We start from the raw sequence: 140,546 nt of genomic DNA, 5'->3' as shown, positions 1-140,546 counted from the left end.
TTATTTGTAGTACTGAATGTGCATTAAATGTGAATTAAACTGAAAGGTGTCAACAACATTTTGCATAGTTAAGAGTGACAAATCTTACCAGCATACTTTGATGTCAAAATCTGTGCCTGCTATGTATAATGTGTACAGGTTAGCAAGTGTGCGTTCCAGCTCATAAAGATCTTTACCTCCCAAGTATTGAATGTCCTTTGTTTCCATAATAAACAGTAGTAACATCTCCACTTCCCTCGCCTCTGATTCACTTAACCACAGGCTCAAACACAAACTGTAGCCAGGGTTTGTCACCTTTCAGAAGAAGCAAAATGATGTCATAGACTGTCACAGATAAACCAATACATCATCATTATTACACAAGTCAAAAGCAAGTCATAGGTCAAAAGTCTTGAACTTCACATTCTGAATGCACAAGGGAACAGCCACAAAATTTAGGAGTGTATCAAATTAAGTTTTAGGAGGCTTTGTAAAAATTTTTGTTCATTATTTTTAACTTCAATAGTGATGTCAATACCTGTGCTGTCTCTTTTAACTAAGGGAAGATAATCAAAAAAAGATTTGGACCACATTCCTCCTGTACCTGCTGAAATATATCTATCAGACACGAAATAGAATGGTTTCATACACACAAACTACCATCAAATGAAATCCCACTGTGATTTTATCACTCATCACAATACTCATCAAAACCGATGCTGACAACCTTCAGCACCTACAAATTGAAAAATGTCTCTATTGAAAATGCAGTCGCACCCACCAAGGTTCTTCTTTGTACTCGGGGAAGGTCACATGCCTTGAGTGAGTCCACATGTCAGATACGCATACACTGACTCACATGGTGAGTGAATCCTCCTACAAAGCTGGAAAGTAACCATGCTGCCCTCATGTGGTTACAACCAAACACTTACATTTAATAAATAAATAAATAAATAAATAAAACAATGATTGAAAATTGACGTGTGGACAACTTACTAATAGGACCTGGCAACACTATAGAATTCGTAAGTAACATCAAGGCCTAGAATAAATAATTTGCCAAATTCAAAGCATTACTTTATACCTCCGTCTGTTAATGACTTGACCACATGCATGTTTTTAATGCAAGACAGTTTTCAATGGGAAATAACAAATGTTCATTATGCGAATTCTCTGAATAAAAGTGGACATAACTGTGCACAGCAAAGGCAGATACTGTAGCTATACAAAGAACCTTGTGCCCGGGGTGTGAAGAAACATGGATCTATTTTTTTTGTCCTACTGGCAACATATTACTAAAAACAAGAATTTGTATCAGGTGTCAATACTTTGGGCATGTTTTTGCCCCTGCTTGTGAATTAACTGACAGACAACTGTGTTCATTTATTAAAAGCAATAAGCAGCGTGTATTTGATATCACAAGTTGATACATTAAGTATATAATTCTAAATGAGACATGATGGTTATTCTCAAGAGGGACAAAGTAGATATTTGTCTGTAGGCTAAGTCACAAAGAAAAGCAACACACTACAGTAGTCTTAAAGGGTCCAGCAATAGGATACTACAGCTGGATGAGCTGCTTGTAGTAGCAATTCAAAATCACCACCTTTTGTATAGTTGTAAGTAATTATCATCATTTTTCAGGTCAAGAGTCAAACAGAGTTTTGTGGTAGCCTTTATCATTTTCAAAGGACATAATTATAAAAGAGAATTTTAAGGTTGAGGCTACTTCTTTCTGACGAACAAATGATCATGGTTAAATAAAAATAAAAAAGTAAACAGGCTCTCATGAAAAATGCTGTTGTTAACAACGCGCCGCCCCATGTACGTCATCACTAAGCGCCCACAACACATCGCCTCTGTGAAGTCTACACACGTGAGTTAATCTTGGTTTTGTCGCCTATCTTAGTTTTAGCTTTGTTTTTCTACGGATTAAGCAAATTGTTTCATTAAAATGCTCTTTAACAATCCGTTAAAATGCCGCTTTGTTCCGAAAACCACTGAGCTAGTTTGTATTAGAGTTTTCGTGCGGGGATATAGCATCTTGTAGGCTCGTCTTCAAGCCAAACTCCTTTAACAGGATATGTCAATATAACGTGTGAACGTCTGCCAGGAACCCTATTAAACTATTTTAACGTTACTCATGACATTATCTGAGCCATTATTAGCTAGTAATGAATTCGGGATACCTCTCAAACAAGTAAATACGCCACGTTCACGTAGACCTTTTTGCCCTCACAGCCATCAGTCTCAACCCTCAATCTTTGACCACACCGTTACGAAGGACGTACAAATCAAAGATTAGCTGTTAGTTAAATGCTCAGTCGATGCATAATGAGCTCATCTTGGTCCGCTGTTTCAAACTTAAATGTATTGCTTAGACTGGTGTTTCCTCTAATGTGAACCCGTTTTTGTTTATTTTATGTATTTCTAAGAAAGTTTTTTTCAGATTTTTTTTTTTTTTTACCAATTCACAATTTTAAATGATTAAAATATTAATTATTAGTATTGAAATAAATGGCATAATATCGTTCTTATTTTAAATAATTAACTGTCACTATTATGATAAACAAAACAAGACAACTTATTCAATGTTATCGTACAATATTTGCCATGTTATTGCATAAAATACATATATAACATATATAACAAAATCCAAAATGTTGCTAACATTAATTTCCATTGTAAACCACCCCTGATGAAGATGTTATTTGGTGGATCAGCTGAATGTGAACTTGACTATCAAATCTTAAATGCTGCTTCATGTTTTCACCTCATTTGTGCCATTTTTGCAGCCAAAAAGACCAAACTGAGCTCCCTCTCCAGCAAGACCAACATATTTTTGTTATAACCTGCAAGTTGGAAGGCCCAAGCTATGTTGGCAAAAGCAGAGGAAAGGAAGCCACAGAAAGGAGGAGGAAAGAAGAGAAGACACCCTGGAGAAGATGGAGAAAGAGGAGAGAGGAAGAGGAAGGGGGCAGCAGAAGGAGTAAAGGGTCAGGGAGACGGTGGCAGGAAGCGTCTGGATGCCCTGAGTGTCGGCTATTTCCGCAGAGTCGGGGAAAGACTTAGTGAAGGCTTTGAAGATAATGAGGAGAGAGGTGAGAGAAATATTTTTTAAGCAAAGTTAAAAACAATATACAGAACAGTAATATAGAACTCAAGAGCTGAAACAACTGGTCAGTAAATTGGGCCAACTTTTATTTTTAAAAGTGCATTTCCTGTTTTTCTTTGTCTTGTAACATAGTGAATCAAACATCTTTGGGTTGTTTTTTGGACTAAGTGATTTGAAATGTCACCCTGAGACTTGGGAAGTTGCGTTTGGACAGTTTTCACTATTTTGTGATATCTTACAAATTAATATAAAATAAATGGTGGCCCCATTATCATTTCACGCCAAAAAGCTCAAAGTGGCATTAACCAAACCCAAAGCTGTTTAGATCACAATCATACATGAGGAAGAAAAAAATTCAGACTCTTGACTGTAACTGAGACTAGGGACTCCAGATTTTTCCTGGTATACCTCTCCACTATGTTAACATTATTCTGCTTATTGCACCCTTATGACAACATTTTACCTGAAATATACCGAGTAATTTGCTGCCTTTCTGTCTATCCAGTTTCATTGTAGCTGCATTCTTAGATGACTCCAGCCACTGTTCAGTTTTTCATATCTAGTTTTTCCTTTTGATTAATATTTGTCATTATACATCAAATGTTTTATGTGTAACAGAGTATACTGTAGTTTGTAGAATGCTGTAGTTGGTGTTGATGGTAAACACAAAATAACATTTACGCACCTTTTTTTCTGATGGTTTATTCACTTGTCATTGCACAGTATTTAGAAGTTTTCAAATTCATCTTCGATATTTAGTGAGCACAATATGAGAGTTCAGAGCACAATCTCTTTTTGCCCCCCTCCTCCAAAGGGTTGCCTGGCGTGGGCCCCCTCTTCGTTCCCTCCTCTGCTAAGCGACCAGCATGCTTGTTGGCTGAATGATTATCAAAGTGCTTCAGCATGCGCACACAACCACGAGCATATGAACGTCTGTCAGTTATGACGATTAGTACATTAATGTGTGATGGGTTGCGGTGGGTGAGAGACGCTGTGTGCATACAAGCCACAGCAGCTCAACTGCACCTTTTGACACTCAGACAAGATCAGTCAGGATCTAATGTTAATTAATGTTCTCTGCTCACTATTGACAACCGTTCACACTTAACAGATGATCAGTAAGGAAAGTTACTTCGGTTACTTCATGAATTGATATGCTTGTTTGTGCAAACGTTGAGAATGAGAACAGGTAGGCCTACTGCTCTGTTATTAGCATTATTATTAGTAGTAGTGATACTAGTACTAGTATCAAATATGTATGATTAAAGGTTATAGCTTACCCACCATTTTATGCTACTACAGCGCTGTATATAATCTCTCGCTGTGTCTCTTTATGTTTCTTGTATAGAGATGTTTGTGGAGAATGTCCTCACAGAAGTTAAGGGTAAAGCGACCCTGGTGGCGACCGACCGGACAGGTAGCATCACTCTGCAGCGGCTGCTCCCTCTGTCCAGTCCTGACCAGGTGGGGGAGGTGCTGTCTGAACTGGGCGGAGAATCGGGGTCCGAGTTTAAGACAGTTTCTTGTGACCGGTGTGGTGGCCACGTTGTGGAGAGTGCAGTCAGGCAGATGTCCAGGTTAATGGGTAAGATTACATGTTCCATTTATGTGGAAGAAAGTGGGTGAAATCACAGAAAACCAACAGCAACAGCTCATCTCTGAGTGCCTCTTTTGTATCTTTTCATTTTTAGAGTCATCACAGAAGGAGCCGTCTGCTACCACAGAAGAAGAAGAAGAAGAAGAGGAGAGTTGTGGAGTGCTGGAGGCCCAGGTGTTGTCTTTAAGCCAGGTGGTGAGAGACAACAGCGCAGAGTTTATCAAACATGTTCATGGCTCGCACGTGGTCCGCACACTTCTGCACGTGCTGGCAGGCTGTCTCGGACCGCCGCGCACTGAGTCTCGTCCAGGTACCCTCACGTGCACACACACCAAGTTGTTGGCCTAAAACAGAGGTTTTCAAAATCTGATACTGTGAGACCTCCCTACCCCACCCACCTGCCACACATTATGGAGACAACTGTGCCTTCACCCAAACCACACAATTCTTATGGTAAATTCTGAACTTGAGTGACGTATTTACAGTGCAACATGAAAGTCAGTGCTGGCAGATTTCGTCACTTGTCACTCCTGTCACTTGTTTTGTGCCTTAGTCCTTTTTGCTAGATAATCATACTCCTAGTTTTGGAACTAAGGTTCCATCAGTGTGGGGGCTGTGGGGGTTGTAAACAGGAAGCATAAGTTTGCTTCAGTTGGTTAACTGGCCCTGTTTTTCATAGCCTAAAGTTTGCATCAGCAAATTGTCATCCTTAAAGGTATGCCGAATTACCTATTAGCAGTGGATGTGCATGCAAATATCACCGGATCATTTTCATCACAAAGAAAATTTAAAAGGGTGATGACCCTCAGGCAAGTTCTGAAATTACAAGGAGCATCTTTTCCATGATTTCTAAGAGGATTTATGGGCATTTATTTTCACTGAACACTGAAGATAACGATATCCTCGGAGAGTTCAAGTCACTCTGAATCAGTGTGTTTACTGACTGTGAACAGCTCTCAGTGCAGGTGTGAATGCACCCAAGACTCATTGAGGATGCATTTGAGGTCCGATTGCACAGGCCACATTTGCAGGAGGTCTATGCCACACACGACCGCGTTCTTTTAGCTGTGTGTACGCTTATCTGTAAAGGGAGGGGAATTTGCATCGTAGTGCGTAGCGGGGAAGCGAAATCCGATCACAAATAGTCAATCGAGATGCATGTTGCTTGTGGACACATTATAACTCTTAGTGTGAGCTGACAGGCTTAGAGCTGTCTACTTGTGACTGGATGTTAAATTCCAGATATTAACAGGCTCTGAGTTCAGTTCAGTTTAGTTGAGAGCCTGACATAAAGCTGCAGTTATTGAATGTCTCTGACCCTGCATTGCCTTGTGTGTAGCTCACTGACACTGGACGACCCTTAGCAGACAGACATATAGCACAGCTGCTAGAAAATAAGTCATTTCAACCCGTTCTGTGTGCTTTTTCACCCCTGTCCCCACTTCTTTTTCCTACAACAAAGCTAACAGATCAAAAGCTTTATTTCCTTTCTGTCACTCCTTTGAGGCTTGTCCAGTGTGTAAGGATGTCTACACACACAGGCTTGAGGCTGAACGTTTGTGGTAATCTCATCCTTTGTATTTTGTTATTCTTGTTTTTCTTCCAGGCACAAAAGAACGCAACATTGTTCCTCAGCTGACAGACTTTGAGATTCCCACATCATTTTGGTACGAGCTGAAGAGCCTTACAGAGACCTTGATGGACAACGTTAATCGTGAGTCTTTCATCACATGGTGGAAATAGACAGTGTGTAACTGAATTGTGTTCCCTCTGAAATAAATTGCAGTTTCTATTCTCTGAATGGAGTTAAATGGTTTGTTTATGATGTAAGGAAGCTGCTCCATTGATGTGGTGGAATTGATTTTCTTACAAAATATTTAATGGCTGACCTTTTAATTATTTCTATTACTTCAGGATTTTTTTTTTAAAGAAATATTTTAGTATTTAAGTTTAAAATTAGTATTAGTATAGTAATTAGTAGTAATTAGTATTCTATTTCTTTTTTCCATATTTATTGCAGTTCTTGTTATAATTTTTAGAAACCTCTTTCTGTTTAGGTTTAGCTATTTGGAAGAAAATAAGAATGTGTGCATTAAACATTTAGCATGCTGGGTCAAGTTTGAATGCCCTTTAATCTTTTAAATAATTTAAAACAATCAGGCAGCAGTGTTGCCTCATTCTCTGCTCCGCTCTGACATTTTTCTTGGAATCAGAAAAACATTAAACCTGTTAAATGCTAGCAAGGATTCTGTGGAAAGTCAAAGTGGAAGTGCTCCAGGGCAGCTTTTCTGAAAAGAGCGCTGTTCAGATTTTGTTTAGAATTTATATGATTAAAGCAACCTTGCGGGTTTAATATCAAAACAAAATGAAATAGTTATTAAATAACCTCGGGACGAGTGCACATGCTTCGGAGGAACCCAAGTGGCTTTTAACGGAGCTCTGCTGCACAGGGACAAAGGAGAACTCAGTTTTGTTAAACACAGAAAACAGAACAGTTTTTAATGAACAGAAGTGTTTGGATAGCTGGAGAGAGACCTCGCATGTAGCTCTTCCAGTCTCCAGTGATTAATGCTGGAACAGCCAGATTTATAAAGACATATGTAACAAGTATCATCAAGTATATTCTTTTCAAATGAGAGTCTAAATACACTGTGAGCATATGAGGGTAAATAACAGCTATATTGTAACAATATATATATATATATATATATATGGAGTCTTTTTCTCAGAATTGTGATATTTCCTGTAGACCCATTTTTCAGGAAAACATACATTTGTGCATACGTTTCCTTAACACACCTTGAAAAGTGGGAATTTCATTTGTTAGTCACACATATGACCTGCCTTCTCGCTTTTGTTTGTGAGTTGTCCCACTTGTGGTCCAACTTGTAGTCCCACTTGGGTGACCCAAGTGCCTGATTTTGTTCACCACATTTAGTGCTTGGTCTGCCAGAACGACTGAAGGGAAATTTTATTCCTTAACAATTGTGACAACAATTTAATGTCATACTGCACACCATAATAAGCAGACTAAGCAGCTGCTGTAGGTCAACACCATAAGCAGACAGGACAGACAGCAGTTGGTTAATGAGTCTCTCCCCCACCGTACATCCAGGCTTACACTCTTTTAACTTTTAAGAAAGGTCATCTACATACAGACTGAAGAGAAAAGGTGACAATATTCCGCCTTGTCAGACACCTCTGGTCAACACAGCGGAAGCAGATATACTCTCACCACATCTAAATTGATTCTAATATTAAGCTAACCTGTGTAGTTGGTCTGTAATGCTGGATATTTTTCCTGGTTTGTCCTTGACTGCTGGCACTAACAAGACAGATAATCTGGATTCAAGTGGTATGTCATCCATTAACAATCCTGAAAACACATTGAGATTCTGTGGTTATCATTCTTAAAATGTTCTGCAGTGTTTTGGTCAAGACAACATGCTTTGTTCACTGACACTTTCTCAGTGGTAAAGTACACTTCATCAGGTCTAATAATCACACCGTTGTCAGTGGAGACATCACCACCATTAAGCATTTAAAAATATATACATATAATGTTTTCTCTGTAGTTCAGAAATATTTTCAGACTCCATCAATATTTGATTGCAAGGGCATCTTACTGTTATTAATAATCAGAACGTATTGTAGAATTTGTCTTCATTGCCTGCTTATTGCTGTTAATAAATCGTACAGCGTCCATTAAAACAGCATCATACAACATCATTTGCATTTTTCTTGTGCTTTTACAAGCTTCTTTAGCCTCTGCATGAACTTCAGACACATTCATTCCATCCTGGTCTGAAGTTCTGTTGTTTAGGCATACATAAATCACTAATGTGGTTTTTCCAGACGTCGTACGCTTCACTGATACAATATGTGTAGCTGCCTGCTCGCAAAATCTGGAAAGAACCAACTTGCAAGTGTTGACCAAATAAGGAGTTGTTATTTGAAAAATCAACACTTGTATCACCCACAACCAATATCATGCCATATTTCTTATGCCACAGGATGGCCACCCCCTCAAGTATTCTGCCAAGTATTCACTCGTCCTTTGTTTAGATCTCTTGTGGATCCCGCTTCCACATGTAAATCATTAATAATAAAATTCTTGCTTGGTTAATAAGCCACATATATGATATAACATTAATATAACAAAACCCTGATAGTCATGGATCATACTAATACCAACAAAACAGCAGATGACCCAGCCTTAGGCACATGCACATTCCTCTTAGTAGCGTTTTTACCTCTGCTGACCCTGCATCAGCTCTGTCCTCAAGCACCTCACAGGAACACCATACAAAAGTCCCCCAAATGACTTAAAACTTACAGTACGTTGCCATCTCTCCTCTGCAGCTTTTTCACGTTCCTCTGCCAACACACACAAACACTGATAAATCTGTAATAAGCTCATCTCAGCCTGTCCAGTTTATTAGTGTAGCTACAGAAGGAAACGCACTCAACATGTTTAATCGATCTTAATGATACAGGCAATGTGTTTTTTGTTTTTTTTTGAGGAACAGTAAATACAGCTTCTGTTTTGTCTGCCTCAGGGCGCTTTTAAAATGGCATAATGTTTTAAGAAGTATTTTTCTCTCCCATTTTTTCTCCACGCCTCTGTCCTTTCCAGTAAGTGTGACAGATGCTGCTGCCAGTGCAGTGTTCCAGACCATGCTGACTGTGTGTCACAGAAAACGGCCCAAACTGTGCAAACAGCTCCTCAGACGCGTTGTTGAGTATCTGACAAGTCGCAATGCTGCTCCAGGAGTGAGGTCAGAGTCAGCTCTTGTACTGTTTTGTCCAAGATTGAGCCATTGCCCTGAAATGTAACTGATGCTGTTGTGTTTGCATTCCGTTTTAGTCCACTGCTGGTCTTTCTGAAGGACCATGCTTCCAGCCGACTCATTGAGACCATCATACAGCTGTCCCAAAAATCCCTTCTCCGTGACATCTACAAGAACCACCTCAAGGGTCAGCTGGTTGATTTAGCACTCCATCCCATCGCCAACTTCCCCATTCAGAGGCTAACGGCAGCCTCGGCCAAATACAAACTGGTTGGTCTGCTTGTCACACTGTGCAGGATAAACATATTTCAAAGGGTTTCGTTTGTACAAGGACATAACTCCATTTTCTCTCTCTCCCTTCTGTAGTTCCTGAGGTTATTTGATGAGCTGATCGAAGGTGTGGAGGCCATATTGGCGGCAGGTCACATGGGAGTAATCGTCCAACTGGCAGAAAGCTGTGCAGAAAGTGAGGAGAAGCAGCAGGAGTTGATGCAGTGCCTCCTTCGTGTAAGCACCAAAGAGTGATTGTTATTGAGATGTAACGTTCCACGTGGCTCTTAAATCAAGACAACAATATGCTTGTTGTTTTATGACCGTGTTTAATAGTACAAAACAACATAATGAAACTATTTAATGTCTGATCTGTGGGAAATAAATACCTGTTGATTTGTTGCCTGCCAGGCGTTCCACTGTGCTGAGCCTGGCTCGCGACACGTCAGCTGTCTCCCTCTCTTCCTGTCCCTGCTCGCCTATGAGGTGTATTACCACTCTGACACAGCAGAGGGCAGCACACAAACAGAGGTAAACAACTAAGAGAAAATCTGCACCACAAACATCAGAGCATTGAGAACTGATGCAGCGGGGAACATTTCTGGTGTTCTTGGTCATTTCCAGGTCCCGCTGTCCTCCATCTGTTACCACGGTTCCCGGCTGGTCCAGGCGCTGGCCAGGTTTAAGGAACGCTCGCTCCTCCTCAGCAGCCTGCGCACCCTGACCCCCACTGACCTCCTGACGCTGGCATGTGACCCCGCGGGAAGTCACGTCATCCAGGCCCTCATCACCACATCCAGCGACAAGGGAAGAGGCAAGATCCTCAAGAGACTGGAGGTATTAACACAGTCCTGAACAGATCCTCTTATTACTGTCTGCAATACTCTAGTACCACAGTGACCTGCTGTTTCAGAGAACTCTTAAGCCATTCTTTCTTTTTTTTCCAATCAAAGTATATTTTGTGAGCCATTTTCTTTACATCTTCAGTGGGGACAAATTGGCCTGGGATTCATATCTACTGACAGGCCGTGGAGGTTGGAAAAGATTGAGACACATATTGGGTTTGGTCTTTTAATGGACTTAACAGTAAAAAAAATATGTAGAATATCAGCAGAATATCCATTTAGATATGGAAGACCATGCTACTTTTTGTGGGAATGAATTTCCCAGTAACTGCTGCTCTATATGGACTGAACCTTCTGGAACCATCCGTGGGGAAAAAAGTGAAGTTTCAGCTAATAGAGAGTCAAAACGAAAGTGGAACTTCCAGGTTCTGGTCCAGGAGTAAGAAAGCCCCTTTCAAAATCCCACTGACATCTTCTAACAGTGCAATTACATAATAGAGCTTTCTAACAGCATTTCTCAGCACTATGTTGTGTGGCTCTCTTCACATGTTTAGATGAGGAAAGTAGTTTTTTTGGAAAATGATGTATTATTGTGATTCATTCAGTTTTTATTTTTATTAATTAACACTTACACAAGTAAAAGTCATACTTAACAAGTGGAAATACAGACACAACTGCGCTTCAAAAATCACTGTACGTAACAAAGAATTAAAAGCATATTTCATCATGAGATCTCCACTCATATACATCATGTTTTTCCTTTTAACACACAGCAAGATACATTTTTGTAATTGTCAGGACACGTGGACATCTGTCCTAGTGTCAGAGGTGTAAACATGTAAAAACTGTCCTTTATTAGCACACTGGTATTCATTTCAGTGTACTTGTGTCTCCCTACACAGAAGTCCTCTGTGTGAGATAGGATGTGAAGAAATAAAACTATTTCTGTTGATGTTTGTCTTTGGAGAGGAACACGGGGACATCATCAGCAGTCTCACTTTGTGGTGGTGTACTTGTTTCTTCATGTTAAATAAATTGGTGAGATTTTTTACATTCTTTCTCCACTTTTTGTCCTCCTAGGGTCAGTATGTTCAAATGGCCTGCTCCAGGTTGGGTAGTCGGGTGCTAGAAGCCATTTGGAACAGTGCTTCAGTCAGTCACAGGCAAAACATTGCACAGGAACTAGGTAATACGAATCATCACACAAATCCTCACTTCAAAGGGTGGCTTTTTTTAACTCACCTCTAGACATTGCTTGTAGTTCACATCCTTGTTACAGACTTCCTCTCCCATCTCTCCTTCCCTTCCAGTTGGGAGCGAAAGCCAGCTGAGGTCTGACCAGTTTGCTCGTCATGTGTGGGCAAAATTCGCCCTCTCCCACTTCATCCACAGAAGAGCCCACTGGCAGGAAATACAGACTGGCGAGTCTAAGAAACGCAAGCTCTTCAGCGACATTCTTGAGTAAAACAAATTGCATATTTAATTAATCAGTTAATCTTTATTTTGCTATGAAATTTGATTAAAAATGAAGTAGATAGTATTTGTTTGTGTGAGAATTTTTATCTCGAAAAAGAGTTCAGGTCCATATATATATATACACACACATCATGTTTGTCATGGTTGATGTAAGGAGCGAGTTGGCCACTGGGGGGCACTAACATGACATTTATTTTCTTGATGGTGGTAGACCAGGACTTCAAATGAGTAGAGCAACACTAGTTAGTGTAGTTAGAAAACTGTCTGAAACTCTAATCCAAAACCACAAAGCTGATACTTTTTTTTCTTTTTCTTTTTTTGTGCTATTGGTATATGACAGTTACAAAACTAATACTTTGAAATACAGTGTGCATTTCAGACATTTTGGGGAAAAGGTATCAATCTGAAGTGGCTGTGACAATAATCAGAAAATCTTTGTCGCCGTAATCGATTCTTTTCCCCTGAATGTCACATTTCCTGATAATTTCCCCTGTGGAAACACAAACAAATTGTATCATATTGTCCTTGGCTTTCAGGAGTCGTTATGTGCCTCAGCCTCAGCCTCTTTTGTCACAGGCCTGTTGGAGACACAGAGCTTAGTCACAGTGGAGAACATTGATTACATATTGATTGCAAGGCCTTTGTCTTGACAGATGCTCCTCAGTAGAGAAAGGCGCATGGGGCCAAGAAGCCACGCTGAAAAAAACAACAACAATGGCCACTTTACTTCTTTGTCATAATTACACAAGCAATTCATTTACAGTTTGATTTGACCTCACAAACCGTATGCAGTTTTTCAAACTGCACTTGCTGTACTGACAGGTGTGGATCACCTTATAATAAATTCCATGGCTTGAAGCTTCATTTTTACATCCTTCAACTCATTTTAAAACTACCTGATCTTAATTAAAACTGAAAATTAACTGAAATAAAAACTCATACATGCTTAAAAGCGTAAGCTGCAGCTGTCTAGCTGCAGACAAGAAGGCACTACAGAGGGTGGTGAGGACTGCAGAAAAGATCATCAGATCACCACTACCAGCCATTCAGGACCGCTACACCTCACAATGTTCCAGAAGAGCAATGACCATCATACATGCTTAAAAGCGTAACATAACAAACCAAAGAGGGAGCATTAGGAAAGCAGTTATTAGGTGCAGGTTCTGCATTGCATTGCACTGAATTACATCATAAAAGTGTTTCTGTTTTACTGACCACTGACTGTACACTGATACATCTACTTAGCACAAAAGCCAGCCATGATAGAAGTTAGGGAGACATTTTAAATAATATCTGCCATTGAAAGAATATTTAAGGGATTAGTTTACTAAAATCAGGAAATAAAAAAAGCATTGTCCCATTTTTCCCTTAGTAGTACTGCAATATGAAGATAGTTCAGGTTTTTGTAGGGAGGCTTTGAATGCCTCAGTACAATCAAGCTGAGTGAATTTTGCTCACGGTGATCAAAGCGAGTGAAATCATACTTTCATCAAAAAATAAAAAAATGAAAACTCAACATCAAAATGTCTGAGCTGAAACACTGTCCTTGTTACTCAGGATATCCCACAGATGATAGAACACTGTGTCTCCAGAGGATGAATCTCCTTTTGTTTGTTCTTTGTTTTTGTTTTTAACAATTTCTAAACCTTTGCACTTACAGAATATAGAGCCAAAATGTCAAATATACACAAAAGATATTTGGTCATACTTTATCAAGTGGGTTCAAATCATAGTTGATTCATACATTAGCTGTTATTCCTCCAAATGAGTTTGAATCCAGTTACATGGACAAGGACATGTTAAATTGCATGCATCTGATAAGTTTCTCTGAAAGCAGAATACATGTGTTCATAGAAATATGAGATATTTGTAATCACACAAGTAGTGACAGGCACCAACATGTAGCTGACTGATGCAACAGAAACCTTCTCTAATAATGTTGACAAGCTTAGCAAATGGTATATAAAATTTACCTTACATAGAATAATCAAGCAATTGGTTCACTGGTCAATTATCATGAAAGGTGTCACTTTGAGCGCTGGATATCCGTGATATATGCTTACAGGCTACTTAAAAGCTATCTACATGTGAACAGCAACCATGTTTTTCCACTTGCTTAGACTGTACGACACACATTGCACAGTGTCCCACACATTCCATTACATCCAGTAAGCTAATGTTGTGATCAATATCATTTTCTCTCTATAGTTTGCCTTAATTTTGCAGAACACATGGTTAGCACACCTTTTGGCCTGTGCTTAATCCACATTACCGGAAACGTGGGGAACATTGCACGAGGCGCTCAGCCCATAATGAGCTCGATTTGTGCTTTCCTCCTCAACCCACCATTACAATCACTCGGTACGATGCCTCACTTTGGGCTCTTTGCTTTGACCAAACCAGTTTTAATTACACACGCTTCATTCGGAGCGTGATATTGAAGCGAGGCTGGTATGGCTCATTCTTGCTTCCTTTTGTTGTTTGGTTATTATAGCTCTGTGCATGTATAATCAGCTCTGTGCGCTCGGGAGACAAAGCAGAGGAACAATGACCTTTGGGGTACAATGAGCCATTGCTCCTTCAAAACAAATCATATGTATTCCCTGGGGATTCAGCAGTGGCCATCACTGCAACCGCCACGTGACCTGGTCTATCCCCAGATATACTACACACACCATTTCCAATATTACCTCCTAGCTAACATGCCTACACCCACACTTCAGAAAAACATGCATCTCATTAGTTATGCACGGTGCTCACTGAAAATAGTCTTTCTTTGGTGCAAAGTGAGGAGTAAGTTCGACAAGCTTTCACTGGCACACAGTAGGTGGCTTTTCGTCTTTTAAGCTCCCTCTGTCTTCTCTGCTCTCCAGAAGAAGAAGAATTCTTTTGCCCAAAAAATCACAGTATATGCCCACAGAATGAGTCAGAGACAGGAAAGACAGAGAGAGGGAGGATTTCTGTCACGATTTGAGAGGCTGATAGGGTGTCACAAAAAGAAATTGTATCATATTGTCCTTGTTTTGCTCTCGATTTCCTGTGGGCTTCTGTGCAGCTGTCAAATGTATGCCATTATCTGACAGTTATCTGACCTGTTTAAGTGCGATAAAAACCTTTATGTGTCATTTGCTGTTCTGAGACACACAATGTATAAAATCCAGGCTGTCTCTGTTGAAAAGTTCACCGTATATGTATGCTTAACACCGTCTGTATCTTATTCATCTACTGGGGAGAAAAGGCAAAACAAACAAAAAACCTCCTCTTTCTGAAAATCAACATAAATATACCAGGACATTTGAGATGCCAAAGGACTCTAGGACTCATCGTCTCCTTGACAACAGTCTCCAAGCAACCATTACTCCTCAAAGCATTTCTCCAAGCCCATCTCTCTCCTCAACCCCTCTGTCTGTTTGCCAGTTTGCCTTCCTCCCATTTATCCACTCCAGATAGTTACTGTACCACCATCACAAGCTGAGAGCTATCTGATCTGAGCTCTTGTGGTTGGCTGTGGGGACCAGTGCTCTTGCTTTTTAGCCTGAGGCACTTTGTTACACCTGCTAAAACAAGGGTGGGGCATACAGAGATATTTTTGTAGTTACTTGTGCATTATTTTTTGAATTCTCCAGCCGGTTGAACTAAAAAGCTATTGAAAGTATTGGCGAATGAATCTTTTTATCAAACCACAGTTCCTTGTAGATGGGTTGAGTTGTGTTGCTCAGTGATAACATATTATAATACAAGTAAACAACTGTTTCCCAAAGGACTTGCTTTTAGTATTTTGGAATGCTACTTTTACCACGTGTTGTTTTAAGGACTGTCAATCCATAAATCATCCATGTAACAGATGATAACTTTATTTCTGAGCTATTCTAGGCCACTGCACAGCTATACTTAGCTGTAGACAGACCTGTACAGCCTCCCTCCTTATCTTCCTTTGGAGGGAGAGAAAGTAAAAACATCAGGACAATTTTGCCAGCGTATTAGGTCACTATGGTCACTTTCGTTTAGCTTAAGAAGTGCTAGACAGATTAGATTACAAGGTCTGTTCACCCATATAGCAAAAAGAAATACTTTCTTCCTTACCTCCGATGGTACTTAGCTGTGTAGATACACTAAATTCTAACAAGTTGAGTTTACTTAAAGAAATTTAGGAAACCAATTACTTTGGGGAAAAGTAAGTAAACGAACTTAATTGTGTGAAGTAGTGTGAAATTATTATATTTAAGTGAGCTTTACTTGTTTTTGAAGTTGTAAGAACTTAATTTATCTCAGTACAGTTAAATTCAAATCAAGTTGTTGCAGCTCAAATACTCCGTGTCACATTAACTTAATATATTCTGCCAAAACAAGCGGACATCACTTGAAATTTGTAATATACTTCACTTGAGGTATCTTATTGTAATCCACTTCAATAAAATTGACAGAAACTCAATAAAGATAAGTCACATTAACTTAATATACTGTGCCAAAGTAAGTGAGCAGTACTTAATTTTAAATAAATACACTTAACATACCTTAGTTTAACTAACTTAAAAATAAGAATTCACAAAATGGCATTACAAACGTTTTTTTTTTTAATTTCAGTATCTGTAAACAATAATAATCAACATGCTGTTCATTTGTAAACTTGTCTGGAAAGAGATAATCAAAGGTTGAGTTTGGCTGAACAATTGGGGGGGATAGATGAATAAAAGGTCAGAATATCTTTTTGGCACCACATATACTTCATTTTTAATGGGGTTTACCAAATTTGACCTCTACCAAAAAAATACATATACTGTAATTTGAATAATAGTACTACCATAGTAAAATCTATCTAAATTTAGAATCTGAATAAAACCGGAGAATTAAAACTGGGTTATTACATAGAACTGTACTTGTACATACACCTTCAAAGCAGCAAAATGTAAGTCAGCTCTTTAACAACTTTGATATATTCAACATTTGTTGCAGAAGCACACTACACTAATACTAAACATCATATACTGTTTTCCAAGGTTCAACAATATCTATTACATCTGCACTCACCATCTTCTACAGGGGTGCCATTGAGAGCATCCTGACCAGCAGCCTCTCTGTCTGGCACGGCAGCTGTCTAGCTGCAGACAAGAAGGCACTACAGAGGGTGGTGAGGACTGCAGAAAAGATCATCAGATCACCACTACCAGCCATTCAGGACCTCTACACCTCACACTGTTCCAGAAGAGCAATGACCATCATCAAAGACCCCACTCATCCAGCACATAAACTGTTCTCCCTACTACCATCAGGGAGGCGCTACCGCAACATGCGGTGCCGCACAAGCAGACTGAGAAACCGCTTCTTTCCACAAGCCATCAGACTCATCAACACACTGACGAACACTCCATGAACATTTCATGACATGTCACTCGCACTTTACTCTTCGCACCGTGCATACTGCATCTACACTACTGCACATACTTGTATGTCCATTGACTGTACTTCTGCTGCTGTGACTGTGACTGTGACTGTGTGTGTGTGTGTGTGTGTGTGTGTGTATTTATTGTACATGTTTGTATCAGTATGTTGTCTTTTTACTGCACACTGTGTGTGTTTGTTTGGGTGTATGTGTATGGGTGTGTGTGCGTGTGTGTGTAATTATTGTCACTGTCTTACCTACATGTTTAATTTTAGTTCTAATTTTTAACTGCACATTGGAGACTGGTCAAACGAAATTTCAATTTTCTGTGCTAACCCCTGTTACATAGATTATTGACAATAAAGTACACTTTGACTTTGATATCTCCTGGATGAACTCAAATGTGTTTTTTATTACCTTTGGAGTAATCCAGATGGGGTGCATACATTAAGCCGAACAGAAGACAAAGTGCTTGAGAGGTTGTGGGAATCTCATCCATGACAACGTTTCCTTCAAGGATGATTGCAATGCTGTTAATCAAGGGTGGCGTATCCTCAGTCAGTCTGGGTGAAGTCACATGCAGAGTCCGAATCCTGCATTAAAAATAAAAGAACACAAATGAATTAAGGTAATTATACTGTGTTCACTCTTATGATGCACAACATCACATAGAAGAAACAAGCACTCCGGAATACTCTCAGAGAGCTCTTTAGATTATGAGCAGGTAGAAATGGCTGCATTTCAGCACCAAGTCTTAACAAAAAGAATAAAAAAAATTAAATAGGCTATACAACTTCACCTGGGAAGCTCAAATTTGGCTCAAACTTTGAATGAATTGAAAATGAAAACATAGATGTGTTGTTGCAATTTAGTGATATAACCTTCTAAACCCAATTCTATATCAGGCAGAAATTGAAATGAAACATTTTCACCATAGACTACGATGGAAAATTACTTTCCTTCAGCATCACATGTGAGGCATCAAAACTGTTTGTAACTCCCAACTGATTAAAAATATGTCACTTGTTTAATGTTGTGACATCCCCATTTAATTATGTTTGGTTTGCAACGTGTGAATACAGACAATAATAACTAACTCGTCCTCAGTTTTTGGGAATTTTACTATTGGCTAAACCTGAGGTCTGATGATGTCCTAAAATGTGCACTGTGCGATGGTCAATCATTATCATTACAAATGTACTTACTGAACAGCTGAGGAAGAATTTGCGGGAATCTCCAAGATACAGGGGCAGACACTGCAGGACAGCAGTGCGTGCTGTGGTGATGTCATTGGTCTCATGGAAAAGATGACAAAAAAAGAATAAGCAGAAGACTATATGAAAGCAAACTTATTTGGAAAAATAAATTCTGTGGATATGTGTGAGTTACAACGTTGAATTCTAAAGAATTACTTGTACTGTAGTAGCAGCCTAGTTGAAGTTTGCAAGCACACTACCATAAGGTGGGAATGATGAACAATCTGAAACAACACGTACTTGTGAGGAGGCGATCGAGCGATTGGCACCAAACAGTTGTCTATATTCTATAAGACAATACCAAAAAACATTTGTCACATTTATCATCTTTTTTTTTTTTTTTACAAAGGTTTTTAATGTAATACTTTTGCAATGGTGAATCAAACTAAGACAAAAATAAACATGAAATAAAAATTACTAAGAGTGACAATACCGTCTCGGAAGGATTTTGGTCCAGTCTACTGAGAAAGCTTCTTATCAATGAAGCAGCAGTGAGGGAGGAGGTATAGTGGGACGAAAAGCTGAGGCTGCTGCTGGCTGGGTAAGGTAAGTCTTGGTGGTCAAGGGTACCTCTTTTCCAACTGTCACCGACACCACCTAAGGTAGGCTATATTGAGAAAAAAATAAAAATAAAAAATCTGTTAGATCGGTACAATTTTAACAGTCATGTGTTACTACATTCTCATGACCTTCATATCTAAGCAAGATTAAATGATGAACTGGTTAATATTGTTTCAATAATGTTTCCAGATTAGTGTATTGAAACAGACCGCAGTGTCTATGAAAACCTACTTATTCAGACAAAATGTATTACTTAAGGATAAGCATCACCAATTAATCTGACCTGCACTTTTGAATGTCTAACTGAAAGCAGTACACACCTTGTCTCCTTTATTCTGTCTGAAATAAACCCAACTGGGTGAACTCACTAGTCTGTGCCAGGCATCAGCATTTATCAAAATACTGTAGTTATAAATAACTGTAAAAATTATTGAGTGTAATGTACGGTTGTGACGTCTATTATAACATTTTAGAAAAGTACGACGGCAGCGCTCGACTTGCGTGCTCATCGCGGCTCCAGTTGCCGGCGACGGCCGTGGATCGGCCCGCTGCTCCAGCGCTTCACTCGGCCTGCATTTCCCTTTCTCTACTGGTTCAGTTATGACCAGTGTCTGGAGCAGCGGGCGTGTACTGAGCCCGAGAAGAAGCGCTCAGTTTGAATGTTGTGTCTACAAACTGCGACGAACAAACCTTAACTGACGTTACACACACACCGTCTGGACTGACTTTAGCTAATGTTTACGTCCCAGCACGAGCATGACTGCACCCTGACACACTGAAGCACGGAGCCGCCGCCGCCGACCATAGCGTGTTAAGCTAACTGGTTAACTCATATAGCTAAATTAGCAGCTCGCCGTAATCCAGCAGCTAACATCCAGGAACCGGTGGAGACAAGATAAATATTAACACTACACTGGGGCTCGCTCCAGGCAGAGTCAAAGCATTTTTAATCGGATTCACTCATGCTGAACTGCTGCTAACGTCAGCACTGTGAACCCGCACGACACACACAAGCTAGCATGCCAACAGAAACTCGGAAAGTCAGAGATGTCAGCTTTCTTCGAACAACTCTCATTCCAAACATTAAATTATATTGACAAGATTACAAACAAAAGCTTTAACCTTACCGAAATCAACGCTGGAGTCAACCTTCGGTAAGAGCACTGGGATCAGGTGCACGACTTTGACCTCTTGAGTGTGAATGAGTTTGGCGGTAGCCGTAGATGCGCGCTAACCGGAAATGGACATGCGCACTGGGGTGCACAGTTCTGTAACTTAAGTCTCATACCACAAACCATGCTACACACTCAGAAAAAACAAGTTTGTATAACTTAACAAGTATGTGGGTAAAAAGTGCAGAAAAATCGATGAGAGAAATTAAACTTAAAAAACTAGTATGAATTAATATAAATGCACTATTTCATCTTAAGTCAGGACATTGTTAGCATTTACAGTGTGGTTTTGATTTTATTTTACCAATTTTCTAGAGCTCTATACCTCAAATACAGTTAAGATAAACAGAACTAAGCAAGATTATCTTCTAGCATCATGACAATATAAAACTAAATTAAAAAAATTCAAGGGCAGCATCACTTTCTAAAACAATGTCCTTCTTACTAGCGATCCAGAGCATACTGTCAACCTGTTTTTTTTCTCACTGCAAATGCTTTCTGCTAAAGACTTAGTCCCTATAAAATCTATTCACAACATCCTCACTGCATTCTCCCTGATTCATACATTTATATCATTTTGAATTGATAACAATACTGGGGAAACAACTTACAAAATAAACTGAACTTAAATTTAGTTTTTCACACAAAAGACAAAAAAGACTTTGACATTCAAAAGTGTTGTTATGCAAATCTCAGTAGCTGCATGTTTAAAACACTGCTTATGTAGTTGAGATGGCAAGCAAAATAATGGATGAATGATTGAAATAGCTAGAAGTAACAGATAAAGGTATAAAGTGGTTTGGATAAATGGCCAAAAGTTGAACTTGACCAAACCAACATAAACACTGACACTTAGGGCTGCGTGGCACCAACAAAAATGAACTAAATCTGAGGTTAGTTTTAATCAGAGTCTAACAAAACTAGATTTGACATGAGGAAATCTGGATCCAAAATTAAGCAGTGCTTTGTTACAAAGTTAAAAACCAGCTTGTGCAAATCCAAGTTTTTTGATGTAAATAATGAAATAAATAAATGGATGAATGTGTACTGTTGTGACTTTGGTGAGACCTTTAAATGTTTGAACTGCTTTGATGGCAGCTCTTCCTTACTTAAGCTTACTAAATTCAACCTGATTACATCATATTGCACCAAACGACAACGAAAACTTTAATCTTTATCAGTTTTGTAGTCACAAAATCACAATTTAATCAGGTTTAAATGTTAGTCCTTGCTAGTGCAACCCTGGCTAAAGCAGTGCATTAAATTCTTATTGTAGCAATATGCACTTTATTCAATTAGTGGTGTTCATACCTAATTAAAATGCATTTGGAACATATCAGGTGGTGTTGGTCAAGCGGTTCTTGAGTTCATCTGTAAGGGGCTGGGGGAGCCACTGCCATAGAGGATCACAGTGAAGAATGTGCTGCAGAAGCATTTTGGTTTTTAGACGCTGCTCATGAAGAAGCAAGTAATTCAACACACCTCCCAAAATGCATGTGTTCTGCATATATCTTGAAGTCAGCACTGGCACGTATTTGCTTTGTCTTAGTTCATGTTCTCCGCTGATACCATCTATTTTCAACCTGAGATTTTGATACAGCCACATCGTATCTTATTTCCCCTTAGTCCTAAATGGAAGAACTGTCTCGAGAGGCCGTCTCACTGTCTGTCTAGAGGACCTGTGAGTCATGACCCGCATGCCATCTCTCAGCCTAATAATGGCTGTATTACGACGTATGCTTTATTAAGCTGTTATAAAAAAAAAGGACAAGAGACTCATTCAGAATGTCAAAGAAAAGTTAATTTATTCTCTGTGGAAAGAAGAGAGTGCTTAGTAGATGGTGACAAACAAGTGAGCATCTGTCAGTGACGCCGCCACGCTTGACAAGATATCCAAACAACGTTTCCAGAACGTTCTCTCATGGGTCACCTGTGTGGCCAGCCCCCACAGAATTCAGTCTTAACACATATAATAATGCCAGTGGGTAAAAAGAGAAAAATGAAAACATCAAACACAGCCACAGGTAGATTAGGTTTTCTCATGTTCGTCCTCCTGTGCTTCAGGAACATCCCTGTAATCTGTGACTCAGCCTCTATTGAAGAACAGTTCAGTGTGGTCATCCCTGCTTACGTCTTATTTCCTATATACATTATCTTATTTCGCTCCACATTCTACAATAAAGGCTTCTTTGTGCTGATTGCTCATGCAGCATTCAGCGAAAATATGGCTTGGGCGCTGATGTTTTTATCCTTGTACAAAAACCACAGATGAACATATGTCATTGATGGTATCATAAAACATTTCCTCAAATCTGTACGGGACACAAAAGGTGGACACAGTGTGAAGTAAGTTTGTGACTTAAAAAATGTGCAGAGAAGGAGCTTTTTTTTCCTGTAAATAAAGGGTCTTGCCTTTGAGATGGCATTGCTAGAGACACTAGCTGGATTGTGCATTAGCTATGGGCCACTGAGGTACAGTCAATCCACTATCATGTAACTGTAAAACCTACAGGATCATGTCTTAGATCATCTACTCGGCATGCTATATAACAGGGTTTACAATAGGTATACATTAGATTGCTATCACTCTCTACATTATTAGTGCGTGCTACTTGGGTGTGTGTTTATCAGCCTGTTCATTGTGCCCCCCTGTCCCTGCATACCTCAGCCCCCCCTCTCTCAAAACATGTTTCTCTGAAAGCAAGGACATAAAAGCTCAGTGCTGTAAGCCAGGTCGTTTTTTCCCTCCCACTTCCTCTCCCTATTCTCCTTTCTAGTCCCACACATGTGCGTCCTTCATCTCCTTCTTGCTGACACATTTAGTCAATTGCCCCTCCCATCTATTTTCCATTTTACCTTCCTGTTCTCCTCAATGTTTTACGCCTCTCCCTCCCCCTTATCCTTCAATGTGTGTGTGTAGATGTGTGGGAGTGTGTCTCTTTGCCTATGTGTATGCATGTGTGTGTCACAGTGCACTGAGGTCATGACAGGAGCGGGACTTCTGGCGAAGGATCTTGCTGCCCCGGTGGCGACTCATCTCCCGGTAGCGACCCCGATCCCGGTCCCGGTCCCGGCCGTACGAGCGCGGTACCAGACCAGCCAAGAAGCGCTTGGCTCGACTGGTCAGACTCTCCCTGCGACCCGCCCCAGGGTCACCGTCGGTCCATCCAGGGCCGACGCAGTCACCCCTAGCAGTCCGGACTGCTGCCTCCAACAGCTCGTTAGTGCCGTGGTCCAGAGAGGCTGAGAGCTCCATGTAGAGGCAGTCAAACATCATGGCACTGGATTGGGCCTCTGGTGAGAGAAAGGAAGATAACAAAATGTTTGTTTGGTGCACATTGTAAATAATTGAGGCTTAACACACAGGCAGCTGCAAGTGGTAATTAGAGGCAGCAGTTTGAAATTTAAGAACAGTAGATCATGAAAGCAGTCCGTTCACAACACAGCTGCTGTGTGATGCGAGGCACCACGAGATAATATCTGGATCGACAGCTCGCTCCCTTCTGCTCAGGAGACTGTGTCAGACTCTTAAGTGTTAATTAGTTTCTTCTTCTGCACCAAACTGTGACAAATGGAGTCAACCTACAGCATCACACTTTGTGGGGAAGGGACACTCCTGTCTGTTTTGTGTGCTTTTTACATTTGTAATAGCCATTACAGGCAAAAAGAAATAGTCATAAAGCATGAAATGTTTTCTTCTTGTTTGTATGTTTCTTCAAACTAAATAGTAGTTTGAACAAAATCCCAGCATAAGGTAGGAGCTGGAGCCTCACATCATAGTGTTTGAATATTGCTCTGAATTCACACACAATATTATATAATAATATAATTTGTGTGTGGAGGAGGAGCTAAGCCCTGCCCTCGGTGAAGCACCAGCACAGAGAGCAGAGGGCGAAAGCAGAGTGCCCATAAATGACACCAAAACAGAATAGTTATATAAAACACATAAAAAGGCAACAATAATAATAATAATAATAATAAATACAAATATAAAATTGAATTCACATTTTGGCTCTCATGTTTTACAGTTGATTGCCTTTTCAGTATCAGATTCTGCATTTCTGTGTGTTGTCTGCGTTGCAGAAATCACAGGGCCCTAAGTAAACTAATTAGCCTTTATTGCCTTTGTTATTCTAAAATTAACATTCCGTGTTTTCCTTTTGAAAATCTGTCTCATCAACATTCATAAATGAATGCCAAAACCCAGAAAGAGTGACGGAGTGATGGAGTTAATGTTGCCTGTATAAGCTCAAATCTGTTGGCTGCAGTTCAAATGGGAAAAAGGTTGTCTGTCTCAATGTGACTCTCCTGGATAAGGCCAGGTGACTAAACGTGTTGTTGACAAGGCTCAGTATCTCTGCTAGAAGCATCTGTTTGTTCCTGGTCAAACAAGCCTGGCTGATAAGGAAAGCTGACAGATGCAGATCATTCTGCAATAAAAATGAGCTTCACTGTCAGCTCAAATAGTATTTTCTTTACAGCTATATTACAGCTTTTGTGGTTGCCATCAGGCTGCTCAGAGCAAGTAACAGCTCATGAGCAGCTGTGCACAGAAAATACTTTTAAAGTTTATTATTGGTGTTCAGAATAACTGTGTGAAAAGTACACTGCATAAAAATCAAAATGACTGCAAAGAGTTGGCAGCAGGAAGAGGTCACTGCCATAGATTTTGTGTGGGTTTCAGAAAGATTTTGCTTTACAGTGACAATGATTCTGTCTGATTCCAGCTACATAATAATACCCTGTGAGTACTCATAAGAACACTCAAACATCGACTTGCAAGAGGATAAGTATAATTTACTAAATACACATGCCTCATTAAAACCTTATTAATATTCTGAAATGTGGTCACTGCAGTGTAACCTGCTAATCTTCTTTTTGGTGTGACTACATTACACTATGTGGTCACACACTGAATGTGCCAGAGTTATGCAGGTATTTCAAATAACAGAACAGGTTTGATCATGCTGTGATAATCCAAGCACACAGCAGCTGCTGACCCGCAGCTGTGTCACCTAATATTGGGTGAGGTCAGCGAGGGAAAAAACACCCAAATCCCAAACCAGATCAACAGGGCTTATCCTCATACGTATGACAGATGACTGAATTGAACTGAGCGTTTATGACCTGTTCAAAGAAGGTTTGGGAAATTAAATTGGAAAGGAGAATAAAAGGAACAAGGAGACAGTGAGGGGAGTGGAGGAAACAAGAAAGGGGAACGGTGGAGAGGAAAAGAGAGGAGTCAATGATCCAGAGAAAACAAGAGGAAAACAAGAAAAGGAGAGGAAACAAGGAGGGGAGAAGAAACATAGAGAGGAAACAACGTAGGAGTGGAAATAAGGAAAGCAAATACAAAGGAGACAGGAGGAAACCAGAGAGGAGAGGGAGGGAGATGAAACAAGAGAGGAAGTAAGTAGGAGAGAAGACAAGATGAGAGGAAAGGAATGGAGAACAGCAGACAGGGTCACCCAGAGGTCCCTACCTGTGTGCTGACAGAGAAGGAAAGGAGGACAAAGAGACAGACACAGTGAGAGGCACGAAGACGAACTGGAAGGAACATGTGAGTCACAAAAGCAGAAGAGGGAGATACTGAGAGAAGATGACAGGCAAGATGGCAGACAAAATGAACAAGCAGGAGACGAGAAGGGAGAGAGCGAGAGGCAGACAGACAGAAAGAATGCCAACTAAGCAAACGGAGCCAGAGTGCATATTAATCAAAACCCTGAGGAGCAGGGCTACGGCTATTCCGAGCGAGTGATAAATACGTTCCCACTGTGACAGTGTGCGTATCACTGTTTGTGAAAGATGGCAGAATAAAAGTGTCACTGTACATGCCATAAATAGATTTTATGACTTCAGCACTCTCAGGCCCCAGGTTCTACATGGAGGATGTTAGCTAGGAGCCCAGTTAGCTTCCTCTGTCAGACTCACATATCAGCAAGAATACATATGGTCTGTCCAGAGAGAACATAAGAGCATCCTTGTCAGGCGCCCAGGGAACAGAGACGAGGTATTTCCATATCGCTGACCACATCGCTGCTGCTGGGTTGTTGTTGTTTATTTATTTTTTTTATCAAGAGAGAATATGCTGAATATAGGCATCTCGCATTATTCATTCCTTGCCTCCCTCCCTCCATCCCTCCCTCTTTCTTCCACTCGTGTCATTAAGTATCCATACACCAAAGCCGTGACAAAGTTGACAGCGATGTGCAGGCACCAATGTGCACAAATTTTACACTTGCTGCCTCTGTTTAACTTGCAAAACAAACTAAACAAGATTTGACCTCAGACTGCTACACTTCCACACAATAAACAGACATTCACATGCTCACACACGCAAACACACACACTTTCTTGGTCTCAACCATCACCATTACAAGCCTCAAGTTAATACCAAATACATAGTCTAACTTGTCCAAAACCTCTAACTCCAAGACAGTGTAATAAATAATTTATGTTTGTTTAAACAGAATACATATAAATTACTTTTGCTATATTACTTCCCAGTATTAGACATAAATTTTCCGACAGGCCTACATATGAAGCTTAGCATTAGGTCAAATCAGCTGTATTCAAACTTTAAATCTGTGCTCCGCTTTACTTCTGTCAGCTGTCATTTCACAGCAAAATTGTTGAAATCCCATTGACCTCCAGCTCATCATTTCCAATACCCAGGTTGCGTCCTCTTCATATAAAATCTTCAGCTATTTACTTAATCACCACCACCACTACCGTCTACGATCCATGAGGAAGGAGGGGCTTCTTATACTATATGCTGATGTCACGACCTAATTGGCAAGGAAATATATTTTCATCATTAATATGCACATAGCAAGAAAAAACATTATACAGAGGAGCGGACACAACATATTCAAATAGTGTGCTTCACAGGTGTGAAACAAGCTTCAGGGCATTGGTATTACATTTAATGGCTCTGCTTCAGCTTGCACTAACTCATGAGGAAAATACCAGAGACTTAAGCTTTCTACATGCCTTCCAAGCTACTCATTTACTCTCTGCTGCTTTGTGCCACTGGTGCACTTGGCCCCCCCGGCTTCTTTGCTCTGGTCTTCTATGGGGATTTATTGAGATCTGTGGGTCTCATTCATACTGCCTATGTGTGCAGTCAGAAAGCCAAAAGAGAGAATTTCAATTAATCGTAAAAGCACGGTAAGAGTGTGGCTGTGGGTTTCTCAGTGGGTTCGGCTTGACTGGCTATCTTTTCATATTACAGTCATCTGACTGGGTGTGATGTGACAATATAATGAAAACTGAAACGTGGTAATATCAAAAATCATTTAACAATAAAAGCTGAGTCAAGTGAAAGATAACATTATGTTGCTGCCTGGAGAGAGTCTTGTAAAGAGTTATAATTTACACTTCTATTGTGTCTGTTAGCTCAGCTCACCTCTGTCATTGACATTTTCTACAGATTACAGATTTACTTTCAAGCCTGTCAGGACCAGCAGCAGGCTTTGTTCACTCTGCAGACCAAAGTGGCCCAAATCTGATTTTTTACTCACATGTGACGCAGATCTTTTTTTTCATGACTGAGAGTATGAACAGCACAAATCATATGGAATCTGATTTGGGCCAATTGTGGTTCTGTATCAGAGAGATATCCTGCTGATGTAACTGCTCTCAGAACAGTGTGTGTGTTTTTTCTCCCACTGAGCATGCTCCCATGGCTGTTCTATCATTATTCATCAATTTTCAGCAGTAGTGGGCAAAGCAAATTTGGAAGATTACAGCAAAGGCAACTGGAGATTGCACATTTAACAGATATAAGAAAAGCTGCTTCAGTCAAAATCCTGTTTGCCTTCTTGCCCTTATCCTTAAAAGCTCACTCACCGCGCCTGCACCACTATTATACTCATTTTGATGATAAACTGTCTTACTGGTGACATTTTGTGTTGTTCAGAAATTGAAGAACCGGGTCACTTTGTACCACTGCATGGACAGAGTAATTTCTGAATTGGCAATAAAAGGTAGAATTTTACTAAATGAGCAAGTCAGGATTGCATTTCATAATACAGCCATGGAATAACCTCTGAATAACAAATGCGTTGATGTAACAAGAGCTATAACACCTCCCTTTGTGAAGGTCTGAAAACTCATAGTAGTTCTTTCAAGGACAACAAAACAAGCACCACACACTCACAGAACACGTTTCACACATCCCTTCACAACTAAGACATCTTTTCATCCACACACACACACGCGCGCGCACACACACACACACACACACAAACACACACACACACACACACACCATTTTCATACATTCTCCCTTCCCTCTGCCACTCACTCTTATCACTGTCCCTGCTTTTAAACATCCTGGCAGTGAGAACATGGACAGAGATGAAGCTGTGCGACTGCTTGTTTGTGCCTTTGCTGTGTCTGTGTACGCGCAGGAAGTTGTGCACGCATGGCGAGTACAAACATACATAAAGATAGTAGGAGCAGTGGCTTGCTGTAAGTGGGAGATAATCCAAATAGAGACATGCCATCTGGAAAAAACAAAACAATGATCCCCTCCCAAGGATCAGATCGGGGAGGATAAGGTTATGTTTGTAACAGCAGCAGTATATGTGTCTTTATATTTGCTGTGCTGTATGTGACAGTGGATACATTTACAAATTAAATGTATACTGTAAACATCAAAAAATTGCAGAGATGGCTGTGAAGTTTTGAATTTTATGCATCATTTAAAAGCATGAATGCAATTTCAAAAACAAGGTTGGGCTGTCCTGTCGGTCCTTCTTCCCTTTCAACTACAGTCACCCTGCACCTACTTTGTATTTGAAACATTAATGGAATTCAGACAAAGGGGCAGCCTGCCAGAGCTACATAAAAATTCACTCATAAAGTCCAGCAAAATTATAATCTGCCTGTGGTCTGCTCTCTGTTCAGTGGATTTTTAAGCATCACTAAATGGATTCTGTGCAGAGCTGTGTTTCTTCTTCACTGAAATTGTTTTGCCAAAACCTCACTTCAATGTGGAGTGCCGAAATATTAAAAGGTCTGTAAAGCAACAGTGATACATTGAGCTGAATTGTGGAATCAAAACAACACTTACACAGGCCTGTAAAAATATTCATCCCCATGGACTTCTTAATGTTTTATTTTTTCTTATATTGAATCACAGTGGATCAAATTAGAATTCTGAGACAATGATTAACTGAAAAACACACCACACACAAAAACGCGCATGTATTTAAGTGAAATGGAAATATGAAACACAAAATAAACACTTGCACTAAGTATTCACTCTTGTGAGTATATAATAGGGACAACTTTGGCAGCAGTTGGTCTGCAATGTTTAGTTGAGTGGCATATGTCAAAGAACATCCACATGAACACTAGAACCCAGAACATTGCATTGTAAACATATGACTTATTCACTTCACCTGTCAGTGGTTTTAATGTTGTGGCTGATCAGTGTAAAAAGCATTCATGCTCACATTCACACCAATTAACCAAACTTGCAAAGTTTTGGACTGTGGAAGAACTAGGAAGAACTCCACACAGAAAGGCCAGAACCAGAACCTTCTGAGAGGTGAAAGTGTGGGCACTGTACCACTTTGATGTGTTTTAAAATTGAACCAAATTTTCTGTGTATCATAATAAAAAAAACAAACTAATTATACTGAGTGTTATTTATTGTAGTAAAACAGTAAAACATAAAGAAGCCATGGGGGCAAATAGCTTTTATAGGCAGTGTGTATTTTAACTCAGTAACAACAGCAGTAACAGATGATCAAATCTTCTACCCATGAGGTTACCAACAGAGCCTTTATCTCTGGTTTTGTAAACAGTGAAGACATTGATTTTTCTGGTCAAAGATAAATCCTTAAAGAGTCTTTCTAATGGAGATGATGTCTGCTTGGGGCAAGATTTATGGTAACATACCAGTGTAGACAGACAGATGAGCCAAGACAGAAAAACAGAAAAGAGGGTAAATAGAAGTATAGGCGAGTAATTCCACAAAGCATACAACCATTGTTCTCTAGGGGAAAATGTGTGGGTGTGGTTGCCTATTAACTACACATTAGCGTTTTGGCCATTAAGGCACTCTTTATTACCAGCAGAAAATAGTATAATCTACCACTTTCCATTACAGATTTTCATTTTTTTTTAAATTTGTAGAACTGCTTGAAAGACATTTAAGAGAAGCAAACAGGAGAGAGAGTCCAAATCTTTCTTGTGTGTTTCTTTTTTCCCATCATTTACCCAGCAGCCTGACTTTTGTTTAGCATCGCTCCTGCCTGGCCACATGAAAACGAATCATTTGTTCATGCCAACCCCCCCACTTGGTTACTTCTGCCAAGCATGTCAGGCTTACTTTTCTCTGCACATACAGTATGAAGTTTGCAATAATAGCAGTGGCACCTTTATTACTAGAAATTATTAGCAGTTTTTGTAACAAATGGTCTAGCTAATTAAGCTGGTGTTAACGTAATATGGCTGAATTTTCTGGCAAGTTTCTAGCTGACGCATTTCAGTGAGAACCTGATTAAAGATGTCTTACATAGAGAGCTGAAATGCAGCAAAAACATCTGAGTTCCTGTAAGAAGTACAAAAATCTCACTGACATTTTTAACAGTATCTTATTCAAAAAAAAAAAAATGTCAAAGCAAAACAAAAGAGATGAGTCAAAGGGTGAGTCATGGGGCAACAGTTAGCTCAGACGTGCAATAACAGCAGGACAGAGAACGTCAGAGATTAGTGCTTCAAATTTGGAAAAATGACTTCAGAAGAGAAAATTAAGTTTTGCATTAATGCTAGCTCAGCCATGATGTCATAATTTTAATATTAGACTAAATATAAAAGATTATAGTACATTTTCACCTGTGATGATCCATGAAGAAGACATGGGATTGATCAAACATTGCTTTGACATTGCTCTATAGAGCTAGTTAGTATAGTGGGTATGATAAGGAGAAATCTGAGACCAACCAAGCTGCTTAGCTTACATTCTTGGAAAAGCAAGACAGAGTTTACAAAGGAAGTTTTGTTACAAAAGAAAAAGGTTTTAGGAGAAGGGCCAAGCAATGTTTTTGGGGAGGACCATTCTGCCACAAATAATCATTCTGACTGAGAAGGACAGGGCTGCTAACAGAGTATCCAGGAGCACCTTTACTACGACAGGAAAAAACTAGAGGATACATTATGGAAGTAATCCTGGGTAAGGTTCCAACTAGGGCTGGCAAGCTACTTAGTTGGTCAAGCTAATGTTTGCTGCCTAGCACATAAAACACCACCCTCATTACGGTTAAAATATGAAGTATCTCTTGTGGGGTTGGGTAAGGTTTCTGGTTTTGCTGGTTCAAAGTACAAGCCTAAACCTGTGTGATTTTATGTGAACCAACTGAACTGATATTTGTCAAGTGTAGACAGAGACAGCTTGTATCATGTAGCCAGACAGCAGGAGCCCTGGGATAGCCAATTAAATCAGTGCACAGGGTTCCCCGTGTTTTAGTGTAATTTCCTTCAGTTGAGAGTTGTGCATACAGTGCTGCTATATTACTATGACCAGCATCCACAAGAGAGAATGATCTGAGTATGGCTCAAGATCAAACCCATTTGAAGTTCTTCCACCCAATCCAACTCTCTTACTAAATCCACATGTACTGCAGCATGTGGAGAAATCCATAACTTGGCAGGCCTCACATGCTTTGTTATGGTTGCTGAGCTATGACTGGACAATCACTGTTAGGCAGAGAGGTTCAGCAAAAGTGTGATGGACCATCACCCCTCCCTCTACATACCCTCTGTGCTGATTTCACGGGAGCGGACAAGATCGCTCTTGTTGCCCACGAGGATGATTGGAGTGTGTGGCTGGGACTCCCTGAGGAGGAGGCGGAGTTGGGCGGTGCGGTGGAAACTTCGTCTGTCAGTCACTGAGAAGACCAGGATGCACACATCACACTGCAGAGTAGACAGGTCCTGGGGATACAAACATAAACACATTAATAAAACAACACCTCAGTGGAGCAGATTAGAATTGAATAGGCAACTGGCAGCTGAGTAGGTGTGGAATGATCAGGTAGCCAGGAAACGTTACACAAGATCCTTTACACTTACATCAGCGCCTAGGGAGACGGCATTAAGTTTTTATCACTGTCCCATGAGAGGACGCAGAGGAGACTTTGCTCAACTTGACTGTGCGCATGTCACGCTTCACTTTGAATTTCCTGACCCTTTTAGCAGTGACCACCAGGATCCCATTGGGGTTCCCTGTCACAGAGGCTCAATTAGCCTGAGTGGCTTCAGCAGAAACAGCAGCTTGGAACTGCCTGGGACCATCTTTGTCCTCTCTTGCTTTCCCTGCCTGATTCTGTCAGCCACCTTAAATTGGACAGAAGGTGGTTCATGCATGTAAAATGGGTCACGGGAAGGTAGTCCTGGTGTTAACTTGAAAGAAATCTCAACTGAAGTGATCGTATACAGCAAGCATTCATGGCCAAAGCCGTCCCAGTGCCCTCATTTGTTGACTTAATTATTTATCACAATCCCCAAAATAATAAATCTTGTCAATATTGTACCAGTCAAAGGTGTGATAACTTAATACGTAATATTAAGATGCAGGGACTGCCACATTGTTCAGGGTTTAGCAAAAGTAATTCTTTTTGTTGTGAGTAAAATGCAGTCTAGTTTTGGATGTGAGTCTGTAGCCTGTGGTCATGTGCATTAGGCATGCACCATTTGTGTCACACAGCATTTTAGCTTGTCTTGTGTTTCACTGTCTTTGCTCAGAATACAGCCAAACAACCTTTTACAATGTGGGTGCTAGTACTTCCCTTACAGCTGCACTAATAAATATCCATCCATTTTCTATTCTGCTCATCCATCAGGGTCGCAGGGGAACTCGAGCCTATCCCAGCTGACTACGGGCAAGAGGTGAGGTAAGGCGTAAGTACCCGGAGAAAACCCACGCAGGCACAGGGAGAACATGCAAACTCCACATAGAAGGGCCCAGACCGGGATTCGAACCCTCTTGCTATGAGGCAACAGCGCTAACCACTGCACCGTCGTGCCGCCCACACTAATAAATATATTTATATGAATAACAGGTCAAATGATTATGTATACTATGAAACATATTTCTCATAACAAACCCACTGATAATTAACACCCAAACTTAAAGAAGCCCTCAGCTTCATGGAGCTTTTCAGCTCATTGTTGCCCTACACATTTTCAGTGAAAAAAGCTCTAATACACTGACTGTATACTACATGTCCAACACCAAACAGTAGACAAACAAAGACAACAACTTGCTGGTTAACTTTATTTTAACTTCAAAGGAGACTTCAATAGACATGTCCCTCATGAGTTGGTGGAGACCAAAAATGAATTTTATCATTTCAATGTTTATGTTTAATATTGCACTTAAATTTCCCGTTGACAAGTCCAAATAAATGCTTTAACATATAATGCTTAAACATTATATTTCTGAACACAAACTGTAAAAACTTGAAGATGGTAATATGTCAATGTTTACATTGTTTTCCATCACAAAGTTTGATATAGCAGTATTTTTCAGCTATTATACTATATTTTTCAATGTGACAGTGTCACATTTTTATCTGCTTTATCCACAGTTTTAGCAACCCTTCAGATTTGTGTTTTATGACTGGAGCAGTAAGTAGTAGAAGTCTTATGTATTTTCCATACATTTGCCTTTACAATAATCCATTTTTGATATTTTTGGAAGATTTAAATTTTAAGTTTCAAAGTTACTTTGTGCTTAAACATTATCACTCCAGTTCTGGTTGAAGAGGTTCAAACAATAGGCATTTCATCTTAAGTTGGACAAGCACAATCAATACAAACTATTTTTCTCCCAAAGACAGAAACCTGAAACCAGACACCGTGTGATGTCAAAGTCCCATTCAGTGTTGATGAAATAGTCCTCAAATGAAGTCTGAAGTATTACCACCATGTCCTCGAGTATTTCTCTTCACTGTTATGGAGAAATACTATAAAATAAAGTTTATATTACAAATCTTGTGCTCAGAAGCTTCTTCTTTGACTTAACTGCAAAGATACTCCAAAAGAATAGGTAAAATTTTATTTGAGGGCTGGTTTTAGCTTTAATCTTTAAATTTTCATTATATTATTTCGAATCTGTGCTGAATTCTGACCTACAGGACAGCAAACACCATCAAGTGGTATCAAATGAAAACAGGACTCTGAAGCCATAAACACTGGTGACTAAATCAATATGAAAACGTGTTATTTCCACCAGATAACTCAATCTGCCTGCTAGCTTTGGACTGCATGCTGCCTGTGTGTATGTGTGAGAGCGTGGATGCCCTTGCCCTATATCCACAGCGCCGAAGGTAAATTTCTGCCCTGCAGAGACTTTCAGACGCCTGAAAAATTCATTGTCTCAAGCGGCCAAGTAGTATCGGATCAGACCCTGGAGCAGGAAATTCATGGGGAGCCCCTTGGCACTCTGTCTGTTTGATGGAGCACAGGAAAAGACAGGGAGCGGAGAAGGGAGGAGGGGAGCGAGGGATTGGCGTGTAAGGCGGCTCCGCCACCTGTCACTGTCTGATTTAGGGATGAGGAGGAAGAATGGAAACAACAAGACCGGGTAAGAGAGAACAGAGAGAGAGAGAAAGAGTGGAAAAAGAGAGAAAAAAAACTAATCTTTGTAAGCAAAGAGGTACAAACAGAGAGTGGACATCGATTAGGAGTGCGATGGGGGAAACCAAGCAAATGCACCTCTCTATCAAACAGTGCCAAATCACTCTCTCTCTCTCTCCCTCCTTTTCTCTAGATTAGACAGCTCCTCTCTGTCCACAGAGAGCAGGCCATCTGTCAGTACCTACTCTCCCCATACACACATATTCACATGGGCTAACACATAAACACAAAGGACAAGTCATTAGACAGTAATATTCAAATCATACACAAATACCCACAGAGCATTCAGGAAGATGTTAATTAAATCTTTCTGATAACAAAGAACAGGCTTTAATTCCTGAAATATGGATGCTTTGTGAGGTTTTACGTGATAGACACCTTCCTATACACTCATCATCTCGATACATCTCGGTCTAACTACTTTAGTGTTCTCGTTTCCTATAACCTGTTTTCTCAGTCATCTTATGAACAATAAAATCCTAAATATCCAGACACTTTTCAGCCAAAGTTTGTGTTATTTTACATGAGAGATCTCTGTCTGTGATGCTTTGCCTTTGTGCTCTTCCCAGTGGTTTAAATGTGCAGGAATTCAGTTGTAAAGAGGTGATGTCAAATATCTCCAAACACCAATCACAATTTAGCAATCATTGAAACGTTTGAGGTGTGATGACAAATGCAGCTTTGTTTGCTTACATTAGCAGCTACATCAGTGAAATCTGATCGAACTGAACTCACACAGACCTGATGAAGCAGATCTGCAGAGTTTTTATTTTGTTAATTATTTTAATAATTAATTATTATAATTATTTTATTTTAAATTTATTTTTCTAATACTAAACATTACATGTGATTTTTACACATTTAGCAGGGAATGTTCCGTGTTATGGAAAATGATTAAAATCCACCTCCACTTGAACATTTTTTTTTCCTTCTTGTTCCCTCGCTTGAAAAATGCGACTTCTCAGGCCATAAACGTAACATAAAAACATACTGTAAAGAGCATAATATGCCAATGCGTAAATATTGGTCGAGCTCTTCTGAACACTCTGCTGCACCTTCTCACCCTGTTTAAACCAGGTCCATTGGTGCAATCATCCTTCAAACAGCATGATAAACATCACTGTCAAAAACAGAAGGTTCACTGTCAGAAGGGTCTATCTTTCTACCAGTAAAAAGGCTCACAAACCAGGCTTTCTAATAGTTTGTTTTGCCAGAATTTCCTGCTTCTGGCGCTGATTTAGATAAGAAAACCTGACAAAAAGCATGATCACCAGCCCAGTTTTTATCAGTGCAACATACAGACATGACTTTTCTTTTTGAAAAGGAGATTTATCATGATTTGCTCAGGCCTAACATCCAGTAGGAAGCCGCAGCTGAGCTGTGGTTGAAAAACAGCCCCTAACATATCACTGAACTGGAATGAACTAGAATGAATTTTCATGTTTCACAGGCATTTTCAACACACAGAAACAGCTTACATTATACACACGTACATTAACATGCACTCAAACACACACTCATATACCAACTTGCTCAAGCCAAGCACTACATCAGCAACCATTAACAGTGAGGACAGTGAATCACTTATCAGACATCATTTGCATAACATACTGTGGCTCTGTGAACTATTATTCCTTCCACTTGTGAAAAACGGCAGAAAACACAGCATTTAGCCATATTTTAAGGTCATGTGTGAGCATGTGTGTGTGTGTGTGTGTGTGTGTGTGTGTGTGTGTGTGCGTGCATGCAGCCCTCATTGTACAACATTAAACACAGCATCTGAACTATTGCAATCTATTGGCTTCCAAGTCATTTGCTTTGCAGAACAAGATACATGAGCAAAGCAGCTTACGGTCTTTACGTGGAAACAAAAGGTCAAACACATCCCCACCTGTTTGCACAAACAACAGCAGAGTGCGCACACAGATAAATACATAGACGCTCATGCTGCCATTTTGCTTTATCAAAAGCAAACATGTGTGCTTTGCACACATCAGATTCTTTGGTTTGCTTTCTATCCGTCTGACTGCCTGTCAGAGCAAAATGAAAGAGCAGCCAAATCAATAAAGATGCAGAGGGTGATGGATGAAGGGAATGAAAGAAAGATAGGAAAGGCAAAGGAAGAGGAGCAGGAGCAGAAGCAAGAACTGGAGACAAAGGAGCACCTTGCTCTGCTAGCTAAGTCAAAATCTGATAATAGGATGACGAAGCTTAGTGCAGATGGAATGCTTAGTTTGTGGATTTGCTCTTTTTCACTCTCTTACTTTGTGCTGCAGAGACAATACTTCCCCAAGGAAGTATATTACAGAGGCCATCTGGCCTGCACTGGCTAGGCCATACACACACACACGCACAGACACACACATAGACATACACATACATGTACATAAACACTGCGTAAGCCGAGCACCACCGACCACAAATGACCACATCATCACAGAATGCAGCTGGCATTACTGCACAGACATACTGTAGTGCATCATGCAAACTATTGTGTGTCATGACCACCAACTACCTCTCTCTCCGTCTCTCTCTCTCACACACACACACATACCCCCCCACACACACACACAAACACACACACACATACAAACACAGAAGAAGGGGGTGCAGTGAGTGTCCCTGCATGACCCAGATTCAAAGCTTTAATATGACGGCACATGGAGCCTCCAACCTGCTGAAATGTCCATTAGCAAATCCCCAAATCCCTACCAGTGTCAGGGATGCTGTTCTGTGGTTGACCTCTGACCTCTCTGTGGAGGCAGGATAAATGAGGATTTCCCTCCAGGGCACAAATATTATTATTAATATTATAAACAAATATAATTGCATAATTAGTAAAAACATTTTGTGATCTCATAAGATTCTAAGTTAATGGCATGGCACTATTGACAAGTTATTCACTTACTATTAATTTATGGAGGTTTACTGCATTTTTAGCTTTTATTCTAACACATGTTTGCAAGAATTAATGTCATTAGCAGTAACTCAAAGTTACAATGACTACTCTAGTCATTTGATAATACCAATAAAAGAAAATAAACCTGTAGCATCATGGAACTATCATGAAAACTAACTTGTTTTGATCCAGCAGCTTTGGTGAGCTCCAAGACTGTCTCAGTTCAGCATTATATTGATGACAAGATGGACTAAATGGCAAAAAATGGGTTCAGAAAGCTTGAAATATCAGGCAAACTGGATAGCATAAGAAACACATACAATATGAAGTCAGTTTATTCAAAGCATGGGATATATGCAGGCATACAGAATTTAGTATTCATATTTTCCTTTAACTTGGCATCTATGTCCATGATTGACCGTCTGCCTCATGATCCTGTTGTACAGACTTCAAACTCATAGTCTACCAGTGATTCGTATTGTCTGAGTTGTATTGTTGATAAAACTTGATGATCTACCTGTACTGTCAGTTAAAATCTTATGTGACCGAATGTTATAAACATTGTGACCGAATGTTTAAGTGACAAAACTTAAAAAAATATGTTGCTGAATATTTGCCCAAGCCCAAAATGTAGCTAAACTTTCTATGAGTTTTCAGTGTTGGAAGATGGCATCGGCAATCCACCTGCTCTAGAAAACTCTATTTAAAATTGTAATGGGATTTTACATTATTTATTTATCCAGCAGATTATGAAGCAGTCAAGATTTCAAACTGATTTTTGTTCACATAAAGTATTCTACACAGAAAAATTAAGTAGTGACTCCCAGCAGAACTAAAGCAAAAGAAACTGTTAAGTTATAATAGCTTATATGGAGGATATCAGGACAAGAAATGAGAAACTGTAAATAGTCCAGAACGACTCTCATAAGGCTGCAGACTAGCAAAACAGGAAGTAGAAAAATGTCCAGGGTAAGAACTCCCTGGACACAATGGCAAAATCTGACCCTGTTCCAAGAACTAGACTAACTTTTCTTCCCTCCTAATTGAGCAAAAGAATGTGGTCAAAGCAGCAATTATCTTCTACCAAATTACATCCGGGACATTTTCTCAAATGTGCTTTAACATAATAAGCAGTGCTGTCCTCAGGGGCAGCAGCAAATTCTCACTGCGTGCTGATAAATACACACTTATCACATGGCCTACATTTATCCAAGCCTCAGGCTGCACCTTTTGGTTACCTTCAATAAATATTTTAATTTCAAACTATCAAATAATAATAGAAATTTAGATACTAGAATAGATTTTAGATACATGTACACACATAGACAGTGAGAAAGACCCATACATTAGAGGAAAGGGTGAGAGGGCCCTCTGGTCTTTAGTGTCCCCTGCTTGGTTCCCTACATACAGAACCTAGTTTGCTGTTTAAGAGATAAATTATACAACCAATGCCAGTATAAAGGACAGCATGGGCAGGCTAGGTCAAGGCCAAGTGCGCCACTCTATTTAGGGCACAGGGATGACTTATTTAAACCATCCAACCCCCATGACTTCAACAACACTCACAACATCCCAGAGTCTGGCTGAGCAGACTCTCAGCCTTCTGTGCATGCGTATGCTGGTGTGTTTCACACATTTGACCACGCTGATGCAGCAAGTACGTGCACATGAATGTCTGTCGGCACAGTCGATATATATTCATGTGTTTCTGCACTTAGCGTAAGCCCTACCTGCGATTTGTTGTGCACAGCTCCCTGCACTGCAGTTGGGAAAATTACAGCTCCAGCTAGACCATCATGTGTCAATCAGCTGTGAGTCAAGCCAAGAAAGCACTTGAAGGAATAATCACTGAATGTGAATGTTGCAGTTTTTCATCTTTTTTTGGCAGTTTGTATTGCAAGGGAATGATGAGACACTGATCGAGCTGGCCAGAGAGTGGAAGAAGCCCTACAGCCAACATAGTTGGATGCTGACTCTTCTAGTATGATCTTATGCGTGAGTGAGTGATTAAGCGAGTACTGCTTGTGCGTACGTGAGTGTATGTGTGTGTCTTCGCATGTTGCTATGGTAACTTGGGTGTAGATTGGGGTGCCCCATGGAGAGCACTTGCAGCTCGCTACCAGGCCAGAAGCCCTGCCTCTTGGGACTGGCAGTTAATACTGTGCCAGCTCAAGGCTGCAGCACACATTAGGTAGCTGGACAACATCTGTCTCCACATCTGACTCAGTGTGTACAAGTTTGTATCTCTATGTGTATGTATATGAGTCTTTTTTATCTGTGAGCATTACCACAAAAAAAGCACAAAAACATGAGCATGAATTGGCGGATGATCGCTGTCCAGTCCTCTCTGCCTCCCCCCACTGCTGACGGCCCTGGAGTTATTCCAAGCTTCCCGCTAGCCTGCGTCTGTTTGCTTCAGCCTTAATGCCCTGCCTAGTATTAACACGCACAAAATAACAAATGTAATTAACTCTCGGTGAGATTTAACCATGGCAGAAAAGGGCCAATGGAGAGAGGCGAGCAAGCGCCACAAAAAAAAGCAACAAAGAGAGTGAATGGACAAGGAGATCTGGAGCTGATAACAGCTGCAGGAAATATGGAATAACAAAGGGAGGGGTGAGCTCACAGGAAAAGTGAAGAAGTGAAGAAATGAGCAAGCTTTTCGGTGGAGTTTCCCAGAGCTAAATCTAGCGCCATGTGAATAATTTAACCTTAAGGGGAAGGCCCCAGATGACCGAGTGAACATCAGGAATATGCATCACGGATAATCCACCACACACACTAACAATCAGAGTTCTCTTCCTGTTCCATCACATAATTAATAGGGACTAATGAATGTGTTCGGATTTTTGCAAAATGTCCTCAGTGTCACAGAGGTGTCACGTGTTATTGCTCTCTGCCTGATACAGCTCAAGTCTTTTCTGCTCAGAAATCATTGCCACAGGGTCATATTAACTCATTCACACTCACTCAAAAGGCTGATGATGCCTTGCCGCAGCAATTTTAGCTAATCTGCAAAATGTTTTTACTAACCGTAGCTTTGTATTGAAACAAGTAAGGTTAACAAGAGAGTGATTTCCATTTTTCCAAATGAGAGAACTTCAAAAAGTTCAAATAAAGTGAGCGTAGCCACTCCTGCAGGAGTCCCTGAACGGTTTAGCGTGCAAACACATGTAAAAAGCACACACAAAAGCAAAAGAATGAACACAAACTTTTTACACTTGGAAAAACACAAGTCATTTTCTTATCACGGATACCGAAGAAATTGCTTTTTCCATTTCTTACACACAAAGAATGTCAAAACCAAAGGAAGTTAAGTGTGACGTAGAGAACACGAGGTCACCAGGGTGGGTTTAAACTGCGGCAAGTAAACAAAATGAAGCGACTGACTCACCTGTTTCCAGTTGTCGAAAATTATGACTTTGCTGTCCTCGTCGTCGACTGTCACCGTGCACTCGTAGCCCTCACCTGCAAGCAAATACTCCATGTCACACATACCAACATACACAGAATGCAAAGAAAACCCCCACAGCACACCCTGTGCGACGCTGCCATCGCACTACAGCCTGCAATGTAAGATGTGACATTGTCTAAATAAATCGTAATATCGAATACAGTGAAATGCCATTTGCTTTACTGTTGCCTGAAAATGTCGTTAGGTTTATCAGGGTCCTAAAAATGTTCTTGACCTACTCCAGAAACCATAAATCAGTTTTGTGAAGATGCTTAAATTGGGTTATGTGGCCAACTGTCATGTTACTGATGGAAGATATTACTGTGTCCAATTTCAGGCATTTGTTCCTCAACTTTTTCTATTTTTACACAACATTTTAAATGCAAGCCTTCTGATAGTCCTGTTTTCTTATCAGCTAATCCCAAGAAAAGAAAATCAAAACAAACTATGTTTCAACCTGGGGACTATTTCCAGTGGTGGATTAATATGCACTGGCTGCAATATTGAGCTTTTATGGCAGCAGGACGTGGTGTGTAGGACTGATTCAGAATAATCTACTATGAACCTTGATACCTTAGTAAAGAACCTCTGTGGCTCAGAGGAATAAGATATATCAGGCTTTGAAAACACATCCAAAACTAGGATCAATTCTTTGCTGGTTGTAGTTGAGATTTGTTGAAAATATTTAAATATATGGGATACCACTAGTCTTTTCCTTGTCTTCAAAAACCAGCATTTTATCTGAAAGTTAAAAAAAATATCTATAGTTATAAAGTAAAAAACAAAACAAAACAAACAAGTACCCCATGTTGTGTTTTATACTGAACAGTGTGTTGATTGTATCAATACACTCTTTGAAAATACACTACCTACAACCTACCCATAACTCTCCTTGTGTTAATCAGTGCTGTCTTTTACTGGTAATTACTTTGTGAGGGCAAGTATTGATTTGTGAGGTGCAGTCCCTCTCAGCTAATATCAAAAAAACTGCAGAGTTTTTTACACTTTGCAATTTTGATGTGTAACTCATAGAACAGTTTAATACACTGCTAAAATTCCAGATGAGGTTGAGAGTGCCATCATGGAAATGTGTACAAGCTGCTTGGATGAAAGTGCTTTTTCTGTCCATTTATGATGCATGAATCCAAGTGTACTACATGGGCAGTAATGAATACTGTATGGCATGAGTCAGGGACAAGTCAGCTTTATGCATGAGACAGAGTAGTCGCCTCTTAGTGACAATGAGTTATCAATTGGCTGGTTGGATGGCTGAGGACCAGAGCTGATTATCTTCAGTGCTCTTGTGAGCCATATGTCAGACAGACTGATAGATACCAAAAACAAAAGACAATAATACAGATCTAAATAGGGAAATGAGGTTAATTATGTTGTTTCAGAGAGTTAGATGAGAAGATCAATACAACTCTCAAATCTTTTCATTAAATCTGAAGTGACAACCAAGGAAAAAAAACAAAATAACATAACCTTGTGCAAAAGTAACTAAAAAAATCTACCTACCAGTATCAAGACCACTGTTATTTCTATTTGTTAAATATAAGTCCAAGGCCTGTTAGCTTAGCATAGACTGAAGACAAGAGGAAACACTTGCCTGCTTATGATACCAGTTGCCAGAACGTAGCTGGCTTGAACATGTGTGTGAAGCATTCATGTTTTATAATTTGTAGCTTTTTTTCCAGCAGCATCCATATTGTCGTGTGGTCCGCCACAAGCTCACTGGCTTTGATGATGCTTAGCTTTACGTTATTATGTTACCTTTGGCTAGCTGTTTTTAGCTAAGCTAGCTGGGTAGTAACTCCAGCTACGTGTTTAGTGTACAGACGTGAGAGGTATACAAATTTTGTCATCTTACTCGGAAAAGGAACTGTCTTTTTTAACAGACTAAGGGTCTAAATGCAATTTTTAAAGTAAAACTTTGCAAATGATTTAAAAGGTCTTAAAGTCCTAATACAGGTGCATGCGCCAACATAACCACATTCCACAAATCACCCAGGTCTTTACCACAAGCTTGTGTCTCAGAGTCTATAGAGAGGGATCTGTCCGACTGCCCAGCCAGAGATAAGGCTAGCGACGATTTGCCCACGCCATTCTGTCCCAGCAGCACTATCCTCAATGCCCCGCCATGGCTGTGGTAAGCCGACTGGGCGGCTGGTGACTGACTGAAGGACTCATCTCGAGCCACCGCTGTGTCACTAATAGGCAACGTGGCAGGCTCCTCCAAGCCTGGGATCCAATCGCAGTCCTCGGATACAGCCTCTTCCCTCCGCAGCTGATGTTTGACAGGCAGGGGTGTGCTTCCACGGCGAAGGGGGGCCGCCGTGGTGAGAAACATACTGTACTAGAATGAAATTGAGACAGATAACAAAAAGACAGATGTGTAAAATCTAAAAAAATTAGACTTTCACATAGGCAACTCACACTTGGTATCATTGTCAGTACTTTAAAGTCCAAGAGGTAGTGCTGAATACACCATCTGTTCTAGTAAATGTTATCACTGAGGAATGGGGAAAGGGTGTTTCCACTGTGTGTGTCTATGTGTCTAAAGAAGAGGGAGGTGATAACAGTGGAGGTGAGACAGATAAGTGGCAGTGTGAAAGAAGGATGCTGATGAAGACACAGAGCACAGAGCATGGCAAAGGGGAAGCCTAAGAGAGGAGGAAGAGTGGGGGGGGGGGGGTGCAACTGCTGAAAGAATGACAGAAGATAAGAAGGATGCTAAAAGATAACAGGTTGATAAGGGCACAGGGAGAGAGCAGATAAAGCAAAAGGTTCATACAGAAATAAACATGGAGGGACGGGAGGAGGGACAGAGGAAAAAAGGCTGCAGCTGTTTCTAATAAGGGCATAAGAGCGATCAGGTGGCTCTATATTCTACAGCAGTGTGACATTAGTGACTTCAGCACGAATTCACACTAAACGAGGTCATAAACATCAAGTCTTGATTTGCATCTCTTCATTAGTTATTGCAAAAAGGGAAAGCTGTTTTCGATAGTTTTGATAGTTAGTGTGTGTGTGGTTAAGAGTGAGGGCACATTTGCATAAGAATGTGTGTGTTTGCAGTTGCGGCGGGTCAACCATAGAAGACCCTCATCAATATTAACACAGCAATTAATCTAGCTGCAGCCGCACCCGTGGACATCTGTGGCCCAGTCTTCCTGTGGAAAAGCTAAGTACGGTATTGGTGGCTAATTAAAGGTGATTGACACAAGGACATGAACACAGTCGAATGTAATGTAATCTGATTCAGCAGAGAAGAAAAAAGAGGAAAGTCTCATAAATTACAATGAGCCAAATCAACATCTCTCTGACACAGTGTCAACAGAAACTGGAGATTATAAGCTTCACAGAGTTAGGATTAACCTCAGGGCTGCTGGAGCCGACTGCATTACTACACTGTTAGATTGGATAAGTGTCCCTCATAAAATGGTAACTGTAGCAGTTTAGTATAGTAGAATGCAGAGTGGTGTAGAGCTCTATAAGGGAATAGAGTACAGCACAGCTCAGTATTATACTTTTTCACACATATAGTTCAGGTGTGGCTGCTTGTGACACAGTTATGTAGCTGCTCTCTCTCTCTCTCTCTCACACACACACACACACACCAACATACATCATTCACACAGGTAGCTCAATTAGGTTAATTGAACAAGCTAATCAATTAAGCATGGCCTTTATTGTCAGCAGGACTCAGGGGAGCTATACACGCAGAGACAGGAGACTCTGACCGCAGGCTGAGCCAGTGTGTCAGGGGTTAATCTCCTTCTCTCGCCAGGCTGTCGAGAAACTAGGGCAAACAACAGTGCACAATACAAAATTAATACTACAGGCAATGTTTTTACTCTTCCGTCTTTACAGCCCAATTACACACACTGCTGCTTCTTCACCAGCTGCAGTGTAGTTCTATCTAATGCATTTTTGATTCTTCCAAACCATGCTTACTGAGTGGCTCATTATAATTCAATTGAAAGTACATGAAATAAGCTATAGTGAATGAAATGGTCCACCAAAGAGAGAGAGAGAGAGAGAGAGAGAGAGAGAGAGAGAGAGAGAGAGAGAGATGTATCGATCACCTTTAAGGACTGTAACCCTGGCTACAAAAATACTACACAAACATTACAACATATGCCGGAACTACTATAGAAAATCCAGTATAGAGAGAGTGAAATACTACAAGCTACGTAATCGTTACTATAAAGTCAATAGCAGGGACGCACTGGAAGTCTCTATAATAACATGCAATATGTCACATCCTGAGGGCAAAGATAAGAAAAACGCTCCAAATTCTGAACTGAATTCCCACGCGTGGAGCTGGTGTGACAGGGAGAAACCTGAATGTGCTGTATTATAACAATGATTAGATCTCGTGCTGTTCTCCTAGACACACATTAGAGGGTGTGTTTGGTCCACCTGGTGTGTGTAGTGCGTGTGTGTTCGAGGCTATTGTGCAGAGCGCACGAGGTGGGTTTGATGGAGGTGGAAAATATGTGCCACCTTACCTGGTCAGCCATGGTTATGAGTGAGTCTTTTCTTTACGGAAGTCGCGGTTCAAGTCATCTGTGCAGGGTGCAGACCCGGCATCACATTCACAACGGCGGCAGACGGCGCACAAAAGGGACGCGCCACATTTCATTTAACATAATGTTAAGCTTCACTCTTACTCGGCGCGTAAAATCCTCCTTCAGTGACTTGAAAGGAGAGGAGAGGCGCATGGAAATCTGGGATAGGTGGTACGCTGGAGAGACGATGAAGAGGCTACACCTGCGTCTCCGTTTGGAAGAAGACACGAGTTCTTGTATGAGGAAGAGAGAAAGCCATCAATACAACAACACATCCCCTCTTGTTCTTCTGACGGCCAGCAGAGACTGCGCTGTCCTCCCCACCTCCAGTTAATACCTGCATCTCTCTCTCTCTCTCTCTCTCTCTCTCTCTCTCTCTCTCTCCCTCTCTCTTTCTCTCTCTCTCTCTCTCTCCTGCAAAGTGTGTGTTGGGGGTGCGTCCTTGAGTGACTGGGTGCAGTGATGCTCCTACGGGTTGGGTTGGATTGGAGGTGGAAGGTATGGTAGTGTGTGTGAGGTGCTGACCCCCATTTCCTTTCTTCACGTGGGCTGGTTCCGTCAAATTTGTGCCTTTGTCAAAGGCTGATCAGGGATTTTCCCGGTGTGTCCCTGTCAGGTTTGACGGTAGCCTATCCGTTTCTGTGGCTGTGAGGTGAAGCGGCCGCCAGAGGGCGGCAGAGAGACGCCCCTTGGTGCTGTAGCAAATGTATGTTTTCACAGAGGGATGGGATTTTACTGTGTTTCCACTACCTTAATTAACCCGAATAAGATGTTATGTTCGAACCAAGACTACGAGCAAATAAAACAGACTTCATAATGATATAGAATACTTGATGTTTTTACTTTATGATCTGATAAAAAGAATGGTTGATGAGCTTTTAGTTTTCATGATTTCACAAAGCGCAGTTACTTGGCACGATGAGTAGCCTACTAGCCTGTTTGTAAAACTGTTGTAGTTCAGAGGAATTTCTGTAGCTTTGATGGGCTTGATGTCTTCAGTTCAGGGTCTATGCTGGATTGACTTTGAGCTTAGATTTTCAATAAAAACCATGTTACAGATTTGGGGCACTTAGTTTGAACAATATAAGCATTTACCAGACAAAAAGTTTCTAACAAAAGACACTTGGGAGTTTTCAGAGCTTGATCCAGAACATGTCAGCCCCTGCTGTCAGTCTTTTATCAGTGCAGTACTAAATTCCTGGAGGGCCCCTTTAATATGAGATAATTATTCAGTTTCAAATGAGAGATTGGGTTATAGCCTATTCCACAAGTTCTCGCTCATAGAAGAACCTGCCCTGCATGAGAAGACACATTTGATCATCTATTGGAAGATAAACCTACTAGTTTATAGTTATTTTGATTAGGGAAATGTCTGTTCTGTTCTGTCTGTACTAGATCAAAAATCTGACAAATAATAATAAGTTCATGCTCCAGATGACTGAACTGAAAATCAGCTAAAATTCACAAGAGACCTTGAACTATTCTTCCATAACTTCTTTAGTTCATGTACCTTGATAATAAGGTAGCTGATGATGTGTTCACATCAAATGAGAATAATCAGTCCTCTGAACAAAGTGTTCAATTGACAAAACATTGTGAGTCACTGCAGGACAGAGAATCTGTGTCTCTGGCGTCTCGGTTTGAACTCATACCATATGACCACAGAGTCCTGACTTTCCAGTCTGGTCAAAGGACCGTTCCTTGCTTCATCCATCTATTTCTCCTCATTAATCTACTACACCTACACTGTACCGGTGAAGGCAGTTAGCAGGGAAGGGTGTTTCTGAGAAACCTGATGTTTTGTACCACTCATCCATCACGTCCATCACCAGTGCTGCCAGCATAACACCCCTGAGTGACTGTGCACATTAGCTAACTGGCAGTCTCACTGGAAAATTCATTGATGCAATTTATTTACAAAACCCCTCTTGAACTGACAACATCTCAGCCCCAGATCATATCTGTCAAATATGTGAGAAATAAAATCAGCTTCCCATAACACAGCAATTCTGCCCGTCACACTCTGTCCCAGAGTTTAAACCTTTTTTGGTCAAGTCACCCTCCAGTTTGCTGCTCACCAAGCGAAATCATCTTTCGCTTTAAGCTTTTAAGAGTTATACTGCACATTGTAGACTGATTGGCACATAAGCAAAATGTTCTCAGACTTATAAAAATAAAAGCTTCCCTGTCAATGACACACACTTGCCTCTGTTGCTTTTAGTGATGTCCTTGTTTATGATGTAGGTATAGTTTTAATGTTGTAAGCCTCCCAGCCAAGGTTATGTGCTATCATTAAACATCATGACTTTTTAATGCTTGCTGTTGCCTTCTGTAAATGCTTATCCTTTTTGTCTTATTGCTTTTCTTCACTATATGCCTTTACTCTGAACTCCCCATTAAGAAAGTCTTTGCCTCTTCCCATGCTTGCTGCAAACTTATCATTACTCGTTGACCACCTGCTGTGTTAAAGATAAAGCATGTCATAGATATTGGTGCCCATTCCCAGTACCAGCTGGAAGCTGACCTGACTGATGTTTGCAAGTGGAATGCTCACATCTTCCATCTTTAACATGAAATGAATTCAGCATGGATGAGAGTGCTCTACTTATTCCCTCTTACAGTCAGAACAAGATTGGAACTTACAACCCAGGGGCTGTGAAATACTTCTTGCCTGTAGTTTAAAGAAGCCTATTTCGCTGGCTTAGGCTCCTGTTATTTAGAATAACTTTCAGTGAGTTACAGTGTGAATATTTTATGTATTTGTGTGACAATATGTACAGTACACTGAATCAATAAATCAATACATTAATCAAGTGATTAATTCAGAACTACCTTTGGTGACTACTGTGTGTCTGCTTCCATAGTTTTCTTCAGGAAGTTTTATTCAGTTAGCCAACAGTTGCCTCAGTGAAGTCTGATGATCAATAATTAAGTGTAATTAACGAATGGTATAAGCAATAGGATATCCTTTGAATAAAGATCTCTACACTTGTTTCCTCATTCCTCATGCACAGCTTGTCACATCGTGCAGTGGTGCCATATATTATGCTGTCACAATAGCCAGGTAGTTGCCAAGCTGGCTACTATATAGGCAGGAAGGTTGGGATTAGAGTTGTTTTTTATTAAACAGCGAGAAAAGCAAGGACAGGAAAAGAAATACGCTGACAATTAGTTTGTACGGTGAAAGACGCATTCAGAAAAAGTACATTCATAAATATATATAATAATAAACATGTTTTGAAAATTTAGGAAAGGTAGCGTATAAAAAAAAAATATTGTATTCCTCCTTTTATATCATGTTTTACATGTACAGTAGTAGGCCTGTTGCTGAGAGGAACAGAAGGTCAGTCCTGATCTGTGAAGGCTTATTTGTGAATGGCTTCTCTATAGCTCTTTGTATTAAACAGATCCTCCCTGTGGGATTTAAATAGTATTCAGTGACACTGTATGACATGACTTCCTTTAAAGGCTATTGTGAAGTTAGTGTTCATTCTTACTGCCTCACTCAAAGAATCAATACCTCTCCAAAATGCCCATCTGTACAATGAAAGGTTCTCTAAGAGAAGCATCCCCTGAATTGTTTTTATTCTCTCAGCTTCACATTGCAGGCCATCATACTCAACACTGGTTGGCTGATGTCACTGTGCTTTCCACAGGCCTCTGTAAACACACTGAATGAAAGTGCGAAGGATCCTCTCAGCGGGCCTGCTGAGCATGACTTAAATTTTAAGCTGTCACTAATCTGCAGACTTAATTAAGTCTCATCAGGACATCATAGTTCGCTAGTGCATTGCACTGTGTGAGAGGATCACAGCGCAGACAGATGACAGAGATAAGTGCTCTCATTAGCCACCGAGATGGTATCGACAGAAGACTGCATGCTCCCTGCTAATGGAAACACTTTAGTCCGTCATGAGAACCTACACTGGTGCACTCTGGGAAATATCACAAGGTCAAGAGGCAACCAGGTAGGATTTATGGCTGCAAATAAGATGACACCAGCAAGGTTATAGATTACTTTATGTATTTGCCACTGTCACATATCTGCCATCTATAGATCAAGATAATGACACACCTGGAAGTGAATTACTTTTAGCCATCCAGTGAATTAAAAACTGTTGTAATAGGACTATTCATGTGAAAATAAGTATTTTTCTATACTGATTGTTGAGCCCAACTTTTGTCATCTAAATATGACGTTAGAGCCAGCAGTTGGCTACTTTAGCTTAGCATAAAGACAGGAAACTGGGGGAAGCAGCCAGTCCTCCTCTGCCAAAAGGAAAGAAAATTCAACTTGGCAGGCATCCACAATCCCCACTTTAAACTTTTGCAATTCATTTTTTACATTATTTTGATAGTTTTTTATTTTCATTCTTATCTTTTATAGACTAAACAAACAAGATATAATGAGATAATTAGTTAACAGGTAAGAGGAAAATTTTGTTCTCGAATGGAGTCTAGCAAAATGTTTCCCCCTGCCTTCAGTTTTTAAGCTGAACTACGCTTACCAGCTGCTGGCTGTAGCTTCATATGAAACATAGAGATGGCATCTGATGTTGATCTTCTGACCTAAATTTCATCATGAAAATACATAAGGGGGTTTCTCAGAATGTTGAACTAATATGGTTGTGTGTATTTTAGATTAAAAATTGAAGGAATCTCCATTTTAGTTGCAAAACCAACCCATTATATTTCAGGGTGGCTCTACTGACTTCAACTCCCCAATAAATTTGAATCACTGCTTTACATCTCTCATTTTGAATAGCCTGACAGCAAAAAATCCAATTACTGGTCTCCAACCAATTTGTCAAACAAAGCCTCTGTCCACTGCAAGTGGCCTACATGACATACCCTTTACACATTGTGATATAAAACCACTCCGGATGCGGATGGGCTCTTAGTTAAGAAGCAATTTTTCCATGCAGTCATGTTCTGATGTTATCCTTTGTGTCAAATCCCTATTTAATAAGCACTTCATCGTATTCAAGCTCTGAGCAAAACAAGTCAGCTTTCATTAATACTTTTCATAAGTCAGAGAGGTGTCTTTTCACCAGGTTATTAAGATGACATTGAATTTAGATAATGCAGCAACCAAGAGTTTCACAGGGATCTTTACAGGGAGAGAGGCACGATGGCTGCGTTCCCGGTGTTTTTGCCCTGTCACACGGCTTATGATGGGGTTACAAGGTTGTATTGCTTGTCATAATCTACTAGATGCAATGTAATGACGTCTTATGCAGGCTTCTTGAAAGAGGCATAGCTCCTTTCATACTGCACACATGCTACATGCCGCATTCATCAAATTCTATTTTTAATGCAGTTCAGGGTCGTTTAAAAGCTCCATGGGGGATCTGGCTTATGTTTGCTTGGATGGATCATGTCAGTCAATCAGCAGACGTCCTTCAGTGCCTGAAAAAGGCTGTTAGAATTTGTTCAGGTCCCATGTGGGAACTCTGGAGATGTCTCTCCCAGTTCAGTGACCTGAATTTGTAAATGGTGATGTGTGTCTTTGATATAAAGAGACACTCACTTTGTTTTGCCAATAAATTTCCTGTTTTGAATTGAGTCTCTCCTCCTCTGTGAACTTCACACCGCCAGGACAGTGAGTTCCTTAGTGACTCTAGAATTTTGATGAGGATTATAAACCTTGTGTTTTTATGGCACATAATGCATCCTGTTTATGATACACTGCCGTTTATCTTAAGGGCTCACATACTGTTGCCCAGTGCCTTTTTTATATTTTTACTGTAATGTTGCCAAAGCGAAAGGGATGTGGCTATGACAGTATAAATATGTGAACAAATGCAGTGTGTCATGCGATGGCAAATATGAATAGTATGTCATGGCGATATGATGTGCATGCGGGTAATTTACTGAGTCAATTGTGTCAGAGTTTGGTGAGTAACTGAGTTAGCAAGAGGCTGAGGATGCGGCAGGCGTGGGGGAGGAGCAGGAGCAATTCGCCAGCGTTGCACTGGTTTTTTCTGCAAGTACTTATGAAAGAAGGAAGGCAGTAGAGCTCGGAGCTGACGCACAGCTGGACGTGACAACAGGAAGTACAGTGGAGGGTTCCAGCACGGAGCCAGGCACACCAACAAAATGGCTGTCAGTGATGCCACCTCCCACAGCAAAGACACCCTTGTCTCTGTTTCCTCACTTGACCTGAGGGAGGTCAGTGACAGATACAATGGAGACAAAGTTGAAGATAGCTTACAGCCAAATCTGCTAATGGGAGAAGCTGCCGAACTAACATGTGGGGACATAACATTGACAAACTCAAGTGCGTAATATGGCAACCAGCTAATTGCAAAAACCAGCGTTGAACCAATCAGAAGAGCTGTAGCTTTCTTGTTGCGCCTATCGGCAGCCAGAGTGCCCCTGCAGTCACGCAGGTGAGAGATAATGAGGCCACAGTTAACAGCAATACAGAGTAGAGGGGCCACATAATAAAGCAGGAAAGCTGGAACCAGGAAGAACAGCCACTCGTCTCGACCCACTGACCACGTGCAGCCTCCATCAAAGTTGATGTAGGTGACCTTGGGTAATGCCATGGTTATTGAGACCAGCCAAATGGCTACAACAGTGCATAACCTGTGGAAGAGGAAGACAGATCACAGATTTATTTGTTGTACAGGAGGATTACATCTGTGCTAGTAAAAATAGGTCACTTATATGCTGCAAGAATACACAGGCCTCATTCTGATAGGACTGATAGTGACAGTTAGTCAACAACTCCAACATTAGTCTATACTGTCAGCATTGACCTGTGATAGATAAAAATAATCATGGTTCTTTGGAATTTTCTGCTGTGTGAGCTTTGTTGGCATATTTTATTCAGCTTTCATTATGTCTGGATCACTGAAGCAACTTAAGGTACTTGTCTTGTTTATTGTGTTCCAGTCATGTTTCTATTACTATGTGTAAAATTTGAAATTGACCAACTTGGTTGTCCATCAGTGGTGGTATCAGCTACTGCGACAGAATGCACACCGCAATTTCCTTCCAACAAACATTGAGGAAGAAAATAATCTCAAAAATGCTATAATTACAAAAAGTATACTTAGTTATATTAAAACCAGTATTAATTGTTTTTTATGCTACTTGGAGGAAGCACAACAATGTATAACTGCTACAGTGACTTTAGCATTTTATAAGGGAGACATGGTAAATAATTTGTTGACAGTTGCTTTTTTTATATAAGACTTAGCATTCCTTTAGTTCTCTAGCTGCTAAATCCTGCTATAGTTTAATTGGCTTTGTGTTAGTAGGTTTAACAGAGCTAAAACATCTAAAACAGCTGCCAGAAACTAAGCTGCGGTGAGACTGAACCAAAACAGTAAAATTGCAGACAATAAAACCAAAACTATGAGCTGATGCTGAGTTGGGTGATACTTCTCTCTGGGTTCATCACTATGAGCCATCCCTTTCACTTTATACATAGTTATTTCATCCATAAGAATAATGACTAGTTTGAAAGGGGAACAATTTTCACATCACAGTTTGTTTGAAGGTCTTGCAGTAGGACTCCCTCCTATAAAACTTTAGAAAAATGTTACAAAAATTTTCCTTCTTTTAGAAAGGTCCCTAACAGCTAAGCACTGTAAACTGTAAATTCAGCTGGTAAGTTGTTTTATGGTTAGTAGAATTAACTCTATGGGCTTTGTTGGCAATAACAAAAATAAATTACTTTCCAGTGTTGTCTTTTAAGGTATTGTCAAATCCATGCTTGCAAACCAATACTCACACTTGCGTAAGGTTAGCAGGCAGTCTCATTCGCGGTGCAACAATACGATACCTCAACACCGACAACCCTGCCAGGCTGAAGATTTCTCCTCCCACTGTCACTGAAGTCATGAATCCCAGGAGGACGCAGGTCCCACCACCAAACTGCCAGTTCTGGAAACTAGCGCTCAGAAGGACGCAGGGCAGTGTGAGCAGGGCCCCCAGGTCTGCCAGGCTCAGGTTGAGAAGCAGGACAGAGCTTGGCTTTGAGCGACTGCGAGGGTTCCTCGCCAGCACCAGCCACAGCAAGAAGTGACCTCCAACCCCAACCACAAGAGAGACCAGGCTCACCATAGGCAGCACAACGTTGAAAGCGATGGTGGTGTTGGTGGAGACCGTGTTAAAAAGGAGGTTGACTATGGCAGGCATGGTACATGCGAGGGTTTTCCAGTGCAAGATATCCCTGGGAAGATAGGCAGATTTAGAGATGGAGAATGATTGAACAGATGGAGGAAAAAAAACACAAGATGGTGCACAAGGCATTCAGAAAAATAATTTGGAGAAATCCTACGAAATAGGATATTGGTTGAAGAGCGAATGGCCAGATGAAGGGAAAGCATGCACTGAAGAAGATATAGGGGTCAAGAGGAGAGAACGTAAAAACCAATGTGAGAAATTACAAATAAAATGAGATGGGAGCAGCGCAGAGATGATGGGAAAGCAAAGCAGTAGTAGAGAAGAGGATATTTATAGGTGAGAATTACTAACAACTGCGACAGCAAGGTAGACAAAATAAGGACTTTAGAGAAACATGCTGAGTGATTACAGTTTTGAAAACTCATTTTAATAATCAACCTCTCCCCATGTATTATTCATGTTTATAATAGTTGGCGCTCTGTGGATCCTGAATTACCTGCAATTCAGAGCTCACCAGGCTCTTCCAGTGATTGACATGTGTGATGATTCAGACGAAACAGTCGAGTTCCCCTTCTCTTCTCTCTCGGGGGACTTAAGCAACAAACACTCGATGACATCAGCAAGTCGACTGCATCATGACACAAACAAGACAACTCACCTCGGCAGGCACATGGCACTGCCAAATGCATCACACAGACAGAAGAAGGGAGCTTGTTTGTTCCCTCGAGGATAAACAGCACACATAGACCAGAAAAAGTGCAGTCTCTGGTAAATGGCAGACAGTTGACCAGAGTGAAGCCCCACAAGTAAACCAATTATTTGTTGTTAAAGAGATGACTTGGTTACGTATGCACTGACATTTGGGAAGGTTTTTTTGAATAATCGATTTTACATCAGCGTCTCAGTGTCTGGGCAGAATGTTTAGCATTTGCCTTGATCCTTCAACCCCACATGCACAGAACAAAGCATACCATTCAGTCTGAGCAGTGTTGCAGTTAGCTTCCCAGATCGATTCAGCGAGTTTCTGTTGCATCCCCGTGGAACATCCTGAACAAAACAAACCACTACACCTTCAAGACGGATCAAACGAAAGGCTCTTTAAAACACCCTGGGAATTGTCCACTGAGACATGGGGCCTTTCAAAATGTCAAAACCTACATACATAATCCAGTTTTTACTTTGACACATTTTATTATTACATGCTAAGACAGTAGCTAGAAAAATAGTCTGTTACTCTGCTTTTAGGGCATCATTAAAACAGTTAACGTTTTGGAAAATGTTCTTGTATTTGCTGTATTTTTATATGTGCATTAATATGCAGTAGCCTAGCTTTGCATTCAAAGTTTTAGGAAACTTTAAGAATTCTCATATTCATTCTTAAAGGTATAATATTCAGCAGTTTCCTTAAAAAGTGTACGGACTCTTACAAAAGTAATTTTCAGTTTATCACATTTCAATTATCACTTACGAGCCCAGTCTGGACTCTAAATAAAAATGTCACAACCAGGTCATAGTTGTATTTGTTTCCCCATCATCTGTCTCTCCTCTGCTCCCTCTGACTGTCATTAAGAGCTGCAGGTCTGTCTGTGTGAGCTGCAAAGAGACAGGCCGGAGCAGACAGACAGGATGAAGCCTGCACTTCTGCTGTATTCACCCAAAATCCAGAGGGAGTTGTAGATGTACTTATCTTAGAACGCAACCTCTCTGACAGAATCAAAAACTAATCTTTTATTTCTCATACTGCCACGATCTCTACGTAATGACTCCTGTCGCTGTAAGTTCTGGGAGGGATCAGAGGAAGGAGGAAGGAAGTTGGCAAACATGACTAAACATGTGAAAAATACTAATAAAAATAACTGCAAATGCTAGCCAGATCAGTTGTTGTCAGCAAGTATTAAGTTAATATAGGCAATTAAATTTTTCCGAGCTGAGTGAAAGAGAGAAACTGGAATTCAGAAGGTGTACAGTAGTATTTTTCCTGTTTGCAGAGAAAACAGATGAGATATCTGTTTAACACAACACAAAACATATACATATTTGACCTAACATCGATGCTGTTTCTTCACATTCTGTTTTTACTCCGGCTTCAAAAACATGCACATTAGGTTAAATGGCTACTCTAAATTGCCCCTAGGTGTGAGTGTGTGAGTGTGTGGTTGTCTGTCTTTGTGTGTTGGCCCTGCGATTGACTGGTGACCAGTCCAGGGTGAACCCCGCCTTTCGCCCGTAGTCAGCTGGGATAGGCTCCAGCACCCCCGTGACCCTGATGGATAAGCGGTATAGAAAATGGGTGGATGGATGGATTCATGTTTGAACCGTACTTTAATGCTGTACTTTAATGCTGTAGCTGGTTAAGGTGTTAATGATTTGATGTATCATGTTTCAGAAGAGTATATTATAGTACACCTAAATAAGTACAGAACTTGAGGAAATGTACTTAGTTACTCTCTACTACTCACAATAGTATTTTTATGAAAACTACTAAAGCTGCTTCTCTTAGTTGGATAAATAAGCTCTTAAACCATTGAGTGTGTTGAGAATATTATCAATGTGATTTCCAAATGCCAGAGTGTGGTGGTGGGATGCATCATTACTCCCACTTTTGTCAAAACCTGATCAACTGTATCCGTGATACAGTGTGTGAGGGACAGATGGATGAACAAATGAACAAACGTTTGTTCATTCCTTCATCCATCTGTCCCTACACGCAGTATCTCACTCAAGCTTAACATCCCTGTCCAAATTTCATCTTTGGGGGTGGGTGATAATGTGCGCTTTCTACGCTAAGCAAAAAGGTCAGCGTGGCAGCCCAGTTGGTGTTTTGAACAAAGAGTCATCATTAACTATAACTGTCTACATTGAATGTGGGCTTTATATGAACGCGACTACAGGGAAAATCTTTTATTTACTACAGAGAAAATCTTTTATTTGAGGGGAAATAACAAATTAGCAACCAGCTCCCAGTCTTACTAAATTTGACTTCACACATTATCACACATTAATTGCACAGAAGCTGACAACAGAGCTTCATAGTATTTATATTTTTCTTGTCACTCTGATTTTCTTAGAACAGCGGGACAAGAATGAGGAGTGAAGAGCAGAAGTAGCGGAAAAGGGCTGAAAGGGAAAGATGGAACATGACAGATGAGGAGAGACAGCCAGGAACACAGAAGTGATGGAAAGTGTAGAGACACGAATTGAGCAACACAAGGCTAAACTAATTGTGTTTCATTTTAGGCACGTTGACCTCCAGCTGAACTGATTTAGTGATTTATAAGTTTTGACTGGCTCCAGGCTATTTTCAGTTCAACCACTTTCTCTTCTTGGCCACAGTATGGATTTACATACATCTGTAGCATGAAAATCAATCAGCCCAGGTTATGATTTTCAGAGGAAAGCAGAGTGAAAAGCCAGGTTATCGAATTTAGAAATACAGATGGGTGACTTATGAAAATAAAGGCTTGAATAATGCGAAGAGAAACAAACAGATGCTTCCATAAAGGACTGATCACAACGTTTCATATCTTACTAACACTTTCATTAACACCTGTTGGGCAAAAGGACAAAAGAAAATGACAACTTCAGTCTACCCAAAACTAGCAGAAGCAGTCAGTCTGGCCCACGGTGAAAGTCACTATTTCTTAGATTTGGACTATCAGAGCAAAGTAATACAGAACTTAAAATAAGCAAAACTGCAAAGCAAAAACTTCAGATTGGTCAGGCCACTGTGTTTAAAACTTCTTCACAGTTTGTCTGGAAATGACATCACAGTGATTCGGCCTATCAATCACAAGGGTAATTTGATGGTTTGAGCGTGGGGATATCACGAATCATGTGCCTTCAAACTCAGTTTAACACCAGTGGAGGAACCAAAGTGCCAGACAGGACTCTTCCCCACCATCAATCATCATAACACTAAATGAGGGGATGTGTTTTGGAAGAATGGTATCCATTCCTCAAACAGAGCTCCTGAGACTTAAACCATACTCAGACAGTGGGAGTTTAACATCATAACCAATTTTTAAATCTCGTTGCATCACACACATAAGGCGAAACCTGATTTTTTTTCTCTCTTGTCTAAAACATGAACCCACTACAAGTTTTGAGAATAATGGTGCGTCATACATTATAGGATAATACTGAGATTATCGCCTCAGAGGGATCAAAGCACCGGACGATGTTAGCTTTCTCACGTAATCTCATGGGGAAGCAGATGTAAACAAAATGGAGACTAAGGAAGTGCAACAATTGCTTTAGCAATCATATGGAATGAGAAAAAACAAAACAGGAAAACAAGTCTGCTAAACAAGTCTGGAAATGCCTGTTCTTCAGCAAGAACTGGAAGTAAGATTTTATCTGTCAGTTTTAGCATCTGTCACCAGTAGTATGCTATCTAACCCTAGCTGATGGCTCGTTTGGTCCATGTTCCATCTGCTAACATGGAGGGGAGGAATTTATGACCAGTACTGCAGCCAGCCACCGGGGGGCAATCAAGAGTTTTTTTGATTCATTTTTTTTGGAGCTGTCATGTCATCCATCTTTATTTTACTGCCAATGGTTTGCAGGATGACAAATTAAACTGAGATGGTGAAACAGACGGTGAAATATCAGCATTTTAAGTGTTGTAACTGTTGCATTTTAGCACATTAATGTTAGCTCAGAGCACTGCTAAGCACACAGCAAGTACAGCCTGACAGAGCAGCACAGTGTACACTATTAGTCTTGTTGTTCTTCTGAGTAGTGACCCATCTGTACATCACAGCTTGGATTAAGAAGCACAAGATTTAATTTAAATTCCTTATGGGCTCATATTACTCCAATGACATTCACATACACAATTTATTTCTTTTATTGTCCTTTTCTAAAGCTAAATGGTCAAGCTAATGAGTCATAGCTCATCTGCAATGGATAATACAGTCACTGGCAAAAATGGTCTTGGATGCACTCCCAAAACTGTAGCAAGGGACATGCAGGATATGAAGATGAAGAAAATTCAATAGAAAAATTGCACACTGGAATCAGACCTCCCTTAGATTTTGTTGGCAACATTTCAACTCTAAATTAGGTCTTCCCAAGAGCAAACACCCACTTCAGGGAAGTGGAAGATGACCGGTCACATCACAGTCACATTAATATGTGCCAGGACATCCTTATCAAGATTTAAATAAGACACTTTTAATAAGAATACATGCACAAGTGTAGCTCAGAGGTATGGCATTTAATCAGTAGGTCACAAGAGAATCCAGTGAAAATATGAAAAAAGATCTAAACAGAGTATCACAATAAAGTCAAACCTCAAGTGGGTTAAAACAGAAGCCAAGAATTCTGTGCAGCACCTCTGACCCAGGAGTGGGCCTAATGCAGAACTTATAAGCAAACACAGAGGTCTGAAATGCATGCAGAGCCACAGGGAAATATAAGGTTAAATGTGCTGTATGTGCCTCACTTACTGTAAAGAGTGACCTCAAGGGAACAGCCCTCCGCTCACCATCAGACCAAAGAGGAGAAAGAGAGGGAACACACCTGCGTCCCTCTCTGTATCCCCTCCTCCTCTTGACTTCCTGTGCTCCTATTTGGCTGGCCACACACACACACACACACACACACACACACACACACACATACTGTACTTTTTGCTGCTGTCTACCCAAAACGCCCAATGAGAAAAGTTGCCAACCCAGTGAGCTGTTGACTTTATCAATGAGATGAGAACAAATTCAGCATCACCTCTATAGACCATATGGCCAATAGTATGTGGACACATACTTTGTGCACTTTTGGCATTGCTTAGGCTGCATGACTGCAGCATGCAGTGATATTTTAGACAATTATGTGCTTCCAATTTTGTGTCAACAGTTTGGGGGAGCCCCTATCTTATTTCAATATGACAGAGAAAGAGAAAAAGATTTATGGAGAATTGATTTTCAGGGTTAGTGTGGAAGAACTTGACTGTCCACACTAGCATGTCTTCATTTTAAAATGGAGTTCCATCCATCCAACTAAGGGCAATGTAGAGTAGCCAGTTAACCTAATGTGCATGTTTTTTGAGGAAGCCGGATTACCCGGAGAAAAGCATGGAACCCTCAAACCTGAAACCCTCTTGCTGTGAGGCAACAGCATTTATCACCCCTCCATTGTGCCAGCCTTTAAAACGGAGATTGAAACAAAAATGATCTCCACTCAGACCAGCATTTTAGCACAGTCACATGACCATTCATGTGCACCGGGCATGCATATTCATTTGGACAGATTGTCTACTTTGCACCTGGTTGTTTTCTTGCATAGTTTTATTTTTGCTTACTTTTTACTACTTGATAATATATTCATACCAGGGTTGGTGCAGCGGAAACAGATATTTTCTGAAAACAGGACAAAAATCAAGTTACCAAATCCTCACAGACAATGCTGTTTTTATTAAAACATAGTCAATAGCATGTTTTCCTCTTTCTTTTCCATCATTTTATTTTCAATGTCTGTTTCTGTCTGTGGTGATTAGCGCTGTCGCCTCATAGCAAGAGGGCTCCAGGTTCGAATCCCGGTCTGGGTTATCTGGCTACTCTACATTGCCCCTAGGTGTGAGTGTGTGCCTCTCGTGAGCGTGTGCGTGTCCCGCCTCTCGCCTGTAGTCAGCTGGGATAGGCTCCAGCCCTCCGCGACCCTGATGGATAAGTGGTATAGAAAATGGATGGATGGATGGATGGATGGATGACAGTCATATTATTGTACAAACTCAAATATTCCACAGTGTCATAACACACATTTACCAGTGATGCTTCTTTCAGTTGGGCTATTCTTTAAACCGCTTTCAAATTGTATTTGCTTAACAGCAGAATCACCATTTCTCTTTATTTCATTATTACTGTACAATACATTTGTATCTAGCTGCACTGCTAAATACTAACAGAAGGGCTGGGAATAAAAATTGGTTTCCAGTCATTTCGCAATAAAGCAAAGTATTGGACAAATAGAAATTCTCACTTGCTGATGGCACTAAATGAGTTAGGTCATCTCTTATTATCTAATATAGTCATCCTAAGGGCGACATGAATGTTTGTGCCAATTCATCTGGTAGATGACAAGATATTTCAAAAATTCAAAAAAAAAAAATCACCAGTCAGTTATGAGATCACCAGCATTACAGACATGTCTGTACAACCCAATAGTTGTTGAGATACTTTAGTTTGTACCAAAGTGGTTGACTGAGCAAGCTGCTGTCCATATAATGTTGGCCATGTTGTGTATCTTTAATATACAAGTTGGAAAATTCACCTCCACTCTGTGGCTTGGTTGCCTCTGGGTTTTTGTTGTCTACAAAATATCTCACTCCCACTAAACCTAACGGTGCCTCAGCTCGTCCAACACTGACCTCACTATCACTTTGCTTTTCACTTACACAAACTGACACACCTAAAGAAAAGAGCACACAAACACACTAAAACACCTACGCAAGTTCAAAAACACTTAGACATACCCACAGGGCTTTAATCTTCACTAATTGCTGCCAGTAGGTACTATGAGACTCACTTTTTCTCAGGGAAAACAAACAGGTATAAATGTTAGAGAAAGGGAGAGAGGAGGGGGGCATTAAGAAGAGAGAGCATTAATAACAAGGCAGATGCAGAGGCGAGGAAGCAAGGAGGGAGGATGAATGACTGCTTCCACCAAGGCCTGCGTGGAAAGTGTCAAACACGCCTCCTCAGATCGTAAAGATGAATGCAAACTGAATAGAGGTCTTTTATGAACCTGAGAGGAAAAACACAGTAAAAGCTGCGTCGGTGGGAGATGTCTGAGTCGTGTGGAGTTCAGGATGGAGCCAGAGGAATCTAAGCATGCGGCCCTCTGCTGCTTCATGTTCGGTCTGTACAAGAAGGAATAAAGGTGTTAACCCGAGCTGTGGCAGGAAAATGGAAGCAGTAAAATTTATGGGTTCGCTGGTTCACTCGAAGCGCTGGTACTTGCCTCTTAGTTGATTTACGGCACAGTGGGGTCCAAACCTACACTCAGAGCAACCGTGTTGTTGTTCTTTGTATATGCAGTTTGATTGCCTCTGTCATATGTCTCTCTTTTAAAGTGATTCTGCTGTTTAATCTGCTGTTTAGCCGACAAATGCAACAGACCGTCATTTTAAGATATCTGCTGCAATGTTTCTGATTTTGATAAAGTCACTCTAATAGAATTTACTGTAAACACACTTATTTCTATTCTATGGTTTCATAGTGGTTGGACCGTTAAACTCGCTTGACGTCTATAAACACATTCTGACCACAAACGCTACAGAAACGCTTCTCGAAGGGTCGGCAGACTAGCTGTGCAGCACCTTGTCTGTGTGATACCTCTTGTCCCCCTATGAATATTCATGTTCCCTCCATTTCTTCACCTCTTTGTGCGCGAGCTCTGTTTGTGTATGAGCTCCATTTACAAATACTGATGAATAAGACTCAGGTGAAGACTGGTATGTCCCAAGTCAATTTAGAGAAATGATTCCCACATATGTAGTATCTTAATTTTAAACCAACCAATAAGTGAGACTTCACAGTTGGGCAAACTTCTGCCGATGTGAATCTTGCAATGTGATCGAAAGCTCCAGAAAAGGCCACTCATTTGAGCCTGAGCTTTTTGATCAACAGCTGTTTCCGAGCTGTAGAACCACCTTGACTTAGTGACATTTAAAAGCAAAATCCTCAGTTGTGCTTTGTCTGTTTCTTGTTGATCACAGCACAGTCCACACTGTGCATCTCTGTGCAAGTCAGGATGAGAGAGCGTTTCTCTGGGATCAAGGTCCAACATAAATAACACTGTGCATGAGCACAACCATTTGCTTTTATATGACAAACAGCGCTTCACTACTGCGTAACAACATTCTTGAGTCTTGTAAAGCTGAGATTGGTAAGATTGATTAAACCAGCAACTATATTTTTAAAAGGAGCCAATCATAAAAATGCCAGCCATTCGCAGATGTGTTTTTGTGTGTGTGTGCGACTGTGTTGAATGAGTCCTTTGTCACTGTCGCAGCAACACTCTTTATTTGGCTCAAAGCTTTTAAAGCACTGTTTAAACTTAAAACCTAAAACTATTTTCACAGCGGTTGTGAACAGTCCAACAACCTACAATGACTATGTCTCGGTCACATTTGCACAAACCACCTAACAATATCATATACACACACAACAAACATGTCTAGTGTTAGTACTAAATTAGTAGTAAATTCTGGATATAATTCTTGTGTTACTAGCTTGATAATAGTGCTTGTGGAAGACCCCAGTCGTGTGTAATGTGGGAACAGACAGAGTGCAGGTAGGCAGGTACATGTGTGTAGATGGACAGGTAGGCTGACAAATCATTTCATCTGGACCAAATGAAATGATTGGATTGACTGACAAGTGCAGTCAACACCAACAGAAACAGTAAAACTTAGCCTTGTTGTTTTCATCAAAACAAATCGAGAGCTGCAGCTGTGTTGCTGCTCACAGTATTATCACACAGCAATAAACTCTCAGTCATGGTGGTTTGACTGTACGCCAGCCAGCACTTAATACATCAGCCACAGTTTGAATGTTTTTCTCATGGCATGAACTAAACAAGGGCAGCTGTATTGCATTCAGGGCATATACTGTGTGTGTGATTACGATCTTTCAGAACCAATACCGCTAAATTTGTTTTACTGGTTGAAACTGGTTATAAGAGCTCTGACTAAACACTAGTCACATACAGCTAACTGGGACACAGGTGTTTGGAATTATTGTGCTGACACTAAACTGAGAGCCTTTCTTTTTCATGGTGCTATATAACCTTCCACAGAAGCCACACCAACCACACAGTGGAGCCCATCATGTGTCAGGCTTTGGCACCTGGTTTTGTGTTCTCACTAGGTGCACAGTGGATCATAATGGCTCATATAAAGTCATTACCAGCCCGCTACTGTTGACACGGCAACTCAGATGGCTTGCTGTTGACCCGTCTGCTGTTGTTGAACACACGATACTCAAACCAACACAGAGACACAACACACATTCAGAGGAACACACATTTCTCTACAAATACTGTCGACATCAATGAATGTGCAAACTCGGGAACATGCAGATGACTGAGCACACGCCTCACACCATCTAATATGCATCAAGATGGAACCCAAGATGCATGTGTGAACAGTGTCAGTTTCCATATACTGTAATGAACATTCAGCTGAGCATATGGCATGGAGGACTGCGTGTGGATGGCAAGACTGAGAGAGAATTAATCGGGCTCATCCAGTGACCCAGTGAATGTGAAAGCAACACCTTTGACTGTGATCCGGCTCGGCAGCACACTTCTCATATTCACAAGCCAAACAGACTCATCATTGTCTGGAAAAGCTGATGAACTGTCCAAGCCCAGGTTCACCTGTGTGCTTGACAGAGAGAGAGCACACAACACAGAGTGTGAACATAGACTGCACAGGCCTAATCTGCTGTTTACATGTCAGAGGTAGGAGTAATTAATGAGCATGCTCAGACTGTCAATTAAATACTGATCTCGCTCATTAACATGCTTCTTCTAGATGTTCAGATGATCTCATCTGCCAAAATCAACAACACAACAGCTGTATCACTGTGCATATTCTGCCTTCATTAATGCAGCAACACTGACTGCAGCTTAAGATCCATGATTATGGTAATGACAGTACGTCATGACTTCGCAGTGACATGACACTGGAACAGAAAGCAGGAGGTCTCAGGCTGGAAGTGTGCACAGTCTCTGCTGCCATCTGCTGTTCACACACAGAAATGTCAAAAGGTGGATATGGGAGTCATCATATCATCAGATATAATAAAAACGAGTCACCTTGGTCACCTAAGTGTTATTCTTGATCTTACACGCGCAGTTTTAAGTCTAGTCCTAAACCTTTTTTTTCTTTTCGTTACCTGTCACACATGATCAATCCCCATCCCCCGAACATTGAACCTTGGTAAAACAACCTCAGATGCAGAAATGTGCAATACTTTTTACTTTATATAGTGTTTGTATTATGCAACATGCTATTCTGTAGCTGCCATTTCCAATCAGTTAATTTGTGCTGATTAGAGGTCGAGTGGCACTAGCCCACTTCTGTGTGCCTCTAGGTGTGCTGAGATGTTGAATAAGCAGTTGTAGTTGCTTGTGACGTTCAGAGACTTGCCTTACAAACATCTGTCCATGTTTTCCCAACCAGCTACACGTGCTTGTAGATTTGAAGTTGGAAATAGCAATCTTCAATTCTGATTTACACTGGATTGCAGGGTCATTTCTTCATGGGAAACTGACAGATTTTCCTTTCATTTCCAGTATAGGTCACAGAAAATGGACACCATCTGGCATCAATTATTTCTTCTATCAGCGAGAAAACAACTGTATTTCTCAAAATGTCTTGTTTTCTTTGTGCTGTGCTAACATCTGCTGAGAGTGGCTTCACACTGTACAGACTTATTTGATTTCATTATATATGAAAAATGGATCATAAACACGATTTTCAGCAATCCAATTCCTTGTGTAAAGTCAATTTTATTTATTCTGATTCATAGAAGCATTTTTAGAAAATATACTCATTTTCAAGCCTGCAAAATCAGATTAAACCTAAAAGTGATCCACTGACTACCTCAGATACTCTGGGAGATTGCTAAATGCATGAAAACACATTTCTCAGTCATCAACATCAGCATACACAAAAAGCATACAAACACAGTAATCAATGATACATTACCACAAATAAAAACATGATTGTTAATTGATAGAGTAACACAATTGTTAGTGCAGTTTTATATTCAGTATTTACATCCCCATTAGAATAAATACAGTACAAACTCACTGTTAGTAGTCACAGATTGTCAGTAAAAGACAGGGCGGGGATGATAATTAATAAATGATTTTCCACAAATGCATAAAACAACAGTTCATGATGAGCATACAGCAGAGACATTAAACTATGTGTGTGCTTGTGTGAAAGGTACTTCATGTACTGCGGGGCTCAGAGCTTCCCTTATGCCTGAGAAAAATCATAGCAAGTGCAACCAGTTAGAAACAGAAAGCATACAGTACATGCATTTTCAGCGGCAAATGTTTAAATGGATCTAAAAGGGAAAACAGCTGCTGTTTGGATCTTTGTCAGTTGAGCTCACAAAGTTTTAAAAGCTTGTCTCTCTCCAGTCCTCCATGTTCCAGTCCTCCCTTCCCAGAAAACTTCTTCTGGTCCGCTGGTGATGTCATAATGCATCTCTGTTACCGAGCTGGGGACTTTCATAACCTACAGAAGCAAATATAGCATCAATACCAGACTTTAAAGCTGCAATAGTCAAAATTTGTATTTTATAATGGATCATGTTATTATGTACAACGTGAAAGGTGTCACTAGCATGGAACATTTTAGGGAGTTTTAGGTCTTTGCTTTGTTTTCACAAACCACAAACTCCACTTTCATCAACACTGTGTCCATCTACAGCAACATTTTTCACGAAAAACACCACTGTACATCACCGGCTCTTCAACAAACAGGGTTTGTGGCTAGTTGCTGAACAAAGAGAGCTTTAAGCGGCTGAAGAGACAGATATTTCTCTCAGGGGTTGGTGGAGACCAAAACAGAACAAAAACGAGAGTGGATGTGGATATCAGTTTAAAAGGCAACTTCTGATGACCAAAATTGGCAACAAAATGAGTTGATGCTAATTTAAAACTGCATCACTCAATATTTTATATTAACCAAGAAGAAAATGTTAAAGGGGTTGCCCGTAGTTCCATACCTGAGTTGCCCTGAGATCTTCAGTCTATTTTGCATCATTGTTTTCAATTCCGTCTCTACCTGCTCAGTACCAAACAGTCTAAAGACAAACTTAGTGAACAGCTCTTATGCACAGTGTATTAGCATTAGCTGCTAAATGGTAAAAGCAGAATGAAATTTTACATTTATATTTTTCTGTACAACAGATGGAAGAAAAGACAACTTCACATGAATGCTAATGTCATTCCGTGTATGCTGGATGTGTACTCAGCTAGCTAACACATCATGGTGATGATCCTCAGTGCTTTAGCGTTCTTTGCTGGCCCTAAGTGACCACAAAAAAAAAAAAAAAAAAATCAACTGAGACAGCTTCAAACTTGTCAGACTTGGAATTAGGAGCAAATGGAAACAAAATGGATCCCTCAAACACAGACCCTACGCCTTAAATTGTGTACAGGAAACACACAGGTGACAATGACAATATACCTATTGCCAAAGAAGTCCCCACTTAATGCATCTGCCTGCCTAAAATTTAGACAGGGCACACAGGAGCACTTAGGTTTCATACTTTCTATATGACTGGCTTTTATGCCATTATTTGTAACACGTGGACCCTTTTACCATTCTCAGTGATGGTGACTGAGCCACCAGCAGCAGCTTTTTCACATACAGTTCTGTATTACAGAGGTAATTGGCAGTGGTTTTGCCATATCATTAGCAGCCCTTGAATTCCACTGCCTCAGGGTTTCATCTTCAATGCCAAATGGCTCAATGTAGAAACTCGTGATGAATGAGCTATGTGTGGCTGCCAATTATCTCAATAATGTAACACAGTAGATTCAAAAAAGAATCAGCTCCAGCTAATGCAGAAATGATAAAAGGTCTTTATTTCAAAACTGGTGAACTTCTTCTCTAATAGCACCCTTATTCAGGCAGTACGAGTTCCGGCTGCCAGCTGCAATGAGATGTCTCTGGAAAACAGCCAAATTACATCTTTAAATTAAGTTTTATGAGTTCTTTCTTTGGTCAGCCATTTAGAAAATACTGGAACAAGCATGCATTCAATATGTAAGGTATGACTCATCCATGCGCAGTGCTGAGAAATGTCTACACACATGAGTTTTACTAAAACTTTTGCAGAGCTTTCTTTTGTCTTCAATCTACTTCATAAAGATTGACAAACTCTGACAACTTTAAGTAAAATCAGTATTACAATTACCCGAAAGGGTTCAAACTTTTGCTGCTACATGGTTGTCATATCACACATATTGGCAGGAGGTGAAACAGATACATACACCTGGTCTCAGCAGGGTAGTCCAGAGATCTGTTTCTGTACTGGGGGAAACAGGGCTTTTTCACAGGGAATCTGCGATCTGAAGACCTCTCCAGATCGTAGGGACTGTCCCGTTCCATGCCTGAGGGGAAATGGCGTGAGACAGACACACAGAGTGGGGAGTGGGAACTGAAGGGGGTTGCAGGATAAAGCAGTAAGGCGGTACACAGCCAGCGAGCTCTACAGGCTTGGGAGCACATCAAATAAGAGACTGGTGCTGCTTTTTTTTTTTTGATGAAAAAAAAAATTACAAAGGCATTGCACCATTGTTACGACAAAAACAGCAAGATGTGCACTTGACTCAGACAGTCATTTGCGTAAGTGAACCGCATGCATTTTGTGCATCTCATATGTGCACCACAGCAAGGGTGCTGTAACCACATTGTTGGACATACAGTACCTATGTCAAATGAGTTGGACTTCCTGGTGTGACGTGATGTTGCTGAAAACCCATTACGACCTTCTTCCGCGTCTGGTTGGTGGAACGATAATAACCATCATCATTATCATCATCTTATTCTGTCCATATGGCCTTACTGACATCAACAGCATACAACAATCTGTTTCCTCCAGGCCTGGAAGCTTATTCAAACAAGCAGAACTTGGATATTAGTTTTAAGAGCTATTATGACTGTACAGAACAGGACAAGGGGACATGTGTAGAGTCTTCTTCAATAAAGAAAATCCAAGATAATTACATTAAAGTACCAACCACACTAATATAGCACGTCACAATGTCCTACTACTGTCTGTGCTACCCTTTGCTGTAAAATAACATTGCTACAGCACCTTGGCTGGCAGGATCCGCTGCCTCTACCCCTGGCATGGCAGACACTGGTGGGCTTTTCCTCTCAGCGGTGACTTCCTCTTCAATGATTGGCTGAGAAGGAGGCAAGTTCCTTTGCTCATTTGTTGGTTTTTCACCTGGACTAAGAGGTGAGCTTTTGGGAGAGGCCACGGCCTTTTCCGGAGAGGTCTTGTCCCTTGAGAGGTCGAGACTGGGCTGGGGGAGGAACACAGCATTTGGCTGTGTTAAGTATCAAGTCTGCCACATGAGAGTTAATGCTTTTCTCCTTTCTTTCAGTTTTCCCATATTATACATTTACCTTGTTGGGTATAAGAGGACGCTGTCCCTCAGGTCCCCGCACCCTCTGCTTCTCTTCCTGCTTTCTTTCGCTCTGGTCTTCGTCTCCTGTCAGCCTTCCAGCCTCTTCTGGTGAGACAAAAAATGCAGTTAAAACAGTCCTCACAATGATCCATCAAAGCTTTGTTTGAAAATTACAAGTAAAAGCCTTTGACTGCTCCCAAGTAACACACATTTCAAGTGCCTTCTGTAATTGGACGCTGTGATTGGAAATGTAAGCCCTCGCTGGGCTGAGTCTGAAATCATTGCCAAACAGTATAACAGCACTTGTAAACAACAAACAATAAAACACCTACAGTTATGGACTGGGTTGCTGGTACATTTGTGCGTTAAGTGTTTTGTACAGATTCAAGAGGGACAAAAAATGAGGCGCGTATTATGTAGGCCACTTGTCATTATGCCAATACATCTCCAGATAAAGAAAGAAATTGCAGCAGTTATTTTTATATCTTTTTTTTATCTGTGCACATATTACAGCAAGATTTTCCAAGATGACAGACGAATGTATAGTTTTCTGTATTTTTCTAAATTTTTAATGTCAACCAGCACATTTTTAGATTGATTTTCTGACATGCCCTGTTCTGGCCTCTAGCTATTGTACTGACCTTTTAATTTCCTTTGAGTCCCAATGCAGTCCGTAGCCTATTTTGTAACTGATGCTGTTTGGCTCATTAAAAAGTCTGGACTTGAAACTAACAATGGTCTGATCTATGTAAAGGCCGCTATAGTTCGGCCTGTGAACCTTTGAGATTGAGTCAGTTAAACCTCTGTCTACTCATGCAGCTCTTATTCAACTGACTTTGAGGGATTTGTTTTGAGAAAAATATTCCTTTAATGATGATCTAATTTTCAGCAGTTTTTATAGTATGTCAGTTTTCTAACATTTTATATGGCTTCTTCTGAGCTTTTTCTCCCAGCTATATTTTAAACTGCAAAGAGAACAGTAAGTCAAACATACATGTAAATCTGATGCTGCCACATGCTGCATTTTAATATCAGCAGATGCATTTCGAAAAGTCCGAGCCAGCCAAGTCTTCATCATTTGTTTACTGTAATTATACTATGCCAATCGCAATCTATTTGACTCATTCTGAATGACACACAAAGAACCTTATTTTGAAACTTCTTATTGTTTAATTATAAATTAAATGGTGGTTATCATATATATATTGAATAACGCTGCTAACAGCATGCAATTCTCATCAGTGTAGAATATTCATAATGATTTCCTCATGACTATTCAAACAGTGATGAGAATTTGACATTAAGTAAGAATGACCTTTGAAAACTTCCATTCTATGTATTAAATAAGCTGTATTGCAATCACTATAGATGATGAAGTCTAGAGTTGCCGTGTTCCTGTGTAGAGTGTAAAGTTTATTCATGTCTTACACTACTGCAACAGGTACTGAATACACTGCAACACTTTGTCAGTGAGCAAAACAAAAGGCACTTCTTAGATGGCAATGATGTTGAAGTACAGTATTTTATTGCTGCTAACCAGCCAATAAAATAAGCAGACATCCTTGTATTTTATTCAGTAATCAGTACATTTAATAATAAGCACTGAAGGTTGTGCTAACATGAGGCGTCTGTGATCTGAGAGCTGAGCATGTGAATTAGTGTTTTGGAATTTGTGAATTCAGCATTTTGTGGTTCAAGTTAAGGGTTTAAAGATAAACTATGACTGCATGAAGACTCTTTTCTTCATTAATGAAACCATTGTTCAACAAGAACCAAAGCAATCTGAAAACTGCAAGGCAACTGCAGTACCTAAACTTTCCTGCAGGTGTCTCTGCCTCATGACAGCCAGACTGGGCTTGGTGCTCTGTGGAGGCGGCTCTGGCCTCGGCCCGCTTCCACCGCCGCTCTGTCTGTCCTCCTCAATCTCAGTCCGTGAGTCTGTGAGGGGTACGATCCTCTCCTGCCTGCCTGTCTCCATCTGTCTGTCCGTCTGTTGTTTGGAGGACACCACGTGGCCATTACTCCTCGTATCTGCAGGGGCGTCGGAGATGGTGGTCGATCTGTCAGTATCGTCTGTCACTTTGATGTCACAAGCGCTGCTCCCATCTGAGTCCTCAATTTCTGCTCCAATGCAGCTGTACACCATGCTGACCAGGTCTGTGGACTGCATAAAGACAAAAAAAACTGATAAAAGAAACCTTACAAAAGTCAAATATTCGACTCGCACGTTTGCATGATACAATACACTGAGCAGGATTCCTTGTTGTTGATGATGCACATACTCTTTTGACTGTTTAGTCTGTTGCTAACAGCAGAGAGAGTGAAAGTTACACTTAAAATGTGCAATTCTAGTGAATTCAACTATCCCTCATTTTGCTGGAGATGTCCTCAAATCCCCTCATGGATCAGCGAGGATCCCTGGACTCCACTCTGAGAGGCAAAAAGATTTAGATGACTCCAACTACGTATGTGTGTGTGTTTGGGGAGGGATTTAAAATAGGTTATATAGTCCTCCACACACCTGACCGGCTACGAGTACACAAACACAACACAGAAAAAGGCTGTGAATAGCTGGTGGTAGGCAGAGAAAGCACTGTGTCATGTTCAACTATAGGAAGTGGGAGTGGGACGCTTATGTTTTAGATCCATATTTACGAATTAGATTGGAAGCTGAGAGGAGGTATTGGGGGGCAGCCATGGCCTAGAGGTTGGAGAAGCGGCTTGTGATCGGAAGGGCGCTGGTTCGATTCCCCCACCGGAAAAATTTGAGTGTGGTGAAGTGAGTGTCCCCACCTCCATTAGCCGGCTGATGTGCCCTTGAGCAAGGCACTTAACCCGCAACATATGCTCCCCGGGTGCTTGGTGCAGCCCACTGCTCCTGTGTGTTTCACTGCATGTTACATGTGTGTGTGTTTCAATCAGTGATGGGTTAAATACAGAGAAGTAATTTCCCAGCTTGGGATTAATAAAGTTAAACTTAAATTAAATTATAAAAAAAATATGTCACATGTTTGCATTTACTTTGAACTGTTTGTCATGACAGATTGCTGCACAACTCTACAAGGTGATAAATGCAATGTATGCAACAATGTTTTGGGTATTTGGAACTTAAATACACACTTGAAGAGTGTCATTATGCTTGCAAAGGTGACTGTCAGCAGTTGCTTGCTGTCATAAGACTTAGTCATAAGAAAGTTTTGGATTTCTAGTTAAATCACCACAACACACTCTCTGTACCTGTCTTTGGATGAGGCAGGGGGGGCTAGCAGCCCTCATCCCATGCACAGGTACACCTTGTGTAGGCCGAGGTGAAGGCATGGTCCCATTTGCTCCGGGAACAGCGCTCTCTGGTCTCCCAGCATCCTTAGGGTGCTGAATCATCGAGTAGACGTTCTCCAAGGCGCTGCTGGAACAGACAGACAGAAAAACACAAGAAATTCCGATGAGGGGATTAACCTGTGAGGCAAAGGATGTGAGTAAGTGGTGGGTGATCGAACTTGTCTTTTCAACCTACTTGTTATGTCATTAATATATTGTATTATCTGCATTCATCATCAATAAATACAGACACACATACTGTGCAGTACAAGCACACATCCCACGCCACCAGTTTGAAAAAGCAGTTAATGAACACATCTTTGACCAAGATGCTGTTACACTTAACACACAAACACACACTGTGCTGTTGTAGGAAGACAAAAGACATGAATGCAGAAGGCAGCAAAAGTGAATGTTGTGACAGACACACATCTGTATATGATACACTGTAAACCGTTTTTCAAAAGCCATTTCTATCTATAGCTGGCTTTATGATGAGTCATCTGTTCTTTTATGCTTCTCTCTCAGACAGCTGTAGGCTGCAGTAAAACTTGGCCTTTGTGTAAGAGTGTAACTCCTGCACCGCGCCAAGGTTGTTAACAGCAGAGGTGATTGCATCACCCGTCTTTAGCCTCGCCACAATTCCTTTAGGTTGAATTTGTAAGCACTAGTTGTACTTCTCACTGAGTGCCTTTTTCGTCTCCATTTTGCGTAAGTCTGTTTAAATGTGAAGTTTACAACGAGTGCTTACTGAGTGCCATTCTCTTCCCTCAGCTACTAAGCTGTGTAATTCATTTCTTAAAAAATAAGTTTGCAACCTCGCACTTTGCAATACTGTGAACGTTTTAACTATGGGGTCATTATATAACAGCAGTTTAAACGTATGTGATGCCATAAATTCGAAGCAAAGGAAAACAGTTGCAGACAACGAAATACTTTATTCCTTTGAAATATTTATGAATTACTGAAGTGACGTTAATGCCCTGTGCTGGATTAATTTAACAGCCATCTCATTCTCTGGGTCTGTGCACTTAAATGGTACTTTCATCCCTCCTTCCACTCAGCCCCATGCTGCATGCTTACTCTGAGTCCTGATTAGAAATGGTGGAGTTGCGGTTCTTGCGGAAGCCGGAGAAAATGGACAACACGCTGCGTCTTTTCTTTCTCCTCAGTGACTGGGCCTGATGAAGGGATGACAACTGACTAAAGGAGGGAGACAGAGGAGGAGTGATGAGGGAAGTCATTGTTACAGACAATAGAACAAAAGAACAAACTGATACAAACAGACATACAGGAGGACCACAGTTAGAGGCTGTAATACAACTGGCCATCCACTATTATTGACCACTATCCATTCTATACAAGCAATCAACAGCCAGCAGACCCCAGTGTTGACATCTGACTACATTATGTGTGTTAGTAATGCTAATAGACCATTTGACAATAATAGACAACATTTTTTACTCTGGCTTGGCCTGTGCAGATGCTTTAACATATTTGACAGAAGGCATAGTTTATGCTGCCTCAATCAATCTTTTTCATGCACGACTGGGTGAGCATTAAGCACACACTGTCATGTAGCCTTATAACAGCACTATTTCTGTGTGGACTGGCTGCTGAGAGTGCTGTGTGTATGTATGCTTTTCTTAGGGTCTCTGTCAGCTATGACATACCCATAAAATGTAAGTCTTTAGCTTAAAACCTTTAAAGCTATAAGTGTTAAAATCTTCATTACACCAACTCGAAGTCTTAACTAAAACTGCTGAACTACTCACAATGTAAACTTAATGATGCTCTGTTGAAGAATCACCAATTTAAACAGTGCAGTTTAAAGATTAGCTAGCACAGCGTTAGCCTGAAGGTGGAGGTTGTTGTTGGCAAAACCTCTTCTGTAGTTTTTCTCACTAGGCTCAGCATTTCTTTTTTTCTATCTCCACTTAGAGTTACGCTGTCAGACATGTAGATTTATCTTCCCTTAAAATATGTAACATGTGTGTATAATGTAAATAATATAAAAATACATGCTTTAACCTTATTTTGGCAACATCAAACAACTAAATTCACAGAGACCCAGGCTGCTTTAAAAGTGCTTGATGGGCAGTGAAAGCCAGCTCCAAACACATCATTAACATTAACATATCATTACCTTTCAAGCTGATATGGAAAAATTGTTAACAAACAAGTAAGTTACTGTGTTAGCATTCATTCGAAGTTGTTTTTACCGTCCAGTGACACTTTGATATTCACACTCCTTTTAGCTCTGTTTCTGACTTGATTTTACAAACTTGTGAGGGAAACACCCGGTTCACAGACAGCAGCCATCTTTGTCCGTCTGCCGTCTGCTGCCCAGTGAGTAGCGCACAGTGTGTTTTTAAGCTTATTCAATAAAACTAAAACATGCTGCAGGTCTGAAAACCACTTCTGTTCATCACTTCAGCCAATGCCTTTTACACGTGATCCATTGTTTATACAGAAATATTGATTAGAGCCACTTTAAAGTGACCCAAACGTATGTAATCATTACTGGAACACATTATGAAATAAAGTGCTCTTGGAACTGTATTGATTATGTTTCCAGCATACTTTAATGTCATATGCCACCGACAACAAATACTGCAGTCGGTGTTAAAGTGTTTTGTGTTCAACACTGTTTAACACATAATTTTAATTTAAATACCACATATCTTTATATGTGGACATACAGTACTGTCTCTAGTAGAAAGAAATCAGAGAAACAATTTTGCATGACCATTCAACAGTTCCAAAAAACATTAGTTAGCGAACAGGAGGCTGAACTGTGACTGTAAACAAGATGATTTATCTTAATACAAATGAGGCTTCTATTCAGTGCAAATGGAAGCTCTTTACTACATCTGTGCCCAAGTGCTTTAAGAGCATATCATTCATTTACCATTGTTACATTTACACGACATACAAAAGCATTATAGAGAAAGACATTCAATAGTCCAGTTTTTAATGCATGTTGTGTGAACTCTAAGTAGCATACAGGAGGAATACTTGTCTTCCTCCTGTTCCATTAATGATAACTTGGTTGATAGGTCTTATATTTGTGTCCAGATGTATCCTCGACTATGTCGCACTAACTGTGTGAATCATATAATTACTAAGTGTTTCTGAAGTCATACAGTAAGTTTTTAGTTTCTTACTAGAAACAGCTGTCTGCTACAGCTGGACGTGACAGAAAAGACAGTGCTGAGAGTGAACCAAAACAGTTACAAATACGCAGTGTGGTTCTTTATTTATGTATATATTTTAAAACAAAACAAAACAAAACAAAATGAGCTGAAAGAGGCTAAAAAACTTCTTGGAACTTCTTTGAACAGTTTTAAATCTGATAATCAAAGTAATTTGCAATTGCAATACAATATTCTCACTATTGACAGATAATTGTCTCATACTAATTAGAACCGTCTCACACAAGTTCTTATGTGTCTGCTTAGATACGCTGCTGTTCAAGGCTAAAGAATAAAATAGATCTATGACATTTGGAGTGCAGTTCCCTTACCGCTTGTGCTTTCACTCTTGTATGTGTGTTGTCCTCAGGGGCTACTGTAGTAAAGACATATCAACTGCTTTTTTTTAACAACTGCGCAAAAATAAAAGTGATTCTGTGAGCTACCTGTCGGGTAGAACTCTCTTGCTGTAGAAGTCAGGCAGTCCATCCTCCAGCATACTGACTCCTCCGTTCTCTGAGCAATGCTACACGCACACACAAACACACACACGCACACAGAAACAGATAGAGTAGCAGGATAACAATGATCAATCCACCATGTTGACAAAAATGCTGAAAGGCTGACAAAAGGTATTATTATTTCAAAAAGCTGGCTGGCTGGCAAAACCGAATCCAGTGCCAACAGAAGTCTGTTTGTAAAACAACTCCTCATCCTGTTGCCGTAACTGAGTTTGTACCGATTTAGAAAAAAGCTTTTAGAAAGTCTCAAAACAAACAAACTGCTAAGTTAGAGGCTGCCCCGCGGCCCCTGGGAGATGGCGGTGCATGATTAACATTTGAATCACAGAGACACATGTGACAGCTTTCTCTTTTAAAAAGGAACTTATTTTTGGAAAGTGCCACTGGCATGGAAAACAAGATAAATAACAGAAGTTCTACACAAAGCAGTGAAAAGATAAAAAAAACAAACCTTAAAAACTAGACATGCTGGTTTCACATTGTCACCTCTATACCCTCCTGAGCTCTTTTGTGGAAACACATGGACTAAACTTCCTGCTGCAGTATGAGGTCAAAAATGTGGCACTTAAACCTATACAGCGGTGTCCCTGGCAAAATAAAAACTCCATTACCCTCTAGGTGCCATAAAAAAAAGACCAGGTATCATTTTAAAAATGCTAGCTGTGTAAGAATCGAGTGAGCTTACAAATCTCGTACATTTGTTCTTGGCAGAGGAACTGCCCGTCACAAAAAGCTCGAGGGAAAGACGATTCTGCCTACTGAAGCTCAAAGTAAGGTCAGAGGTCACCGACATGCTGTTTGCAATCAACTTACAGATTCTGGGGGAAGGTGCCCTGCTCTGTGTCTCCGCGGTGGGCGAGGCCTGACATGGGTCACATGACGCAAGGGCGAGCCATTGGTGGGAAGGGTGGACAGACATTCCCATGATGCTGAGTGTGTAAGAGGAGCTGAGTGCGGAGGAGCAGAGGGGGTAGGGGAGGGACTGGTCTCATCACCAAGACCTATAACAAGATGGGAGAAGACTTTCATGTCACCTTCCAACTGGATCTGCATGCAATTGATTTCCACTACATGCACTGAAGTTGCAAACAAATTACTTATGAAAGTTTTTCTGAAGTCAAACACGAAAGCCTATTATGGCTGAGTTAGAAAAAGAAATAAAAAAGGAAAAAGAAGAACAACCAGGAACAGGAAAAGAAAAATGTAGAGACAACTCTGCTATTCTTAAAACATTGCCACCAATGAGGACGAAAAAAAGTTAAGTTTGATCAGAGGACAGTATCAATGAAAAGGTCATATTATTAAAAAAAAAAAAAGAGGTTTGTCCTTTCACATTAAGATATGAAATGCTAAATTAAACACACCGTTGAGAAAAGGTAAGGCCAGCTTAAACACTCCAAGACTCATTTCATCGTAAAGCACTTCTATTACTCATTTTATTACAACGAGAAACTCAATCGATCCTGACCCTGCTGTTACTGTAAACACTATGCTATGTGAGCAATTCAGGGCAATTAGCCGCGAGCCAAGGCACAAAAACTCACTCAGTCTCGTGGAGACGGGACGAATTCTTCTGGTTCTGGAGCTCCGCTTCTTAATTGCCATTGTGTCCTTTTGTCAGGGGAGATAAACGTAAAATGAGTTGTATCTCCTGTGCATTTAGAAGCACTACCATAAATGACTTAAACAACCAACAATGACCAAATGCGCCGCCTTTGTTTCACAGGCAATCAGTTTGGTTGCTTTACAGCACAAAAAAGCAAAGTGGAGAAAAGCTTTCAAAAATTTAGGACAGCGTGGAGGGGATGAAAAACTGATGAGAAAATTATTTCCAACATATTCATTCTCTTCAGCAAAGAAGAGGGGGGACAAGCATCTTCTCTGCTGTCTACATTTTGAGAAAGACTGACATTTAATAAGTGTTGTGGGACAGGGACAACTTTTTTCTCTATGGTCTGTTTTTACTGCAATCACAGTATACCATGTATTAGCACAACAGCAGCACTTACGTCAGAAAATGACAGTTTTCGATTAATGATTTAAGTGCATTTTAGGTTTAACTGCCATTTTGGGGGTGTTCTGTGGTCACAAATAACACTGTTCTGTAGTTCTGCATTCATTTCCTTTCAATTCATTCCTTTTGTTTTCTCTTTAGGCCATGACAGACCATGTCAGTGTTGGTTTGCGTAATAATAATTTAATCAAGTGATTATGTCACATGTATGAGAGGATTATATCTTTTTTACTTCTTCACACGTCTGTTGGAATTTATGGTGATGTGTTCATATTCCCAATAAACAAACGGGAGGAAAACCCGAGTACGAGAGAGGACTGCTATGCTAAGAACAAGCATCCTTGATTATAGCCAGCTTATCTTTGCTATTAGGACTGGGTTGTTGCAGTTCTTCAGTCAAAATGTTAAAAAATCCTACAACCAGCTATGGGGCTAAATGTCTGTGGGCTTCAAGAGATTTATAGTTTCTGAACTGTTCACAGGTATGCACATTTATGCCATAAACATCCATGTAAATAATGAGGTTGGAGACAGAAATGTGGGCTCAGCATTCCCTGGGTCCCTGGCATCCTTTGTGGCTTTGTCACAGTAGGGATTCCTCTCAGTTTGCTCCCGATTCTACAGTAATCTACAGTATCACATCAATGATCAATAATCATACATGTGTACCTTGGTATAAAAAGAACTACTGCCTCTCCAGGTGCACACAATATTGTTAGCACGTCCTCACACACTTACTATTCCCAGGTTGACGCCAAAGTCCTCATCAGGGAATTCCAGTGATTCAATTATTCTGGACTGTCTGATGGTGCGCCTTCCCGTCCCAACGTCATCCCAGCGCTTCGCCTGGGACACCTGCCGCAGCTGATGTAACACACACATCAAACACGAGTCTGAACACACACATTCAAACGCAATGATGACACCTGGAACATTTCCTTCCACACAGTCCCAGAGGAGACGTGTGTCTGTACTTGTACACAAACAAAGCAGAGGGTATTCTGCTGTAGCTTGCAAAGTATATAAAGAATATAAATAAAATAGAATAACATGATAATCAAAGGGGAGCGAGGAACGATAGAGGACAAACTGGCACTGCAGTAAAACACAGCGAGGAAAATGAGATGTAAGAGCAGGGGCAATGAACAGAATGCAAAACAGATCAGGGCAGGCGGTGTTAATGCCAGAGATCTATTTTTGCCTACTTTTACACTGGGTTCATTTTAAACTATTTCATTTTATGGAGAGGAGAACCTGCAGGATATAATTATGGCCTTAACTGACGTACATCTAGTTATGTTGTTCCTAAGTTCAATATTTTCCTAAAAAAGCTGTTTGAACCTTTTGCTTGTAACCTTTCATCCACAGATGGTTATAACACACAACAGCTCAAACATGATGCCTACGTCAGTCACTTAGAGATAACAAACATTTAGGATACACATTCTTATTGGCAGCCTGGGAGACATTTTCAGCACATATTAGATTTTGATTGGTCAGCTACACTTCAGAAAGGCTTTCATAAGGTACCATAGATCAATAATGAGCTTTGGCACTACTATCCATATGCACTACTACTGTTTCTTACCAAATTCTAACAATTATGTTAAGATCGAATTAGCAAAGTGAGTGTTGATGTTTGAGTGTGATCTAGAGGCAATTCTGGGCTGGCTCTACAGCACTCTGGTTGAAAATTTCTTCCCTTCATTGATGCGTCTGAAGGAAGAACTTATTTATTTGGCAACATTTTACCAAGAATGAGCTGTAATAAACAATGACTTTTTAGGGCACAGATGTCTTCTGCAGACCGAGTAAGACTGGAGGACAACATGTTCTAAAAATTCCTGTGCGTTCTCTGACTCATTTTACTACAGAAAAATATCGACTCACAACTGAAATCATCATATTGTACACAAAGACACTGCACAAGTCAGCCACTGTAGTGAAAGCTGCTGCGGTGGGTTATTCAGGTGCAATAATTATTTATAAAAAACGAAAACAGAATAAAAATAAATTATTTTGTCAACACTATGAAAACACCGATCAGCCACAACATTAAAACCACTGACAGGTGAAGTGAATAACATTAATCATCTGTTTACAATGTGATGTTCTGTGGGGAAACCTTGGATTCTGACAATCGTGTGGATGTTCTTTGACACACACCACCCAGGTAAACATTGCAGACCAAATACACCTTCCCTCCATGGCAACAGCACTTCCCATCAGCAGTGTTAGTGTTGTGGCTGATCAGTGTATATTAGACTAAGAAAAAATAAAAGTCGCTGTCAAAGTGGAGGACGTGCAGGTGTACTGTCACTCACTTCCAACCATACTCTGCGAGTGGAACGAGGACCTACGTAAGTGTGTCATTAGCTGAGTTTAATTTACATCTTCACAAATTTGTCTTGTTACAAAGAGGTTGCCGGATAACCAGCTCCAGAAAGTTCTCCAGAAAGTCATTACTCTTCATAAAAATATTCCAGCACATAAACTGCCCACAAAACCACAATTTGTCATTTTTAAACTAAGTAATAAATCAACATCAAGAAGAAAAAAACCCCCACACTGCAGATTCTCCAAGTTACACATTTCAGGTTTAAACATAAAAACACTTTTTTAACTACATTTCTACAATAAAGTCATGCAGTAAAGGGATATTACCAGTACCAGGGTTTTATGAGTGGTATAAAGCTCTTGCAGAATCTGATCCACTATGGAGTTGGTCAGGTAGGAGACAACAGACAGCTTCACCTCCCTGAATAAAGGAGAGCAAAGGAAAACAGAGGAGGGAATAACACTTAAATCATTACTTTAGCTGCAGTTCTTGGCTCAACCTGAACTGTTTGTCCAGCTGTCTTTCTTACTCCAGGACTCTGTTAATATCCTCTGCTGCTCTCTCCATGAGGGCGTTGCGGATGGCGGAACGAGGGATGGAAACTTGTTCAGAGATGGACGAGAGAGGCGGGTTGAGTCTCTCAGCGGCTGAGCAGGACATTGGACACAACTCGCGGCACAGAGACACCATAGAGTCCACCACCACCTGGACACAATTGACCCAAAACATTCATCACCACACCTACATTACATATGTATTTTCAAATAAATTCTCAAATCACTGTATACACATTTGTTACCAAAGCACTGAATTATTCATGCACAATTTTTTTTTATCTGCCCCCTCAGATTTTTATCCAGCTCCTTTACTCTGACTGTCATCTTTTATTCACATGCACTGCAGAAGCCCATTCCTTTCAGCTAGTTACACTTGATACGATTTGTTCACACCTTCTTCCAGATCTTAAACTTTACCTGTTAACACCAAAGCTGAACATTTGTGCATAAACACGTAGGTGAAAATTCCCAGGCTGATATTACTGCAATTTTTTTTTTATTAATCTTCACCTTTGCAAATTACAAATGTAGCCTTGTTCATACCAACTAAATTGGAAGGCACAAACAGAAATGTAAATTATGCTCAAGTTGAAAGTCAATACATAGTACCCCAGATTCGTCCTCAGGCTGTGCTGCTTTTTTATCATTTGACTGCACTGTGCTACTGAATCCCAAAGGGAACAGAACTGAGTTACGAAAATGTTAAATTGTTCCTTCACTTTGAATTTAAATGCTACATTTCTTTTGAAGTCAGCACACCTGCACCACACACACACATACAGCCATGCACTATTAATGGGCAATTTAAATGCAACTAGTGCAGAACTCTACCACTGTTTAAAATACAGATGCATCAGGGAATGGCTTTTTCTGCAATTGCGGCCACAGTTCCACTCCCAACATACCTGCAGTTCTTTGTCGGCAGCTTTGGCAAGTTCTCCAGCCAGAGTGTCCAGACGCTGTTTGACCGGGCCGTCCACTGACAACACATGGGCCAACTCACACAGAGAAGGATACAGCTAATGCATACACACACACACACACACACAGGACAGGAAGAGATGGAGTCAAAATCATTATCAAAAGTTATTCTGCTTTTATGAGTCACTGAGCAGACTGTGTCATATAATGCTATATCTTTATATATATATTATGTATCAGTCGCTCTGTTTCATCACAGAGAAAAACAAGTCTAAATAGGGAACGCTGCTCCACCTTGGTCTCCTTTGATGTGCTTGATTGATAGTGATTACCATATTAAGAGACCCAAGGCAGCTTCCCCTCTTCTGTGATGGCAGTTCAGGACTATTACAGGTGAAGTGTGTATGCTTGGAGGATTTTTCACCTTAAAACATCCAAGGAGCTTAATCCAAAAGACAAAGCCAGAGGAGCTCTGTGCAATGTTCGACCAGAACTGGAAACAAAACAGCCTGAGCTACAAACTTCTACGAATTTTGTAAAGCTTTGTTTGCTTTTTCTTTTTAATTAATAGTGAACTAGCATCAATTAGCTGTTACATCCACATGTGTCACTGTTTCAGTGGTTGGGAGACGCTTGTGTGTAGTTATTTTGTGGGGTAGTTGAGTGGATTTGTGTCTTGACACTCAGGTGTTTCGGTAATCTCTCAGCATTCAGTGTAAAAAAAACTTTTCATTTGCATTTTTGTTTTGAGTTAAACCCAGTGAAGATGCTTGTTAGTGTTTTTAGTTGTTATTACTAAGGGCACCGGTCAAACATACACTTTATGGCTGTGAGATTTGTTTTTATTTTTTTGTAACTATGCTTTTAAACTACATACAGAATTTCCCAGTGAAATACAATATAATTAGAAAACTGTTTAAAACACAGTACTAGGACCGGAAATTGCACTGATGCCAACACTCGGTAGAAACAACAACAGTCATATATCATCACCTATATGGTAAACTTGTCAGCAATCATTAAGTGTTTAACACAACCAGGAGACATGGAGCAACATTAGCATCGATTTGGACTGTTGGTGTTTGGTGTTTGTGGCCACCTGGAAAATGCAAGTCCAATATTCACTCTCCTTTCAGCTCAGTTTTTGCAGTTTGCTAAGCTGCATTGTTTTGACTGATTTTGAACGCACTGCTGTGAAGCTAGCGCTGATGGGAGAGAGGACTTTCACTGGTTTCTCAGGAAATAAAACCCGCTCGTCTGGATCCAGATCTTTCAATCCGTCCACTCCACTGAGTAGACTGTGTAATTAGTTGACAAGCAACTGTGATATCAAGCAAGTGTCCTGCACACTTCGCCTATTATCCCTTGATAATGAAGCATACAACAGTCAACAGCCAATTAACAGACACGCTTTTAAGCTGCACCATCGACTTGTGACACAAAAACAACAGGGACAGCATAAAGTGACTAAACGAGTGCAGACGGCGAGGAAATTGCTGATAAAAAAAGAACAGGTCGGCGCAGAGCTAAAACAAAGTGTGGAGACTGTCTGGCCATGTGAGACTGGCTCAGCAGTATGGCAGTGGGGCAAATTACAGTGAAAGCCACTTCACTTAACAACTGGACTCTGCTGCAATGTTTTGGCCACCGCTTGCATTCAGCTGTTGGTGAGAAGCCTCGGCATTCAGCTGTTTCACAATCATCTCCAGATAGTTTCTTACGCTGTGTTAGTAATAACATAAATATTTTAATTCAATTTCAAGTAAATTAGAAAAGAACAATTAAGATACACAGACTCAATAAATTTGCCAAAAAAGTCCCTATACTCTAAATTTCAATAATAATTAATATTAATAATAATCACTTTTAATAATAAAACTAAAACATTAAAATATATATTTTTTTAGTAGTTCAATTCACAATAAGTATTTAAATTCAGATTAAATTCATCCTTTTATCCTTTCTGGTCTTTATTAAGAGTAGAAAAATGATCAATAATTTTCATATCGTCTGAAATGAAGTGATACAACTTTTCAGCTAAATCATCCAGCCTTAACTGTACGCAGACTGTATGCGGACTGCAGCTTATAGTCCACCACTCACTGAAATATGTGAAGGGAAAAAAAAAGACAACTGACAAGACATAAGGCACACTTTCTCCAAGCGCGTGCCCCACATAACCTAAGGCATTACGTTTATCCTTACAGTTTAAACACACACACACACACACATACAGAGGTAGCCTACTCACAGCTCTTGAGTCCCTGGCTTCTTTGAGGATCTGTCTGGCCGTCTGGACCTCCTCTGCTTCCTCACAGCCTTTAAGGACACACACCTGCTGCTGCACCCGCACACACAGACGCTCCATCACCTACACACAAATAAAACATGTTCACGTATATCTATTAATGCATGTAATCATAGACAAAAAGCAAAATGCACAAATAAAAAAATACCCTGATTTGTTCACCATCATGTGCACAAATGCAGACACAGACCTGTTCAGCAGTGCTGGTGACAAGGCCTTGGTGCAGCCTGAGAGCCTGTTTCTGAGAGAAACGCTGAGTCTGGTTGTTCCTAAGCAGGGCACGTTGGATCTGTCACACACACACACACGGAAAACAAACAAGGGGAAAGAGAGAGAGAGAGAGAGAGAGTGAGAGAGACAGACAGAGAGAGGAGTGGAGATGACAGGTGTTTACAAAACACAGTGTGTGGGAGCAGGAGACAAGTCCATTTGCATGGTAATAAGGAGACTGGAGAGGGAGAGTTTTGATCCCCAGAAATAAACGTGATGCCTTTGATTTATTTTTCTTGACTCAGCAGGTGGGAGTGTTCACTGCTTAATCATCTTATATAAAGAAACGTGGAATCAAGAGTTTCTCAAGGACTTCGGAGCTTCACTGACAATGTGCAGACAAACAAAGACCTCAACATAAATAACAGCTTCATATTAGAACCGGAAAATGAACCACTAGGCTAGTTCTACACCAGAACCATCTCTGATGTTAGAAAGAACCTACAGCAAAAAATGTCACGTTGAACTGAACAAACAGACTGTTGATGTTGTTTTTTATGCTTCTGGAGATATAACAGAAATGTTCCTTTAGCCTCCAAGCCTCTGGGGAAGAGAGATCTTGGCTGTGATTGACTGACAGCTGAGCTGCCAGGGAAATGGAGTTTGACATGCAACGTAAACAGACTTGCTCTGTTAACTGCAGCTTACAAGCCATGTGACAAACAACATTTAGTTAGCTGTGCTACTGAGGAAAAATGAGTATCTGAAAAGACAAATCTTCATATTTAGCTATAGCAATTTCTCCTGGATGCTCAGCCTGCTTTCCCTTATGGATAATTTGTTTTTGGTTCTGAACAAGCCAAGGTGAAGGATAAGATATGCGTCCAGTCAAAAAGAGACAATACAGCCAAAAAGCTAATGTTTGCACATAGCCTTTGTCTCTTTTGCGTCTTCGTCATAGCCTGCTGCCTGGCTGTCAGTAAATATCACCGTCATGCCTCTGAGAGAAGGCTACTGCTTTATGCAAATGTGGCTTGAGAGCAAATGTTTTCTTGGTCTGTATGAAAAGACAGTTACACACCCAGATAACAGCAGCACAGCAGCTATATGAACACACAGGGGCACCACCATGGTCAAAAAAATAGACATGGTGAACGGGCACTGACACAGGAGGTCATCAACATTCAGAGCACAAGAAATTACAAAATTCAATGTCAGGGGGTATTTAAAACACATAAATACAACATAATTGTGAAGGCAAGCACAGAAATTAGCAGCCAAAAGCATGCAGCATGTAAAAAGGCATCCTGCAGAAGAGATCCATCACTTTACAGTGAGAGTTTTTATAGTAACAGGGTGGACAACGAGTTACAAAAAGACTGAAGAGCCAACATCTGAATCACACATGCACTGTCTCAAAAATCACAGCCTGAAAAACTTGACAACATGCTGTATGGGAAACAGTGACACATCACGCTGGCAGTGAGGAACACTTGTTGTTGGTGAACTTGTCGCCTGTATCCACTGACCAACAGAGCTGCTATTAAAAAACAAAACAAAAAACAGCATAAACAGACCCCATCTTAATATCCCTGTTCACACCAAGGATCTACTTTATGATTACGCCAAGTTCCCAAGGACGACAGTGTTGAGCCTTTTACACAAAAAGGTAGTGAACATGAGTTCTGCAGTGCGTTCACGGCTACAAGGTTACTTTCCATTATTGATTAATCTGCTGATTACTGATTTAAATTCATACTAATGTAAAAATCAAAATTTTTATATTTTTTTCTATAATCAGCAGCCAGATGAGCAATTCAACCCAACAGCAAATACTCACTTGTGAAAAGAGGGATTCAGGAAAAATTTAGCACATCTGCTTTATTAATGAACTAAATGATTAATCGTTTATTAGGATGGTTACAGATGAATGTTTTACCAGTCTGCTCATCGTTGATGGTCATAATCTATGGTATGGTATACATTTATAAGACATTTAAAGGTTTATCTTATCTTATTTGCACTATTAACAATTGGCTTTGCTCCATCAAGGAATTTCTGTCCATCACTTTTAATTTAAAGCAGCTCTTCTTCATCCTTTAATGTGAAAAAACTGAAATACTTGTCAATGATATTGTACAACAGAATGAACCACTATGACAGGTATGTGATGGTTCTGTTTATATATGGGCATTTGTAACCTCTTCTGTATTGTACTGGATAAACATTAAAAATCCAAAAGTTTAGAAGGCATTGTGACAAGTAATTGTTAAAACTACCATACCACTCACAGCATTTCCACAACAGCAATGCAATAATCTATAATTTTATCATCACCTTTACTGCACAAGCTAATGAAAGTCATTCATCAAACCCATGAATCACTCTGACCCAAACAGTCTGGTAATGCTGTTATTCACCATCTGCATTTTTATAACACGATGCAGCAAATTTAGACAACGCTAGCCAAAGGAACAAAGCTCCTCTCACCTTGGTCAGGGCCTGGTCTGTCCTCTCTGGGGCGCTGCGGTACGCCTGGGTGACATCGCTGAGGGGCAGGGGCATGTACTGAAGGGTGAAGTTGCTATAGAGTGAAGGCAGAAGGGAAGAAAGTAAGAAAGATGACATTAGCCTTGCAATAATAATCTGAAAGAATTCTGATGTTAACGAGAACAAACAGGAAACACCCGCAGCACTTAGAACAGTTGTCTCCAATTCTCTAATATGCAGATGCACCCACACACCATTGTACACGTGCATACACACAAACACAAACTTCACACCCGCAGACGTGGAAAAAAGAACAGAAAAAAACGCGTTTGACTGGCACGCACATCAGAGGACTGATGAAATGCTGGGTAACAGTAAACACCGTACAAAGATGGTTATCAGCCTTTCATATGGGTGTGCGTGACTGATCCATCTTATGTGTGTATCCCGTCTTCAACCCGTCTTTTTTCTTTTTTTGTACGTGTGTTGTGTTCGTCTTACTGCTCCAGTGCTCTCGCCACATCTTGGAAGCCTGTCGCTGTGGTGTTGTTGCGATCCCACGTCACACTCCTGAGAGGGATCAAACCAGCAGGAAATAGAGGAAGACAGGCACAGAGAGGAAGAGGAAGAAGATCAGTCACTTTCTAAAGCCCCTAATGCTGCGCGCGCACACACACACATACATGTGCTCTGACCACACAGCTGCACATCACATTTACAAAAGGATTAACAAGATTTTGTTGGTTTATTTATTTATTTATTTTTTGCTATATGAATAGAATGAGAGACCATATCGCAACATTACTGAACAACAACCATGCAACTAGCAAGCTTCTGTTATTTTAAAGTGCAGGTTTTCCACTTGCGCTGCGCACGGTTTAACTTCAGTTTTTGTTATATAATTTTCCTTCTTTCCTTTCATCCATCCACCCTCCTCCTCCTCCTTTCCCGGCTCTCTTTCCCCCCGACTCCTTCTGCTCTAGAAATTCAATCAGCTAAACCCAAATCTCACTCCTTAGGTGGTCTCCCTCTCCCATCACTTCATAACTTTCTCCCTCTCTCGTCCACATCCAATCATTTCTGCATCCCAAAACCTGCATCCTACCCCCCGTCTCGCTTCTGTCCTCCTTTTCCTCATTCTTTCTGTGTATCTCAAGAGTTTCCATTTACTCCTTCCATTCCTCCGCCTACAACATCTCCACAACACATATCTTCACTCAGTATGTATGCCTGAAGGCAATTTCTCTTCTTTTTTTCCCTCTACTGATTCTCCTTACCCCTCCAACCCCTCAGTCTTACCTTCTTATCTCGTACATGGTTTACTTTGAAGTGCTGTATTGAACTCACTGTACTGCCTCTCAGCAACTTCAGTATATCCTCGCCTCAATCCATACCAAACATATTCATTTTCTCTCTGACCCTATTCTTTTATCTGTCCGTTAATACCTCATGTCTTTTTCCTCCTGTTCTCTTCCATAACTGACTGCTGTGATCTGAAGGGAAAACCCTCTTCTGCTTCCATCAGAGTGCTCATTTAAAACACACACACACACACACACAAACCTGAGTGTTGTGTTGATCTGCAGGGCCTTGCTGAGCATCTTTGCCCCGGAGTCCTCCAGGAGGTTGCCGCTCAGATCTACCTTCCGTAGACAGGTATTGGAGCCCAACGCATTGACCAGCACTGTGCCCCGCTGGCGAAGCCTCGAGTCAGCCAGGGAGAGGGACTGCAGGGCCTAGAGGAGGAGGGATGCGGGGGGGGGATGGAAGATGACCAAAAAATAAAAATTTGATGGGTGAAATAAATGTGAGCAGTCACGTGTATGTTAAAGGAATGTTTTTAGGAGACTTTAACTTGTCATTAAGTGATGAAAACAGACAACAAAACCATACATGTATGAGTAGTTTATAACGGAGGCTCTTATCAGCACTTATCAGTATTTTGATTTTTTTTGCCACTTTCTTTTATCGGAAGAACCTTCTGAGTGTTGTTATGTTTGATGCGTTTTAGAATTCACTGTTTAAAAACTGTTACACTTGTCAAACTTTGTTAAAATTTAGCAGTGCATTTTTCTGTGCATTTGCTATAAACAGCAGAGGAAGGCGTGGCAACCTTTGGGTCAATCATTTCAGTGTTTTGAGTATCTCTCCCCATAACCATATGTCGTTAAGTTCTTACGAAATCAGGAAATGTAGTCCCTCCCAGACTGAAAACAACAGTTTGACATTTTGAAAAAAAATAAAAATAAATAAAAACAAACCAAAACAAAAAACACTCTTATTCATTGTCTCATTGAGAGTTAGGCACATACCACTCTCATGTCGGTGAGGTAAATAACAGGAGCAAGCAGTTGGCCAGCTTATGTTAGCATAAAGAAGGCACAACATGTTAATCAGTGAGCTTCAGTGTTACTGGTAGATAGCCAGAGCCAGACTAGCTGTTTGCCTTTGCTTCCAGTCTTTCGCTAAGCTTAGCTAACCGTCTCCATGCTTGTTCCCATTTTCTCACTTGTGACGCTCACAGCCTTCTCTGACTCACACACTGAAGTGTTAGCGTGGGGCAACGGACCAAAGCTGTGCAGGGGACAAACACACAGATGATTCTGATGTTTGTGTCGTCATGGCTTGTTGGGTGAGTTGACTAACAGGCTAATCTCTGACAAGCTCCATGTACTTCCTTTGGACTTGTGTGTTTACACCCGCCTGTGCCTCTTTAGTGGACTCGCACACATGCATCAGACCGTACTCGGTGCGAGAGCATAGTTGTGAGCTATCACCATCAACAGTGGTAAATAATTGAGTAAGCTACTTGTCATGCTGGACTTGCAGAGCGGAGAGCTGAGAGAGCCCCGGGAGCCTCACAAATAAACTGGGACCAAATGAATCATTTGTCGAGCCCACATACAACATGACTTGCGAGCATGTTTACACGTTTGTGTGTGTGTGTGTGGCAGGTGGGAGGCTCTGCTTAAATGCACATGAATGAGGACACAAGAATTTAAACAGTGACAAGTGTGTGTTCTTGCGCGCACAGGATGTGTGTGTATGCGTGTGGCTACAAATCTGTGAGGCGAGTGTGTAGGCTTGCATCTGTGCAGAATGCCACAGAGGATTTGTGTGTGTGGTGCGAGTGTGCGTACACAATATGTTACATAATCCAACTCACACACTCTTCCTCTTGCACCAAATGAACCAGTTTCTGCAAAATTTCATCCAGCACTCTGAGGAGGCAGAGAGAAGAGGAAAACACTCATTATCATCATCATCATCGTCACCATCTTCACCACCATCTGTACTGCTGGTTCCCCGCGTGGTCTGTACCTGCCCTTGATGTTGAAGTTCTTCCCCAGCATCAGGTGCTTGAGGGAGGGGTGCCTGGAGAATGCTGGGATGACAGCCAGCAAGTCAGCATCCAAACCTGCACACAACACAACACAACACACACACACACACCACTGGAGTACAAGTGCAACCCCAGCAATATCATGCTCTGCAGAGCCCTTTGTGAAAACTCACTTCCAAGTAGATGCTTAATTACATCGGTGTAATCACCATTCATATAAGAAAACAAACATGAAGCTTTAAGCGTTCGTCTTTGACACAAAAACAAGATACAGATGAATATATTAAACTGAAAAAGTGACATTTTTACTACAGAAAATTGACACTTTCCTCGTTGTCATACCAATGACTCATTATTTACTCTGCCAGGTGCTAACAGTTCTGGCTTTCAAAGCTCAGTTTTTGTCTCATGGCCTGTTTTGGAAAAAAATCTCACTGCCCACTGAGATTCCAAAATACTCCCAATTAACCCCCTCCTCACTCACACCCACTCACATTTTTTAAAAGCTCAAGGATGGAGGATGCTGCTCAGAGGAAGCAGTTACCATGGCAAGATATATCAGTGACAAAGACTAAATTGCCTTATTCAGAGAGCAAAAATATCTGTGATTAAACAAGCTCACATGGCTCTAACAAGAAGGGACTTTATTCATGTGGCAATGACAGTGACAGAGAGCAGGAAGGGGGGGGGGGGGGCTTTGTTGGAGAAGATACATTAATGTTCCCTTTAATGTTACTGGGTCCATCGATAAAAGCCTTAATGTCTGTTTAGGAATTAAGGCAGCTGTCATCTGGCATTCTAGTCAGTGGCAGTCCGTTTAGTAAGTATAAACACAGTACTCTGACAGGAATATATGCCAAGATGTTTATTTAGTTGTAACATTTCAACCGTTTAGAGAATGAACTTCCGTGGTTACGTGTACAATCAATATCAGCAAGAGGCAGATTCAAGGTCGAGAGAGGAGTACCAGGAGAAATGTTTTACTGGATGAAACTCACTGGCAGACTAGTAACACCGCATGATTATGATTGGATGTGTGGATGCCTGAATTCTTGTATTAAGAAAAACATTTAAAAAGTTAAAGACTTAAATACATCTTTGCGCCTTGTGGGATTTACACATAGTCCCATCCCTAAAATGGCCTTCCTTTAAATTCATTATTCACATCATGTTTACTCACTCTTGAAAGTTACAATGAACAGCAACTAAATGCAACATACCATTACCTTGAATAAATAATGGAATTCTTCTGGAGAGATTTGGAGAAATGTAAGCACACAGGTCAACAAAATACAAATCAAAGGCCTAATTATTTTTAAACATTTTAACATGGAAATGTATATTAAATACAAATACATATTATATTTTTAAGGGAAACAATTTAGTATTACTAAATTTGGGGTACTGAGACTTAAAAAAGAATGGTCAAAATTGGTGCAGCAGAGGATATCCTGGCTTTTAGTCTCTGGTATTAGTGAAGTTCCAAAATGCAACTCAATTCTGGACCCCCATTTGACACCCACTACCTCTTTTCAAACTCCACATCTCCGGTTCTTGCTCTCTTTCAGTTAAAAATGTTAAAAAACCTGAGCTTCAAGTTGACACAACCTTTATGTTAAAGGTTGAAATTGGTCCTAATCTGAAAATATACTGCTGTTCGTGTCAGTCTGTCCCCCAGGGATGATGTGCAGGCGTGTCTCTTACCATTATCAGAGATGTCTAAAGTCCCCACACATGAAACTCGGGGAAAAAGCTCCTGAATCACCCCGGCACCTGCTGACCTCAACTGTGGGAGGAAGAGGAGTGGGACATGATGGGATAGCCACAAGCATTAATCTATGAAGAAGATGAGTGAATACACCTTGAGCAGCACAGACTGACAGAGCATACCTCACAGCTGCTGATGTCCAGGTGTAAATCGGTGATATGAGGGTTATTGGACAGACCTAGGAACAGAGCCCTGAGGGAAAACACAGGCAGAGATGGACGGAAATTTGACAGAGAACAGAAAATTTGAGGGGAGGGGTGGTGTTAGTGGAGCAGGTAAGAAAAGAGAGATATGAACGGAATGATTGGTAGATAAAAAGTTTAAAAATGGGGTAGAAACAAAGGGCAATAAATAAATGAAACAACTGAAGAAAGAGAGAAAGATAGATCAGTCCCACATAAATCCAATTGCTTCTTTTTCTTGCCCTAAGAACCTGAACGGATCATCCGACTCCTCCCCGCCGCCCCATCCTGCCCCACGTTCTCCTCTGCACACCTAAAAGTTTTAGAGCCATCTTAAAGGATTTAGAGAAAAGTAGCTTAAAAAGAAGATTCACAGCTCACCGACAACTCACCAGAAATCACCTTAAAAACCTTCAACATCTATTTAAGAGAAGTGGCCAATTGCTGCTCATGCACAGACATACACACAAGCTCAGTTGGATGCAGAAAGAAAACTACATTTGCACATCAAGGCTCTGCTGGAGGTTGCGGTTGTGTGCTGAAGACAAATTTAAGAGCGGTGCACCATGAGGAGGTGATGAGGAGCAGTGCTAAGTGGGGAGCCGCTCCGTCAACTTTGGCTGAGATCCATCACGCAGCACACAATCATCATAATTGGTGGCAGTTTGCTTTGTTTACTCTGCTATTGATTGTGCTTCTTTGGCTATGAGAAGCTAACAGCAGGCTACACGCCTACCAGAAAAACTGTAACATAGCAATATTCCATTTATCCCCTGGTGGAAAATGTGCTTTTTGCTTGGCTACAGATCTCCTGGAGCTTGTAAGGATACAGAGCCCTGCACAAAGCGGCGTCAGAACAGTGGACGACAGCCAGTATGGGGGCTTCAATCTATCCGTGTCCTCCGATTGAAGGCCAGTCAACTAACGTAATAGAAAAGTGCTGCACTGTTGAAACCTAATGTGTTTGAAACCTAATGTGAGCCTTGATGATAAAATCTCACCGACTGGTTTGGATACAAACAACACTCCGTATGCTACGGCCCATTTCAGTATTCAAACCTGACACGACAGAAAAACACAAAAATAACATGACTGTGTGCTGAATGGCTCTTGTTGTACTGATGATGGAATATCTCACTGTCCTCTCAAGGCCATTGTAAATCAGCTGTGTATAACGGAGTACAGGCCAAGGAACACTGAAACAATGAATGTGAATTCTCTCTCTTCCTTTTAAGAGTCTCCTCTTTAGCTGGCCTTGTGCGTCACTTAAATATTGCTTTAAACTAAAGCATCTTACAGCATCATGAGAGGACACATTTTTAACAGTGATCCCGTGGGAATTCATCTTTCTTCACACAGGCTTCAGGTGTGACTAAACACTGTCAGCAACGCAGATGGTTGTTGACGCAGAGAGGCAGCAACAGTCAAGACTGCTGGTAACACACTGACTGAGGCAAAGAGTTAGAAGTAATGAAACACGTGAGTAATGCCATATAAGCTACTTCTATCATAAGCACAACATTGCAGATGTGTAAAGCTTTATTTCACCATCAGTCTCTGATATAGCTGCTGCACAGTGATCTGAGAGGAAACACTGGCTCCAGTATTAAATATAAGGACCTACTGTTATATATTGTAACATATTGACTCATTTACTGCATTTCATTTCTTAACTGAATTATTTTATGGATTTCATTCACTCATTCGCCTGAAATTCATCGTATGCTGAAAATGCTAGAAGACCTTTTGTAACAATTTAATTTCAGATAGTTTCTTATAGCTGTAGATTAATTTAATGATTTCAAACCCTTTACAACATGCCCAATGAGGACTTAAATGGTATCTAGTAAAATTTGCATACAGTTTTTATTCATCTGACATCATATACTGTAGTAGCACACTTTGTTTTGGCTTCCTCATTACTGAGTTGAAGACGTCGTTCTCACATAATATCAGTATAATATTACAAGACTGTTTGTTGTATATATTAGCACACACTCTTGGCTTCTATTGCAGTTTAATTTGCCAACTCAGTGTATGCATCTTGTCCAGAGGTTCTGTGAATGAAGAGGAAGTGATTTGTTTGCCAGTTGGCAGTCAGAGGTGGTGATGCACTCTTCAAAGCTGATCACTGGCAGTGGAATATTCATGACATAACCACATTAGTAAGTGATGCAGCAGTAAATACAAACACAAACAGAAGATTTGCTAACCAAATGAGTGAGTGCTGGGGTATCATCTGATTATGCTAGTTTACCAATGTCAACAGGAATTTATTTTAGGGTATTTGCTGATACTGGCTACTGATCCAACACCTGTGCCGTGTTTCCAAATTTTAAATCTGTAGACCTCACACATTTAAAACCTCTGTGAACTGCACCTTTCATCATGTATTGACATATCAACCAGACTGTAAATCTAATGAATCCTGATGACAACATAGCTCTCCATTTATTCTGTACTACTAGATGCTCCTAACTTCAACATGTCCCTTTATCACCTTTATGTGTGGACTTGACATGCTGTCTGGATTTAGATGAAGATTTGGAACCGTTATTAAAATTGCACCTGGCACTGAAATTGCCTTTTTAATGCATTGCAATGCATATTTGAAAGTTTGTTTCTGTGCGCTTCTTGGATTGATTTGTTTCTTTTGCCTTTCTTTATTTGTATCTTGATTAAAGAGATGGAATTTCTAAGAAGCATAACTATGTGCACCTGTCATCACCTCCCAAGGTTGTTTAAAGATCAGGTCTTTATTACAGTTTGGGTGAAAGTTGCTGTTGTTTTGCTGTATCTAATTATAATTGGCTCAGCCCACATGCAAATAAATAATGACACATGCAAAAGAGGTCAAGTTGAATGAGGTTACTGTTAATGAACAGCTCCTCCGTCATCTGTTAGCAGTTCCGACTTTACACAGCTTTGCATCTTAAACTTGCTTTAGGAAGTTCAGAGTCTCAAAAGTCACTTGAAATCCTTGCCTGTGACCGTAACTCACCTCAGCGAATCAGGAGGGACTTTCATAGAGGCCAGGCTGACATGGGTCAGGCTGAATGCTGAGCTGAAGAACTGGCGGAATGTCGGAAGAGAATCTCTTGCTTTCCTGGAGAAGAACAACAAAGTAGAGAAAAGACAAATTTTAAAGTGTGTAGGAAGGGGACGGAAGGCCGAGACAGAGCGCGAGCATGACAAGTGGATCCCAGTCAGACAGTTAGACAGGTAGAAAATGAAAGGAGATGGGAGAAAGACGAGAACAGATAAGAGACTGATCAAGACAAGACAGAGGATGACAGAAGGACTGGCTATGCTGATAAAAAGTGACAAGAGACGAATGGCACAATGTGAGCGAGAGACAGAGATAGGACTAAAGCAGAAGGATGCTGGCGGTGACATTTGGGTCAGTATCATATCAACCAGACAAAAGGTGTGAAAAGGTGAAGTTGGCATTAATTACTGCCACCAGTTAAAAACATAACACTGATCAATTATCCAGCCATCTGCCTGGCATATAAAGTAAATTAGTCATCAGAGGAAGGACAGAGAATATGGCTCTGCGTATGTACAACATCTCTTTGAGTTATAACACATAAGGGGACAATCCTCTACATTTACAGGATAGATGTAGTACACTGGTTGGGATCTGTGTTTAGAACTTGTCAAAGCAGCCAATCTGCCATTTTAGCCCCTGCTGCACAAATAATTCACCACAGGGGAGGATGAGGAGGAGTTCTGGAGACAGCAGGAGAAAATGATGAGAGGCAGGGGAGGAGAGCAAGAGGGTGAGACAGGAAAAGATGAATTCATCATCCAGAAACATGAGGTTTGTTTTTCAGGAAAGATTACCCGCTACCTCTCTTCAAGCAGCTGATATGTTGCTTACTTGTGCAGTAGAGAAGCCTGCTCTGTCTATACTGCTCCATTTTTTCATTCTCACCCTGATAAATAACAAGTATTGCTTCAGTGATCATTTGAGTTCTTTATGAACTTTATGAACACTCTTAACAGCAGATCTATGGACAGCAAAGACAGAAAACCATATGTTTATCTCATATTTTCAGATAATTATATTATGGTGCTACCATTTCATGAAAACCTTTCTCATGGCAGACATTTTGACTCATCGAGCAGGAAAATCACAGATGCAGCTCATTTTGTTAATGATTACTCAGTTTTATAAATGGAGCACAGTCGTTAATGTTACCAACTACAGCTGTGTGCTTTCGGCTATGACATATCTGCAAACGCATGCAACATTTTCTTTACTTCTACTCGGCTGCACAACTAGTGAACACTAAATGTAATTTTGAATCAGTTTCTGTCAAAATAAAACCACGTGTCAGAGTGTCTACAGCCATGCTAGTGGCTTTGAGGGCGTTCTTATACATAATAGTGTATTGAGCTAAATGATAGTGTCAGTATGTCTCACACTGGAGATGCAAAACACCAACTTTCAGCAGTTCAAATATTAGTGTCTTCGTTTAACATGTTCGGCAACCGAACATTTGCTAACTTGCACAAAACACAGTTGCAGTTTTGCAGGTAATTCATTTTAAAAAGTAACGGAGTTAAAATGAAAACTGAAAATGTAAACCTCACAATGGAACTTCATGGGAAGAGAGTCATGGGATCACCAAAGTCATCAAGATTCATCCTCTGGGCATCACGGCTGTCAATACAAAATTCCCCGACAATCTAGCTAACGGTTGTTGAGAAAGCAGTGAACCAACAGCCTGACTTTACTATTGCTAAAGCAATATCAGGGCTACATAAACCGTATTGTATAGTCTGTTTCTATACATATGCAAGGTTGAGTTGTATATTATTTTTATTTATTTTTATTTAAGTTTCTTTATTAATCCCAAGCTGTGAAATTACTTCTCTGCATTTAACCCATCACTGATTGAAACACACACATGCAACATGCAGCGCACGGGGAGCATATATTGGGGGTTAAGTGCCTTGCTCAAGGGCACATCAGCCAGCTAATGGGGGGTGGGGACACTCACTCCACCACACTCGAATTTTTCCTGCCCGTCCGGTGGGGGAATTGAACCAGCGACCTTCCGATCACAAGCCACTTCTCCAAACCCCAGGCCACGGCTGCCCCCTAAGTATGTCACTGCTGATATAGCGTCCGTTATTACGTTGAATCCAGCTGATGCTTTAAAAACTGTTATTTGTTATGTCCTGTATTGATGTGTTTTAACAACCTTCTTGATTCCGGATTCACAAAATTATTACTGACACGAAAGAAAAAAAAAACTACGTTATGAAGTCAAACGTTGAAGCATTTCACACTTTGGTCATACTTTGTTAATTACTTTGTTTAGCTGTGCATCTCCATTATATGAAATGTTTCCAACAACGTTCAAACCCAGAGAAATCCATAATTTTATTCAAGGTAACGGTGCATTTCATTTGGCCACCTGTCACTACAACTTTTGAGAGCAAGGAAAGAAGTCAGGGAACACGACTGCATGAAACATGAATAAAACTGTAAAACATTATTTGATCAGTGAGCAAGCCTGAGCCTGAGTCACAACCAAAAGGTTTTCGGTCAACCAAACGTCAACCAACACTCCTTTGAAACATGATCTACTTTGAGTGTTTCACCTTTAACTAACACATGAACACCTTACAATTATCTATCTCTTCGACTGTCTCAGCATAAGATATTTACATTTTACATTTCAATAGCAAATGTCCCCTCGTGAGCACACATCCACATTCCTCTGAAAATCAGCATTTTATAGCTGTCCTAATTACTATTACTAGCTATTATTACCATTATATCTATTTGTGACTGAAAAAGTTAACTTCTAATAAGGTTGGATATTATATTCTTTCCAAATAAAACTCCTCATCATTATACGTCAGGAAAATATCAACACCTTTCAATGCCTCCACTAATGAAAATTCCGTCGAAGATAACATTTCACCTGCCTTTAGCAGCATCTCTGTAGGATGTCTGAGCCTCTAGGACATCATAACTGAAAAGGTGCCCTGCTCTCTGATTACTGATTCAGCTTTGTCATGTGCCCTTGTCTTTGGCACAGCTGTGTAATAGGTATGAGAGCAGTAATGTGACTGGCTGAGAATATAATGAATAATCACCACAGCCCTCCAATTTCTATTCTGCTTCAAATTCTTTTGTGGATACTGCATTATTAGTATAGTATTAGCGCTTATTGTCCTTGTGCACATGACCCAGTGCTCTACACCAGTTTCTTTTACACTGTTAAAATAAGACCATCAGAATTATATTTAAATTTGCTGGGTTGGTTTTTAACTTGACAATAATACCAACCATAATTCGATGGTTGTTAATTAATATGCCCTGCAGACACAATCCAACATAATCTTTTCCTTCAACTACAGCATATAAATTTTTCCAAGTGATCAGCAAACGTATGGTTGACCCAGTCACATCTTTCATAATGCTGTGACATTCACCCAGCACAGACAAAACCGTGTTAAATTGGTTTAAATATAAAACTTGAGGAAAGTAATAAAAGAAAGTATGAGATAAAGATAGGAAAAAAAGGAGAAAACTAATTCATGAGGGGTCATAAGGGAGTGAGTGAAGGTGTGAGGCAAAAGAAAAGGAAAAAAAGACCAAGATGAAGACATTAAAATTGTAGTGAGGGAAAACCAGGCAGTTGCATTACAAGCTCATGTCATTGCTGTTTCGATAACCTCCCAGTGTGTGGAACACCATCTTGTCTTTGACCCATTTGTAAAGATTAGCATACAGCCTGTCAGGACTCTGCAGATATAGAATGGCTTCTGTCGCATAAGCAGATACTGTGTCACTGTCTCTCTCACAAAACACTCTGCAGAGAGCTGTATCAGCAACTTGTTACCACACGTGTGTATGTGTACACCGGTATCTACACTGACTGCTCAATGTTTCTCGAAAGAGCCACATCTGTGTGTTTGTGTGTGTGTGAGATGGGTGAAGGAGGCGTCTGGAGCAGTCAGTTTCATATTCATGAGCGGCAGCCGGGCGGTTCTTATCAGCTCAGTTCAGCTTTATAGCTCTGTGTTGTCACCACAACACCACAGCCATCTGACCAGCAGAACTGAGGCAGCATGCATTTAATACCGGGGGTGGGGGGTGGGGGGTGAGAAGATATGAGGAGAAAAAGTGGTGGTAAGGGGGATGACAGGGAGGGACTATAAGGAGAGAGAAAGAGGAGAAGGGAATATAAGCAGAAAATGAGGAAGAAGGGTAAAGAGGAGAGCGGTAAAGAGGATGATACAGGAGAGGAGGTAGTCTCAGGAGAGGAGGAGAAAGAAAAGATAAAAACCAGACAGAGGAGATGGATGGAGTGTTAGAAATTAGATAGTTGTGTACTCAGGAGCTCCAGCAAGAGCAAGAATTCCCATCATAAAAATGAAGAATGAAGGAAGAAAGGTGATAAAGAGGTGCAGTCAGAGAAATAAAAGAAGCAAAAGACAGATTGAGAGATAGAGCAGATAGAAAGGAACAGACGGAGCAAGAGGGGGGAAAAAATACAGGCGTGGGAGCCTGGGGATTGGAACAATAATTCCCGTCTAAAATTAGCCTCATTTTTCACCAACTTCTTTCTCTGTAATTGTGTAATGTAATATGCTGAGCAGAAAAGCTCCTGGGCTCCTGGGGGACATGACATGATGAGAGTCAGTGCCGCTTCTGCCTGCTAGCTAGGTAAACACAGACAGACGCATACACCCACACACACGTATTGTAACGCGCAAAAGAAGTCTTGTAGGCATGCAAACAAGTGTCTGACAGATGGGAAACTTGTTAGCAAACAGAGACACGTGTACATTAAGGAAAGACGGGAACACATTCAGCACACACACACACACACACATATGCAGTGAGCCAGAACGAAAAAGGGGGGCGAGCTGAGAGGGGCCCCTTTTTCTGCCAGTCAGGTCCAGGGCCATACACTAATCTACAGCAGAGAATAAATGATGACGCTAGCTCTGCTCAGCGCCTCCTCACTGGAATTCCTCCAGAGCTGTTTGGCTGAGTCAGAAAAAGCAAAACAAATGTGAAGTTTTTTTCCCTGTTTAAACGAAAAAAACAAAAACTTTTAACAAGGATTTACACTTGAAGTGAAAGCCCACCTGTGAGAGAAGGAGTTCTTGGACAGGTTCAGGTAGGAAAGGTCAGCGCAGCAGCCTCGCAGCAAAGCCCCAAATAACTGGCAGAGAAACAGGGAGACAAATGGGTTACGTTCACTACAGCGAATGTGATTGTGTTGTGTAACAGTTATTTTGGCTCTTGAACGCTGCACAAATGGTTATAGCGCAGATTAAAGCTGACACAAATGCGATCTGAAGGCACTAAAAAATGAGGCTGGATTCCTTCCTTGGCCGCAGCCCCTTTAATAAAACGGTCCTTAAATGTATCATGCTATATGCATTGCATTATAGATGGCTTTAAAAAACTAGAATTTCACAAAAGCCTGACTTTGCAGATCAGTGTGTGAACAAGATGAGATGTTACTGCTGGTCAAATCAGGACAATCAGGACAGACTTTGCAATTTGCTTTTGGATTTATTTGATCCTTTTTTGTGCCATATGGTTAGGGTTTGTACAAGATAATACAATGTGGGTCAGCAAGTTTATACAACCAAACCAAAGTGTATTAAAAATCAGGTGAAAACAAACACAGGAACACATCTGTTGTGACTACTTGCTCATGATGTACTGAGAGCACTCAGGAAGATGCCACATTATTAATGTGTGCACTTGAGCAAGGCACTTAACCCTAAAATGTTCTCAGTTTTTCATCCGCCATATATTACCCGGAAAGTTTAGTTACTGGTTACTTTTCAGATTCATATTTAACATACTGCATTCCTTACCTTCCACTGCCAGTGGATTCTAGATTGAAGGGTTTCCACAATTTATGGCTACACAACAAGTTTAATTTATTTTTAACTGATAAATACAGAACAGATAACAGATAAATATTTAAATGATGTGTGAGGTTAAAAACAAGAGTCTACAGTCATGCTGACCTCTCTGTGAGGCTGCACCGAGGCACAGCAACATATGAAAATGTCAAGTTATAATGTTTACCATTGTCACACACTTATTTTGCAGTAGTTTTTGAGGCATTGGATCACAAACAAATGGGGATGCTGCAACATTTGTAAATTTATAACCTTAATAGGTAATGATGGCAGTGAAAAATAAAAATAAATAAAAATACATAATCTAGGTACTAACATTTTGAAAAGAACAGCAATTTCAGGGTTAAATCCCTCTAGCTCCAGCAGCTGAATGAAATATAGCAGACACCTGCATTTCTACTAATCTTTCAAAGTGTGTACCAAAAGTGCTCATCTGACAGAGAAAGTCTACTAATTCCCGTTAGCAGGACCAAATGGGCAATAGAAGTGTAATTGTATTACACTGAATCAAAGTCAAGCTGAAACTATATCAGGAAAAAATGAATTACTCATATTCTTCTATTCATTATACTGAATATCAATCAAATATTGAATTTTGCATTAAATAATAAAAAAAAAATCACAACTTCTGAAAGAAATTATACCTGCTGTGTCACCTGCTTTAATGATCAATGTAGCATCACACAGCAATACAGCCCTCGTCTACCATTAATCTTGTGAATATATGGCTCAGGTTCAAATTCTGAAAAGTACCAAAATAAATGAGCAGGAATCTGTAACCCAATTCATCATAAAATAAAGATGACATAAGTGTGTTTGTAAGATGCTCCGGGCAAATATGATCGCCATCAAAATCCGATTTCTTGTAAGACTAGCATCTCATCCCTTGCGAGAGGTTAAACTATCGGACAAATCCATTTTTCCCTGGCAGTGTGATCCATCACGCAAACAGACTAATCGACCATTGTCAGTACATCAGCACAGATTAAAACAGGAACTTATTAATAATTCAATCCAACAGGCCAACACTAAAAAAGACAAATTCTCCCTCAGACAGTTCCTCGCTAAAGGATAAATGACAATTACCAAAACAGGACAGGACATGAAGCAGCAATCACAGAGACCACTCTCTTAGTCTCAAGGGAAGCTTTAAAGAGAATTAGAGGTGACAAAGTTGGATAACTTGCAAATAAAGCAGAACAGATGCAAAGACTTCCATTCATGCACATAATTTGATACAAAATTCAAGGCCAACATTTACAGGGAGGGAGAGAGGGAGGAATATTAGTTTCATGAGGTGGACGATTCCTTCCCAAGACACACACCTGCTTGACATGCTGCCTGCTCCTCGGGGTTTAGACTGCTCGAGAGAAGTGCATCAAGGAAGGAAAGCAAACACAGGCACAGTAAAGTGCCAGGCATTGCGGTGAGGGAAAAGCATGGGTGGAAGTGTTCAAACCCTTTACTTAAGTAAAACAGCAATGTCACAAAACACTCCATTACAACTAAAAGGACTGCACTCAAAATATTACCATGTATTATACATCAAATGTCATTGAAGAAACAAAAGTGACAGTTGTCATGACAAAATAATGGCGCCTTATAGAATTATATGAACATACATATTGTGTTATTATTGCGGTTGTTCGTGGTGGAGCATTTTTAACTTCTTTAAAAAACTATCAGGCAATTCAAATGCTTAAAATTTTCCTGAAATAAAAACCCTGTTTTTATACTATCTATGGTTCAATGTATTTACATTCTATGATTTCCTCTCTATATGGTAGCTTAAGGCAGCACAAAATGAAAGTGAAAGGACATCCAAACTGAAACTGAGCTCAGTACCCGAGTAAATGTCCATAGGTACGGACGAACACAATACTGAATCAGCAACGGCATTAAATCAAGTAGATGAAATTCTTGGTCTAAGAACTGCAGAGCAGCAAATATGGCTGACCTACAATATGACTAAAGAGTTCAGACCGCACCCTCCACGTCAGCACGCACCCACCCTGCTGAGGAGTTACTGAGCTAGGGTAGAGCCCAGATTAGATCTCTAGTAGTCTCTGACCACCCAGTAGGACAGCATTTAGGGCTGTTTGTTATCCTGTCAGCATGAATGCAGCACTGACAGAGCAGCAGAGACCGGACATAACAAACTTTACACAAACCTCTACAGGGGGAGACAGACACTAAAAACAGTACAGTTGTAACATTTGACAATTTTTTTTACACCGAGTGTTGTGTATTCACAGTGAACCAGAAGGAACTGCCATCTCAGCAGTAACCAGCAGGGGCAGACACATTAAAGCCTGGTCACCAAAGTCTTTCAGAGAGAAAGCGGCGTCATCCTCTCAGCTGTTAGCAAATCTACTAATGCGGCAAGACATCGTTTTGTCACACTGGCAGACATGCTAAATATAGATGCAGAAGTAACACAAAGTCATCTCTCTGAAGTGACAAAGATGTGGGCAAACAGATAAAACAAAATGCTCCTGTGTGCTGTTCATCCAATGTATCTTTTGTATAATTCATAAGCAGCTATACATTTCTATTGTGGTGTCTTCTAAGAGCTTTTACCATCACTCAAAGCATTATGCACAGAGAAGCTCTAAGAAAGCCTGTGAGTCAATGGAGGTAACATTGTTTTTGTGTGGTGGGTGATTCGTATTCAGGGCGCAACCCCTTTCTGTTTCTTGGCATGAATCCCATCCTAGAGATGAGATCCGACAGCAATGGGTGAATAGTGACTGTAACAGAGATGGTGATGGTACATACTGAGTCCACGGTGCAGTCTGTTCCAGACAGATCCAAATGGACCAGGCAGTTGGGCTGTGCCAGGAACAGGTACAGGTTCTGTACAGGATGAAATGGAGTGTCATTTAGAGATGAATGTTGAAAAATATACATACATATGTCTTATTGTCTTATTGTTTTCCAACATTGCAACATATAGCATCAGATTTAATTTGGCCTTTTAACACTGATCAAAAAAAACAAAAAACAAAACTTCGACCATGAGACAGTCCAAGCAGTGCCTCAAAAAGGTTAGTGAAATGCACAGGTCATGGCAAACTTCCAAGTGACTTTAGTTCAGACTTTAGTTCTCTTCAGTCAATCAATAACAAATTGAAAGAATATAGCAGAGCTGTAAATCTGCCTAGAACCGGCTATCCTCAAAAACTGAGGGAGTTGGCAAGAAGAAGGCCACCAGGAGACCTCTGCCAACTCTGAAGGAGTTCCAAGCTTCAGAAGCTCAGATTGAAGAGACTGTGCTGACAACAAATTGGCTAGGCGCTACCTGTCACAGCTTTATGGCAAAGAGGAAATCACTCAAAAAGAGGCTCATATGACATCTTGGCTACAGTTTGCCAGTAAGCATGTGTAAAAATCTCAAGTCAGGTGGAAGAAAGTTCTGTGGCCTGGTGAGGTTAAAATTGAGATATTTATCCATCATATCATCATAAACATACCGTAGCAATCGCAGTGTGAAGCATGGTGATGGCTGTGGGGATACTTCTCTTCACTGTGTTTATTTTATTTATGGTAAAATAAGTCCTCACAAATACAGAAACATCCTGGATTAAAACTTGATGCAGTATGCAAAAAAACTACTACTTGGGAAAATATTTGTTTTTCAGAAACAAATCCTGAGAGTGAAAAAGGCACAGGGAGTGAATCATAAAGTCATACAAAGTCATACACCTAGAAACAACAACAGTAATGTCTTGGAGTGAGGCCATACAAGAATGGGGTCAGTACTTAAACAGTCACAGCTTTTCTGTTGAGCAAACAGAGAACGATAATGTCAAATAATGTGTGTTTATATCTACTACTATTAGAGCAGGTGAATCATGTCCATAAGTAACAAACTGGCTTTTCCAATAGGTGGAGATGCAAACTGGCCCGTAAAATACTTTCAAATATTTTGTTGGCACTTTGCATGTATGTGTTTGGATGTGTGTCCCTCACTGTGGCATCCTCTCCAGAAAGAACTCCAGGGTTTTTGCTGAGGTCCAGATGCAGCAGGGAATTGGAGTAGTCGTCACTTGAACACAATGCTTGGGACAGAGAAACAACACCTAATGGATGGGGGAGAAGATGGGCCAGAGGGGAAGAAATGGGGCAGCAATGATTAGGAGTTTGGATAAGCAAGTTATATGCATCCTTGAGTCATTTAATCATCTCATTTTTTTTCTTTCTAATGGGCCAATTTAAGGCTCTGGACATGATTTATAAGCAACTAAGGAATACAAAACTGCATTATAGAAGAGGGACAGCAAGTTTGGTGACAAAAAATAATTGAGCACACAGCTTATGGAGGAAGCCAACCATCTTTTTTCCCATAAACCAGTATCCAAAAGTACCCTGAAAGCAGAAACAAAATAAGATCATTTTCTCAAATCAGATCAGTACACATTTACACCCACAGGCCCAATGGAACCCCTCATTAAAATCCTCACCCTGTAACATGCAAAGCTCAGCACGCTATGGCAAGTTGAGGATTAAATATAGGCACCACGACAACACAGAAGAAAGATCTAGCAGCAGCAACAAACAAAAAAGTCTTCAAATATAATTACTATGTGTGCTTCTCACTCTACAATATACACTTATATATCACTGAGTGTAGGCAAGCAGTTCCAGAGGTGTAGTTCTCCTGCTGTCTAGCATTGGTGAGTGTGTGGAAGAAGCCAACTGCTACATATGCCACTCCGATATCGGCAAGGCGCTAAGCTCTTCATCCCTAATTTGTAGCGATTAGGAGGCAAATGAGGGGAAAAGGGGACAGGGTGTCTAATCCCCCCTCCATCCACCTATTAGCTGCTTGATTTTGCAGGAACTGGAGACTTTTAGAAGCCATCCGGTCTGTGTGATAATGTTGTTTTGAAGCAAGAGCGTGAGAGCACAAGTTATGCATCTGTCCCTTTGCATTTCTGGTCACATCTACGAGACAGTGTCCCTAGTGCGCGTGCTTATGTCGGCATATGTGTAGGTGTTTAAAAGACAGACAGAGGGGGGAAAGGGGGGAGAAATCTATAAATATTCAGCAAAAAATGCTCAGCTTCTGCAAAGTCATACCAACACCCACCACTCAAGGTCAGCATCACCACTATAATCCCCTTGAATCACCGTGGCAACCCTCAGCCTTTTAAAATTGCAGCTAGTGTGGATTTCCCATTCTTAATGTACACTAACGGGGTATCAAGGTTGTTGGTTGTGGCATATATATAACATTTAGCTTTCAGCCTTATAATTACATTCAGCACCTCCTCAGTATTACTGCCCTACGAAGGCAGAGAGCGGTAACTATAGGTAACTATATAGACAGCAAAACTAGAAAAAAGGGTTTAATTTTCAAACTGACCAGCAGACTGTGTAACAGACAGAACTGATATAATGTCTCCATTTTATTTCATTTAGGGCTGGTCATTTAAAAACACTGCCATAGAACCTAAAAAACAGATATATGACATATTCTACTGAGTCAAATGGCAGTTACTGCTACTCAACTATATAGTCAACCTATAAATATTGGTTGACAAAGTGAATGACAGTTAATCAGGAAGGACAGAAAAATTAGTCCATGCATTCATTACCTCCAGGCTGGATTATTGTAATTTCCTTCTATCAGGCTGCCCCAATAAATCTATAAAGACTCTCCAGCTAATCCAGAACGCTGCAGCAAGACTACTCACAAGAATCAGCATGAGAGACCGTATTTCTCCTGTTCTGGCTGCTCTACATTGGCTACCTGTAAAATTCAGGATAGATTTTAAAATTCTCCTCCTCACATATAAAGCCCTGAAGGCACCATCCTATCTTAAAGAGTTGATAGCTCTTGATAGACTAAAAACTTTCCTGTTTGATAAAGCTTATAGTTAGGGCTGGCCTAGACCAGCCATTACCATGAAAACAGATTTGTATATGGTAAAACAGGCATTGAAATGTTAGATTTGTTCTGAACACAAGTTTGATTAAATATGATTTGCCTTTGTGGGCCAGCAAACTCTGTAAGAATTAAAATTAACATATAAGCCAAATCAGATAAACATCATTAACCATAAATGCGATAAAAGATGAAACACGCACCAAAATATGCTATAATGACCAAATACTATCAAGATCAGGCTATTAATGTATAGTTTTACATCTGCATCAGGATGATCCTTTTGAATCTGCTGTAATACTAGTGGACGCTTGTATCGTCTGAGGTAAAAGCAGTCGAATTGGGACACAGCACTAAATCCGACGTAGGATTTTAGAGGGGAAAAAATATCAACTACTTATGATTCTGACCTGATTATCATTTGGTAGATGAATCGTACAGTGCATGCACGTGCAGGTCTGCCGATCTATGTGAATTAATGCCAGCCCAAATAAAACACTTGGGGCAGCATGGCAGCGGTTTGAGAGAGTGTTTCATGAACAGAAGAGCCTGAATTCAAACACAGATTTAAAAGAAGGCTTCCTTCAAGAGCCTTTCAGCAAGACACCTTTTTTTGTACCCATTCCAAAATTTAATGGGACATTCATTTACATTTAATAATAACAGTAAAAATGTGTTATTGTGTGTGGGGTCAGCCACTAGAGGCTGCTTTATCTCAAAGGGGCACCCCTACCCTTGGAAGAAAGGGATGTCTTGGAGAGATTGAGGAGGCGCAGTCCCTTGTTGAGGCGACACACTTGTTGAATCAGGTTGGAGACTCCTAGTATGAGGGGAAGATGGAGAGGAGAGATAATAAAGGCTTCTTTTATATCACAAAAACACATAAACTTACTCACCTAGAGCCACAAATTAACTGATCGCCAAGAAATAAATCAGCAACTCTTTTGAATATTACTGAATTGCTCAAGTTATTTTTCTCTTTCTAATTTCTAAAATTTTGCTGCTAAATGTGAATATTTGCTGATTTATGAAGCTTTCTAGGACAGTGAACTGAAAATCTTTGGATTGTGGAATGTTCACAGGATAAAGCAAGACCAAAGCAAGTCAGTTAATTGAGAAAATAACTGAGAGATTAAAAAATAATGAAAGTAATCTTTAATTATAACACTACAGATCCAATTATGCCACATAACATCAAGCTAAAATGCAGCCTCATTGAAAATACTCCCTCCCAAACACACACACACATGCGAACCCACAAGCATATTAGAGCCAGAAGAAAGAAAAATGTCACACCAACATACTTTACAATCTCACCTTCTCCCACATGCGCAATGCAGCAACAAACTCAAATGAATGCCATATGTCAAGATGTATTACATAACTAGCTTCAGCTCAGCAGTTTGATTAAACACATTACTGCCACCATAATGGTAGCATGAAAGGCTCTACTTTATTAAAAATGGAATTTGTTGCCGCCCCAAAACGTTTTCCTGGTTCCTGCATCTTCCTGACAGTTTATATTGTGTCCACGTACAAAACCCTTTCTTTGATTATGAGTATTATTGTGATGGCGGTTAAAGCTGTAGCACTTCTGTGGCTATAATCACAATCAATTAAGTCTGTGCACTGTCAATACACACAAACACAGGAATGTGTGAGTGGAATGAGTGTGAGCACAAAGAATTTATTGAAGCAAGTGGAAGAGCCGTCCTCCTCACAAGAGGACAGAAATTTGCTAATGAGTTGTACAGTATGCATGCAAAGCGTGATCCTGGCATACAAGCACATGTACACACACACTCTCCCTGTGCTTCTTTCACTCTCGTACAGAAGAGCAGAAAGGTGAAAAGCAGTTGATATATAACACAGGCAAGGCAGACACAATTAAATTCTATGGTTCTCTGTGTATGTGTTTGCGTGTGTGTGTGTGTAAAGAAACACAAGAGGTTACGGGAGTTTGTATGGTGAGTTGTGGGCGAGATTGAAAAATGAAGGAATTTCTTTAAAAAGTAGGACCACTCAGACATACAGCATGAAAGACAGATGAGAGACAAAACGAGAAAAACAAAGAGAAACAGAAAATAAGGGTTCTTTGAGGATGAAGATTGATTTTGAATTCTTTGAAAGTAAACAAAAGCTGCGTTGGCAAAAGCAAAAGAACAATCGGAGTGTGTCCTGAGAGCAGTAGGAAGGACAAAGAGTTCACAGAGCAGCTACCTTGGTTGTCTAGCGTGTTATGAGCCAGGCTGAGAGAGTGAATCACAGAGGCCGGGTTCTCCGACAGCGCCGACGCCATCTTCTGCGGAAAATCCCTGGAGATAATGTGGAAAAAATGGACAATTGTTTATTCAATACTGGTCTCAAAAGCAGATATCTACTGAAGAGGTTTCCCTAATTTAATCAAATGAACCTAAAGCATCACCATTAAACCTCTTCGGTAATGATATGTGACTTAAGGAGCAGTATTGTCTTTTTGCAGAAATGTTAATTGAACTGAAGTGCATTTGTGCTGTGAAGGTAGAATGGAAACAAGTTGATTTAAAATGTACACATAGAGCAAAAGTTAGCAACTAGCTGGTGAACACAGTGGAGCATTTAGCAGCTAAAGAGCCTAAGATTTCCACAGGAGTTAGTGGAGACCTAAAACTTAAAGTTGAAGCTAAAAGGATTATAATATCTAAAAAATAGATTACAATATATAAATGTTACGCTTAAAGATTGTTCCGCTGTCCCAAAGTGGAGAAAAATATATTACAGCTGCTTTCACTAATCAGTAGTCTAATTAATTTAAGAAATATCTCCAAGCATGAGCGCCTAATTATCATAAAAGACATAAAAAGACTCACTTTTCAATTACTGTGGTATATATTCCATATTTGTGCAAACTCCTTTTAGACCACATTTTAAATCACACAACGGAAATTTCATTTCACTGGGAGTCTGTCGTGTACTGTGCTGTCAGAGTATCTTACTCACTTATACATTATACCTACAGTATAAGTTATTTGGGCATTATTATCACTGTCACGCTCAGCTGTTGGGGCAGGGTTTGTTGAGAGCCTCTAATAAAATCTGCCCCCTCTTATTGAAGTGATTTAGCAGAGGGAAAGTAGAAGAACTTGGTAACTTCATTGAGATGGCTGCAGTAAATCATCATGCCCTGAGGCTGCCAATTTATCTCAATTAATACTAAATAAGGAAACTGCTTTCCTAAATGACACTAGTCATGCATAGAGGGTGAAACATTGTGCCAGGTGAAGCCCAGAATTTCACTCATCTTTCAATGGAAAAACAAAACACCCCCCTTCCCACCCCACCCTCTGGAAAACAAGAGGGAGCTCTATTGGAGAGTTATTGGATGAAAGAGCAGAGGTTAAGAGAGGTGAGTGGGAGAGAAAAGGGAGGAGAGACAGAACTTGAAAAGGTCAAGGCAGCAGAGGAGAGGAGGGTGAGGAGGAGTGGAGAGGTGAGATATGAGCTAAGGTGAAGAAGCAAGATGAAATAGATGAAAGTGAGAATCGGAGATACAGGCAGGGGAGAACAGGAAAGACTAGAGCAAGTGGAAAGGACAGAAGAGGGTGTGGGTGAAGGTGTGAGGAACAGAAAAGCAGAGGAAATGAGATTAAACAACAAGAGGTGTCAAGACAGAGGAAGGCCTACGATTTGAGTCCTGCATTCTCCAGAGTGAGCTCCTCCAGACTGTTGGACTTGCTGACTGTGTGCAGAACCTGGTCCACCACCTCTGACCCCTGGAGACAAACAAAACAAGACAGAAGCTCGTGACCAGAGGTTTCCATTTCAGATGAAACAGGAATCCAGTCAAAGAAAGTGCAAAGCAAGCGTCAACCAGAAGCAATAGAAATAAGATTATGTTTTAGGAAAGGTAAGTTCTGATTCGTGGATTGCAACCTTTACACCGTTAAAGCAGGAATAGCCTCATAGACTGATGTAAATCATATGAATCCAAATTAGGGCCCAAAATATGGGACACAACGTACAATGGGCCCATACATCATCCAAACATTTTGTGTGTGTCTTGATGAGTAGCATAACATTTGTTTGTTTGTTTACAACAAAATTCCACAGGGAACATCTAAAATTTGAAACCAAGCTTTGAGGAGCTTTAATACATTCATACATTCAACTCCAAACCTTTCCAATATTTATTTGCTGAACTTTGCGAAGAGATGAGTTTGACGCGGTTCACCTCAGATGGATACCAGTTACTCTAATGCACAATATGAATATTTAATAAAGCTTGACATAATCTTAAACAGATACATAAATCTATGCTGAGGGTAACTTGACTCTGTCCTCTTTCAATCTTGCTTTCTTAACTGATTTAGATTTAGTACATAATCTCAGGAGATTAGATAACATTCCAGTGAGGCTTTATGTACATGGTGCATTTTCCAAATCAACAGCAAACTGAATTCAAATTTACACAGAAAATCCTAAGCAATCCCAGAAGCATCATTTGACAGGCATTTCTTTATACACATTTGGACTGCAGTCCACCAAATGAGCAGATAAAACAACTGATTCAGTAAAATACATCTGATAACACACATGCTAGCGGGGGAAACATGACAGATGAAAAAGTAGAAAAGAAAACTGATGAGTAGTCCACATCTGGTAAGAAGGTTTATGAGTGAGGAACATAAAAAAAAAAAAGATAGTTACGATGCGCATGTCCTTGCAGTACAGCTTGGTGAACCAGGTGTTGTATGCAATGGATGCCACAATCACCGCCAAGTCCCTGGAATGGAGACACACACACACATATACATATTAGAGACAAAATTCAAAACTTTAAATTAGCAAACTCCATCTGCTCCAAACCATTTCATGTCATTGATCCATAAATTCACATTATCGTGGGCCAAACTTTTTCTTTACTCCCCGTTTGGTAAAAAGCAGTTTATCATTGTGACAGGGAGAACACTATGGGCAGGGCTGCTTTCTAAAAGATGACTGATACTGCAGCCACGCTGAGGAGAAGCAGAGAGAAAGAGAGAGAGAGATGTAAAGATTGATGGCTGGGTCAGTGGATTATTCAATAAAGCCACAGTTTGATCCCAGCTACAGACCTCAAACACTGCTACATCCACTGTTACACAAACAGACCCGGAGCCCACAGACCATCCCTTTGCGGGTTTGTGATGGAGAAAGAAAGAGGAAGGAGAGAGAGAGTTTTAGAATCCTCCTAGGTCCAACCAACGCCACACTGCTACTACACCTGCTATACATCATCTGGCAAACAGGCAGCGACACAGAGAGGGGAGGAACAGAGAAAGAGAGTAAGCCCAGAGAGAGAAAGAAAGAACGAAAGAAAGGAGGATAGTGTGACAGAGGGAAAATACAAAGTGGAGAGAGGAAGAAAGTGTAATCTAGCCAGGGAAGGTCCTGTTGCCAGTAACTGCTGTAGCCAGGACATTACAGTATATCTCTGTGGAGTAAAATGGCTACAGGCTGTGTTCCTTTTTCATTACCATGCCGGCCATCAGACCAGTCCATTCTGACTAATGCAGCTGAGCCTGTGAGTGTGCGTGTGTGTGTGTGAGCAGATGATGAACATGTCAAGATTCATCATCAACACTCACTGTTGATTCATGTTTTGACAGCAGGACATGTAACTGACCTCTATGATGTGTCACACAGTCATGCAGCGTGTTGGTGTTTATGTGTCGTCTTGTACTTGTGCACAAGGACATGTTGGCACAGCAGGTCAATCTGTGGCTGTTTACTTTCTTTTTATTTTTTCTTTTTAAACACAGATCAATTTAGGTTTAGGCGAAGGTGACAGTAAGACTTTAGATGCTTTAGATGTGCTTTATATAAGCAATTTTTCCATCTAACTCTTTGCAAGAAAGCAAACAAGTATATTTACAACTCTTTGGTCCAAACTTCATCCCCTGCACATGCAGACATCTACATTTAAAGCACATGTTAGGACAGTATGTAGTATAGTATCTCAGGCCTTGACCGGCTGAATCACAATCGTGCATAGTAAAACCTAACTATATTATGATCTGAATGAGGCCTTCTAGGAAATCTTGAGGGCTCCAACATTTCATTTCTACAGCCGAAAAAATAGATCTATTCCTGGAAACGTCTAAGACCACCAAAAACACAGCTGTGAGATTGAATTTGAGTCCTGAGGTGGTACTGGGGAAAAGGTCATAGGGTCATTCAAATCCAAGTCTCCCTGGGAACATGAACATTTCATGGCAATAAGCCTATTAGATTGTTTAACAGCCTGTGGGTTAAGTTGATGGAAGGTCATAAAGTGTCCACTGGGGACCATGAATATGCTCAGTAAATTTCATGGCCCATTAGAATTTCCTATTTCTTGTGAAATATTGTTCTTACTGTAGTGAAAGGAAATAGGTCAGTGAGGTCATCAAAAACATAAGTCACCCTTACAGCACTTTGTTAGAATATCCTAGCCATGAAAAGGAGATATTCTGACCTGATAGGTGGCACTGGAGAAAGTTTAGAGGACACTAAAAGCCTTAGGATTCACTCTTTGTGTTGTGTTGTTGCATTATAATAAATCAATGCTGCAGTGTAACCCCATACAGCCCATAACTCAGGTCCTGTATGTGTGACAGGTGAAGCAGATGGTAGCAGCTGTGAGCTGCGAATCTGCTGTCCTGCTTCAGTATGAAAAACAAGTAACCAGACCGAATGTTGGACAGTGCACCCATTCCACTGTTTATTAGTGAGTGAGAGTGTGTGTGTGTGTGTGCACAGTGCAGTGACTATCAGGCCAAGAGGTGCCAGACAGGTTCTTGAGGCTGTAAGCCATCACAAACTCACTCTCTCTCTCTCTCTCTCTCTCTCTCACATGCACACACACCTACAACACACAGTCCACCCTGCTATATAAACTGCAGTGTCCAGAACCAACAGAGACAGGCAGACAGTGTGTGTAAGAGAGATGAAACAAGAGAGCTGAGAAAAAAGAAAGGGTAGAAAATACAGGAAGTGAATATCAGGCAAAGGAGATGGGGCCAGAGGAAAAGGTGTATGCTTTCAATAAAGAGGAACGAGTGGAGACGATGTTGCAACAGACAGCAGTCAGCAGAAAAAGCATGGACCCGTCACTCGTGGTAACACTAGACGGGCTCAATCGGGAGGAGGTCGAGGGGACTGAACGTGGAAGGACAAGGAGGGGAGGAAGACGGTAATGCGGCGCTGATAGCCTCTGGCCCACGTTTATGGAAAGGCTGATTCTTAGATGCTTCTTTCAGTCATTTGCGCCCTTTCTTGATTGTTCCCTGCTTTGTTTGTCGAGATTTCTTTCTTGGTTTTGTCAATTCTTTGCTTCGCCAACCACTTTGGATTTGATACAACCTCTCTAGAGGAGCAGAGTCTCAAGCGCTGGATTGTAGACTCGAGGGAACAATATTTTCTAAAACAGCATGAGCAGGCAGCCTTCCCTGCAAAGGCTTTCTCTTTATCACTCACTATATAATATAAAATATAGAAGGGAAAACAATATCAATGCAATGAATTTGCCTCTCAATATGAAAGACATTAATATATTCATGAGTTCCTTCCGCTATCTTAATTCTATGTATCCTCTCCAGTCGGGATTGTTGTTTCTACACAGGAAAGTAGAAAAATTTCCATAGGCCTCTGGGTTTTCTAAGGACAAAACATTTCTCAAACAAAAGACAAGTAAGCTAGGTTGAATTCTCCATTTGCATGTCAGCTGTCAAATCATTAATAATTGGCAGCACTCAAGCGACACATACACTCTTCCTCAATATGTCTGGGAAAGGAAAACGGGGACATAAAAAAGATACCAGTAAGGAGGTAGAGGAGGCGATGTGGCATTTTATTGCTGCTTCCGAGCCCTGGATTCTGGCTCTGACAAGCACATCACCTCCCCTCTTCTCTGATGTTCTAACAAAACTGAACAGAGACATGGGACAGTAAGACAGCCAGAGAGAGAATGAAAGACCAAGACACTCAACATTTTATCCAGGGAGGACCATGTTAGACAAACAGCAACTCTACTGTCAGATCTAGTCTAGGAAAGATATTTGCAAAACACTGTGAGGCAGAATGAGGTGGAAATGTCTTTTAAAGCTACAGTGTAGTCAGAAAGCATTAGGACAGAGATACGTTTTTATTGTTTTGGATCTGTACTCCAGCACAGCAGATTTGAAATGAAACAACATTTCAAATTTTGGTTACAGGTCCCATGACATCTACATCAACCACTGGGGGCAGCAAACACGCCAGCTACTGTGTTCTGTCAGAAATACAATAGAAAGAACTCAAGTATCCATTTACAGTTCATCCCAATACACAGAAAAGTATTTTTGTACATCAGCTGCAATATTATGGGTTCTCCTCAGCATGTTGATGGGCTGGAAAAGTCAAAACTGTGCTGTTAGGGCAAACTGTTGCTCCAGGACTGTGCACTGCACTTCACTGCAAAGCCTCTGGGCACATTCTAAATGTAATAATTCAACTGGAAGTAAAAGTGTGACATGACTTGTACCAACACGAAATGCATACATGCATACACTGAGACTGGACTTCATTCAAGTACGAGACATCTCTGCCCAGCAATTACACTACAAAATATTTCCATATTCACACCACTCATTAAAGTTGTTTAAGAATTACATCTACATTGAGCCATCCAGCGGGAAGTTGACTGGAAATGTCAGGCATCTCTTAGAAGATCAGACTGAAGGAAAAAAAAGACCCTGAAAACAGGGAAAATTTAAAGATGGCTGCAGATACTGCAGTTCTGACAAAGCATCACAACAGACTATTCATAATGTCTGCTGATGTCTGTCAGCTACAGCAAGACATCAACTATAACAGAATAAATATCAAATGAGTTTGACTCAACTTGTTTGATTACTTTCTGTCCCTGAAATGCAGCCAATGGAGATGTAAAACTCAATGTAAAAAAAAAAAAAGATTAATTCTGAAAGTCATAATTTACCCTTATTTTCAGGGTTTCACTTGAAATTCAATATGCTGGAGTACAGAGCCAACACACAGACACACACAGACTGCAAAGTATCCTGATGCTGTCTATGTTTGACATAAATCACTTGTGTGTTTCCCACCAGCATACTGTAATCAGCCTGGTTGTAGTTAAGTTGACAGTAAACTATGTCACCTGCTATCAAGATGGCTGAAATCCAGTAAATTGAACTCCCTGTTGTCTTGAGAGTGGTAGATGGTGTCAACATCCTGAAACATGGGGGGGAGAGCAAGATGGAAAGAGAGGAAAGATGAGAGAAAAAGAAATAAACAGGAGCACAAAGGGAGAGAGATAGAGGACAGTTTTTTTCCACTTGTACAAAAGACAAGAGTATATTAAAAACCAAAACAAACAGAATTACTTCTGTACAGCCTATACAGTGTGCTCACCCACTGCACTTCTTCTTTGCAGCCAATTCCATTGTAGTCACAAAGAGCTGCATAGGTCTCAGAAAAACCTCCTGAAAGATGGAAAGGAGAAGACAACAAATCAACCAAACCGTAACAGATAAGAAATAACAACGAAAGAATAAAGATGGCAGAGGACATATGAAGGAATGAAAAGGAGACAGAGTGCAGGGCAGAGATGAAAGGGCAAGTCAGAAAGAGCAAGGAGAGAAGGAGAGAGAGAGAGAGAGAGAGAGAGAGAGAGAGAGAGAGAGAGAGAGAGAGAGAGAGAGAGAGAGAGAGAGACTGGATGTAAATATTGAGGTGAGATGAAAGTATTGCACCATGAAAGAGTTCGTTTTGTAGATTAATAGGATTACCAGCAGAAGGGTAGTGCATCCAGTAAGTCAGGTCTTCTGACCCACTTAAGAACGAACATGATTTGGCGTGAGTCAGTGAGTCAGCGAGTGGACAGACTGAGATGCAAGGTGTGCGTGTGTGATACAGACAGAGACACAGCTCACCGCACGTTTTCTGGGGCTCTAACGACGATTCAGAGTTTGGTGAAAGCTTGCGACTCCCATCAGTAAGGTCTCCCTCTGCTCGACAAATAGGAGGACTAAAAGACAAAAAACGGAGAGAAGAGGTTCAAGCACGACAATAGTCTACAGCCATGCTCATGTTTCCATGAATCTGTGCTTAGGGACAGCAGTACCGTGAGATAAATGCTCATACCGACAATTCTGACATGCTCATGTGAAACAGGTATAATCTTTACCATGTTTCCTATTGTAGTTTAGCATGCTATCATTGTTAATTTGCCAACTTACAGCTGAGCTAAAATGAGGTGATTTTTTGGGAAAATCACTGTCCATGGCCTCTTTAGACCAGACCAGATTTTTCAGATTTTCTTCAAGATTTATTCAGTTGCGTATATGTCCTTTGTGAGGTAGCATGAAGGGGACTACAAACATTACTTTTATGTGCAACCCTGAGTTACGCAAGGACACACAAGGGTGCATTGCATTAAACAAATTAAAATTTTGATCTAATGATCATACAAAAAAAAAAAAAGGCGAAAACGATTCAATTCATCCTGAGGAACATGAAGAACATGAATCTATTTACCAAATTTTTGCAAACAGGTGGAAGTTATTGTAGTTTGCCATCACCCCCCCACAAATATGATCAGCTGCAGGAGCCAAACCAAAATGGCAGAAATATGAAACCTACTTCAAGTTGGCTTCACTTGGACTGGATCAAGTGTTTCACCACAGCCTCAGTGTGTGATTTGTGAAAAAAAAAACAAAAAAAAACGCTAGCCTTTAACAGCATCCAACCTGTGCCACAAACAGAGACTGGAGGCATTTATTGGAAAGAGCTGGACGATATTAGCCATGTGAACCTAAAGGTAACAGAGGTCTCATAACAAGTTGTACTGTACACTGCAAAGGGAAAGCAGATGTTTCAATGTTGTCTGGGGGGGGATGCCCACAGCCTCAGACTGCACTAGAAGAAAAGTCATGGGATCACCACAGTCATTAGGAATTATCCCCTAGGCATAATAGATGTCTGTACAAAAGGCAATCAGGGCAACAAATATTTGAGTATGGACCTACTGGCAGACGATGCTAGCATGGCTAAAATGATGATTATGTTGGTGGTTTTAATGTTGTAGCTGATCAGTGTGTATTTTTAGAAGAAGTTATATCGTTGATTTTAGATAGAGGCAGAGAGCTTCTGTTAAAAATGGATGGTAAATATTATGCTTACACCTCCCCGAGCGTCTACTGCTGAAGTACCTTTAAGCTAGGCAATGAACTCCCAGCTGCATAAGTGGAGCACTCAAAGGCCCAAGAGACAGTACACTGGTACAAGCAATGTATAACCTTCCTACTCCATACCAGAACTATTCCTGTAAGATACTGTGAGAAACAAAAACAAATTCTCAGCAACTTTGTAAGTAAGGCTACCAAAAGGGTATTTAACTTACAAAAATTCAGAGCCAAATTTAGCTTGTGTCTACTAAATGAAACACAACTGCATAGTATTTGCAAAATGATAACACCGTCTTATTTGCATTGGCACGATGCTAATTTGCGACAGACGAGTTTTTCGTTTATTATAGCTGCTTCAGTCAGAATTAAGACGGCAAGTGAACATCTGCAGTGTGGAAACTGCTTATGACGTTGCTTTGGAAGGGAATAAATAACACATAAACTGTAAAATGGGATCCCTGAGATGCTGTTTGAAGCTACTGATGCAGTTATATAAAAAGAAGCATATTCTTCAGCTTACCGGTTGCTTTCATTCAAATATTATTTTAACAAAAAGCATCCAGTAAGCAGAAAAGAGTAAGACTTGGGATCACAAAGTAAATACTGTGTTCGTACATAATACTGTGCTGTACCTGCTTTGGCTTTTTGATAGGATTACACCACTATACTGTTGCATTCAACACACACCGCCCTTAATCCCATTTGTCAACAAATCACACACAACACCTAAACACATCCGTGACCTTAATCCCCACCTTATCTCGACAATCATCATCCACCCCTAGTGTGCATGTACATGCCCATTATCTTGATACTATCTGCAATGTGTACTTCAATGCAGCTGCACCAATCAGTTACAAGGCTGCACAATCAAACTCACAACAATTTCCCTCCCCTTGTCCTCTCCTCTCTCTTTATTCTCTTTAAATGTTCTCACTGGAAGCAATCATCTGGCGTGGCCTTAATGGAAGAGAGCCATTCTAAAAGATGATAAAGTGCGGAGATAGCCTTGTGCAGGTCAATAATCAGAGCAAAGTTAATCCCATTGCTCTTAGAAATTGCAGATGTGTCCCACAAGAGAGAGAAATACACTCTGCCTTCTTTTCCTGCTCACCCACACATTCACGTGACCATGGGATAAGAAATTTTACCACTTGAACTAAACTTTGCCCAGGCTTTTCTTACATGTGTGTCTGCTGTGCAGCCCTCTTAAGAAAGTGCAGAGGACAAAGAACTGTGTAAGAAAAGCTTTTTGACTTGAGGCCTCAGTCTATTGCTCCATCAGTGTATATTCTGCTACTCACTGCTTATACAAAATAAGCTGCTTTAAAAAAGAAAAAAGAGCCAACACAACGCCTTCAGGTAACTGCCTACTCAGTGTCAGCTGGCTGATTTAATCCCAGTGATTGCTGGTTGTTACAGTCTACCGTGACACAGAAATGAGCTGGATGCAAACTACAACGATACAAGAATGTATTTGGTTGCTGAAGAGGAAAGCTGCCCCAAAGTGAAGCTGCCAACATGCCAACGCACTGTCGAGTGCTGTTAACATCGGCCAACTTGTTGTCGCTCCTCAGAGTGACTAGTTTCTTAGCTTGAGGCGAGGATGCTCGGAGATGCTTACGCATAAATGGAGTTGTTGAAGACTCGGGAGAGTGCGTAGTTGATGTGGCTGACCATGTGATCTAGCTGGTCCTGGGTCTGCAGTCTCAGAGAATAGGTGGTCTTGTCTGTATCGATGACAACCTGTACGTGGACATGACAGTTTTTCAATAGTGATACTTCACACTATGAAGATCCAAACAGTAAAACAACTGAACTTCAGTGTGTCACCTGGTGTTCTGGATAGGTGTTCATTGCTCGAATTTCCAAGAAGTTGAACGTGACCTCCATCTGAAAAGAGCAGGAAAAACATCAGACACTGTCCACACTGATGTGCTATCAATATTATATATTATATATTCTGAATTATATATACTGATAGCTTGTTTCTTATTTTCTTGGTTTTAGTCCTCATTTCATTTAATCACACTAACACTGTACTCACCAAAGTAACTGCAGAGAAAGATTAAAAGACAGCCAGTCTAGTTAATGATGGGGTAGGTAGAGAACTCTGTTAAAGAGGGGTCTGACTAAATCTTTGATAAAAACGAAGTACATCTATAGCAAATATGTGAATCAGTTTACTTGCAGTCAACAACTTATGTAAGGGACAGCGATGGAAGTAGTCAGAATGAGGATCCGCTACAGCCCCATGCTAGCAACATTAATGCTGCATATCCAAAGATGGAAAGAAAACAGACCTGATAGAATAAGGTCGACATAAAGTACTCAACTTGAAATTATTTCCAAGCCTTTGAACGACCGAATGCTAGTAAAATATCAAAGAGTTTGGTAGATTTCAAACACAAAATAATGATTTACTATTGAGTGGCTGGTGAATTTAAACATTTATCTGTCAGTGGCAGGTTGATGTTTACATTTTCGAAAGTTATTTCCCACCTTGGCCATGACAGATAAACAGGAATTCATAAACTGAACAAAGAAAATTAAGTACTTGAACTGTTTGAACCTATTTACAATCCAGTCTGATTGTTTTATCACTTGTGTTTCTCGCCCTCCTGGATGTGGATGGAGTAATGCTGCCACTGTCTAAGATCTCAGAAATGACTCTAGTTTGCAAATTGTTAATTGGACTGATAAAAATGATGGCAAAAACGACATAATAAGATCCAAATTAAAATAAACCTTAACTTGGAGTAGAGTGACATTTTGAGAAACATGCCTATTCATTTCTTGCAGAGAGGAAGATGACAAAGTTGACACCACCCTCATGCCCCTATAGCTGTCTGTATTAGTACAAAGACTGAAGGCAAACAGAAACGGCTCAAAAGGCTCTGTGCAAAGGCAACAAAATTAGCCTGCAAGAAACTCTACAGTTCAACAGCATGTTAGCTTGTGAGCTAATACAAACTAACATGTTGTATTTTGTTAGTTCAATCTGCACAATAACGAAAATATAAAAATAATAGAAAGCCAAGTTAACTCACTGCTGTCTGGAGCATCACTGCAATATGAGAGCAATGCTGATTTCATCCAATTCTCAGCAAGAAAGTGAAAAAAACATTGTTCTCAAAATGTCAAACTATTGTTCTAAACCCCTGACTTCAAGCCACCCGCCATCTAATCATCTTCATTCTCAGCGTTGTCATGACTCCTATCATTCTGTAACATCATCACCACAGTTATCACTGTCATCTGTTCTCTCCTGCACTGTAAGTCTTGCTACCTTTTTGTCACATCTCTTGTGAATAACCATGAGATCAAGGCAGGCAAAGTGAAAGCCATAAAATTCTACTGAGAGTGAGGGAACATTTACCTTGGTGGGCACTTTGACAGCAAAGAGATACAGTCTCCATGTTGCCAGGACCTGAGGGGAGAACACATTCATTTTTCTGTCACAGAGCAGGAAATGCAAAATGCTAATCGCAGCAAAAAATAGCACGGCACAAACACCCCATAAAGAGAGCAAATCATCTCTGCAGCTCATACGAATGGCTCGTAAGTCATGCTAAGCACTCTAGACATTAGCAAGCTAATGATGATCGTGCGTGTGAGTGTATGTGTGATAGAAATATTATGGTGAGACTGAGAGTCATATGACGGTCCGATTCATTGTGTTTTGTTAACGGAAATAAGCAGCACAAATTCAACAGATGCTTCACCGCATCAGGGGGAAAAATTATGGCAAGATAAGAAAGAGGGCAAAGAAGATGGGACTAGTAAGCAGAAAGAGAGGTGTGCCTTGGCCAAAAGAAAGGCATTACCATTTAAAAGTGTCTGGGGTAAAGTAAGAGAAGGAAAATGTGAATAAATTCACATCTGCCTATGTAATTAATCTCATTCATAATTCAAAAATCTATAATTAGCATACCCCATGCATACACAGCGTATCTGAATCCCTTCCTAGCTCTTTCTCCGGTTCTTGGCCACACTTTGGTTTTGCCCTTTTTCAGCTGGCTCAAATTCCAATCTCGTCTTGTCCATAATTCTCACCCTTGCATCCTGTCATTCCTCTGATTTCTCTCTTCATCTCCATGGAACTCTGTTCATTTTCCCCATATTCTTCCTTAAACCCTAATCCCTCCCTCCCTGTGTGCCACAGTGGCCTGTCTGGTCTGCTCCCGCCTTAACACCTCACTCCATCCCCTCCTCTTGCCCTTACCCTCTCCCTCCTCCTCCCTTCTCTCAACTCCCCTGACTCCTTTCCCGTTTCAGTTTTTCTATTCTTTTTCTGCTCTGTCGCTTTCAATTCCTCAAGGCCTCTCTGTACTGAATGGCTAATGGCGCCCTGCTGAGTGGCAGTGAGAGGAAGAAAGAAAATGAAACATACAAAGAGAGAGGGAGACAGGAAGAGGTAGAGATAAAGGAGGCGATAGAAAGACAGAGACACCAGAATTCCTTCCTGATAATGAAGTCTTCAGATACTACACCAACTCCCAGAAAAGCTGGTCTCACAGATCGGCCCTGTGTTATAACTATATAGACATCCATAACAGACTCCCACAGAGAATGGACTGATGAGAGAATGAAGGGACTAAAAACGAGGAGACAGAGTGATACCTCCACTAACAAAAAACACAGTAAGCCGGTGAAGAGGCCTTCACAGAAGATTGTTAGTCCAGTCACTCCTCCTTGACACATTTGAAAACTCTGTTACATAAATCCAGAAAGAAGCAGTAGACACGTGATGCAGCCTAGATGAACAAAGAGGAAAGAGAACTGATAGAGATAGATATATAGTGAGAAAATGAAACAATCATCTTCTGCCTTCAAAAGCGTTGCAAGCAAACAGAAGGTCTCATCATGTAAACAGAAGCATCAATAATGCATGCTCTCTGACGGCTGTCGATTTGATCCTCAGATGCTGAACAAGGCCTCTTGCGTACGCTTTCTCCTCTTCTGATACATCATTTACAGCCCACTGAAGTATCATTTAAGACAATCAATAATCAAGACAGTTATTTTTGACTACCTGGATGAAGTATGTGAAGTTGTGATGGACACAAATCTTGGGTAAAATTACTGAATGTATGAGTATGAGCATGCCACTGCAACAATGTCTCCCTTTGTAGTTAAAATGTTCCTTCAGTACAACCTCCTTGCATTAACTGTCCTCCATAATATCTATGCTGTTAGTAGGCTTCTCATTTTTGCATGTTTAAATAATGCAGGTCAGTGTCTATCTCACACGTCTGCAAGAACAAATTTGCTCATATTTTAATCATGTGTTTTCCAGTACAAAGCAGTGCAGATTTCAGAGTCTACAGGGTGCACCTGAATGCATCATGATGGTCCCATCCATCTATACGTGTGTGTGTGTGTGTGTGTGTGTGTGAGAAACTCAAAAACAGAGGACAAAACAAGGGTACCTATAAGAGATACTGAATCATGGTAGAAATGCTCTGCGTAGCTTTTTATCACTGCTATTACTACTAGTATTATTACTACTGGTCTCATTTGACATTTCCTGGCTCATACCCTGCAGATACATTAGCTGCCTGAAACAGGTGAAACAAAAAAAGGTTTTTCTAAAGTAACAAAAAAAATTGCCCCTCTCTGAAGCATCAAGCTGTAAACATAAATTATCCAGCTATGAATATTAATTGGCATGAATATCCAGAGCTAAAGTCAAGCCCCAGTGCCACAACCAGAACCTTTTCCACCACAGATCAATGGAAAATCCTACAAGCTGCACAAAATTTGCTTTCCACCTAGGAAATCCTCCAAGATGAGATGTTTGACATTTCTGACCTGGTCAGCCAAGGACACGGCAGGTGGCAATCTCAAGAAGTGATGAGGAAGTGGCGAGAAAGAAGGATTGATCAGCAAAGATGATGAGATGAAGGGTGTACAGAGGTGCCCTTGCTGTGTCAGAGGCTCTAAGTTCAAAGAGCCAGCCAGCAAGCCAGCCGGCCGGCCCCCGAAGCACACTGCGAGGGTCATACAGAGGGAGTATGCGTACACTACGTGCATGAAAACAACAAATGTATCTCCTTCTGGATGTGTGCGTTTGCATACACTCGCAGCCGACAGGGCAGAGGGCGGGGGCTTATATTAATCATAAGCTGTCAGGCTCTGGGTCTTGCACTTCAAACGAGATGGTGCAAATCAAAGTGTGTCTCTGGGTCGTGTGTGTGTGTGTTGCAGTGATACTTCTGAGGGAACAGGCTAAGGATCAGTGCCAGATTTGGCCGCCTGCGGTACTTCTGGCCCAGCCACAAGGGCATTTTAAACACACAGAGAGAGAGATACACACACACACACACACACACACACACACACAGAGCGCAAAACCAGAAGCATTCCAATAGAAACATTTGCATAAATCCAGCATGATAGAACATCACACACACTTCGTTTTGATTCTCACGCACATATAATGATGCACAATAGCTTGCTAAGCTGGCTTTGGACTCTACTCGTCTGTCTCTCCCTGTCACACACTCCCACAGTCAGCTACCATCACTCAAGTGAACCCAGCATCACAGAAACACAACCCTGCCATCAGTCAATCTGTCAGCTTGTGTGTGTGTGTGTGTGTGTGTGTAAGTGATGGGGGTCTGAAAGCACAGATGCCCCAGGTCTTGCTTTATAAGTGGACTTTAGGGTGGCTGAAAGAGAGAGAGACAGTGAGTTGGAGCCAAATGAGAGGAAAGAAATGCAAAGCTCAAAAAATGCATCTTGTTCCAGATTCCCTCAAAAAAAAAAAGAAAAGAAAAAAAACAGTCCAATGCTTCTAATTCAAAGAGCTGGCAAAGAGAGCGTTCTGAAACCCAAAGGACCTCTTAAAAAAACAAAAAAGATAGGCAAAGAGAGATAGCTAATGGGAAGGGGATGTGGGGTTGTACTAAAGATGGGAGTAGGAGATGTGGTAGAGTCTCTAAGACTGGAGACTGGACACAACTGGGTGAATGAGCTGAGAGGAAAAAAGGGGAGGGAAAAAAAAGGTGAACAGAGAGTGTGAGAGAGGCCAAACATATGCAAGAAAAAAGGAAGGAAGAGAGAAGAGGGGTGGATCTAGGAGTACCTGGACAATAAGAGTGAGGGAGCAAAAGAGAAAAAGAAAAATGAATAGGATGGAGAGATAAAATAAAGGGAGAGATACACACACACACACACTCACACAAACACTCACTCTCTTTCTCCTCTTCTCTTCTCATTGGGGAAAGAGAGAAGGTCAGCAGTCATACTTCATAGCCTCTCTGCCATAGGCTACCAACATGTGATATGATAATCAAAAGAAAGCACAGTCCTAATTACAGCACAGAGCGCTCGCCATGCACCATCAGATGGTAAATCCCAGACACTCAAAGAGAAAATGACTCCATGCTGAGCATCTCACACTGAAAAGCCATGAAAAGGGGAAAAAAAACATACATGAAGCAATGGTGACATCAGCCATTACGCAAAAATATTGCCCAAACAAATGGAAATGCTGTTGAGAGACTGAAAGAACACACTCTGCTTTAATGCTTTGTACACGACTTTCTTTCACAGTCCAACGCACAGTTGCAGTCTCTGCAATAAAATGTCTTCTGAGCTGACAGTAAGGCACAGTTTCATCAATTAAAATGGAAAAGTTGGTAATGTAATTTAGTGAGCTCGCACCAGTGCACATGTTATTTGGAACTTAAACAAGAATTTCAAAAGAGGGTTAAAAATTGGCTTCATTTTAGTCTCAGTGATTGTCTATTCATTGTCCTACTGGCTCAATTGTCTAAAACAATGGAGAGTACAATTTCTATTGTTGTCATTTCCATGATCACCATTTGCAGAGGAAACAGTGAGCACGGCACAGCTCTCCTGTCTTTAATAACATTTTGATTTTAATTAGCCACCAGAGAGCACCTTTCTATTTGTCAAACAGAGGCAAAGCAACCACAGAAGCGCCAACAAATGAAGCTCCTGCCTGTTTACTCCCAACTACCGTGGCAATGACTTGCTATGCTAACATGGCAAGTCCATCTACTGAAGAGATGCTAGTTTGTGGTGTTGAATCATAACATTCATGGAGAGAGAGTTTGCATTTTACACAACTACCCCTAGACCTTGCAGCTCAGGCTCTTCTTCAAGGGTCAGCTACATCTCTGCCCACAGCGTTTGTCCGCAGCAATGCAGAAGTAGCGTGTAGAGGTGTAACCTGCACGTAGTGGCTTATAAGAAGCCACGCTCAATTGCCAGGCTCTGTTATGCCCTGTGTGAATTTTCAAACATTCCACCAAAAATTATATTTGTCATTAACACCCAGTAGGAAATGCTGACTCTTGCATCTCAGACAGGTGTTTCAAATCAGAAACTACTACTACCAAAAAAAAAAAAGCATGCACAGAAATCAGATCACGGATGAAAAGCCAAAAATCCCACACCTCTAACGAGCAACCTTAATTGTGTTTTATTGTGTTATTATTGTGTTTTACAGTATGATATGTTCAGGAGTTTGTTAGGTGGGATTCAATCTAAGACGGTCATGCTGTGAAGTACTTTTACTGTCCTATAGCAGATATACACATCTATATTATGTGGCTACTGTGGTATTTTTAGTCCAAATTGTTGCATGAGAATTTGATTCAATTTACATTTAGTTTGTCCCAAATCGCTGTTAGTCATGCATCCACATTTGCAATATATTAACTGCCAACTGCAACAAATTTAAAGTCAATCTGATTTTATTTACAGTATTTAGCAAATAAACACAAGTTTATCTCAGGGGGCTTTCCAGTCTTTTAATTCCTTAGACCCTCAGCTCAGATAAGGTAAAGCATAAAAGTGAAACACAACTCTTCCAAGCAATGTGCAGAGTAACAGAAGTAGCACTTGTGGAATTATATTATGGTGTAACAGTATTTGAACTAATTTTCTAAGAAAATATATAGTTTCCTATAAAGTACAGAACTAATATTCATCATTATATACCTTTCAGTATCAGCCCTGTTGTAAACACTCCTACAACTACACACCCACTGAGCAAGCAATAACAACCAAATCTTTAAAAGGCTGCAACCCTAACTCGACCTCAAACCTCAGTCCTGCTAGAGTCTCATGAGCGGGACTGCCATGTAACCGCAGAAGTGGAAATAAGCACGCAAGTGTGCTCAGGACTGTCAAACAGTGGCAATCTCAGACAGTAAGAGGCCCATTATTAGGTAGGAGTGAGTCAACAGAGGATAACACAGAGCGACTGATCAGGATAAATAAGTGGCGGAAGAACCAAATCGGCAACTGGGGCATCACAACACATCAGAGATTTTCCTCCCCTCTCTCTCCTTCCTCCATTCCCTTTCCTCTTGTGGGATGCCCTCCCCTCGTCTTCCATCCCACTCCCCCAACCTCCCTGTCTCTCTCCCCCTCGCTGCCTTTGAAGATGCTTTGTTTTCTGAGCTGCCTCTAATCTTCAAATAGGGCGATCTAATAATGGCCGTAAGTGGGTGTATGCGGGCAAGTTTTGATGCACTGAACAGTGTGTGTCTGCCTAGATGCCCTCTGCACATGTCAAACTGTACCCATCAGTGTGTGTGAGTGCAAGTAAGCGTGTTTGTGCATGCACACCCTGTGATGAAAACATGAATGTTGATGCTCCCCAATGCATGGCCCTGGGTGCTGTTTGGATGTCATGCTGAGCCCTCCCTGTGTCTGTCTGCGATGGGTGAGGGGAGTCAACTCTGTGTGTGTGTGTGTGTGTGTGTGTGTCTGTGTGTCACAGCATGATGGCTGGTACAGTCAACACACACAGACAGCTGGATACCAGCAGTCTCCGGAGGGAAAATGGGGCGAAAAGAAAGTACAACATGTAGAACAAAGACTTATATAGAGTAAATATAAACTTGGATAACATAATAAAAAGTCCTGCTTTTCACAAATTAAACAAACCAGAAGAGTCGAGATGAAAGCTTTGATCATGTTCATATTTGACCAGCTAAATGCACTTCAGCCATGAAGCAAGGAGCCAGATGAAACACATGAAAGGGAGGATAAAGGTAAAAGAAGGCCTCGCCTAAGCCTTCAGGCTTAGAAAAATTATTTTACTGGAGAAAGTCTCTGCTCAGTATTAGAAAGCAATCCTAAAATATTTCACTTTCTCAAACTACCATGTATGACATTTTCAAGCATGAGTGAGTATTTTGTGCACACAATGCGGTGAGACTGAAACAAACAGTCTATTTACAAACTCCATCATCTGTTCACCCTTCATACATCCAAACAAATGTATCCATTAGCGTGAAAAGATTGCCTTTTAGAGGGAGAGACCTTGACAACGAGCTAGAATGAATGCTTATATCCATCTCCCCTCTTGTCTGCCTTTCCTTGAAAGAATTTGGAGCAGTGGCAGCAGCAGCCAAGGCCCATTTGGATAGTAAAAAAACTCTCATAAGGCAGAGACCTAATTGAATTGCTTCTGATGGAAAGATCAGCTCAAATCCCTTTTACAGGTTTGAGTAAAGATGGGGGGGAAGTGGGAAGGGCATGAAGGAGAGAGACGGACAGAAAGTGAGAGGCGACTGGCGTGGTGGTGGAAGGGGGGAGGAGGAGTGATGAGATGGAGAATAATTGAGATGGACAGATAAGGAGGGAGGGAGAAAGGAAACAAAGAGGGGAGACGACAAGAATAGAGAGGATGTGTGCTAATGATGGTGACAGACAGAGGCTGGGGCAGGGGTAAGAGAAATAACAACCAGGACAGAAAACCGAGAACAGTACTGATTAATAGTTTTGATTTTCTTATCAGCTTGTCTTTTTTTTCTGTCATCCTCAGGGGAGGAAATGAGCTTACTCTCGCACATCATAACTGCATGTGAGCAACTGATCACTTACTAATGTAGCTGACAATTTCTCAATAACAGAGGTAGGATTGGCTCGCACAAGCTCCTTGATCATGTCGCAGGCTGCCCACAAACCCTCTGGCATAGACTCACGCAGGCTTCTTCAGAAAAAAATATATAAATAAATAAAAACAATGATGCCCTACTCCATGTCAGGCTTGCACACACACACACACACACACACACAGAGGGGAGTGGAGTGGTCGGGGGGAGAAAGAGAGGGAGAGAGACCAAACTCTTGCCTGTAGCATTAAGGCCATCCTGCCACATCTAATAAACTCTGAGGATGAACTCAGTAGGCCATGGCATGGTGTCCACTTAGCTCTGCTTAGGCAGCATCTGTCTTAAGCCTGATTTTCAACGCGTCTGTTGTGTGTCTCAGGATGTGTAATCTGTGACTTCTTATGACTCTTTCAATTTGCCACAATCAACTTCAGTTGGTTTCCAGTTTGCCTGTAGGGAGTCAGCGCCATTCTATTCCATCTTCTACAGTTCCCTTTAACAACAGATCTGTCTTTCAGGTCACCCAGTGTGACAATGGAAAAAGGGGTTGGGTGTGAGGGTATCTCTCACCAGAATCCTGTCCTCTGCTTTGCCGCTCCTGGTTTCTTGCTTGATGGATCGCACAAACTTAATGGCCTGCTTGTCCAGCACCTTCCTGATGCTCTCTGGAGAGAGGAGCAGAGAAAAAGGGGTAAAATGGGAGAGTTAATTACATAATGTAAACACACGGCAGAATGAAATGTGCTGCCTTGAGATGCACCCAGAAACACTGCAAAAAGCTTTCATGAGGAAAATCAATAAATTCAAATATACAGTTGGGTGAAAAATGAAAGGAAAAATCTGAATAAATGTGTGGAGAAACACTGGGGATTCACTGATTTTGTCTCCTAATACCAATTCTGACACATTAACTAAGAATTTTAGAAGAGTATAGTGTAAACCCAACATGATGCAGAGATGAAGACCTGCGTTTTTTGACTTTAGCTCAAGTTGCTAAGTCACACACACAGTAGCTTGTAACTTGACTTGGAACTCATCCTCAAAAGACTTCAGACTAAACTCATGAAAGATTTTGGAACTCAGGAACCACTTCTATTTCAATAACTTGCTTATTATCATGTGTAACCTTATGCATCTGATACACACAATCACAGATGAGTTTACGCTGCAGCACTAATACCATGGCAAGGTCAGCTGCAGCTGTGGGGACATTTGTTGTAACCTTTGGATATAACGAGTTCACACAAGGTCCGAACGAAACAATCGCTAAATGTAACGTCCACGGTGTTACACATATGCACATCAAACTGCGCTGGGCAGGTGAATCACTTGGAAATGTGAAAGTTAACATTACCAACTGTAGACAGGTAGCAAACATGTTAAGCTCAACATCAGGTATCTTACCTTAGTTTATTATAACAAAGGAAAATAAAGGTGTTGGCTGAATATTCTGAAAAGGTGACTTTGTTTGCTTGCCAGACTTATTTGCTGGTGTTGGCTTGACTGTAAAAATGTTAAGGTGATTCAATCACCCATATTCCACTACCATCATATCTGGTGGGTAATATCAAACTAAGAGAAAGACCATGTGTAATTTTACAATTAGGCTGTACTCTTGCTATTGAAAAATAGGTTATTACTGAATGCCTAATCATGTTTCAATGTTTTCCTGTTACCCAGCTAGCAAAGAAAAATCTGCTCAGTGCCAGACACAAGCCAGCGGCCTCTCCTATGTTTCCTTGGTATGAACAGCGAAAAGACCAATGCAATTACAAGGAAAATTATTGAATAATTGTTATAATTCATGGCCCTGGCTGATCAACCGTTCTTCATAGTTGAAAATAGAGGCTTCAGAAATTTGATAAATTACCTGTTGCAAATCTGTTGCACCTGTTTTTGTTTCAGAAAATAAAATATGTCAGATAAAGTTTGACATGTAGCTCATTTTCAGTTAATTGTTATTTGTACCTCTTTACAGTTGCAGATCACTTTATTTTGAGAGGAAATTGTGTACTTGAAAAACAAAAGTTGATTTTTTGATTGTATATGCTGTCAATTAGACTTCTTCAAAAGAAAATCTGAATCAGCAAAAACCAATACCGGCAGGTCGTACAAAACAAAAAAAAAATCGGAATCGGCCAAGAAAACTGCAACTGGTGCACCTCTACTAAGAACCAGTCCTTTTCTTAGATAATTGAGGTTCCACATGGGGTTTTCTATCATAGACTGTATAATAAATAGCAAATGCAGTCAACACAATGTCACAGATCTCTGAGGAGCTGAAGCAAAATGTGGGCAGTGCCAGCTGTTGCCATCTTGGCTTTGTCTGATTCTGCCTGACTGTTGGCTAATCCAAAATGGGCAAACAGGTGGAGCGTGGGTGGAACTGAGGTGAGCTGGTTGCTGAGACACACCCACCTAGCTCAAAGCTACCAAGCAAGCTAAGGTTAACAAGATAAGCTATTACTGCGTTTATACCATGGACTGTAAAAATTAACACTTCTTTTTACTGTCTCTTCTCTTATGTTCATGAATTAAAGTACATTTCCCCATGACGTATCAACTTTAAAGCGAAGCATTTGTGTTTTTGTCATACTAGATTATCATATCCTGTTTAAAGTGATCATACATCAAACAACCAATCGATGCTGATACTGTATGCAAATAGATAGAGAAGTGAAGATAATACATGCTTCGAATTCCTTAAATAAAGCTATGCAGCAATCAAAACAGACCAGATGCAGCACATGACAGAACACTCATTACATTCATGAAAGACTTGTAACTTGATTTGGGCTTGTGACCAAAGAAATTAGACCTAAATTGGACTTGCCCCTCAAAGATTTGACACTCGCTTTGGACTTGCAAAACATTACTTACGAGCATCTCTGCCATGAAGTCACTCATTTACGCACTGGTACACATTTTACCTGAATGAACCAGACCAAGAACCCAGGGACATACTATGGTAGTGACTTGTCAGTCACAAAGTACTCACACCCTAGAGCATAGCCTGCTTAGCGTATATTTTGTGGGACAATAATTTATAAAATGAACATCATACTGTTTTGAAGAAGACTTGGAACTACACTGCATGAATCTGACTGGGTCATTCCTCTATGTGTAGGGTAACATGCAAATTTATACAATGCTCCTAAGCTATCACAGAAAGCTGGAAGCCACTATTCATGAAGTGACATTAGTTCACCATAATAAATGAACAGAACACAACAGAAAACAACGGGGCTCATCCAGGAACAAGAATATTGAAGTGATGAGTGAATAAAAACAGTTGCAAGTATTGCTATATGAGATAATACTGAGCACAAGCAGTTGCCCTGGTGTCCAAAATTCTACCAACAGCCCAGTCTGACCACATACAAGTGGCTTTACAGGATTTTGTAACCACAGTGACCGCAAAGCATGTTTTGATATAGATCAGGCCGATACCCAATTACCTTTACGTTGTCAATAGTGGTGCTGATACTGACTGTATTGGACGTGGACATAATACCTTTGGGAGATTTTGGAGTAAACCATCAGACAGTGCTCTTGACCACTGTTATCAAACAACTCTTGGCACATTCTCTTCATCAGCTGATAAAATTTGCTCAAGAGCAAGAATGAACTGTCAAGCTCAATATATAAAGCTACATGGACAATAAGCCCTGTAAGCGATTAGAAAAATGCATAGTCTTAACATATATATTTACATGACAAATGAGCAAAATTCAGCTGCTGATTAAGACCATGCGAAAACAGTCAAAAGAAGCGGCTGCTTGTTGTTTAATCATAGTTGATCAAGGGCAATGTAATCTGCAACTATTTTGATGACTGATTAGTCCTTTTTGACACCTTTAAAAGCATATATATATATATATATATATATATATATATATATATATATATATTTCTACTCCATTGTGAGCCTGACAATGTTATAGGAATGCAATGCTAAAACAGTGCAGTACCCTTTTAAACATGCAACGCACTGAAGCTGTTCTGGAGGACTGTGGTGGCCAAACCCCCAGTAAGACACTATGTTGGGTTTTCCTTTAATTTCTCACCCAAATGTAAAACATGTTACTACAGTGACTTTTGGATGTAAAGTCAGCTGGACATCAGTACTGGATATCAGCAGGTGATACTTTTTGAACCTGATCATATGGAAATGAGTCAGTAACTCTGCTATCGCAAGCTTTTGTTTGTCTTTGTTTGTACTCATCCAAATTAGTTCTACAGTACCTGAATATAGCTGTGTATCAGGAAGTGTGCACATCTCCCAGTAGAATGTTGATGCTGGTGATGCTGCCTTCGTGTTTGTCTTTGATTTCAAGCTTAAGGATAGACTAGCGGATTATTCCTCTTAAGACAGTCACACAGGAGTGAACAGTCGCAGAGACATGATGACAGCTACAAAGACACAAACATGAGGACAGACACACACATACACATCCTCTAGCTGAAGGGGACTCATAACTGGGCTATTTTTAGCCTCAGAGAAAGAAAGAAGCAGCCTGGCTCGTCTCAATGGAACCGACCACAAGACCCAGAGCTGCAATCTTTAGGGGCCGCTACTCCACCACACCACACCACCCTGTTGAAGCTCACTGAACCGCACCAGAGGCCTCCACCATTTATATCTCCTCCACAACAACCAACACAATACGACTTGCTATTCACAAACACAATGTCAACCTATATCCTCAGACTGCAAACACACACATATGCCCGCAAGCTGTGCAATGTTCACTTTTCAGGCAGGGGCCACCAATGCGAGCCTGCCAGATGGAGATACAGCACATCATGCTGTGTCACGATTCTCCACCATGTCACAATCTCCCAACTCTCTCAGCTGCATAGTCATAATTCTCACTTTCCACATCCAGCAGCAACCATGAAGTTGGCTCTCACACTTGAGTGAGCAGTAGCAGATGCAAGGAGGACGAGGCAGGGATGGGGTGATGTGCATGAGAGTGTGTATGTGGGGGGGGGGGGAAATCACACCAGCAAATCAAAGGACAGATCAGCCAAAGACAAACAGAGTTATTGACATTAAGCTGGGTAAGACCCAATCACTTAAACCTTTTAACACTCCGTGCCTTGCCCCCCTTACCAAGACCTGCTGAGGTGACCTCAGCATCTGCTCCCAAGGGGGTGAAGAGGGCCAGGAATTGGGGGTGAAGAACCAGGACGGGTCAGTCTCCCCTTTTCCCCTTCAATTCTCTCTTGATGGGGAAGTCTTTTTGACACTTTGATGGATCTACTCAGTCACACACACCCGTCATGAACCCACACTTCCCCTCCCTATCTTGTCCTCAAGTGGCAGGTGTGTTAATGGCCTAATGACGCCTGGCTCTTATCACCAAGCCAGACAGACGGAGCTTGACCAGGTTGAGCTGGTAAACAGCGGGGTTTAACTCGCTCCATCAGGATAATGAGCAGTGAGAGACACACCTTCTTTAACACCGGATCGTCCAAACATGTTAGTGCGTGTCTGCGTGTGCGTGCCTGCGTGTGCGTGCTGTGCTGTCCAGTCTTCCTCGCGCTGAAAGAGGCTCAGCATGCGTGCAGCTGAACCCATGCCGCCTGCTGCAAGCAAAGAGCTCCCAGTCGCACAATAACTCCCACGCACACACGTAGAGAGAGAGAAGGAAAAGATGAAAACTCCTAATGAACGCACATCAAAGCCACGACGCGCACACAAGCACAGCAACACGTAAAAATAACTCTGACAGTGCTACAGGACTCTTGTGCGCCGTAAATTTCACAGCAGATCTTTCTGCCTAATCAATCCCAAAGTGAACGCTCCCGCTGCGAGATCGATGCGATTACAAGCTTCACAAGCTTCAACAGCCATTAACTCTGCTTTTGCCTTGGGAGACATTTCCTGCGCTTGCCTACGGTGAACTCCTTTCAAATGAAACGTACTAGAAAGCGGAGATTTGAAATAACAGCTGAGTAAAGGCAAACTAACCCCTCGCTTCCTAAAACAGGACCTACTTCTCCCCTGCCCTTCGCAAACACAAGGTTACTCTACTTCACCTGAAAACTCATGCTGGAGCTCACCTGTGATTTCTCTGCTGACGTTGGCGAAGCTCGCCGCTGTGTTCTCCTTTGAGGCCATGGTGCGCTCCTCCCGCCGGTCCGGCCCCTTCTCGTTCCTCTCCTCGCCTTCCTCTGCTCTCTAATGTCCCCTCAGCGCGCTCCTTCTTCGCTCTTTCTTTCGCTTGCAGGTGCTCCAGGCGCAGCAACAGTCCGTACAGTGTGGTGTAGAGCGATGCCGTGGTGCGCACTGGCACAAACTCGAGGAGCGCCTCCGACTTCAGCGCTAATGCACACGAGAGAGCGGGAGTAGGAGGAGGAGGAGGGGAGTGAATGAAGGGGGGGTGGGGGGTGGGGGGTGGGGGTGAGAGGTAGTAGGGTTAGACGCTGTGCCATTGTATGTTCGTCTTAAAAAAATGTTCAATTGTTGAATCTACCGCATTTTCTTGAGAAGACCAGTCTGAACCCTAAACAAAGAGGGGCCCTTTCAGACAGGATCACACAGTAGTGAAATGAATGCAAATGGAAATGGATCCAGATTTACTTGTCATTCACTTTCCCTATCCTGTTTAGTGTCTGAATTAAATCTAACTGTCTGACTAAAAGGCTAAATGGGGATCTCAGATAGATAAAGAATAAAATAAACCCATGCCAGCAGCGAAACTCTGAGAGGTCTTCTTAGTGCACCCACCACAAACAAATCTCTGAATGACAGCCAAGCAATAAATAATGTAGAGGAGTTCAGCTGCGAGAACCACCATTTACCACTATAAAGGTATCTATACAACTACTTTTATTTAAATCTCAAAAAATAAAGTGTCTCTTTTCATTATGATTAGGATTAGGATTCATTATTAAGAAGTGTGTTACAGCCAAACACAGCTACCTAGTTTACTTTTATGCGTTAGTCCGCGTCTGCCTGAGGGTCAGTTTGATTGGCTGAAAGGTGATGGGGTCACTGATGACAACGCCACCATCATGAAATGTGACATTGATGGTGCATTAAGAACTAAAACAGCCTTCTTTACCATTGACTTAATTGTTTCATAACTTATGTATTGGTTTTGTAATATTGAACACACAAGGCTCAATTTTTCCATAGCCTGGAAATCCTAATTGAGATTTAAAAAGTGTCTTGGCCGAAATGCAAAGCATTAACGAGTTTCAGACGAAAAGACTGAAAACTGATAACACAACATATGAGACAAAATGAGAAGCAAACATATAAAATTACAAAAATGTGAATACAACTTCCAATACAATCACAAAAGATTTTCATCCCAGAAATTCTATCCTAAATTACAGATTAAAACAACACGAGACCTGTATATCTATAAAAAATGAACAAGACCAATCAAAAACTCAGTCAGATTAATACAGTAGTATTTTAAAATACCCCAAAACATCAGCAGACAAAGATCACAAAAGATCACATTTCCTGAAAAAATTGTGCAATTTTAAATCCAATAGCAGAAGGTTCCAGGCAGAGGGAGCAGCATACACATGAAGCTCTTTGTTCTAGTTCTGTGATCAGCTATAAGTCTGACCACCAAATGGAGGTCAGACTACCTGACGTTTTCATTTCCCCGTGGAATACTGATGACAATCTGGCCATGATGGCCTCAAATTCTGTCATATGAATAGAAAGGAACAAATGTATTGTCTGAATGAGCAGATTCTAAAAACCTAATCTTCAAAATTCTCCCAAAATATGCAGAATTAGATAGTTTGAAAGGCTTTTATTTGTCAAAGCAAAAATCCTGTCTGTCCTTCTCTCATTTTTTTTCAGAAAATGAGTAATTATTTATTTGAAAATAGTCTAAACTAAAGCTTTTCACAGAAAAATAATGGGAGCAGAGCAGAAAGTTGATTTGATGCAGTTGATAAGCATGTTTTCATGGCAATATTTCTGTAATGATGTGAGGATACTGAAGGAATAAAGCCATATATCAAACAGCTTCATCTGGTGCCTTTTTCCTCGGAGCTGCGAGATCACCACTCATGGCTGTGATAGGATTTGGGATGGAGAATTGGGAGGCCAGGTTGAAGCTCAAGCTGTAAGTAACAATGATATATGATTCACCCTCTCATCTGAATGGCTGCTACTTGTCAATGTCATCGCTTATGCAACACAGTTCAACTGCTTATCATACAGTAGATGCAGCCCAAATTAGACCAGAATTTTTAACCCTTTTAGTCCCATATATCACCTCCTAATATGACAAATGGGCTCATGAAGATGAAAATGAATGGCTCACAGAGGGTGCAGCTGTGTCTGGTGTCATTTTCAAAAATTGGCCCTCAAAGCCATACAACAAAAGTGCAGTGTCTGATACATTATATGCATGCATGCTTCAACGTACATTTGCGCATGTGTGTGTGAGAGACCTTTGTTTCTGCGTCTAACTGATACTCTGATGAAAGAAGCCCCCAGTGGGGGGCATCATGCAAGAGTGAGGAGGGGGGGTAGGACATTGAAGGAGGAAGGCGGAGGGCCGTGACAGCTAGAATAAGAGGTTTATAATCCGGGGGACTGTAGCTCTCTCTAGGTTTCATCGGGTTAAAAACTTCAGCACTCTTCAAAGATTCACTTGAAAAGACGTCCCATTATTTATTCATCAATGCAGCATTTCATAGACAAGAGGCGAGATGCTCAATATGCCCTCAATTGCTCATCTGTCTAGGTACTGTATATGTGCGTGAATCTGCTTACATAAAACTGCTGGAATGAAAGGTTTTCACAAAGGCGCTGCTACTCAGACGGAAATGTATTTAAAGCAGACAAAGCTTACATGCAAAAAATGGAAACACTCATTTGTTGAAAATCTGGTCTGTGCTCCTAATTCTGCAGACATTAGGTAGTCGTTTGGCAAGCGATAAATACACAAGACAACACAACACAACATCTGTGTATAGAACAAGTAAGTCAATACACATATCACAGAAATACTTAGAGAGGCAGTGAGGGAGAGAGAAGAAGAAGAAGAAGAAGAAGAGGAAGAAGAAGAAGAAGAGCAGGAGGAAGGGGTAACAGTTTATAATACACTGGCAACCCACATCCAGCCTATAACAGCCAGCAGATATAAAAGTGTAAGCACCTGCCAAGTGACTGCTCTCTCTCAAGTCAGCAATAACTCAAGATGATGCTTCAAAGCAAGCTTTCGGTCCGTTCCCAACATTCTTCTCAGGCTGGGTTCTCCTCAGTGTATAGACTGTGCTGGAGTAACACACAGCTCTCAGGCTGTGAGGCAGAGCTGTCGCACACTGCCCTCATCTGGTCAAACACGGTAAACATTTATTGCACAGGCAGAAATTTATATTTCATGTAAGCAGAGGGCATGTTCTGAAGCACAGGGTAGCATAGATCAATCAACGTGGATTTTGTTTTCAGGAATGTTTTTACATTGTTGTATTGGTGCATTTAGTCTGAGTACAAGTCTTATGAGCAAAATGTACTTCAAATATCAAAGGTAAAAGTGTGTGTTAGGCAGGAAAACCAATGGTTCCAGTAACTGTTACTGGTTCCGCTAACATTTTTAGATATTTACTGATGCATTTACTGTTGTAGCAGGCTGAGGTTGAGCTATTTAAACTATTTAATACACCTTTATGTAGTTTAGTCCCTTGGGGACCACTGGAGGAAACTAAAATGTGATTTGACTGACACCAGATAGTCCAAATCTGTGCCTCAAACCCACCGACTTGTCAGAAATGTTAAATTATGACCTGTGAGAGCAGCAATAAGAACACCAATGGAAACAGCTGGAACTGCTCAACACTCAGTATTGAAAATCAAACTTTGGGTGATCGGATGTGTTTATGCATGAACTTGTTTGCAGTGTTTTAGACTTGTCTGGTCGTATTGTTAGCTTAAGAGTATTAGGATTTCTTATCTCTCCTAAATGTAACTTTATTATGTAGAAAACACTTTTTGTCATTTGTAATTTTTGGTTGTGTCAGGACTATGTAAATTTACCATGGAGCTAACCTTAGCACATTTACAGAAATGTTATAATATTAATGCTGATTTAAGTGCACTATCCCATACAAATAAATAAATGAAAATAATAAAGTAGTCCAGTTTTTATTCATGTGTACAAATACATATTCTGTGATCAAGACCTAAGAGATGCATCTGCGTTTCTGTTGTTGTGTAATATAAATATATTTTGGCTCATTTGGTTTTTTTCATTTCAGTCACTGTGTGTCAATTCCATTTAAACTCAGAGCTTTGGCAGTTTCAGTGATAAGTACATGCTGACTGAAGAAGAGAACTGAAATAGAGTCAAATCCTTTAGTATTTAAACTGACCAAATGTGGTCAAATGATTACAAACTGCCCAAAACAACTTTTACCTGGACCAGTAAAAAATAAAAAAAGTAACCTAATTTGGTGAAAAATCTCCCCTGATGGCCCTTTCCAAAGGGTCATCAAAAATTCTAAGATGTAAAATGATTAACTGGGCAGGGAAGAGGCATAAGAAATTGGATTTTTTTTGTGTGGACACTTACCCTCCTTCAGCCTTAAATTGTGAAACCATTTAAAGAGTTCAGAGGGGTTAATGTCTCTTTGGTGAAACTGTTGCCAGTATTTGTCAGAATAAAACAGTGGCTGGACAACATGTCATGTGAACTACTTCTTTTTGAGCATAACCTGACTAACAATTCATAGACATCTGAAACAGACAGTGTTTTCTGTGAGAGGTCACTACCCCAAAAGGTTGGGAGCCACTGGTTTAATATATCCAATGTATGTAACCTCTAATGTTGTTTTGTTTGTGTGTGTGTGTGTGTGTGTGAGAGAGAGAGAGAGAGAGAGAGATCTTAAATTAAAAAGAACTATTAAATAAATGCAATGGAGTAAAAAGTATAATAATTCCCTCTGCAAAGTGTAAGGTAGTGGAAATACTTAAGTTAATTACAGATGCAATGCTTGATGTTCTTTGTTACGAACCACCACTTCTACCCCACTAGCCTTTCCACATATGTGTTTCAGATTTGGCTTTCATCTATTTTTGGGACATCCCAGGAGCATAAATTTTAGTTGACCTTCACAGCAATGACTCTGTTTGAGAAAAGAGAATCCACAGCAGCCAGTTGCTAAATGAGCCTGCATACAGATTAAGAGGCAGT

General features: G+C 40.7%; 3 protein-coding genes and 1 long non-coding RNA gene across 10 annotated transcripts; 1 reads left to right on the top strand and 3 right to left on the bottom strand.

Moving 5' to 3' along the window:
• Positions 1–1,715: 1,715 nt before the first annotated feature.
• On the top strand, positions 1,716–12,936 carry LOC124069632 (nucleolar protein 9). The gene is made up of 12 exons (XM_046408930.1): positions 1,716–1,855; positions 2,775–3,080; positions 4,443–4,679; positions 4,786–5,001; positions 6,298–6,405; positions 9,328–9,469; positions 9,559–9,751; positions 9,848–9,988; positions 10,163–10,282; positions 10,376–10,588; positions 11,677–11,782; positions 11,907–12,936. Exons 2-12 carry the CDS (start codon positions 2,855–2,857, stop codon positions 12,059–12,061), a joined length of 1,857 nt encoding a protein of 618 aa, XP_046264886.1. The 5' UTR covers positions 1,716–1,855; positions 2,775–2,854; the 3' UTR covers positions 12,062–12,936.
• LOC124069633 lies at positions 11,617–11,977 on the bottom strand. The gene is made up of 2 exons (XR_006845081.1): positions 11,839–11,977; positions 11,617–11,721 (listed from the first exon to the last, which is right to left on the bottom strand). It is a non-coding gene; the product is annotated as an uncharacterized LOC124069633 (long non-coding RNA).
• Positions 12,937–23,097: 10,161 nt separating the features above from the next.
• Positions 23,098–46,765, bottom strand: rem2 (RAS (RAD and GEM)-like GTP binding 2). The gene is made up of 5 exons (XM_046409479.1): positions 45,964–46,765; positions 43,469–43,805; positions 41,390–41,463; positions 32,213–32,390; positions 23,098–23,735 (listed from the first exon to the last, which is right to left on the bottom strand). The coding sequence occupies exons 1-5, from the start codon at positions 45,973–45,975 to the stop codon at positions 23,407–23,409; spliced, it is 930 nt and encodes a 309-aa protein (XP_046265435.1). The 5' UTR covers positions 45,976–46,765; the 3' UTR covers positions 23,098–23,406.
• An 18,894-nt stretch (positions 46,766–65,659) lies between these two features.
• On the bottom strand, positions 65,660–135,755 carry carmil3 (capping protein regulator and myosin 1 linker 3). Of its 7 annotated transcripts, none has more exons than XM_046409252.1 (40): positions 135,439–135,755; positions 129,940–130,034; positions 121,866–121,916; positions 120,320–120,379; positions 120,111–120,232; positions 117,233–117,327; positions 116,712–116,782; positions 116,458–116,531; positions 111,987–112,062; positions 110,964–111,052; positions 109,521–109,615; positions 108,034–108,120; positions 105,383–105,492; positions 104,189–104,266; positions 100,616–100,692; positions 95,496–95,600; positions 92,435–92,504; positions 92,249–92,330; positions 90,523–90,619; positions 90,368–90,422; positions 88,765–88,937; positions 87,703–87,771; positions 87,202–87,295; positions 84,692–84,790; positions 84,445–84,564; positions 82,178–82,291; positions 81,245–81,420; positions 81,042–81,135; positions 79,116–79,241; positions 77,908–77,974; positions 77,177–77,364; positions 76,289–76,368; positions 73,732–73,851; positions 72,568–72,736; positions 71,140–71,494; positions 69,329–69,435; positions 69,012–69,225; positions 68,623–68,694; positions 68,185–68,304; positions 65,660–66,418 (listed from the first exon to the last, which is right to left on the bottom strand). In XM_046409252.1, the coding sequence occupies exons 1-40, from the start codon at positions 135,494–135,496 to the stop codon at positions 66,378–66,380; spliced, it is 4,245 nt and encodes a 1,414-aa protein (XP_046265208.1). In that variant the 5' UTR covers positions 135,497–135,755; the 3' UTR covers positions 65,660–66,377. The 7 variants fall into 7 exon arrangements, with proteins under 7 accessions (XP_046265208.1, XP_046265209.1, XP_046265205.1 ...); XM_046409253.1 differs by having other exon boundaries at positions 81,048–81,135; XM_046409249.1 differs by lacking the exon at positions 135,439–135,755 and adding an exon at positions 134,827–135,194 and having other exon boundaries at positions 69,329–69,432.
• Between the last annotated feature and the right edge of the window lie 4,791 nt (positions 135,756–140,546).

The sequence above is a fragment of the Scatophagus argus genome, chromosome 13, assembly GCF_020382885.2.
Source record: "Scatophagus argus isolate fScaArg1 chromosome 13, fScaArg1.pri, whole genome shotgun sequence".
NCBI classification, from domain to species: domain Eukaryota; kingdom Metazoa; phylum Chordata; class Actinopteri; family Scatophagidae; genus Scatophagus; species Scatophagus argus.
This window is presented reverse-complemented; position numbering and strand designations above follow the sequence as displayed.

Coding starts and splice junctions, on each gene's coding strand:
- carmil3 (XM_046409247.1), bottom strand. CDS start 134,953: ATGGGTTCAGCTGCACGCATGCTGAGCCTCTTTCAGCGCGAGGAAGAC. Junction 92,331..92,434: donor TGGACATCAGCAGCTGTGAG/GTATGCTCTGTC, acceptor TTCCTCCCACAG/TTGAGGTCAGCAGGTGCCGG. Junction 71,495..72,567: donor CCTGCCTCATCCAAAGACAG/GTACAGAGAGTG, acceptor GTCTTTATGCAG/TCCACAGACCTGGTCAGCAT.
- LOC124069632 (XM_046408930.1), top strand. CDS start 2,855: ATGTTGGCAAAAGCAGAGGAAAGGAAGCCACAGAAAGGAGGAGGAAAG. Junction 5,002..6,297: donor GCGCACTGAGTCTCGTCCAG/GTACCCTCACGT, acceptor TTTTTCTTCCAG/GCACAAAAGAACGCAACATT. Junction 11,783..11,906: donor AAACATTGCACAGGAACTAG/GTAATACGAATC, acceptor CTTCCCTTCCAG/TTGGGAGCGAAAGCCAGCTG.
- rem2 (XM_046409479.1), bottom strand. Junction 41,464..43,468: donor CTCTGAGACACAAGCTTGTG/GTAAAGACCTGG, acceptor ATTTGCTTGCAG/GTGAGGGCTACGAGTGCACG. Junction 23,736..32,212: donor CCGTGAAATCAGCACAGAGG/GTATGTAGAGGG, acceptor TTCTCTCACCAG/AGGCCCAATCCAGTGCCATG.